Raw genomic sequence first — 137267 nt, 5'->3', positions numbered from 1 at the left:
GTCCCTTTGTCATCTATCAACAGTGCATTATAGATGGTGTCCCTTAAAGCATCGTGGCGTTTTGATCTCAACGAGTTCTTACGACAGCCGAGAAGATGATCACCAAATTTGTAAATCAATTGACCACATGGGCAGTGTACAGCGTTTGGATGAGACGGAAAAAGAGGAATACCCAGCCGAAGTCGTAGAGCAACAGTGAACTCATGCCTGGACATATATATATATATATATATATATATATATATATATATATATATATATATATATATATATGCATACATGCACAGCTAGACTACAGTTGCTCTACATGCTTTTCACGTCCTCCCAGAGTTCTTCCATAGAATATAGGTCTGTCACTGCTATGGAGTCTTCTAGGCATTGTCCCTTTGCATCATCTAGTCTCACAATATCACCAACTCTAATTGAGTAGCTAGTCAATGAAACCTCTGGATTCTGCTGCAGCGAAGCCGGTACACTTACAGTCCATACAGTACGCAGTGCAGACAAGTAGTGCATTTCGTATACCGTTATTACTTTAGACAATAGTTTACCTGGGAACACGAACAGATTACAGCACAGGTGGGTCTTCTTCATATCCGGGAGTCACTTGACCGTGCAGGTAGCATTGTGAATCGCAATGCAATCAGCACTGCCGCAAAGGCGTAGAAATGGCATTCAGGTTGGGGGAGCAACCAGGATGCCATTATTGTATATATAGCTCCTCCAGCTCGTTTTAACGATAACCTATTCTATATATAGTGCACATAGGCTTGTGATTGGGGGCCTGTCCCCTGTGGTCATACTCCTATGAGCAGTGACTATATATGCATATATGCCAGGTTCATTCACTTCGCTCGTGCTCAGACTGACTTCATTCGCGACGTCCCCTTTGGAAGAACGAAAGGTAGAAGACAGAAAGCAACATGGGACAGGACTGGCATGGGATGTCCAAGTACACCATGGCACACCCATAGATCCGTCCGTAAGATTTCCATGCACATGCAAGTGGTGCTGCGAAACATTTCCAATTTGTGTAAGCGGGCGGTTTAACAAACAACGTTCATCCAACAATAAAAATTCAACAGTACGGTTTTATTTGCATACAGCAAAGACAGCACTAAAGCATTATGGTATACTAGCAAGTACCCACAGAAATTATGCATTCATTACAAAGGTCGAGAAAAGGCACCATGAGAACGTCTACGTGAATGCTGCAACTATATCCGCTGAAGGTAAACTATACCTAAAACATGACCGTCACCATATCATCAAGCAACTAGCTAACTGTACGTACTAACTACGAAATTAGAAGATACTTAAGAAAACACAACCCAGTACGACATAACTAGAAAGTACATTTAAAGATCCACTGCCTTTCTCGCCAACTGGCTTAACGTCCGGTTCACCCAAGTACCCAGTAGGCGACACTGATACCATTGAACTCACGAAAAGCGAATCTGTACCCCAGTACCCCGTTGGAGACAAAGATATTACAGTAGAATTCACGACTAGTGACTCTGATTCCATACCGGGCAAGTTCATTGAGATTACAGATTTCATGTGATATCTGGTCAGAAATGATGACGCATTATGCAGTGACAAACCTGTTAGCGAAGAAGACAGATTCATGGTTTGAATAGAGCTTGTACCCGGGAAAAATGACGTAGTATTTTCAGAAACGTTATCCACTCCGACAATTCTGTAGTGTCCCGTGAAGACTCCCTTGCTGCTGCAGCCTCCGCCCATGCACTCGAACTCGCTGTTGCAGGCGTCCCGATGAGCGATGACGTAAGTGACGGGGCCGCTGCCCCGTTTCCTTATCAGGACGCCGCTGCTGACGTCGCCGCATGTCATGTAGAGGTCGCCTCGTACGCGGCAGCTCATCGTCACGTTGGCCCCGTTGCTCGGACATCCGCTGGCGCCGGCTACCGGCTTGTAGGTCAGTGTCAGCGCCGATCCGCTGCCGGAGACGGTGGCCGCCGCCGCACAGCAGCACTGCCGCGCATCGCAGCGCGGAGGCCAGGTGGCCGGCGCGTCGCTCGTTTCTGCGTACTGCCCGGCCCAATCCGACGTGCTGACGGCGCACGGTCCCGACTGACAGCGCATTCGCGCGTCGCAGCTGTCGTCGTCCAGGTCTTTGACTACGTAGGCGATTGCGCCGCTCTTGTAGACGGCGAAGCTGGGATTGTCGCCGGACTCGATGCAGACCGTGTCGCTCTCCACGTGACACGTGACCGTCGCCGCCGTATGAGCGCCGCATTGCGAACCGGACTGGCTGACTTGCACGCTGACTTCGTTGCCCGACTGCGTGGCAGTGGCGCTCTTGACGCAGCAGCACGTGCTGGCATCGCAGCCGGAAACGGTCGTCGCTGACGTGGCGGATACGGTGGTGGGCCGAGGAGTGCCCGTCACGCCGACGGCCCGGTAGCGTCCCGTGAAGACTCCCTTGCTGCTGCAGCCTCCGCCCATGCACTCGAACTCGCTGTTGCAGGCGTCCCGATGAGCGATGACGTAAGTGACGGGGCCGCTGCCCCGTTTCCTTATCAGGACGCCGCTGCTGACGTCGCCGCATGTCATGTAGAGGTCGCCTCGTACGCGGCAGCTCATCGTCACGTTGGCCCCGTTGCTCGGACATCCGCTGGCGCCGGCTACCGGCTTGTAGGTCAGTGTCAGCGCCGATCCGCTGCCGGAGACGGTGGCCGCCGCCGCACAGCAGCACTGCCGCGCATCGCAGCGCGGAGGCCAGGTGGCCGGCGCGTCGCTCGTTTCTGCGTACTGCCCGGCCCAATCCGACGTGCTGACGGCGCACGGTCCCGACTGACAGCGCATTCGCGCGTCGCAGCTGTCGTCGTCCAGGTCTTTGACTACGTAGGCGATTGCGCCGCTCTTGTAGACGGCGAAGCTGGGATTGTCGCCGGACTCGATGCAGACCGTGTCGCTCTCCACGTGACACGTGACCGTCGCCGCCGTATGAGCGCCGCATTGCGAACCGGACTGGCTGACTTGCACGCTGACTTCGTTGCCCGACTGCGTGGCAGTGGCGCTCTTGACGCAGCAGCACGTGCTGGCATCGCAGCCGGAAACGGTCGTCGCTGACGTGGCGGATACGGTGGTGGGCCGAGGAGTGCCCGTCACGCCGACGGCCCGGTAGCGTCCCGTGAAGACTCCCTTGCTGCTGCAGCCTCCGCCCATGCACTCGAACTCGCTGTTGCAGGCGTCCCGATGAGCGATGACGTAAGTGACGGGGCCGCTGCCCCGTTTCCTTATCAGGACGCCGCTGCTGACGTCGCCGCATGTCATGTAGAGGTCGCCTCGTACGCGGCAGCTCATCGTCACGTTGGCCCCGTTGCTCGGACATCCGCTGGCGCCGGCTACCGGCTTGTAGGTCAGTGTCAGCGCCGATCCGCTGCCGGAGACGGTGGCCGCCGCCGCACAGCAGCACTGCCGCGCATCGCAGCGCGGAGGCCAGGTGGCCGGCGCGTCGCTCGTTTCTGCGTACTGCCCGGCCCAATCCGACGTGCTGACGGCGCACGGTCCCGACTGACAGCGCATTCGCGCGTCGCAGCTGTCGTCGTCCAGGTCTTTGACTACGTAGGCGATTGCGCCGCTCTTGTAGACGGCGAAGCTGGGATTGTCGCCGGACTCGATGCAGACCGTGTCGCTCTCCACGTGACACGTGACCGTCGCCGCCGTATGAGCGCCGCATTGCGAACCGGACTGGCTGACTTGCACGCTGACTTCGTTGCCCGACTGCGTGGCAGTGGCGCTCTTGACGCAGCAGCACGTGCTGGCATCGCAGCCGGAAACGGTCGTCGCTGACGTGGCGGATACGGTGGTGGGCCGAGGAGTGCCCGTCACGCCGACGGCCCGGTAGCGTCCCGTGAAGACTCCCTTGCTGCTGCAGCCTCCGCCCATGCACTCGAACTCGCTGTTGCAGGCGTCCCGATGAGCGATGACGTAAGTGACGGGGCCGCTGCCCCGTTTCCTTATCAGGACGCCGCTGCTGACGTCGCCGCATGTCATGTAGAGGTCGCCTCGTACGCGGCAGCTCATCGTCACGTTGGCCCCGTTGCTCGGACATCCGCTGGCGCCGGCTACCGGCTTGTAGGTCAGTGTCAGCGCCGATCCGCTGCCGGAGACGGTGGCCGCCGCCGCACAGCAGCACTGCCGCGCATCGCAGCGCGGAGGCCAGGTGGCCGGCGCGTCGCTCGTTTCTGCGTACTGCCCGGCCCAATCCGACGTGCTGACGGCGCACGGTCCCGACTGACAGCGCATTCGCGCGTCGCAGCTGTCGTCGTCCAGGTCTTTGACTACGTAGGCGATTGCGCCGCTCTTGTAGACGGCGAAGCTGGGATTGTCGCCGGACTCGATGCAGACCGTGTCGCTCTCCACGTGACACGTGACCGTCGCCGCCGTATGAGCGCCGCATTGCGAACCGGACTGGCTGACTTGCACGCTGACTTCGTTGCCCGACTGCGTGGCAGTGGCGCTCTTGACGCAGCAGCACGTGCTGGCATCGCAGCCGGAAACGGTCGTCGCTGACGTGGCGGATACGGTGGTGGGCCGAGGAGTGCCCGTCACGCCGACGGCCCGGTAGCGTCCCGTGAAGACTCCCTTGCTGCTGCAGCCTCCGCCCATGCACTCGAACTCGCTGTTGCAGGCGTCCCGATGAGCGATGACGTAAGTGACGGGGCCGCTGCCCCGTTTCCTTATCAGGACGCCGCTGCTGACGTCGCCGCATGTCATGTAGAGGTCGCCTCGTACGCGGCAGCTCATCGTCACGTTGGCCCCGTTGCTCGGACATCCGCTGGCGCCGGCTACCGGCTTGTAGGTCAGTGTCAGCGCCGATCCGCTGCCGGAGACGGTGGCCGCCGCCGCACAGCAGCACTGCCGCGCATCGCAGCGCGGAGGCCAGGTGGCCGGCGCGTCGCTCGTTTCTGCGTACTGCCCGGCCCAATCCGACGTGCTGACGGCGCACGGTCCCGACTGACAGCGCATTCGCGCGTCGCAGCTGTCGTCGTCCAGGTCTTTGACTACGTAGGCGATTGCGCCGCTCTTGTAGACGGCGAAGCTGGGATTGTCGCCGGACTCGATGCAGACCGTGTCGCTCTCCACGTGACACGTGACCGTCGCCGCCGTATGAGCGCCGCATTGCGAACCGGACTGGCTGACTTGCACGCTGACTTCGTTGCCCGACTGCGTGGCAGTGGCGCTCTTGACGCAGCAGCACGTGCTGGCATCGCAGCCGGAAACGGTCGTCGCTGACGTGGCGGATACGGTGGTGGGCCGAGGAGTGCCCGTCACGCCGACGGCCCGGTAGCGTCCCGTGAAGACTCCCTTGCTGCTGCAGCCTCCGCCCATGCACTCGAACTCGCTGTTGCAGGCGTCCCGATGAGCGATGACGTAAGTGACGGGGCCGCTGCCCCGTTTCCTTATCAGGACGCCGCTGCTGACGTCGCCGCATGTCATGTAGAGGTCGCCTCGTACGCGGCAGCTCATCGTCACGTTGGCCCCGTTGCTCGGACATCCGCTGGCGCCGGCTACCGGCTTGTAGGTCAGTGTCAGCGCCGATCCGCTGCCGGAGACGGTGGCCGCCGCCGCACAGCAGCACTGCCGCGCATCGCAGCGCGGAGGCCAGGTGGCCGGCGCGTCGCTCGTTTCTGCGTACTGCCCGGCCCAATCCGACGTGCTGACGGCGCACGGTCCCGACTGACAGCGCATTCGCGCGTCGCAGCTGTCGTCGTCCAGGTCTTTGACTACGTAGGCGATTGCGCCGCTCTTGTAGACGGCGAAGCTGGGATTGTCGCCGGACTCGATGCAGACCGTGTCGCTCTCCACGTGACACGTGACCGTCGCCGCCGTATGAGCGCCGCATTGCGAACCGGACTGGCTGACTTGCACGCTGACTTCGTTGCCCGACTGCGTGGCAGTGGCGCTCTTGACGCAGCAGCACGTGCTGGCATCGCAGCCGGAAACGGTCGTCGCTGACGTGGCGGATACGGTGGTGGGCCGAGGAGTGCCCGTCACGCCGACGGCCCGGTAGCGTCCCGTGAAGACTCCCTTGCTGCTGCAGCCTCCGCCCATGCACTCGAACTCGCTGTTGCAGGCGTCCCGATGAGCGATGACGTAAGTGACGGGGCCGCTGCCCCGTTTCCTTATCAGGACGCCGCTGCTGACGTCGCCGCATGTCATGTAGAGGTCGCCTCGTACGCGGCAGCTCATCGTCACGTTGGCCCCGTTGCTCGGACATCCGCTGGCGCCGGCTACCGGCTTGTAGGTCAGTGTCAGCGCCGATCCGCTGCCGGAGACGGTGGCCGCCGCCGCACAGCAGCACTGCCGCGCATCGCAGCGCGGAGGCCAGGTGGCCGGCGCGTCGCTCGTTTCTGCGTACTGCCCGGCCCAATCCGACGTGCTGACGGCGCACGGTCCCGACTGACAGCGCATTCGCGCGTCGCAGCTGTCGTCGTCCAGGTCTTTGACTACGTAGGCGATTGCGCCGCTCTTGTAGACGGCGAAGCTGGGATTGTCGCCGGACTCGATGCAGACCGTGTCGCTCTCCACGTGACACGTGACCGTCGCCGCCGTATGAGCGCCGCATTGCGAACCGGACTGGCTGACTTGCACGCTGACTTCGTTGCCCGACTGCGTGGCAGTGGCGCTCTTGACGCAGCAGCACGTGCTGGCATCGCAGCCGGAAACGGTCGTCGCTGACGTGGCGGATACGGTGGTGGGCCGAGGAGTGCCCGTCACGCCGACGGCCCGGTAGCGTCCCGTGAAGACTCCCTTGCTGCTGCAGCCTCCGCCCATGCACTCGAACTCGCTGTTGCAGGCGTCCCGATGAGCGATGACGTAAGTGACGGGGCCGCTGCCCCGTTTCCTTATCAGGACGCCGCTGCTGACGTCGCCGCATGTCATGTAGAGGTCGCCTCGTACGCGGCAGCTCATCGTCACGTTGGCCCCGTTGCTCGGACATCCGCTGGCGCCGGCTACCGGCTTGTAGGTCAGTGTCAGCGCCGATCCGCTGCCGGAGACGGTGGCCGCCGCCGCACAGCAGCACTGCCGCGCATCGCAGCGCGGAGGCCAGGTGGCCGGCGCGTCGCTCGTTTCTGCGTACTGCCCGGCCCAATCCGACGTGCTGACGGCGCACGGTCCCGACTGACAGCGCATTCGCGCGTCGCAGCTGTCGTCGTCCAGGTCTTTGACTACGTAGGCGATTGCGCCGCTCTTGTAGACGGCGAAGCTGGGATTGTCGCCGGACTCGATGCAGACCGTGTCGCTCTCCACGTGACACGTGACCGTCGCCGCCGTATGAGCGCCGCATTGCGAACCGGACTGGCTGACTTGCACGCTGACTTCGTTGCCCGACTGCGTGGCAGTGGCGCTCTTGACGCAGCAGCACGTGCTGGCATCGCAGCCGGAAACGGTCGTCGCTGACGTGGCGGATACGGTGGTGGGCCGAGGAGTGCCCGTCACGCCGACGGCCCGGTAGCGTCCCGTGAAGACTCCCTTGCTGCTGCAGCCTCCGCCCATGCACTCGAACTCGCTGTTGCAGGCGTCCCGATGAGCGATGACGTAAGTGACGGGGCCGCTGCCCCGTTTCCTTATCAGGACGCCGCTGCTGACGTCGCCGCATGTCATGTAGAGGTCGCCTCGTACGCGGCAGCTCATCGTCACGTTGGCCCCGTTGCTCGGACATCCGCTGGCGCCGGCTACCGGCTTGTAGGTCAGTGTCAGCGCCGATCCGCTGCCGGAGACGGTGGCCGCCGCCGCACAGCAGCACTGCCGCGCATCGCAGCGCGGAGGCCAGGTGGCCGGCGCGTCGCTCGTTTCTGCGTACTGCCCGGCCCAATCCGACGTGCTGACGGCGCACGGACCCGACTGACAGCGCATTCGCGCGTCGCAGCTGTCGTCGTCCAGGTCTTTGACTACGTAGGCGATTGCGCCGCTCTTGTAGACGGCGAAGCTGGGATTGTCGCCGGACTCGATGCAGACCGTGTCGCTCTCCACGTGACACGTGACCGTCGCCGCCGTATGAGCGCCGCATTGCGAACCGGACTGGCTGACTTGCACGCTGACTTCGTTGCCCGACTGCGTGGCAGTGGCGCTCTTGACGCAGCAGCACGTGCTGGCATCGCAGCCGGAAACGGTCGTCGCTGACGTGGCGGATACGGTGGTGGGCCGAGGAGTGCCCGTCACGCCGACGGCCCGGTAGCGTCCCGTGAAGACTCCCTTGCTGCTGCAGCCTCCGCCCATGCACTCGAACTCGCTGTTGCAGGCGTCCCGATGAGCGATGACGTAAGTGACGGGGCCGCTGCCCCGTTTCCTTATCAGGACGCCGCTGCTGACGTCGCCGCATGTCATGTAGAGGTCGCCTCGTACGCGGCAGCTCATCGTCACGTTGGCCCCGTTGCTCGGACATCCGCTGGCGCCGGCTACCGGCTTGTAGGTCAGTGTCAGCGCCGATCCGCTGCCGGAGACGGTGGCCGCCGCCGCACAGCAGCACTGCCGCGCATCGCAGCGCGGAGGCCAGGTGGCCGGCGCGTCGCTCGTTTCTGCGTACTGCCCGGCCCAATCCGACGTGCTGACGGCGCACGGACCCGACTGACAGCGCATTCGCGCGTCGCAGCTGTCGTCGTCCAGGTCTTTGACTACGTAGGCGATTGCGCCGCTCTTGTAGACGGCGAAGCTGGGATTGTCGCCGGACTCGATGCAGACCGTGTCGCTCTCCACGTGACACGTGACCGTCGCCGCCGTATGAGCGCCGCATTGCGAACCGGACTGGCTGACTTGCACGCTGACTTCGTTGCCCGACTGCGTGGCAGTGGCGCTCTTGACGCAGCAGCACGTGCTGGCATCGCAGCCGGAAACGGTCGTCGCTGACGTGGCGGATACGGTGGTGGGCCGAGGAGTGCCCGTCACGCCGACGGCCCGGTAGCGTCCCGTGAAGACTCCCTTGCTGCTGCAGCCTCCGCCCATGCACTCGAACTCGCTGTTGCAGGCGTCCCGATGAGCGATGACGTAAGTGACGGGGCCGCTGCCCCGTTTCCTTATCAGGACGCCGCTGCTGACGTCGCCGCATGTCATGTAGAGGTCGCCTCGTACGCGGCAGCTCATCGTCACGTTGGCCCCGTTGCTCGGACATCCGCTGGCGCCGGCTACCGGCTTGTAGGTCAGTGTCAGCGCCGATCCGCTGCCGGAGACGGTGGCCGCCGCCGCACAGCAGCACTGCCGCGCATCGCAGCGCGGAGGCCAGGTGGCCGGCGCGTCGCTCGTTTCTGCGTACTGCCCGGCCCAATCCGACGTGCTGACGGCGCACGGTCCCGACTGACAGCGCATTCGCGCGTCGCAGCTGTCGTCGTCCAGGTCTTTGACTACGTAGGCGATTGCGCCGCTCTTGTAGACGGCGAAGCTGGGATTGTCGCCGGACTCGATGCAGACCGTGTCGCTCTCCACGTGACACGTGACCGTCGCCGCCGTATGAGCGCCGCATTGCGAACCGGACTGGCTGACTTGCACGCTGACTTCGTTGCCCGACTGCGTGGCAGTGGCGCTCTTGACGCAGCAGCACGTGCTGGCATCGCAGCCGGAAACGGTCGTCGCTGACGTGGCGGATACGGTGGTGGGCCGAGGAGTGCCCGTCACGCCGACGGCCCGGTAGCGTCCCGTGAAGACTCCCTTGCTGCTGCAGCCTCCGCCCATGCACTCGAACTCGCTGTTGCAGGCGTCCCGATGAGCGATGACGTAAGTGACGGGGCCGCTGCCCCGTTTCCTTATCAGGACGCCGCTGCTGACGTCGCCGCATGTCATGTAGAGGTCGCCTCGTACGCGGCAGCTCATCGTCACGTTGGCCCCGTTGCTCGGACATCCGCTGGCGCCGGCTACCGGCTTGTAGGTCAGTGTCAGCGCCGATCCGCTGCCGGAGACGGTGGCCGCCGCCGCACAGCAGCACTGCCGCGCATCGCAGCGCGGAGGCCAGGTGGCCGGCGCGTCGCTCGTTTCTGCGTACTGCCCGGCCCAATCCGACGTGCTGACGGCGCACGGACCCGACTGACAGCGCATTCGCGCGTCGCAGCTGTCGTCGTCCAGGTCTTTGACTACGTAGGCGATTGCGCCGCTCTTGTAGACGGCGAAGCTGGGATTGTCGCCGGACTCGATGCAGACCGTGTCGCTCTCCACGTGACACGTGACCGTCGCCGCCGTATGAGCGCCGCATTGCGAACCGGACTGGCTGACTTGCACGCTGACTTCGTTGCCCGACTGCGTGGCAGTGGCGCTCTTGACGCAGCAGCACGTGCTGGCATCGCAGCCGGAAACGGTCGTCGCTGACGTGGCGGATACGGTGGTGGGCCGAGGAGTGCCCGTCACGCCGACGGCCCGGTAGCGTCCCGTGAAGACTCCCTTGCTGCTGCAGCCTCCGCCCATGCACTCGAACTCGCTGTTGCAGGCGTCCCGATGAGCGATGACGTAAGTGACGGGGCCGCTGCCCCGTTTCCTTATCAGGACGCCGCTGCTGACGTCGCCGCATGTCATGTAGAGGTCGCCTCGTACGCGGCAGCTCATCGTCACGTTGGCCCCGTTGCTCGGACATCCGCTGGCGCCGGCTACCGGCTTGTAGGTCAGTGTCAGCGCCGATCCGCTGCCGGAGACGGTGGCCGCCGCCGCACAGCAGCACTGCCGCGCATCGCAGCGCGGAGGCCAGGTGGCCGGCGCGTCGCTCGTTTCTGCGTACTGCCCGGCCCAATCCGACGTGCTGACGGCGCACGGTCCCGACTGACAGCGCATTCGCGCGTCGCAGCTGTCGTCGTCCAGGTCTTTGACTACGTAGGCGATTGCGCCGCTCTTGTAGACGGCGAAGCTGGGATTGTCGCCGGACTCGATGCAGACCGTGTCGCTCTCCACGTGACACGTGACCGTCGCCGCCGTATGAGCGCCGCATTGCGAACCGGACTGGCTGACTTGCACGCTGACTTCGTTGCCCGACTGCGTGGCAGTGGCGCTCTTGACGCAGCAGCACGTGCTGGCATCGCAGCCGGAAACGGTCGTCGCTGACGTGGCGGATACGGTGGTGGGCCGAGGAGTGCCCGTCACGCCGACGGCCCGGTAGCGTCCCGTGAAGACTCCCTTGCTGCTGCAGCCTCCGCCCATGCACTCGAACTCGCTGTTGCAGGCGTCCCGATGAGCGATGACGTAAGTGACGGGGCCGCTGCCCCGTTTCCTTATCAGGACGCCGCTGCTGACGTCGCCGCATGTCATGTAGAGGTCGCCTCGTACGCGGCAGCTCATCGTCACGTTGGCCCCGTTGCTCGGACATCCGCTGGCGCCGGCTACCGGCTTGTAGGTCAGTGTCAGCGCCGATCCGCTGCCGGAGACGGTGGCCGCCGCCGCACAGCAGCACTGCCGCGCATCGCAGCGCGGAGGCCAGGTGGCCGGCGCGTCGCTCGTTTCTGCGTACTGCCCGGCCCAATCCGACGTGCTGACGGCGCACGGTCCCGACTGACAGCGCATTCGCGCGTCGCAGCTGTCGTCGTCCAGGTCTTTGACTACGTAGGCGATTGCGCCGCTCTTGTAGACGGCGAAGCTGGGATTGTCGCCGGACTCGATGCAGACCGTGTCGCTCTCCACGTGACACGTGACCGTCGCCGCCGTATGAGCGCCGCATTGCGAACCGGACTGGCTGACTTGCACGCTGACTTCGTTGCCCGACTGCGTGGCAGTGGCGCTCTTGACGCAGCAGCACGTGCTGGCATCGCAGCCGGAAACGGTCGTCGCTGACGTGGCGGATACGGTGGTGGGCCGAGGAGTGCCCGTCACGCCGACGGCCCGGTAGCGTCCCGTGAAGACTCCCTTGCTGCTGCAGCCTCCGCCCATGCACTCGAACTCGCTGTTGCAGGCGTCCCGATGAGCGATGACGTAAGTGACGGGGCCGCTGCCCCGTTTCCTTATCAGGACGCCGCTGCTGACGTCGCCGCATGTCATGTAGAGGTCGCCTCGTACGCGGCAGCTCATCGTCACGTTGGCCCCGTTGCTCGGACATCCGCTGGCGCCGGCTACCGGCTTGTAGGTCAGTGTCAGCGCCGATCCGCTGCCGGAGACGGTGGCCGCCGCCGCACAGCAGCACTGCCGCGCATCGCAGCGCGGAGGCCAGGTGGCCGGCGCGTCGCTCGTTTCTGCGTACTGCCCGGCCCAATCCGACGTGCTGACGGCGCACGGTCCCGACTGACAGCGCATTCGCGCGTCGCAGCTGTCGTCGTCCAGGTCTTTGACTACGTAGGCGATTGCGCCGCTCTTGTAGACGGCGAAGCTGGGATTGTCGCCGGACTCGATGCAGACCGTGTCGCTCTCCACGTGACACGTGACCGTCGCCGCCGTATGAGCGCCGCATTGCGAACCGGACTGGCTGACTTGCACGCTGACTTCGTTGCCCGACTGCGTGGCAGTGGCGCTCTTGACGCAGCAGCACGTGCTGGCATCGCAGCCGGAAACGGTCGTCGCTGACGTGGCGGATACGGTGGTGGGCCGAGGAGTGCCCGTCACGCCGACGGCCCGGTAGCGTCCCGTGAAGACTCCCTTGCTGCTGCAGCCTCCGCCCATGCACTCGAACTCGCTGTTGCAGGCGTCCCGATGAGCGATGACGTAAGTGACGGGGCCGCTGCCCCGTTTCCTTATCAGGACGCCGCTGCTGACGTCGCCGCATGTCATGTAGAGGTCGCCTCGTACGCGGCAGCTCATCGTCACGTTGGCCCCGTTGCTCGGACATCCGCTGGCGCCGGCTACCGGCTTGTAGGTCAGTGTCAGCGCCGATCCGCTGCCGGAGACGGTGGCCGCCGCCGCACAGCAGCACTGCCGCGCATCGCAGCGCGGAGGCCAGGTGGCCGGCGCGTCGCTCGTTTCTGCGTACTGCCCGGCCCAATCCGACGTGCTGACGGCGCACGGTCCCGACTGACAGCGCATTCGCGCGTCGCAGCTGTCGTCGTCCAGGTCTTTGACTACGTAGGCGATTGCGCCGCTCTTGTAGACGGCGAAGCTGGGATTGTCGCCGGACTCGATGCAGACCGTGTCGCTCTCCACGTGACACGTGACCGTCGCCGCCGTATGAGCGCCGCATTGCGAACCGGACTGGCTGACTTGCACGCTGACTTCGTTGCCCGACTGCGTGGCAGTGGCGCTCTTGACGCAGCAGCACGTGCTGGCATCGCAGCCGGAAACGGTCGTCGCTGACGTGGCGGATACGGTGGTGGGCCGAGGAGTGCCCGTCACGCCGACGGCCCGGTAGCGTCCCGTGAAGACTCCCTTGCTGCTGCAGCCTCCGCCCATGCACTCGAACTCGCTGTTGCAGGCGTCCCGATGAGCGATGACGTAAGTGACGGGGCCGCTGCCCCGTTTCCTTATCAGGACGCCGCTGCTGACGTCGCCGCATGTCATGTAGAGGTCGCCTCGTACGCGGCAGCTCATCGTCACGTTGGCCCCGTTGCTCGGACATCCGCTGGCGCCGGCTACCGGCTTGTAGGTCAGTGTCAGCGCCGATCCGCTGCCGGAGACGGTGGCCGCCGCCGCACAGCAGCACTGCCGCGCATCGCAGCGCGGAGGCCAGGTGGCCGGCGCGTCGCTCGTTTCTGCGTACTGCCCGGCCCAATCCGACGTGCTGACGGCGCACGGTCCCGACTGACAGCGCATTCGCGCGTCGCAGCTGTCGTCGTCCAGGTCTTTGACTACGTAGGCGATTGCGCCGCTCTTGTAGACGGCGAAGCTGGGATTGTCGCCGGACTCGATGCAGACCGTGTCGCTCTCCACGTGACACGTGACCGTCGCCGCCGTATGAGCGCCGCATTGCGAACCGGACTGGCTGACTTGCACGCTGACTTCGTTGCCCGACTGCGTGGCAGTGGCGCTCTTGACGCAGCAGCACGTGCTGGCATCGCAGCCGGAAACGGTCGTCGCTGACGTGGCGGATACGGTGGTGGGCCGAGGAGTGCCCGTCACGCCGACGGCCCGGTAGCGTCCCGTGAAGACTCCCTTGCTGCTGCAGCCTCCGCCCATGCACTCGAACTCGCTGTTGCAGGCGTCCCGATGAGCGATGACGTAAGTGACGGGGCCGCTGCCCCGTTTCCTTATCAGGACGCCGCTGCTGACGTCGCCGCATGTCATGTAGAGGTCGCCTCGTACGCGGCAGCTCATCGTCACGTTGGCCCCGTTGCTCGGACATCCGCTGGCGCCGGCTACCGGCTTGTAGGTCAGTGTCAGCGCCGATCCGCTGCCGGAGACGGTGGCCGCCGCCGCACAGCAGCACTGCCGCGCATCGCAGCGCGGAGGCCAGGTGGCCGGCGCGTCGCTCGTTTCTGCGTACTGCCCGGCCCAATCCGACGTGCTGACGGCGCACGGACCCGACTGACAGCGCATTCGCGCGTCGCAGCTGTCGTCGTCCAGGTCTTTGACTACGTAGGCGATTGCGCCGCTCTTGTAGACGGCGAAGCTGGGATTGTCGCCGGACTCGATGCAGACCGTGTCGCTCTCCACGTGACACGTGACCGTCGCCGCCGTATGAGCGCCGCATTGCGAACCGGACTGGCTGACTTGCACGCTGACTTCGTTGCCCGACTGCGTGGCAGTGGCGCTCTTGACGCAGCAGCACGTGCTGGCATCGCAGCCGGAAACGGTCGTCGCTGACGTGGCGGATACGGTGGTGGGCCGAGGAGTGCCCGTCACGCCGACGGCCCGGTAGCGTCCCGTGAAGACTCCCTTGCTGCTGCAGCCTCCGCCCATGCACTCGAACTCGCTGTTGCAGGCGTCCCGATGAGCGATGACGTAAGTGACGGGGCCGCTGCCCCGTTTCCTTATCAGGACGCCGCTGCTGACGTCGCCGCATGTCATGTAGAGGTCGCCTCGTACGCGGCAGCTCATCGTCACGTTGGCCCCGTTGCTCGGACATCCGCTGGCGCCGGCTACCGGCTTGTAGGTCAGTGTCAGCGCCGATCCGCTGCCGGAGACGGTGGCCGCCGCCGCACAGCAGCACTGCCGCGCATCGCAGCGCGGAGGCCAGGTGGCCGGCGCGTCGCTCGTTTCTGCGTACTGCCCGGCCCAATCCGACGTGCTGACGGCGCACGGTCCCGACTGACAGCGCATTCGCGCGTCGCAGCTGTCGTCGTCCAGGTCTTTGACTACGTAGGCGATTGCGCCGCTCTTGTAGACGGCGAAGCTGGGATTGTCGCCGGACTCGATGCAGACCGTGTCGCTCTCCACGTGACACGTGACCGTCGCCGCCGTATGAGCGCCGCATTGCGAACCGGACTGGCTGACTTGCACGCTGACTTCGTTGCCCGACTGCGTGGCAGTGGCGCTCTTGACGCAGCAGCACGTGCTGGCATCGCAGCCGGAAACGGTCGTCGCTGACGTGGCGGATACGGTGGTGGGCCGAGGAGTGCCCGTCACGCCGACGGCCCGGTAGCGTCCCGTGAAGACTCCCTTGCTGCTGCAGCCTCCGCCCATGCACTCGAACTCGCTGTTGCAGGCGTCCCGATGAGCGATGACGTAAGTGACGGGGCCGCTGCCCCGTTTCCTTATCAGGACGCCGCTGCTGACGTCGCCGCATGTCATGTAGAGGTCGCCTCGTACGCGGCAGCTCATCGTCACGTTGGCCCCGTTGCTCGGACATCCGCTGGCGCCGGCTACCGGCTTGTAGGTCAGTGTCAGCGCCGATCCGCTGCCGGAGACGGTGGCCGCCGCCGCACAGCAGCACTGCCGCGCATCGCAGCGCGGAGGCCAGGTGGCCGGCGCGTCGCTCGTTTCTGCGTACTGCCCGGCCCAATCCGACGTGCTGACGGCGCACGGTCCCGACTGACAGCGCATTCGCGCGTCGCAGCTGTCGTCGTCCAGGTCTTTGACTACGTAGGCGATTGCGCCGCTCTTGTAGACGGCGAAGCTGGGATTGTCGCCGGACTCGATGCAGACCGTGTCGCTCTCCACGTGACACGTGACCGTCGCCGCCGTATGAGCGCCGCATTGCGAACCGGACTGGCTGACTTGCACGCTGACTTCGTTGCCCGACTGCGTGGCAGTGGCGCTCTTGACGCAGCAGCACGTGCTGGCATCGCAGCCGGAAACGGTCGTCGCTGACGTGGCGGATACGGTGGTGGGCCGAGGAGTGCCCGTCACGCCGACGGCCCGGTAGCGTCCCGTGAAGACTCCCTTGCTGCTGCAGCCTCCGCCCATGCACTCGAACTCGCTGTTGCAGGCGTCCCGATGAGCGATGACGTAAGTGACGGGGCCGCTGCCCCGTTTCCTTATCAGGACGCCGCTGCTGACGTCGCCGCATGTCATGTAGAGGTCGCCTCGTACGCGGCAGCTCATCGTCACGTTGGCCCCGTTGCTCGGACATCCGCTGGCGCCGGCTACCGGCTTGTAGGTCAGTGTCAGCGCCGATCCGCTGCCGGAGACGGTGGCCGCCGCCGCACAGCAGCACTGCCGCGCATCGCAGCGCGGAGGCCAGGTGGCCGGCGCGTCGCTCGTTTCTGCGTACTGCCCGGCCCAATCCGACGTGCTGACGGCGCACGGTCCCGACTGACAGCGCATTCGCGCGTCGCAGCTGTCGTCGTCCAGGTCTTTGACTACGTAGGCGATTGCGCCGCTCTTGTAGACGGCGAAGCTGGGATTGTCGCCGGACTCGATGCAGACCGTGTCGCTCTCCACGTGACACGTGACCGTCGCCGCCGTATGAGCGCCGCATTGCGAACCGGACTGGCTGACTTGCACGCTGACTTCGTTGCCCGACTGCGTGGCAGTGGCGCTCTTGACGCAGCAGCACGTGCTGGCATCGCAGCCGGAAACGGTCGTCGCTGACGTGGCGGATACGGTGGTGGGCCGAGGAGTGCCCGTCACGCCGACGGCCCGGTAGCGTCCCGTGAAGACTCCCTTGCTGCTGCAGCCTCCGCCCATGCACTCGAACTCGCTGTTGCAGGCGTCCCGATGAGCGATGACGTAAGTGACGGGGCCGCTGCCCCGTTTCCTTATCAGGACGCCGCTGCTGACGTCGCCGCATGTCATGTAGAGGTCGCCTCGTACGCGGCAGCTCATCGTCACGTTGGCCCCGTTGCTCGGACATCCGCTGGCGCCGGCTACCGGCTTGTAGGTCAGTGTCAGCGCCGATCCGCTGCCGGAGACGGTGGCCGCCGCCGCACAGCAGCACTGCCGCGCATCGCAGCGCGGAGGCCAGGTGGCCGGCGCGTCGCTCGTTTCTGCGTACTGCCCGGCCCAATCCGACGTGCTGACGGCGCACGGACCCGACTGACAGCGCATTCGCGCGTCGCAGCTGTCGTCGTCCAGGTCTTTGACTACGTAGGCGATTGCGCCGCTCTTGTAGACGGCGAAGCTGGGATTGTCGCCGGACTCGATGCAGACCGTGTCGCTCTCCACGTGACACGTGACCGTCGCCGCCGTATGAGCGCCGCATTGCGAACCGGACTGGCTGACTTGCACGCTGACTTCGTTGCCCGACTGCGTGGCAGTGGCGCTCTTGACGCAGCAGCACGTGCTGGCATCGCAGCCGGAAACGGTCGTCGCTGACGTGGCGGATACGGTGGTGGGCCGAGGAGTGCCCGTCACGCCGACGGCCCGGTAGCGTCCCGTGAAGACTCCCTTGCTGCTGCAGCCTCCGCCCATGCACTCGAACTCGCTGTTGCAGGCGTCCCGATGAGCGATGACGTAAGTGACGGGGCCGCTGCCCCGTTTCCTTATCAGGACGCCGCTGCTGACGTCGCCGCATGTCATGTAGAGGTCGCCTCGTACGCGGCAGCTCATCGTCACGTTGGCCCCGTTGCTCGGACATCCGCTGGCGCCGGCTACCGGCTTGTAGGTCAGTGTCAGCGCCGATCCGCTGCCGGAGACGGTGGCCGCCGCCGCACAGCAGCACTGCCGCGCATCGCAGCGCGGAGGCCAGGTGGCCGGCGCGTCGCTCGTTTCTGCGTACTGCCCGGCCCAATCCGACGTGCTGACGGCGCACGGTCCCGACTGACAGCGCATTCGCGCGTCGCAGCTGTCGTCGTCCAGGTCTTTGACTACGTAGGCGATTGCGCCGCTCTTGTAGACGGCGAAGCTGGGATTGTCGCCGGACTCGATGCAGACCGTGTCGCTCTCCACGTGACACGTGACCGTCGCCGCCGTATGAGCGCCGCATTGCGAACCGGACTGGCTGACTTGCACGCTGACTTCGTTGCCCGACTGCGTGGCAGTGGCGCTCTTGACGCAGCAGCACGTGCTGGCATCGCAGCCGGAAACGGTCGTCGCTGACGTGGCGGATACGGTGGTGGGCCGAGGAGTGCCCGTCACGCCGACGGCCCGGTAGCGTCCCGTGAAGACTCCCTTGCTGCTGCAGCCTCCGCCCATGCACTCGAACTCGCTGTTGCAGGCGTCCCGATGAGCGATGACGTAAGTGACGGGGCCGCTGCCCCGTTTCCTTATCAGGACGCCGCTGCTGACGTCGCCGCATGTCATGTAGAGGTCGCCTCGTACGCGGCAGCTCATCGTCACGTTGGCCCCGTTGCTCGGACATCCGCTGGCGCCGGCTACCGGCTTGTAGGTCAGTGTCAGCGCCGATCCGCTGCCGGAGACGGTGGCCGCCGCCGCACAGCAGCACTGCCGCGCATCGCAGCGCGGAGGCCAGGTGGCCGGCGCGTCGCTCGTTTCTGCGTACTGCCCGGCCCAATCCGACGTGCTGACGGCGCACGGACCCGACTGACAGCGCATTCGCGCGTCGCAGCTGTCGTCGTCCAGGTCTTTGACTACGTAGGCGATTGCGCCGCTCTTGTAGACGGCGAAGCTGGGATTGTCGCCGGACTCGATGCAGACCGTGTCGCTCTCCACGTGACACGTGACCGTCGCCGCCGTATGAGCGCCGCATTGCGAACCGGACTGGCTGACTTGCACGCTGACTTCGTTGCCCGACTGCGTGGCAGTGGCGCTCTTGACGCAGCAGCACGTGCTGGCATCGCAGCCGGAAACGGTCGTCGCTGACGTGGCGGATACGGTGGTGGGCCGAGGAGTGCCCGTCACGCCGACGGCCCGGTAGCGTCCCGTGAAGACTCCCTTGCTGCTGCAGCCTCCGCCCATGCACTCGAACTCGCTGTTGCAGGCGTCCCGATGAGCGATGACGTAAGTGACGGGGCCGCTGCCCCGTTTCCTTATCAGGACGCCGCTGCTGACGTCGCCGCATGTCATGTAGAGGTCGCCTCGTACGCGGCAGCTCATCGTCACGTTGGCCCCGTTGCTCGGACATCCGCTGGCGCCGGCTACCGGCTTGTAGGTCAGTGTCAGCGCCGATCCGCTGCCGGAGACGGTGGCCGCCGCCGCACAGCAGCACTGCCGCGCATCGCAGCGCGGAGGCCAGGTGGCCGGCGCGTCGCTCGTTTCTGCGTACTGCCCGGCCCAATCCGACGTGCTGACGGCGCACGGACCCGACTGACAGCGCATTCGCGCGTCGCAGCTGTCGTCGTCCAGGTCTTTGACTACGTAGGCGATTGCGCCGCTCTTGTAGACGGCGAAGCTGGGATTGTCGCCGGACTCGATGCAGACCGTGTCGCTCTCCACGTGACACGTGACCGTCGCCGCCGTATGAGCGCCGCATTGCGAACCGGACTGGCTGACTTGCACGCTGACTTCGTTGCCCGACTGCGTGGCAGTGGCGCTCTTGACGCAGCAGCACGTGCTGGCATCGCAGCCGGAAACGGTCGTCGCTGACGTGGCGGATACGGTGGTGGGCCGAGGAGTGCCCGTCACGCCGACGGCCCGGTAGCGTCCCGTGAAGACTCCCTTGCTGCTGCAGCCTCCGCCCATGCACTCGAACTCGCTGTTGCAGGCGTCCCGATGAGCGATGACGTAAGTGACGGGGCCGCTGCCCCGTTTCCTTATCAGGACGCCGCTGCTGACGTCGCCGCATGTCATGTAGAGGTCGCCTCGTACGCGGCAGCTCATCGTCACGTTGGCCCCGTTGCTCGGACATCCGCTGGCGCCGGCTACCGGCTTGTAGGTCAGTGTCAGCGCCGATCCGCTGCCGGAGACGGTGGCCGCCGCCGCACAGCAGCACTGCCGCGCATCGCAGCGCGGAGGCCAGGTGGCCGGCGCGTCGCTCGTTTCTGCGTACTGCCCGGCCCAATCCGACGTGCTGACGGCGCACGGTCCCGACTGACAGCGCATTCGCGCGTCGCAGCTGTCGTCGTCCAGGTCTTTGACTACGTAGGCGATTGCGCCGCTCTTGTAGACGGCGAAGCTGGGATTGTCGCCGGACTCGATGCAGACCGTGTCGCTCTCCACGTGACACGTGACCGTCGCCGCCGTATGAGCGCCGCATTGCGAACCGGACTGGCTGACTTGCACGCTGACTTCGTTGCCCGACTGCGTGGCAGTGGCGCTCTTGACGCAGCAGCACGTGCTGGCATCGCAGCCGGAAACGGTCGTCGCTGACGTGGCGGATACGGTGGTGGGCCGAGGAGTGCCCGTCACGCCGACGGCCCGGTAGCGTCCCGTGAAGACTCCCTTGCTGCTGCAGCCTCCGCCCATGCACTCGAACTCGCTGTTGCAGGCGTCCCGATGAGCGATGACGTAAGTGACGGGGCCGCTGCCCCGTTTCCTTATCAGGACGCCGCTGCTGACGTCGCCGCATGTCATGTAGAGGTCGCCTCGTACGCGGCAGCTCATCGTCACGTTGGCCCCGTTGCTCGGACATCCGCTGGCGCCGGCTACCGGCTTGTAGGTCAGTGTCAGCGCCGATCCGCTGCCGGAGACGGTGGCCGCCGCCGCACAGCAGCACTGCCGCGCATCGCAGCGCGGAGGCCAGGTGGCCGGCGCGTCGCTCGTTTCTGCGTACTGCCCGGCCCAATCCGACGTGCTGACGGCGCACGGACCCGACTGACAGCGCATTCGCGCGTCGCAGCTGTCGTCGTCCAGGTCTTTGACTACGTAGGCGATTGCGCCGCTCTTGTAGACGGCGAAGCTGGGATTGTCGCCGGACTCGATGCAGACCGTGTCGCTCTCCACGTGACACGTGACCGTCGCCGCCGTATGAGCGCCGCATTGCGAACCGGACTGGCTGACTTGCACGCTGACTTCGTTGCCCGACTGCGTGGCAGTGGCGCTCTTGACGCAGCAGCACGTGCTGGCATCGCAGCCGGAAACGGTCGTCGCTGACGTGGCGGATACGGTGGTGGGCCGAGGAGTGCCCGTCACGCCGACGGCCCGGTAGCGTCCCGTGAAGACTCCCTTGCTGCTGCAGCCTCCGCCCATGCACTCGAACTCGCTGTTGCAGGCGTCCCGATGAGCGATGACGTAAGTGACGGGGCCGCTGCCCCGTTTCCTTATCAGGACGCCGCTGCTGACGTCGCCGCATGTCATGTAGAGGTCGCCTCGTACGCGGCAGCTCATCGTCACGTTGGCCCCGTTGCTCGGACATCCGCTGGCGCCGGCTACCGGCTTGTAGGTCAGTGTCAGCGCCGATCCGCTGCCGGAGACGGTGGCCGCCGCCGCACAGCAGCACTGCCGCGCATCGCAGCGCGGAGGCCAGGTGGCCGGCGCGTCGCTCGTTTCTGCGTACTGCCCGGCCCAATCCGACGTGCTGACGGCGCACGGACCCGACTGACAGCGCATTCGCGCGTCGCAGCTGTCGTCGTCCAGGTCTTTGACTACGTAGGCGATTGCGCCGCTCTTGTAGACGGCGAAGCTGGGATTGTCGCCGGACTCGATGCAGACCGTGTCGCTCTCCACGTGACACGTGACCGTCGCCGCCGTATGAGCGCCGCATTGCGAACCGGACTGGCTGACTTGCACGCTGACTTCGTTGCCCGACTGCGTGGCAGTGGCGCTCTTGACGCAGCAGCACGTGCTGGCATCGCAGCCGGAAACGGTCGTCGCTGACGTGGCGGATACGGTGGTGGGCCGAGGAGTGCCCGTCACGCCGACGGCCCGGTAGCGTCCCGTGAAGACTCCCTTGCTGCTGCAGCCTCCGCCCATGCACTCGAACTCGCTGTTGCAGGCGTCCCGATGAGCGATGACGTAAGTGACGGGGCCGCTGCCCCGTTTCCTTATCAGGACGCCGCTGCTGACGTCGCCGCATGTCATGTAGAGGTCGCCTCGTACGCGGCAGCTCATCGTCACGTTGGCCCCGTTGCTCGGACATCCGCTGGCGCCGGCTACCGGCTTGTAGGTCAGTGTCAGCGCCGATCCGCTGCCGGAGACGGTGGCCGCCGCCGCACAGCAGCACTGCCGCGCATCGCAGCGCGGAGGCCAGGTGGCCGGCGCGTCGCTCGTTTCTGCGTACTGCCCGGCCCAATCCGACGTGCTGACGGCGCACGGACCCGACTGACAGCGCATTCGCGCGTCGCAGCTGTCGTCGTCCAGGTCTTTGACTACGTAGGCGATTGCGCCGCTCTTGTAGACGGCGAAGCTGGGATTGTCGCCGGACTCGATGCAGACCGTGTCGCTCTCCACGTGACACGTGACCGTCGCCGCCGTATGAGCGCCGCATTGCGAACCGGACTGGCTGACTTGCACGCTGACTTCGTTGCCCGACTGCGTGGCAGTGGCGCTCTTGACGCAGCAGCACGTGCTGGCATCGCAGCCGGAAACGGTCGTCGCTGACGTGGCGGATACGGTGGTGGGCCGAGGAGTGCCCGTCACGCCGACGGCCCGGTAGCGTCCCGTGAAGACTCCCTTGCTGCTGCAGCCTCCGCCCATGCACTCGAACTCGCTGTTGCAGGCGTCCCGATGAGCGATGACGTAAGTGACGGGGCCGCTGCCCCGTTTCCTTATCAGGACGCCGCTGCTGACGTCGCCGCATGTCATGTAGAGGTCGCCTCGTACGCGGCAGCTCATCGTCACGTTGGCCCCGTTGCTCGGACATCCGCTGGCGCCGGCTACCGGCTTGTAGGTCAGTGTCAGCGCCGATCCGCTGCCGGAGACGGTGGCCGCCGCCGCACAGCAGCACTGCCGCGCATCGCAGCGCGGAGGCCAGGTGGCCGGCGCGTCGCTCGTTTCTGCGTACTGCCCGGCCCAATCCGACGTGCTGACGGCGCACGGTCCCGACTGACAGCGCATTCGCGCGTCGCAGCTGTCGTCGTCCAGGTCTTTGACTACGTAGGCGATTGCGCCGCTCTTGTAGACGGCGAAGCTGGGATTGTCGCCGGACTCGATGCAGACCGTGTCGCTCTCCACGTGACACGTGACCGTCGCCGCCGTATGAGCGCCGCATTGCGAACCGGACTGGCTGACTTGCACGCTGACTTCGTTGCCCGACTGCGTGGCAGTGGCGCTCTTGACGCAGCAGCACGTGCTGGCATCGCAGCCGGAAACGGTCGTCGCTGACGTGGCGGATACGGTGGTGGGCCGAGGAGTGCCCGTCACGCCGACGGCCCGGTAGCGTCCCGTGAAGACTCCCTTGCTGCTGCAGCCTCCGCCCATGCACTCGAACTCGCTGTTGCAGGCGTCCCGATGAGCGATGACGTAAGTGACGGGGCCGCTGCCCCGTTTCCTTATCAGGACGCCGCTGCTGACGTCGCCGCATGTCATGTAGAGGTCGCCTCGTACGCGGCAGCTCATCGTCACGTTGGCCCCGTTGCTCGGACATCCGCTGGCGCCGGCTACCGGCTTGTAGGTCAGTGTCAGCGCCGATCCGCTGCCGGAGACGGTGGCCGCCGCCGCACAGCAGCACTGCCGCGCATCGCAGCGCGGAGGCCAGGTGGCCGGCGCGTCGCTCGTTTCTGCGTACTGCCCGGCCCAATCCGACGTGCTGACGGCGCACGGACCCGACTGACAGCGCATTCGCGCGTCGCAGCTGTCGTCGTCCAGGTCTTTGACTACGTAGGCGATTGCGCCGCTCTTGTAGACGGCGAAGCTGGGATTGTCGCCGGACTCGATGCAGACCGTGTCGCTCTCCACGTGACACGTGACCGTCGCCGCCGTATGAGCGCCGCATTGCGAACCGGACTGGCTGACTTGCACGCTGACTTCGTTGCCCGACTGCGTGGCAGTGGCGCTCTTGACGCAGCAGCACGTGCTGGCATCGCAGCCGGAAACGGTCGTCGCTGACGTGGCGGATACGGTGGTGGGCCGAGGAGTGCCCGTCACGCCGACGGCCCGGTAGCGTCCCGTGAAGACTCCCTTGCTGCTGCAGCCTCCGCCCATGCACTCGAACTCGCTGTTGCAGGCGTCCCGATGAGCGATGACGTAAGTGACGGGGCCGCTGCCCCGTTTCCTTATCAGGACGCCGCTGCTGACGTCGCCGCATGTCATGTAGAGGTCGCCTCGTACGCGGCAGCTCATCGTCACGTTGGCCCCGTTGCTCGGACATCCGCTGGCGCCGGCTACCGGCTTGTAGGTCAGTGTCAGCGCCGATCCGCTGCCGGAGACGGTGGCCGCCGCCGCACAGCAGCACTGCCGCGCATCGCAGCGCGGAGGCCAGGTGGCCGGCGCGTCGCTCGTTTCTGCGTACTGCCCGGCCCAATCCGACGTGCTGACGGCGCACGGTCCCGACTGACAGCGCATTCGCGCGTCGCAGCTGTCGTCGTCCAGGTCTTTGACTACGTAGGCGATTGCGCCGCTCTTGTAGACGGCGAAGCTGGGATTGTCGCCGGACTCGATGCAGACCGTGTCGCTCTCCACGTGACACGTGACCGTCGCCGCCGTATGAGCGCCGCATTGCGAACCGGACTGGCTGACTTGCACGCTGACTTCGTTGCCCGACTGCGTGGCAGTGGCGCTCTTGACGCAGCAGCACGTGCTGGCATCGCAGCCGGAAACGGTCGTCGCTGACGTGGCGGATACGGTGGTGGGCCGAGGAGTGCCCGTCACGCCGACGGCCCGGTAGCGTCCCGTGAAGACTCCCTTGCTGCTGCAGCCTCCGCCCATGCACTCGAACTCGCTGTTGCAGGCGTCCCGATGAGCGATGACGTAAGTGACGGGGCCGCTGCCCCGTTTCCTTATCAGGACGCCGCTGCTGACGTCGCCGCATGTCATGTAGAGGTCGCCTCGTACGCGGCAGCTCATCGTCACGTTGGCCCCGTTGCTCGGACATCCGCTGGCGCCGGCTACCGGCTTGTAGGTCAGTGTCAGCGCCGATCCGCTGCCGGAGACGGTGGCCGCCGCCGCACAGCAGCACTGCCGCGCATCGCAGCGCGGAGGCCAGGTGGCCGGCGCGTCGCTCGTTTCTGCGTACTGCCCGGCCCAATCCGACGTGCTGACGGCGCACGGACCCGACTGACAGCGCATTCGCGCGTCGCAGCTGTCGTCGTCCAGGTCTTTGACTACGTAGGCGATTGCGCCGCTCTTGTAGACGGCGAAGCTGGGATTGTCGCCGGACTCGATGCAGACCGTGTCGCTCTCCACGTGACACGTGACCGTCGCCGCCGTATGAGCGCCGCATTGCGAACCGGACTGGCTGACTTGCACGCTGACTTCGTTGCCCGACTGCGTGGCAGTGGCGCTCTTGACGCAGCAGCACGTGCTGGCATCGCAGCCGGAAACGGTCGTCGCTGACGTGGCGGATACGGTGGTGGGCCGAGGAGTGCCCGTCACGCCGACGGCCCGGTAGCGTCCCGTGAAGACTCCCTTGCTGCTGCAGCCTCCGCCCATGCACTCGAACTCGCTGTTGCAGGCGTCCCGATGAGCGATGACGTAAGTGACGGGGCCGCTGCCCCGTTTCCTTATCAGGACGCCGCTGCTGACGTCGCCGCATGTCATGTAGAGGTCGCCTCGTACGCGGCAGCTCATCGTCACGTTGGCCCCGTTGCTCGGACATCCGCTGGCGCCGGCTACCGGCTTGTAGGTCAGTGTCAGCGCCGATCCGCTGCCGGAGACGGTGGCCGCCGCCGCACAGCAGCACTGCCGCGCATCGCAGCGCGGAGGCCAGGTGGCCGGCGCGTCGCTCGTTTCTGCGTACTGCCCGGCCCAATCCGACGTGCTGACGGCGCACGGACCCGACTGACAGCGCATTCGCGCGTCGCAGCTGTCGTCGTCCAGGTCTTTGACTACGTAGGCGATTGCGCCGCTCTTGTAGACGGCGAAGCTGGGATTGTCGCCGGACTCGATGCAGACCGTGTCGCTCTCCACGTGACACGTGACCGTCGCCGCCGTATGAGCGCCGCATTGCGAACCGGACTGGCTGACTTGCACGCTGACTTCGTTGCCCGACTGCGTGGCAGTGGCGCTCTTGACGCAGCAGCACGTGCTGGCATCGCAGCCGGAAACGGTCGTCGCTGACGTGGCGGATACGGTGGTGGGCCGAGGAGTGCCCGTCACGCCGACGGCCCGGTAGCGTCCCGTGAAGACTCCCTTGCTGCTGCAGCCTCCGCCCATGCACTCGAACTCGCTGTTGCAGGCGTCCCGATGAGCGATGACGTAAGTGACGGGGCCGCTGCCCCGTTTCCTTATCAGGACGCCGCTGCTGACGTCGCCGCATGTCATGTAGAGGTCGCCTCGTACGCGGCAGCTCATCGTCACGTTGGCCCCGTTGCTCGGACATCCGCTGGCGCCGGCTACCGGCTTGTAGGTCAGTGTCAGCGCCGATCCGCTGCCGGAGACGGTGGCCGCCGCCGCACAGCAGCACTGCCGCGCATCGCAGCGCGGAGGCCAGGTGGCCGGCGCGTCGCTCGTTTCTGCGTACTGCCCGGCCCAATCCGACGTGCTGACGGCGCACGGACCCGACTGACAGCGCATTCGCGCGTCGCAGCTGTCGTCGTCCAGGTCTTTGACTACGTAGGCGATTGCGCCGCTCTTGTAGACGGCGAAGCTGGGATTGTCGCCGGACTCGATGCAGACCGTGTCGCTCTCCACGTGACACGTGACCGTCGCCGCCGTATGAGCGCCGCATTGCGAACCGGACTGGCTGACTTGCACGCTGACTTCGTTGCCCGACTGCGTGGCAGTGGCGCTCTTGACGCAGCAGCACGTGCTGGCATCGCAGCCGGAAACGGTCGTCGCTGACGTGGCGGATACGGTGGTGGGCCGAGGAGTGCCCGTCACGCCGACGGCCCGGTAGCGTCCCGTGAAGACTCCCTTGCTGCTGCAGCCTCCGCCCATGCACTCGAACTCGCTGTTGCAGGCGTCCCGATGAGCGATGACGTAAGTGACGGGGCCGCTGCCCCGTTTCCTTATCAGGACGCCGCTGCTGACGTCGCCGCATGTCATGTAGAGGTCGCCTCGTACGCGGCAGCTCATCGTCACGTTGGCCCCGTTGCTCGGACATCCGCTGGCGCCGGCTACCGGCTTGTAGGTCAGTGTCAGCGCCGATCCGCTGCCGGAGACGGTGGCCGCCGCCGCACAGCAGCACTGCCGCGCATCGCAGCGCGGAGGCCAGGTGGCCGGCGCGTCGCTCGTTTCTGCGTACTGCCCGGCCCAATCCGACGTGCTGACGGCGCACGGTCCCGACTGACAGCGCATTCGCGCGTCGCAGCTGTCGTCGTCCAGGTCTTTGACTACGTAGGCGATTGCGCCGCTCTTGTAGACGGCGAAGCTGGGATTGTCGCCGGACTCGATGCAGACCGTGTCGCTCTCCACGTGACACGTGACCGTCGCCGCCGTATGAGCGCCGCATTGCGAACCGGACTGGCTGACTTGCACGCTGACTTCGTTGCCCGACTGCGTGGCAGTGGCGCTCTTGACGCAGCAGCACGTGCTGGCATCGCAGCCGGAAACGGTCGTCGCTGACGTGGCGGATACGGTGGTGGGCCGAGGAGTGCCCGTCACGCCGACGGCCCGGTAGCGTCCCGTGAAGACTCCCTTGCTGCTGCAGCCTCCGCCCATGCACTCGAACTCGCTGTTGCAGGCGTCCCGATGAGCGATGACGTAAGTGACGGGGCCGCTGCCCCGTTTCCTTATCAGGACGCCGCTGCTGACGTCGCCGCATGTCATGTAGAGGTCGCCTCGTACGCGGCAGCTCATCGTCACGTTGGCCCCGTTGCTCGGACATCCGCTGGCGCCGGCTACCGGCTTGTAGGTCAGTGTCAGCGCCGATCCGCTGCCGGAGACGGTGGCCGCCGCCGCACAGCAGCACTGCCGCGCATCGCAGCGCGGAGGCCAGGTGGCCGGCGCGTCGCTCGTTTCTGCGTACTGCCCGGCCCAATCCGACGTGCTGACGGCGCACGGACCCGACTGACAGCGCATTCGCGCGTCGCAGCTGTCGTCGTCCAGGTCTTTGACTACGTAGGCGATTGCGCCGCTCTTGTAGACGGCGAAGCTGGGATTGTCGCCGGACTCGATGCAGACCGTGTCGCTCTCCACGTGACACGTGACCGTCGCCGCCGTATGAGCGCCGCATTGCGAACCGGACTGGCTGACTTGCACGCTGACTTCGTTGCCCGACTGCGTGGCAGTGGCGCTCTTGACGCAGCAGCACGTGCTGGCATCGCAGCCGGAAACGGTCGTCGCTGACGTGGCGGATACGGTGGTGGGCCGAGGAGTGCCCGTCACGCCGACGGCCCGGTAGCGTCCCGTGAAGACTCCCTTGCTGCTGCAGCCTCCGCCCATGCACTCGAACTCGCTGTTGCAGGCGTCCCGATGAGCGATGACGTAAGTGACGGGGCCGCTGCCCCGTTTCCTTATCAGGACGCCGCTGCTGACGTCGCCGCATGTCATGTAGAGGTCGCCTCGTACGCGGCAGCTCATCGTCACGTTGGCCCCGTTGCTCGGACATCCGCTGGCGCCGGCTACCGGCTTGTAGGTCAGTGTCAGCGCCGATCCGCTGCCGGAGACGGTGGCCGCCGCCGCACAGCAGCACTGCCGCGCATCGCAGCGCGGAGGCCAGGTGGCCGGCGCGTCGCTCGTTTCTGCGTACTGCCCGGCCCAATCCGACGTGCTGACGGCGCACGGACCCGACTGACAGCGCATTCGCGCGTCGCAGCTGTCGTCGTCCAGGTCTTTGACTACGTAGGCGATTGCGCCGCTCTTGTAGACGGCGAAGCTGGGATTGTCGCCGGACTCGATGCAGACCGTGTCGCTCTCCACGTGACACGTGACCGTCGCCGCCGTATGAGCGCCGCATTGCGAACCGGACTGGCTGACTTGCACGCTGACTTCGTTGCCCGACTGCGTGGCAGTGGCGCTCTTGACGCAGCAGCACGTGCTGGCATCGCAGCCGGAAACGGTCGTCGCTGACGTGGCGGATACGGTGGTGGGCCGAGGAGTGCCCGTCACGCCGACGGCCCGGTAGCGTCCCGTGAAGACTCCCTTGCTGCTGCAGCCTCCGCCCATGCACTCGAACTCGCTGTTGCAGGCGTCCCGATGAGCGATGACGTAAGTGACGGGGCCGCTGCCCCGTTTCCTTATCAGGACGCCGCTGCTGACGTCGCCGCATGTCATGTAGAGGTCGCCTCGTACGCGGCAGCTCATCGTCACGTTGGCCCCGTTGCTCGGACATCCGCTGGCGCCGGCTACCGGCTTGTAGGTCAGTGTCAGCGCCGATCCGCTGCCGGAGACGGTGGCCGCCGCCGCACAGCAGCACTGCCGCGCATCGCAGCGCGGAGGCCAGGTGGCCGGCGCGTCGCTCGTTTCTGCGTACTGCCCGGCCCAATCCGACGTGCTGACGGCGCACGGTCCCGACTGACAGCGCATTCGCGCGTCGCAGCTGTCGTCGTCCAGGTCTTTGACTACGTAGGCGATTGCGCCGCTCTTGTAGACGGCGAAGCTGGGATTGTCGCCGGACTCGATGCAGACCGTGTCGCTCTCCACGTGACACGTGACCGTCGCCGCCGTATGAGCGCCGCATTGCGAACCGGACTGGCTGACTTGCACGCTGACTTCGTTGCCCGACTGCGTGGCAGTGGCGCTCTTGACGCAGCAGCACGTGCTGGCATCGCAGCCGGAATTAACTGTCGCTGCTACTTGCTGAATAGCAGCAATTGAAATGATGATCAGTATTATTTCTGTAGTAGTTGCCATTTGACTTTGCCGTCCTTCCAAGAAGACTTCAGCTCTTGAAATGGTGGAATAGATGATGGTACAAGTGCTTTAACTAAACTTGTAAGTCCTCCCTCTGAACTCTGAACTCTCATTGTTGGTTGTATGGTATCATTTCCCCATTAGCTACTGTTCGTCGGCATGGATTCGCTCCCTGTAGCTACATAGTATTCAAGTACACGCATACACCATGCTAGCTATGTTTGATCGATGTTGTATAACATTGTTCATGTTCTTAGATCTATATATATATATGTACTCTGAAATGTGATCTCAAAATCATAAATCTTGGAAAAATTGCTAATATGCACATAACATACAGTTTGATCTAGAAATCATGAAACTCTTAAAATTGCGAATATACTTATAATATGCAGCTGTTCGCTATTTTTAGTTCAGTTCTTCTCGAAATTCTTATCAAGTGTGCATCTCTCATACATCTGTTGTTTACCCCTTTAGTTAATTAAATCTCATTAATAATTCGTCATTGCAGGGTTCGACGAATAGAAATGGTTTGATCTTCCGTTTGGAGCGCGAAGTGTCGCGAAAGGCGCTCAACTTTTCTTTGGGTATCAGCGGTCGATAGCGTTAGTTTACTACATGCAATTGGTTTGTTGGTTTCTCTATGAATAAGAACGCGAATGGCTTCTATAAGTACAAACAATACGTACACCACGTTAATCTAGTTGTATAGTTAAGATTGCTGTGTAGTCGCTCCTTGTCGCTAAGCTGAAAGTATATATACTTACTGCAGTAGAAGTGTTGGTACGTGTATACAATTACACTGTCTCCGTACGTGGCGTGCGTATAGAACTGCACGTTAAAATAAGTTGTCAGCTTGAGTTTGGCTCCATCTACTATGCAACATTAATATTGCTGTACGTATTGGTGGTCCAAACTGTTTCCCACTTCGAGTACTGTCCTCTCTGCATGTAGACGATATTGCATGGTTCAATTCTCTGGGTACGATATGCAGCATATACTAGACGTTAGCATGCACTTTGATCGCCACAATTGAATCACCGTTCGTATACCCATCTTGCACTAATTGCCAGCAATCAAGAATCCGTATTTGCAACCCATAACCAGTATAACAAGCTTGGTTTCTGGCAAAATACGGTAAGAAGTCGGTTAAGCAATTCAGATCAACAATTCCTTTTTATTGTCATGCACTAATATCAGCTGTCACGAGCCAGTAGACTCAAAGATTTTTCTCAATATGTAAATCGAATGTATACGCAACCGTATATGACTATACATTCCACAACAGTTCACAGTGCATTCTGTCAGTGCTTGATAAGATGGTATGTTGACCACGCAATCTGTCTTGTCTATCTGCATAAACGATTGATTGTACAGCACGCGGTCATACAACATCAGCTAGGTGGCTACGTAATGCTTCTTTTCGCAGGATTGCTGTTATTAGCACATTGCTCACTCAACGTTAACATTACTGTATATACAAACGTATTTTACGGTTATTTCAGGATTCCCCCAATCAAAAGGCCTCTCTGGCTCCCATACAGCAAGAGCAAGCTTGTTGCATATGATAGTTGTGTAAATTAACTCTACGAAAGTATAAGTTATAGTGTACTAAAGACTACCTAACTTATAGCACTAACTGACGCACTGTCGAGTATGAACAGAAGAACGGTATTGAATGCTCATGTGACAAAGCATCATGCACATGTCCTACATGTCTGCAATAACCTTTAGCGGTGCCTGAATGGTTCAGGTTCAATATCTGAAAAGGCTGTCGCATTTGACTTCACTCGAAAGTTAGAAACCCACTCCAGGAAGCAAGCACACACGCACGGACACCCACCCACCCACCCACACTAAACCTTGAGGCATTCTCACTTGTGCCAAACTTCAACCAATAACTTGGTTGGCAAGACCATTGACCAAGCAGGGTAAATTGCACGCACACACACACGCACCTTGAAGGTTGCGTGATCATTGAAATGTTCTCCTGCATTCATAGATGTAATCTTCCCCTTGAGATAGTACGTTTGCTGCACATATGTTCTTCATATACCACCCTTTCCTGTCTTACATTGGTATCTCTGTGTACCAGGTTTCCTTGGCACCTACTGACTCTAAATCTTGACTGACTAATACCGGATTTACATTGATGATTTGGCTTGAGCTAGCTAGGCGCCCGGTCAAATTTGGCCTCGTGTAAAGGGTGTTGGCTCGAGCTAAGTGCAATTTGGCTCGAGGCATAACGTCTAGTGTAAAGATTATATAATTAGTCTCTCCACCTCCTGGCTTTTTGTTCCATGGCCAGGTCTTGTCTTCCTTAATTCCCAAACATCAATTTCTTTGGAAGTCGAAGCTCATCTACCTACATGACCTACACACACACACACACACACACACACACACACACACACACACACACACACACACACACACAAAATGAGAGTTCTGGACCATCCATGCACTGACTAGATCATTCAACATTACCACACATGAATATGAAACTCAATTGAATACATCACTCAGTAGTACTGTAATCACGTTTGGAGCAAGTTGCTACCACTATAAACAAGACAAGATTTGAGATCTTTGGTTATTTACTGTTTACTAACTAAAGAAACTCAACCTTGTGTAACGGCACTTATGGGCCGGATGGCATTCTATTGCACCCCAAAGGATGGATTTGAATCTCTGTGGTCCTGAGGAACAGAGTTTGCCATTAATTAAAGTTACTAGCCTAAAAATTGGGCACTAAAATTTTAGTTTTTCCCCTTTAATAAAAATTCCTGGCTAAGAGGACGGGTTGTCTAGCAACACACACACACACACACACACACACACACACACACACACACACACACACACACACACACACACACACACACAACTTCATAGAATTGGTTTCATTCATTGCTGATAATACAGCTCTCATGCATGAGCAACACAGGGGTCTTTGTTGTAGATAATGACATGGCTCATAATAGACAGACAAACTAGAGACATGACAAAACTCAAATGCAATGAGACAGTGTCACTTCATTCTCTAACAGACACTTAGCAACATGATATATGCTAGGAAAAACGTATGTAACTGACCTCTCAATGTTCCTGCATGGTAGTCCTTCTTCAAACTGGATGTTGAGACAAGAGTCTGCAAAAGACTATTAATGCAAGGACTATTAACAGACAGCCAAGCCTTGAAAGGGAACAAATATCTAAAAAATAGCAAATGCCAAATAAGATAGAGCAAACTAGCTGTAAGTTTAGTTTATAATCTTTATCGTACACAACATGTCTGTCTGTAAAATTTTATGCGGGAGTTACATAAGTGTAGGCATTTACAAATTTACTGTGTCCCTGACATTGGCAATACAAATATTAGAAATTAATAGCTATAGGGCATGAGCAACAGTCTGGCAATATATGTTCAATGTTTGTTGTTATTATTAGCATTGCAGGTAGAGCTAGGAACTGCCTGGGTAAGTGACAGTTGACACAAAGTAGCAAGGACACTTGCTGTACTTCTAGAGCACATGCACATGCCATTAAGTTAAAGTTGCATGTAACATGGCTAGTTAGTTTAAATATGCTCCCGTCGACTGAAGGGAAGAGCTCTGGCTTGTCAGAGCACTTTGCATAGTTCTCTTGTGTACACATGCATGCATGGTGCGAAGTACCTCCTATTTTATTCCACCTGTATTGAGCTGATCAAAGGTATATTGAACTGTCACTTCAGTCAGTGAACCTTAACCACACACAACACGCGTGCGCACACACACACACACACACACACACACGATGTTGTCTGAGCGGCATACTTCACTAGTTGTAGGTGGGCAAAGATTCGAGCAAATGCACACGAGCCGTTCTTGGTGTCCGCAAGCTTTGCACCTCATACCCAGTCCACAAATGATAGAATCGCACTCGTCCATGCGGTTCGATCCTACTGTCTTTGTCATCTCTGTTTTTATGCACTGGCCCTTGTGGTTCACTTGTATGACCTCGGTAGATTCACATCTTGTTCTATTGAGTTCACATTTTTCTAGGTATGACTTTCCATCATCACAACATATCAAACTTGCATTCACATGAATGTTAATTTTGACACACTAAAATACATAACATATTGACAAGGTCTGATATATACAAATACAGTTACACCATGGAAGAAAAGTAGAAAAGTTTAGAATGAAGACCTTGTTCAAATTGAAGCTTTGCTAAAAAAGTTAGTGCCACAATTAAGTATAAACTATTGTTTTTATGAATTCTATGCAAAGAGAAGATTAGGGAAACAATGACCGGACCTCAAATTGTTCTATATGCTTTTAGGTACATTCACTTTGTACCTTAATTTGGGGTGGGTGCTAAGAGTATGTTACCTGGAAGTTTTATAGATCACACACACACACACACACACACACACACACACACACACACACACACACACACACACACACACACACACACACACACACTTGAATTCGATCGTCAACGAGAATGACGACTGTAGTCTACATGCAGGTGAATAGATGCCAATGTTTTACTATACAGTTATTCAACGAGGGCATACACCAAGACCATAATTATTCAAAAGTGATTCCAGTCACAGTCATAACACGTCAACAGCTGCAGACCTAACCCTGCAGTTGTGTCTGACTTACCACCTTAAAAAGCTTCAATCTTACCGCCAAAGGAGACACTTCTTTCCTAGCGCGCGCTAGTTTTTGGAGGCAACAAACCATTGTACACTGTACCTGTAGTTATTGATTGAGTGCAGTTATGGAAACTGTGACACTAAAATATACTGAAACTAGCTATACTGTACGTCTAGCTCAGGTCAAATACTCTCATAGATAGACTACCTGTGTTTTCCCACAATCTTGTTGGCTGGAGAATATTGGCATTCAGCGCCGGATCCAGGAATTTTTGAAAGAGGGGGTTCACCGTTAGCAGTTAGTTATAGCATTACTAATTTTCTCTTTTCTAATAAAATTATATGAAATTATTGAACCACGCCTATTGGAAAAGAGGGAGTTTCAACCCCCTGAATCCCCCTCTTGACCTGGCCCTGGCATTGCTACTTGTACTATTGCATTACAAATGGCCGCACACAATTCTACGATGTAATTACAGGCAATCCATTTGAACGACCAATGCCATCACGTCTAGCACTTAAAGGGGTACAATTAATTAAGCTCTAGTACCTTCCAGATGTCGTTCTGGCTACAAAGACTTGCCTGTAGATGCATGCCACGTACCGTACCAAGGTACTAGCTATCAGTAGTACGTATTCAACTAACCTCTTGTAGTGCCTACACAGGCGACGTCACGGTGAGCAAATGAGAGAGAACACTACACGAGTCTCATCAGCATCGTAAACGCAAGCCGAAGCCGCTACTCTCTCACCAAAACGACACAACAGTCGGTGTACGTGACGTGTGACTCAAGCGCTGTAAACATTGGCGTACGCCCGGAAATGACGCGGCAGAAAGGAGTCCGGCCACGCGCGTACGCGAGACTAGTCGGGCGCATCACGTGATCACCTTGATACGACTACAAACAGTAGCAATTGCACCGGAAATAAAAACTGTGTTGTCTAGAAAAGAAATTAGTAAAATCATAAATACTATTACAAATTATTTCTTCATTTTTTTGAGGTTTGTTTGGAACATCCGGGAAAGCTGTTAACAACCACACCTTCCCAACAAGCATGGCTCTGTTTGTTTTCCTCGTTTTGCTTCAAGCAGTGCAGAGTGGCTTTGGTGAAGATACCTGTGCCCTAACTGGAGAAAAGCCTTCGAAGGTGTCCAATCCTTGTCACGGGGTTGGTTTTACGATGGTCACTTTCTAAATAAAATTATGTCATCTAGCCACTGGGTTTGAGTTTCTGTACACGGTATTCGGACATGGCCTGCTGCAAGCCTCCCCACGATGCAGAGATTGAGGAACTTTTTCTCATGCTAACAGGTACAATTGATATTTGGTAAAAGTAGCTCTAGTAGTGGTCAATATGAGAATAGCAATAATCAACATGTGCTTAAATAGTAATGTATCTTTGAATGGTGAAATCATTTGACAGTTTGTGTAGCATTAGAGTTGTGACTGATTTCTCAATCCCTACTATATGGTGTATTCGCATGCATAGTGATGTTAATTGTTAATTAAAATAATTAACAAATTTGCTGCTGGTATGCTAGTAGACAGAAACGTTGCTATGGCTTTTAAGCATCTAAGCAAGAAATGCCTATACATCGCACGTTATAGATGGTCTAGGGTCAGATTTATGCCAGCAGATATTTGAAGGATATATACATGTACAACTTATCAAGCTAGCAGTAGTTATAGAAATCATGCGACTCGGCAAGGAGTGTATTCTAACAGTGGACAAAGTGTGGTGATCTAATTGTTGTTTTTCGATTGTGTTAGCAGAACAAATGCTAGGCATGCAGGCAGAGAAGGAATTATTTAGTGTCAAGATTTACACCAGATTTCATCACATAGCTCGATCACTAGGCTGATGTCTCATGGAAGAATGAGATTAGACTACGATTTTGTACTGCAGATTGAGTTTGTTGTTGGAAGGGTTAGTCTGCTACTAAGCATTGTTGCATGACTAGGACTAACCACAGCATCTGCTAGAAGTGAGAACAATCGAACAACTTTGTAGGTGGCTTTACTTTTAATTAATCGAGACATTACTATATATAGATATTAGATTCTGTAGTGAAAGAATAACTGCAGTGGCATGCTGCATCCAATATATCAGTCCCAGCTACAAATACTCATGGCTTCTTAATTGATACAATGTGCTACAGGAGGTTCACAGTTATGCTATAATATACAATGTACATACTGTTATACAGTCAGACCTTGTTATTCCGACCACATTTGTCCCGTTGGGTTCTGTTGGACTAACAGTAACAGATACACGGTGACCCATGTAAATTGATTTCACGTGTACCTTAGTCAGAAAGTGAGGGTGTCGGATTATAAGGTGTCGGGATAACGAGGTCTGACTGTATTATAGCTACAAACATTAATGGTGTCAGAGCTTACATCAGTAAATTTGAAAGTAGCGTGTATTTAGGACCAAGTGTGAGATGCCAACACATTTATTTTCAATGTCTGTCTGATGTAAACTAAGTTATATTCATCTGTGGCATGATGCTAATTGTATTGTACATTACTGTGAATTACACCATATATACAATATGTGTAGTATGTGTATTTTGACTTTAGATGTTGGCGATACTTGTAGACTTCGAGGAGACATCAGAGACCATCCTATGGCTGTTCTCTATTGTCTGGGCTGCAGTCCTGACCAACCAAAGGTTCTACAGCTTTTGATTGTTTTCCGTATGTAATAATGTTAAGTCACAATTAATTGCGTAGTATGTAAATACCGCCACAAGCAATATTCGAATATGTTCTGATTGGGCCGCAGAAGCATTCGGAAATGGAAGCACTCTGTTTAGGACCAGTGTATGTTGTTTTTGTATTGTTTTATATATAAAAGTTGTTGCAGCATTTTTTGTGAAGCGTCTGAGTGAGTGTGGCCTTCTTGTGTCAAGTCCATGCAAGGGATTTGCTGGAAATGAAGAAACAATTTTACCAGATAGAGGTAGGCATTATATGGCTTGTAATGCTAGAGTTTGTAGTGTTGTAAGTTACACTTTGGCGATTCAACTGTTGTAAAGATTTATGTAGCTGTTAACTCGGCAAGTTGATGATTACAGTAGGATGTCACTATCTGAGCACTTCAGGACCTTTACTTTTGTAACTCTGAATAATTTCGGATAACTGATGTCTGCTGGCTACACTTATGGGACTGCTGAGAGTGGAAAGTTTCTGCAGTTTGTTCTTAGTGTTTACAATGTCACACATGGTAGACCTACCAATTCTAGACCTCGCAATTCCATAGTCTTCTTCAATACATGCATAGCAGCAGCTGTCAGAACTCTTGTACAGTTAACTTGTAGCTTCTCTAGTATGGAAGGAACCACTTCTAATTTGCAGTTGTGACGTGTCAATAGACCAACGCATTTGGATAACTGGTGTTTGGATAAATGACATCCTACTGTATTTAGAATAGACTGTAGAGCAAATGTGGGTTACAAAGTAATGATTGAAGGTTGCTGTTAAATACCCAAGGCCCGGATATCTAGGCTAAAGCCTGGTTCACAGTATAACGCTGGCATGAGTGTCGTACAAGCGTCTTGGACGCTGGCGATGAGCAAGCGTCAGCGTCATACTGTGAACATGTCAGCGTCCGTGACGTTTGTACGACGCTCACACGACGCTAGGTGAGCGTCCACGATGCTGGAATAAAGAAACGTTCTAATCGAGCGTCCTAGCTGGAAGTGACTCAACGTCCGATGACATCACGTGCTCCGTTTCAACCAATCGAAAGTCAGTCACTGAACGTATCCGAGATATTTTATTTGTTCACATGGCATTTGTTGATGGAAGTTTTCATTGAGTGTGTGCGTGGTTTTTCCCTGCGTTTGGCAAGTTCAGTCAAAGCAGTACAAGGACATAAGGATGAAAGAAAACGCTTGGTCAAGACTATGGCGCAGCGGCGCAACAAAAGCAAAACGTCGTCCATGTCTGTCGCGAGTACATTGTACACACGTGGTTACTTAGCAGCGCCAGACCACTGTCGCAGTGTATTCTTTGTGCGATGGATGCTCGTCAGACGCAATACTGTGAATGGTCCAGCACCAGTGTCTTTGCTGACGCTCGTGTGAGCGTCCTTGTCAGCATCCAGGACACTCGCAGACGCTGGCACCGCAGACGCTGTCACCACAGACGCTGTGCCAGCATCGTACTGTGAACCGGGCTTAAGGGTATAGTAGTCGTCTGATGTATGATTGATTGTACGACCGTATTTATACTCCATTAGTGCAGATGTAAATGAAGCTATTCTGACCAATAGTTGAGAAGTGGTGTTATTACTGACCAATAGACAAACGTGATGTAATCATGAGGCTCTACCTATCTTTGTTTGGTAGCTGGTAGCTAGAATTCGACCACTGGTTGTCCATCCTGTACATGGTGTGTAGCCCTTTGCTTTACATAAGGGTTTAGCACATAGAAACAACGCATATTGTCTACATTTGCACATGCATGTTTCCCACCAACAACCAGGTGTCTAGCTAGAGTGAAGGTGCTGGAGTCAGGCGCCATTGGGTACCTGTAGCTGTACCTGACTTGTAACATTTTGCTTCCACAGCGTTTCTGCATAGAGGTTCTGCAGTCTGACAGCTTGAATTTTCGGTGTGCGTGGCCGAGTGCGGGGTGGGTGGGTGGGTGAGTGGTGGTGGGAGGTGGTGGTGGCGGTGTTGTTGCAAAAATCACTAGTGTTGTCTTTAACAGAAATTTGGTGCTTCACGGGAATTTGCAAAGGGAACATGCATTGTCTATGACAGTGCATTTGTTTGTCCAACAAAGCGACTAACCTGTAAGTATGCAAGTCTGGAGACGCGGCTTTGCATCGTTGTTTAGCTAGATGAATGCATTGGAAACCTTAGCTGAGACGAGTGGGTTGGGCTAAAACCTAAGTATGCAAAACATTATCACATGATGGAGATATGTGATTACATACACTGGCCGAGGGTTTAGCACTGTAATGTGCTTCTCTATTCATTAAAAGTTGTTTCGAGTTGACAACTAGTTGTAGATTCAAAATCTGCAAGAGAATTCTTCATAGAACATGCTGCTATTATGAGTTGTATTTGTTTGTACAATCTGAATGATTTATTAGAAGTGCAGGTTTGAGCGGCTTGGATATCATCTGGCTTAGCTAGGTGAAATTGATGAGCAGCAACTTTTTGTGCTTATTCCAGATTGTAGCTAGTTGTGACAGGTTACTAGGAATTTGGTTGTGCCTATGATCTTGGGAGGCCTTTCTACACTCTCCTTAAGTTCTCACCAGTCTGACAAGGTATATGCCACTGTGAGGATCACCAAGAAATAGACCTGATTAAATTTCTTGAGGCTCTTGTTTTGTACCTACAACTTGACTCAGATTGCAAGTGTATACATAGAAGGGATGTTCTGGGATTTTGTTCTGTCTGGGTTTTTGATTGTACTTAAAGTGTACATACAACAGGCAACGAAATCAGAAATTTACAATTACAACTTTCTTTGTAGCTAATAAAATTGATATATGGCTTGTGGCACTCTGTAGATCGATATGTGTGTGGAGACGACTACATATTCCCACACCAAATGTTCAAGTCAGTTGAAAGTTTTCTCAACTTTCAAGATATGGGAGTATTACTAGTTGTTGCTGTGATGTTTGATGTTGTCATTTACAAATTGTTTGTGTTTGTAATGGTGTAGCCTCCTGGATTTGACGACTTTGGATTTGAAGTTGTTGATGGGGACTCTGAGAATCTCTGCTTCAGTTCTGCCCCAGCTAAGCATTTTACCGGAATTCAGGCTATCTTTTTATTTTTTCTAACTGCTTACCTCGTGCTGGTATGATAGACTCAATTGGATGGATGGCGATCATGAGTTTGCTAGAGCTGCTGGCACTTGATGAATTTTAAATGTTATTGGTAGTAAGTGCTGTAAGCTGCACTTTGTATTTTATAAGTTAATGAAAAGTCTTTTACCAAAGATGGAAATATTGCCTAAGCGTAAGAAACATGCTCTGACTAGTGCGCATGTGCGCAATTGCGTCTTGTTGCGCAAGCTCCAATCGTTTATAAGCGTTCACGTGTTCCCTTATTCACTTGGAGCGATGCAGATCTTCGTGCGAGCTCAAGAGACTCATGTAGTAGACGTCGACAGCGACACAACTGCCTGGGATGTGAAATGTTTGCTAGAGTCGAGAGAGGGCCTCTCGCCCAATAGCCTCCTGCTCAAATTCGCTGGCCAGCCGCTGGAGGATGAAGTTCAGTTGTCCTCGTTCCTATTAGAAAATGTAACAGTTGATGCTACAGTTCGGCTTCCAGGAGGTAGGCATGGTGTGGGGCCCCCTTAAGGGACACACTGGATTAGAAGTCTGTTTTGTATGACTGCAGGAAAGGTTCACGGATCTCTTGCTCGTGCTGGCAAGGTAAAAGGTCAAACCCCGAAGGTTGAGAAACAGGAAAAGAAGAAGAAGCGAACGGGTCGTGCGAAGAGGCGAATGCAGTACAATCGTCGATTTGTCAACGTTGTGGCCACATTCGGACGCCGGCGTGGGCCGAACTCGAACCAGTAGAGTTCGTGACGTGATGCTTTGTCGATATTACATTTCATTCAATATAGTATAAAATCTACTCTTTCTGTCTAGTCGCGTGCTTTACAAATGACGTCTGGCGTACACCTGCTTGTCTTGCAAATCATACTCTATGTATGAACTACTAAATGTACTAGCAACTGCAACCTCCTTCATCTTTGCTTGATTGCGGCTGAAGCTGAATAGTTTCTCTCCTTTCTACTTGTTTGGCTGGTTCTGTGCCAGATTGCTAAGGAATCGAGAATTCACAAAGTCGTCATGCATGTAATACTGAATACAATAGTATATGTTGTATGTACCTGATTGACTACTAGACCTGCCAGAGCTCCAAATGCCTAAAAACAAAGCCCCACTGTTATATGGCTAGATGGTAAGCTGACAACAGTATCAATAATTAATTAACATGTATATACTTAGTCTTTGTCTACATATACAAGTAGGATTTCTCCCCACATAAGGATAAGGTGATCTGGACATCAAGTAGTCATTGTCATACACACTCTACTAAACCACTACTTGTAGTGAGTGAACATACATGAAGCACGTTGATTGATATTGGTAGCTACCTGATAGTTTCTGAAGACAAGCTGTCTCGCATGGCTCGTGCCTTTGGAACGAGGCCAAGAATGAGATTATGGAGGAAAGCACAAGCATTTGTCACTGAGTTGAGCATTTGTTGTTTTTGATATTGCACACCTTTGTTCCAACCTATTACCTAATCTAGCTGCTACACGTATCATGCCTTGTTGGTCATTCCATGCTTACTCATATTGACTCCTGGTCTCTCCCTATGTGGTGATATGTAACAGGAGGTGGGAGGAGAAAGCAGGGAATTGGTGTATTTCATGTGACCCACCTAACACTTGATTGGGCACGAGTCATGTGATCATAATATTACCTACCTATATACAACAAATTGGACAGGAAAACAACATTCTTAGGCTCAGGTAGTGTCCAGCCGGTCCTTTCCCCTATAAAGAGATTTCTCCTCGCACGTGGAATGACCGGCTGGACATTCAAGCCTACACATTACTCTGACAATAGAACAATGCAGTATATCTCATGTCTTGTGGTTGTAACGTATTTCAGGAAACAAATGTCATGCTCCCACACCATATTGATGAGTATGTTCAACCTCGCTTACACCAGCATGTGGGAGGAATGCATCGGTATTTGGTGCAGGCATGCAGGCTAAATGCAGCAATACGAACAAGCCTATTTCAAATAAAATACGTCATATATTACCAGGATGCAAAGTTGAAGTCGGTATATACGCAACTCTGATTAGTCTACCAAAACCCACGGCGGCCATTCTTTCCTTGAAACGTAACCAAATATTAGGCTTGTAAACGTATTTCCACGAGTAGTAACCCATGTTAAAAAAACAGAAACCCATGCTCGAACAGTAACCCATGAGTCACTATATGCAGCAACATGCAGAACGAAGTCTGCACAATTTCATCTGTGCACGTGCAATACAATCTTGGAGCTCAAGGCAAGCCACGTGGTCACTGAAGTCGTTTCGAATATGGCAGCTTGTATGCATGTTTGCATATAGTTGTTTGATGCATGTTCATTGGTAACAATGGAGCCATCTCATTGTACGCAAACGGTGTTGTCCAACACTCGTAGGTACCGGTATATTCTCGGTCGAGGAAGCTTGCAATAATAACCCACGCTTGAATAGTTACCCATGGTCCGAGATGATTAAAAATAGTAACCCTAGGCTACTACTTGTGGAAACATGGTATAATAAATGCTCCAAACTATAATACTTAGAAACCTGAAATAAAAGTAGACTCATACGAGTCTAGAATAAGTACAGTACGGCACAAGTGTTGTTGATACTGTAGGTCATGCACTCTAATTTTTTTACTATAACCAGCTTAGCATTTACATTCCACATTAACTCGGCCAGCCAGACCCATAAACTCACCTCAGATACGTTAGTGTTTTTCAACGCGCTCACTTCCATAAACGGAAGTTTATACTCGGAAGCTAGCTACACATCACAATACACAACATTTACGAATTTGCCGTTGCAGATTGATTGCCTACAGGCACGTATGACCTGCTTTAGTGTTACCTGTTTTCCTTGTTTGACGGTGACCTCTCGGCCGACCAGCATGTCAGACTTGTTACCGACTATTAATCTTTTTATATTCTGACTTGCGTTCTATCGTAGAACAGAGCGACGGTCGTTGAAAATGATGACCAAACCGAGGCCAACAAATTTAACGTACCTCCTCTATGCTGGCCAACCATCTTCGTACATTCTTGAACGACCTCCCGCTCGTAACGTCGTACACAAGAAGTATTCCCTAGACACCAATAATAAATTACAAGCCATCGTACGTACATCACGTGACCGGCCTGCCTGCACTACTGTACCATAACGTTTCATTCCTCAGGTAATACGTGCACTGCCTCCAACAAATGTGCTGTCACAATGACATACATGCAACCAAATGACCTTGTGCTAACCCTACTAGTAGATCTACTGTAGTACGTACTGACAATAGTTGTATAGACTAAACAACCACTGAACCATTACATGCCCTGTTTGTAGTCTGTCGGAAAAGTTAAGTATATTGGAAAACGCTGAGTGTATAAAGCGACTTGGCTTAGTTAAAAGTATTACCTAAATGATTCAATTTTTCTAACTCAATTCATTGATAGTATTGATACAACTTTGTTTCATAACAAACAGTGTCACATAAACTAGTTGCATGGTATCCGTAGGTGCCTCGCATTGGTGAGTAACATGTCCAAAGGAGTTTTCTGACCGTCTACTGAAACGCCACGTCCTAGATGTACAATACGCATTTGTTGAAACCCTGTCATGGAAGTAGAATGCAAACTTCCTATTAATTTAGATTATCATTACTTACGTATCTAACCCTGGTAGGTCGTCATTTCGCGATCGTGATCAAGAGTAATTGAATGTACAGTATAAGTATGCACTCAGTTCCGTTGTAACAACAGTGGTATGGTATTTCAGTGTTTGAAATCGCAAAATTTTCTACTCGCCAAAGTAAACGCCTTGGAGTCCCAATACGTGCATAAATTAATATTATATTAATATATTTTAGTAACTGGTACAATTAAAAAAAATAAGTAAATTTGTGTTGAAAGTTGTAAAAATTATATTGTTTGTTTTGAGAAGTTATATGATGTGAAATAATATCATTAAAACTATGATAGATACACATTTCCCATTTTAATTAATTATTTATTACTTAACAAGCTAGCTATGTCTAAAAGTTAGTAGTGGTTGTGTAACAGAATATGCAGTAATTACTAGACTATACTTATGTGTATTACTGATTGACTTTGTTTACAACAAAAAAACAAGTGCATTACATTTTATCCTCGTGCTTGTCATCATTCTCGATTCTTTTGTTGTAGACGATTTTTCTTGCCATAAGGTGCAATATAAAGGCGCCTCTTAAGTTTCCCAATTTTGACCATATAGATATTAATAGCCTATGTAGGATCAAACTACATTTAGAACTGACCATGGTGTTCGCATTTCCATCATGATCTATTAGACTAACCTAACCTAACCATGCACAGAAGCTCTATACCACTGTTTTATATAGATTCATGTACACCTACAATGTAAATGTTCATCTTAGATTCTTGAGCTATACTGTAAAATCCCTGCATATGGACTGCAATATACATGTAGCTGTGTGCAAGCCCTTGTGTGCTCTTGACCCTAGGAGTAGATTCAGAATAGATTCAATTTGCTACCAATCTTTGGCTATGAAACTATCTACTCCCTTACAACTCACTGCATATATTGTAGACGGCTAAAACACTTTTTAGATGGTTTCTGACAGGAGGCTATACACCATGATCATGATATTGCATTGGAAGAACCTACAGGTGAATTTAAACAGACAGATAAGTAATAGCATTTAGGCCTAGATGACAAGAGTGTGGTACTGCAAGGACTCATAAAACATCACTAGGCATGTCTAGTTTCACAAGAAGGTTTGCAGGTTTGCAGTCATATTCTTTCTGTACACAAGAGAAGTGTAAATGCAATTGCGGTTTCAGCAACTGTTTTAAGTAACCATCCTTTCCCACAATGCAATATAAATGGACAATTTAGATAAATATGATTGCGATTCTGACAGCCAACATCCGCTTTCAACTGTATTTATTGACATAGAAATTGATATTGGCAAACATCGACTATTAACAGTCTTAGATTTGCACAGTGCAGTAAAGGATTGATCATACCTACTGTATGTAGTACCAGACGTGTGAATAGTTGACTGTAGGTTGCCTGGTGTTTCTCAGTTGTCAAGTACACACAATCCCTAGCTACACTGCAAAAGGATGGGGCAATGGAACTTCGTGAGGCTTTTTCGTCGCCGTTGGTCACTTGTACGAATCGTTCCTTACTGATCTGTAGTCAGACATGGATATGATTTTTTTGAAGTGGTCTTATAATGAAACGTGGTGTTGGGGAGGAGAAATTGGAGGTTTGTGCACACATACACAGATACCGAGAGCTGGCTACATTGCCATATATAGGACCACGCCCCTTTCTGTTGTGAGACCCGGATTAGAAGCCTCGCTATGCTTGGCAACTATCTTTTGGGACTGAAGAGATTATAAAGGTGTCTGGTATGATCGAGGAGGATTAAATTGTTTATGTAGAAGCTAACCGAAGCTAACAATCTTTGTGTTACTGAGACACAATACTACTGTATAATATATTTACTTGTAAACATATTGACTCTGATGTCCTGGTCTTAATTAATTTAATTATTTAAAAATCATGCTACACTGAAAGGCGGAAACAAAGTCCACAAACTTTATCCACACTTTCACATGTTTTCACATGCACACAGACACAGACACAGACACAGACACAGACACAGACACAGACACAGACACACACACACAGACACACAGACACACACACACACACGCACACACACACACACACACACACACGCACACACACACACACACACACACACACACACACACACACGCACACACACACACGCACACACGCACACACACACACACCACATCCTACGTATACACGTGCACAATCTAAATCTCCCACCTGCGCCTTGCGGTAGTACTGAGTGGTTAGAGTCTCAAATCTCTCCTGTCCTGCCGTGTCCCATATCTGCATACGAACTCGTTTATCTCCCACATCCACAGTCTTCAACTTGAAGTCAATCCCTAAATCAAAACTGCGTGGGTGCGGCGAACAAAAGAAAAACCTGCCAACCGAATGAATGACTCGAACCGAAGAAAAGAGATACGAGAGATCATACGCGCGAACGCGTCGTCACACATACTCGACCGGAAACTCACCTATAGTGGCAACATGTGTAGCACTGCGGAATGAAGCAAAAACGACTTGTACAGAAATAGAAAGAACGAGACTGTTTGACGACTCACCGCACGTCGTCGTCGACGTAGCGACAGATTAGACTCGTTTTGCCCACGCCGCTGTCGCCGAGGAGGAGAATTTTGAGAAGAACGTCGTAGTTCTTAGACATGATGATCTAGACGGAAGACAAATAAGTGCGATGGTGAGAGGAAGTCAAGAGCAACCCGTATGCTCGAACAGTGCTTATATGTAGAAGGGTGGAGCTTACAAAGGAGGAGGGCGTGGTTGAGAGCACACCTTTCCTGCCACTTATTGTGAGTGATGTATTGCTACAATGCATCATTACATGTACACCTGCAGCTGCAGTACAGATTCTGTATTTTTGGAACTCGACACAATGTTTACTAGCACACAACTGTCCTACAAGAATCGGCTGAATATAGACTGACTGTGGTCCCACAGCTGCAAGTATCACTGAATAATCTGCCTGATCACCAATACAAATACTATCGTAAGAAACAAAATCGAAGGCGAGTGTTATCGGTTAGAAAACATGCCACATCGTTACTTGTTTCCCGATGCCATCACCATGTGTAGCACTCAGCCAGTGTTTCTTGTTACTCTCTCCATCAACATTACAACCCAAGACAATATCGCCGATCGAACGATGCCTCAACCGACTTTTCTCGGTTGCATCGACAATCGAGATCACAAGCTGATAATCACTCAGTGAACTCTCGGGTAGACGAAAGCTGAACGACTCATTAAATACAGGGTCAGTCGTCCTCCTCTGTATTTCTGCCGCTTTCTTCGAGAATTTTTGCTGTGTGACAGTGTTGTAGATATAGAGTTTGAGAAGCACATTCGGTGGCAGTCCACCGGGCTGAAGTTGTAAATATTTAGCTTTTAATACAATGACAATGAGTCGAGCTGTGCCTCTATCATACAAAAGTGACAGTTGAAGCATTGCTGGTGAACTAGTCGTAACTTGTTTTGAGAACTGAGATTGTTTATATAGACTCGTCATTTCTGACATACTCGCACGTCGTTGTCGTACACCATCGTTTGCTTCTAACATCGTCTTAGCCCCAGTAGTTGATGTCAAATAAATTTGAGGTGATTGCTGTCTGTATTGTAAACGAGATGTTTCCTGTAAATAAGGTGTTTCTTGACCACTTCGAGGCAAAGTATTTGTGAATGTTGTCTCAGTTGATGACGATCTGGAGATGCTATATACTTGATGTGGTCTAATAAATGGCTCAGAGTCTGACTTGATCAATGCTCGACAGATACTTAGCTCATCCTCTATCAAATCCTCAGTCGGAAAATCAGACAATGGAACGTCCACAAATGCTAGGCACCTGTCCTTCCAAGTGTGATCGATATGAAAGACTTGGAAATGAAGCATACCAAAGGTAACGAGATCGTTAAGATCAATGGGACCAAACTGGAAAGGCTCGTTGTATATAGGACTGCTTGATTCACGTTTCAGAGCAGTGCAATACACGTACTGTTGAGTGCAGGCTAACTCGACTTGAATGAGAGCATTTGGAAGTCGGTCTCGAACCATAGGCAACTCTCTTACACAAAATATCACTCCGTATAGATGCTTTGTCTCTGTATCATAATAAATACTAAAATCCAACAATCCACAAGAGAGTGGAGACAGAATCCCATGCAGCCGTCCTCGCAACTCATCAGGATCTATGCCTCCCAATCGTTGTTTTTCTTTTCCATCAAAGTCATCTTTCTCATCATCGGCAATCAAGTGAGGCACCATATACAGAGATCCTTCCTGGAAACGAGGCTGCACACACTGTGTATTACTGTAACTTACAGTCAGATCGGGTAGTTGAAGAATAGGTGTGCTTTCCTTGTCCTTGAGTTGCAAAAACCGTTTTAATTGTTTGCTTCGAGAACACAACCAGAGAAGTAGCAAGACAACAGCTACGATGACAATGCAAACGACTCCTACAATGAGGACCTTCATAGTTAGAGCTCATGCAACCTGAAGAAACCACATCACAAGATCACAGGATTTCCTTGACATAATTAATTAATTCTGTTAACATGCACAGATGCAATACAACCAACTCCTATAGTTACACTTCCCAGAGGTGCAAATACCATCACGACTAGCATGTGATACTAACACGCGTTGTATACGTAGACACCCTCTATAGGCTATAGGAACATTAACAGGCAATAATGCTACTAATACATACAATACCCAAGCTTACATTGTCTACTGGATTACTAGCCACGACGTTGCATGCAATCGATGTGTATTGGAAATGCTTCCTGCCCGCAAAACGCAACTAATTCACGTTCACTAGACGTTTAGAGATCCGATAAACTAGTAGTGTTATGATAGCAAACTTACTAAAACAAACGTGTAACGTTATAGCCTCTACATACTCTGACATTCACGCTACAAATAATTATTCGATACGCTTACTTGTCACACTTTGCTAGCAGTCATCGCCCACTAGACTTTGCGTACAGCACAGATCGAGTCGTGTAGAATGAATGCACCTGCACTCGTAGTTATTAGGCCTAGACTGCGGTGTAGTGCATGACATGGAACATGCGCGGATGTACAAGCATGCCACACCTAGAATATATTAATTGTAACGCATTCTACATCAAATTGGCAAATGCAGGTTATCTGTTGATTTGGAAGTACAGAATCGATATAATCAACACACTGTATAAATACATAAGATCATCCATTTTAGGATGATATAGCAGTGGCTACTTGAGTATCAAATGAGGTCCGAATGCTAGGCAGCAATTCGGGAACACACAGAATCTCGATGGCTGTCATGGCCATCGCCTTGCCTGCACTGATTGCTCGTTCATGGGCATAGTCGGTGTTAGCTGCTGCGGTGAACTCTTGCGAATGTATGGAGGCACTCGTACCGACATTAAAGTATGGATGAATAGAAGGAATGGCATACGATATGTTGCCCATATCTGTCGATCCTCCAGCCACGGGTGGCTTAAAATCAAACTTCAAACTTGCACAGTTTTTGCAATATGCATCAGCCAGAACACTGTTCACAAGAACATTGGAACACCCCTCTCCTTCTACAATTTCGACCGAACAACCGGTAGCTTTCGCTGCAGAATGAAAGATTTTTTCTGACATACATTTTAAGGTCTTTAATTCACCTTCTGTCGGTGCTCGGATATAGTATTGTAGTTGTGACTCTTCAGGAATGATATTTGGTTTGATACCACCGTTGGTTACGATGCCGTGCACTCTCCATGTCGGCTTCATTTGCTGTCGCATCATTGACATGTTAGTGTATGCCATCACAGCCGCGTCAAGTGCATTGATTCCTTCCCAGGGAAACGCAGCAGCATGAGATGCTTTTCCCTTATACGTGACGTCCAGTTCGAGAAGAGCAAGACTGTAACGATTCAGATAATCAGCATTCAACGGATGGGCCATCATGGCAATATCCGCATCCTTGAAGCAGCCATTTGACAGCATCTTTACCTTGCCGTTTCCGCCTTCTTCGGCTGGAGTACCAAAAACGGTGACACACCCGAGGCTCTGGTCACTTGATTCTAGAGCAGCTTTCACACCAATGCCAGCCGCACAACCTATGCAATACCAACCATACTCAAAACTAAATGTAAACTAATGTGCCATATGCATTTACTAAGAAAAACTTTCAATACTAATTTGTTAGAAATAACTCACAAACTATGTACCAAAATAATGTTCTATATTTCCAAATGCATAATTTAGCGCTTAGCTACATAGCTTGTGCACTATGTTTTTGACCTTCCATACTGTGTAACACTATTCAGAAACCACATAAAATAGACCTAAAAACGTTCAGCTCGCAATGTGTAAAGAGCTTGTAAGCAACACCTACAAATCTTTGACCACAAGCTTACAGAAACAGATTGATACAAGTATGGTGTGCTTGCAAACATTGAATATAATATGATGGTTGTCCACTATAATTTCAGTGACGACACCGGTCGATGTCCGCTTGCTCTAAGGACAGATAGACAATGCAGAAGCTGCGCATGAAATGGTTTATAGTGAGTAAGACTTGCGCAATATCAGACCCACTCTCTCGCCCTAGATTACCAAGTACATACTGGGGCAGGAGCTGCAACAAGCATGCAAGCAACTAGGATGCAGTGGTTGCCAGAGAATGACTGATGGGCCTTCATTCCTGCCATAAAGTACACCACAATACTACACTGCTGTAACCGCACAACTGAAAAAACACGACAACAAGCCTGTCATCTTTGTCATCGCGTCACAACAGAGAATAATCCAAGACCATAGACTTTGATACATGGATCAGCGACAAGGCGTATATAACCTCAAGTTAGCACAGGCTTATTTGATTACGGCCTGTACTCGCCATGTCAAAGTACACTGTCAACGAGCTTTATGGGTTTCTTTGGATACAGTAGCACCATCTACTGTCCCGCCACACCCTGGTGGTACTGCCGCTGCAGGTCTGCGACTGCTTACTCGTCAAAATAAATTCATTCATTAGAATGGTTTTCTGCTTATATCGCAGCTGGCCCTCATATCTGAGGGTCGTTCTACTATCTGGACGCACTCTGTGTAGTATATACAGCATAATGCAAAATATTTTTTAAATTTTGCCTAAATTTTTGGCACGCATCAGACATCATGTGACATTCTTGGAAACAATGGTTTGTTGTATGCGGTCACCTGCACAACACTCCATTCAACAGGAACACGGAAAGCACTTCTATGTTTTACTAATGCAGTCAGTCATTTGCAGTATGTTGTTATTAGACCTCTGTACACTGGTCTGACAGACACTGAAAATGGTCTGGTAAAGCAAGAATTGTTTGCAGAGAGGAAAGATTAATAGAACTAATGACTAGCCAAGTATGTCATCTTCTGGAATACGAGAAGATTTAGTTCCATTTGTTGAGTTGTTGACTCAAGTTCACCTATCCTACAAATATTTAATTAATTAACATATTAAACATACATAGTAATACTATAGATCTAGCAAAGGGTATGCCATGGGGTCTAGTGCTTTACAGTAGTCTATCCTGTTTACGACCACTCCAAAAGCCGGTCAAACTTGATCGTAAAACGGAGGCGGTCTCTCATCGACGTGAGTATCCTATTGGTTATGTATCCTGGTCCATGACCAATCTTGTCAATAGGAGGTGGTCGCATATCAGAGAGGTCGCACACATGAGAGTGACTATACAATGGTATCTCCTCACTGACACCAATGTGCATGCTTGAGTGCATACAAAGATAACAGGTACATGTACGTCAATTAAGCTTGCCACGTGACCACGCTTAAACATAATAATTGATATTAATTTAAAGTTTTATATATCTTTACCTATTAAAATTAAAAATTGACACTGTATTGGCAATCTCTAAACATTTCTCAAAACGCTGACCTGCTTCTGCTATGAGATTGTGACCACAGGCATGTCCAATGTTAGGCAGCGCATCATACTCGCACATTATAGCCACATTAGGACGTTTCGTTGTTCCCGATTTAGCTCTAAACGCCGTCTCCAAGGTGAACTTCTTGTCTACTTGAAATCCAGCGTCTCCCAACAAGTCAGTGAGTAGAGAATGAGCTCTGTGCTCCTCAAACCCGAGCTCCGGATTCATCCAGATTTCACTGCTCACGTCCCGTAGACGTGACGCTTGTCGGTCAATGGCTTCACAAGCCAGACGTTTCAAATCTTCCATCGTACTGTACACACAGAAAGTCTCGCGTATCCAGACCATGCACGCCGACTTTCTTACATTTTCTCTCTAGCGCGCTCTAAACGTTTGGTCACGTGGGATATTGTATTGTACAGTACAGTAAAATTTATTCGTTTAGCATTTTAGTTAAAAATCACGTTACTAAGCATGTATACACTGGCTACCCAGCTGTGGCTGTAGGCCTAACGAGGAATGTTTCCGCAGCCTGCAAGTTGTCTTCCAAAGACATCTGACAGATTCCCGTATAATGTGATGTCTGATGGCAGAAGGAGAATCACGAGGCCCAACAATCGAAATTCCTTTGAGAGGAGAAGAAGAGGTAACATTTGAATAGAAGTTTTATGGATAGACGGTCTATTAGCTGTCTTGCTAGGTTATTGAACTCGATCTTGACACTTTGCCGGATGGTACAGAAGTGTTGAGTATACTGAAGAATGAACGCGCACCTCTCAACATTTGGCTCACGTTAGCGGTAGGTAGTGTATTGTGTGTGTGTGTGTGTGTGTGTGTGTGTGTGTGTGTGTGTGTGTGTGTGTGTGTGTGTGTGTGTGTGTGTGTGTGTGTGTGTGTGTGTGTGTGTGTGTGTGTGTGTGTGTGTGTGGTGTGTGTATGTGTGCGTGTGCGTGTGTGTGTGTGTGTGTGTGCGTGTGTGTGTGTGTGTGTGTGTGTGTGTGTGTGTGTGTGTGTGTGTGTGTGTGTGTGTGTGTGTGTGTGCGCGAGGAAGACGGCAGTCTCATAAACGCGATTTTCACATTTCTTCTGTATTTACTTGGTAAGTCTACCATGTCATTGTGTGTCACAGCCGTGTGTTTGCATTTGTGCTCGACCAGTGCGCAGTAAGGGTCACTAACAAGTAGTTACCGATGTGTGAAACACTAGGTATAGTAGGGCATACTGGTCACGTGACATACATACAACCTGCTAGGCGACCACGTAACACGTGACCAAATCAATAATGAAACTTATTTATGACTCACATCATAGGATTCTGCTATGATGTAAAACATGTGACGTCATGGAACACGAGGGTTTGCACTGTAGTGCTTCTTCATTATAATTAGCTGATCTAATAGCAGTTGCACTATCACAAATTTAATATGAAAAATGTGCTAGGATATTTGTGTTGACATTTTATAGGAAATACTATCCACATTAAGAAATATTTTAACAGACTATTTGTGCAGATATATTTCATAGGAGCACTAGTAGGTAAATAGACTGTCATGGTGACCGATTTCGTACTATGACATGATGTTATGTGACACTTATTTACAAAATAGTGTATTTGTCGGTTGCAGCAACATTACTACAAGCAAGGAAAAGATGAAGAATTTGTGAGAATTCTCGAAGCATCGAGAAGCGGTCAGCACCAACACGTTCAAGGCCTCGTTTATATACTTTTATACATTAGTTATTTGCAGATGCCGACGTTCAGTATCAAGGTCACGAGAACGACCAGATGACGGCACTCGATACTCTCGCTGCGTACTACGTCCAACTGGCAAGACAGGAAAAGAACAAAGATGCCAAGAAGGATCACTTTACTCAAGCGACTATCCTTTACACATTGGCCGACAAGATCATCATGTATGACCAGGTAGAGAAAACAATGAAATGAATGAATCGTCTTTGAGCGATTGTACATACGTATGTATGTATCTACCGACTAGAAACATTTGCTTGGACGGGCATACTTTTGTTTGCTGGAGGGCGATAAAATGGATCAGGCTGAGGCTCAGTTTAACTTCGTGTATGCTCAGAAGTCCGATTGTATTCCTGCCATTCTCGGTATGGATTGATTAGGTTTATTGTCTGTTGTGTTTTAGATGTGGATTTTGTGTATTTCTGGTTGTATTGCAGGCAAAGCTTGTATTGCATTTAATCGCAAGGATTATAGAACGGCTTTGAGTTTATACAAGAAAGCTTTGAGGGAAAGACCGAGGAACTGTCCTGGTGAGTTACTCACATTTCGATGTCAGTTTGCATGTTAGCTTTGATTGATTATTGGATTTGTAGCTGGTGTTAGGATGGCAATGGGTCACTGTTTTGATCGGTTGGGACACACTGAGAAGGCAAAGTGAGTTATGGTTATGAACAATGTTAGGGGTTGTCTTCTCTCTAATTGCTGATGTACATGTATCTGTAGGATGGCTTTCGAACGTGCTTATCAACTAGATCCTCGAAACATTGGTGCTCTTGTTGGTTTGGCTATTCTGAAATTTAACAGCAAAGAAGTAGGTTTGTTTGTTTGTTTATTTTGGTGTGTGTGTGTGTGTGTGTGTGTGTGTGTGTGTGTGTGTGTGTGTGTGTGTGTGTGCACATGTGTGTGTGTGTGTGTGTGCACATGTGTGGTAACGTCTGTGTGTTCAATGGAGGCTGACAGCATCAAGACAGGAGTACAGCTACTATCAAGAGCTTACTCAATTGATGAAGGTTCCCCAATGGTGCTCAACCACCTTGCCAATCATTTCTTTTTCAAAAAGGTGCTTAACCCTGAAATGTGTGTCAGCATATGTACTCTTGATTGATTACTCTTTAGGATTATGGACGAGTGAGACACTTGGCAATGCATGCTTTTCATAACACAGAAAATGAGCACATGCAAGCCGAAAGTTGTTATCAGTTGGCTCGTTCGTTTCATGTGCAGGTGTTTGTGCTTCTATATTTTTTACATAATATGTGATGGAGTCACACGCTTTGTTGATATTGTTACTCTCAGAGTGACTTTGACCAAGCGTTCCAGTACTATTATCAGTCGGCCCAATTTGCTTCATCAAGTTTTATCTTGCCTCAGTTTGGTCTTGGTCAGATGTACATTGCTCGTAAAGATTATGAAAATGTTGGTGCAGTGTTTCTTTCTTATTTGTGTGTGCCTCAATATGAGTTCGTTATGTTAGGCTGCAGTGTGTTTTGAGAAAGTGCTGAAAGCTCAGCCAGACAATTACGAAACAGTGAAAATCCTTGGTTCGTTGTATGCCAATTCGTCGAATCCACACAAGAAAGATGTAGCTAAGGTACAGTTTCTATCATTGTGTTGAGATGTTTCACTCTTGATATTTTCGTTGTTTTAAGAGTTACTTACAAAGGGTAGCTGACCAATTTCCTGACGATGTGGAAGCTTGGATCGAATTGGCTGGTGTTCTTGAGCAATCTGATATTTCAGCTTCACTACATGCATACCAAACAACAGTCAAAATTCTAAGAAGCAAAGTGAAGGTCGACGTCCCACCTGAAATTCATAACAATATTGCCTCGTGCCTGTTTCGATTGGAAAGATACCACGAGTGTAAGGAACATTATGAACTGGCTCTTCAGAGAGCACGACAAGAGAGGAAACAAGATGAAGCCTATTACAGTGCAATATCAGTAACAACTACATACAACATGGCGAGGCTTCACGAAGCCTTGCATGAATATGACAAAGCTGAACTTTTATATAAGAATATTTTAAGAGAACATCCAAGCTACGTTGACTGTATGTTATGTGTTTAAATGTACTTTTTGTGATATGAAGTAGTAGATGTTGTGTTATTGGTTACAGGCTACTTGAGACTTGGTTGCATGGCTAGAGACAAGGAACAGATTTTTGAAGCATCTGACTGGTTTCAGGAGGCTTTGCACATCAACCAGGTATAGTTATGAGTGTGATTGTCATCGTAGTTGTAGCAGTGGTCTCACGTTATGTGACAATAAGTTAAACCTTTTGAGAAATAACTGTAACCATTACCGTATTCGCCTGTAATAACACCCTGGGCGTATAGAAAAGAAACAATTTTTTTCTGGGTGTATACTAGGGCATGGGCGTTATTTTGGTCCCAGGCATATACGTGGTCGCAAAATGCTGTCGTTTGGCCAGTCATCATCTAAATACTTGAAGACAGAAATACGGCAAATGCTTGTGATTATCCGTTTGCAAGATCAAAGGTACTGGTATCCTTACAGCGTCAGCATACACGCAGAAACTAAACACTGTATGTATACACATGCAAACCAGAGTGGTCAGCCTGAAGCTGGTCAAAAGCATCTGGGTCGGTAATTGCATCGAAGACATGAGTCTAGCGGTTAGCACTTTCACTCAACACTGACACTACCTCATCAAACACACACAGACGGAGACGAATGTTATGCTGACCCCATTTTGTTTTGTCTGCACATTCGTATCCTGGGCTTATACTTGGGCATGGGCTTATACTTGGACATGGGCGTTTTTTTCGGGCTGACTGTTCTGACCTGTCGCACAGGGGCATTATTTCGGTATGGGCGTTATTACGGGCGATTACGGTATTTTAAATGGTTTAAGTTTTCCTTGCAAAGTTTGTGATCACTAAGCAGACAAGATTAAGGGGAGATTAAAAGATTGCTTGATGGTTGGATCAAGATAATGTCACAGAATCAGAGATGTGGCTTATGCTATAAAACACATAATTACTTAATTAAGCTCAGTTCACAAGATGATGCTGATGCTCAGCTAACTTTAAAGAAACTGTCTCGACTGAGGCAGAATCCTTTGATGGTGACGTTGACACTGACATTGGAGTAGGATTTATTTCTATTTCAGCGTCAGTATCAACATTAGCATCAGCATTACTGTCATTGTTGTCATGTCATCAACGTCAGCATCAGCTTCATATTGTGAACCAGGCTTTACAGACAGGAGTTGTTGATTGTATTGTTATCTGTAGGTGTATTCCAGATATTTGTTTGTTTGTTTGTTTGTTTGTTTGTTTGTTTGTTTATGCTGAAATGAGTGCTGCTAGGATCATCCTGATGCTTGGACTCTGATTGGCAACCTCCATATGGTGAAGCAGGAATGGGGACCTGCACAGAAGAAATTCGAACGTATTCTGAAACAACTGGGAACAAGCCATGACCCGTATGCTCTTCTTGCACTCGGTAATATTTGGCTCCAGACATTGCATCATCCGATTCCGGATAAAGAAAAGGAGAAACGGCACCAAGATCGAGCTTTCAGTCTCTACAAGCAGGTGTTGAGGGCAGATCCTAAGAATCTTTTTGCTGCCAATGGGATTGGAGCAGTTCTTGCACAGAAGGGTTATACACAAGAAGCCAGAGACATTACAGCTCAGGTACTTACATCTAAATGTTATAAAATATGTTGGTTTGGGGTTCAATAAAATGCAAATTTATTTATGGATAGTTATTTTATTCATTTGTTTATATATTACAAAGTACTGATTGTTTTCACTTTAGTAATATATATATATATATATATATATATATATATATATATATATATATACACACATATATGATGGATTTGATTCGTGTGTGACTCTCACTAGATCCAGTCACGTATTTGCAGAAATCAGCACTATAACAAAAAAGAAATGGACTATCACACACACAGTACATTTTGACATATCTAACTACCATGTCTTGTGACTTTGGGTTGGGTCTGCACAACAATAACGACTCCACAAGCAAAAAGGGTTGCTGAGGGCATGGCCTACATATGGACTGGAATGCAGACGATCTATGCCTAGGGTTTAGCACTTTCGTGTGTCTTCATCGAAAACTCGTTTAGGTGTATGTCATGGATATGATTTGTGTGTGATTCCCAAAGACTTCAAACTTTGCAGCAAGTACAGATTGAATGAAAAGTGAAACCAAATGAAGCTGTACAACACTTTGCGTACCAACAGTATAGTTGTGTGGTGATTTACAGTGTAGATGTTTCTAATGTATTTTTTGATTTTGATTGTTGGAGTGACAGAGTTGAACCAGTATAGTCAATTTGCACATAACTAGTTTGATTTTACATTCAGAAACCATTTATTCAACTGCTTGAGATAGCAGTGTGGTATAGTTGACTTATTGTATTGTTTCTGCAGATAATGGATAATCAGCACATTCATTTGCTATAGCTAGACAGAAAGCAAAAGCAGTTGAGTGCTGCCATGCCATTGGATTACACTGGCATGCTGTTATTAATTACCTATGCCAAAATGTTTGGTTGTGTCAATCAATGGTTGCAAGCTGCTCTTCTGAATTGAAAATTGTTACTATGTAATATAATGTGAAATTTCTTGCTTTAATTATTTGTTATGCTTTCACGGTTAAACAGGACATAACTAATTGTGTAGCTTGATTGATTACACTATATTCATGTTGTGTTGTGAATATGTTTTTTCAGGTTCGTGAAGCCACTGCCGAGGTACCTGATGTTTGGCTCAATTTAGCTCATCTCTATGTGGAGCAGTACCAATACACAAGTGCCATTCAAATGGTTGTTGCACGCTTGACCGTCATTCACATGTTGATTTGGCAGCTAATATCGTTTCATTTTATTTAGTATGAAAACGCACTCATCAAATTCTTCAACTGGCATAACACGGAAGTAATGTTGTACTTAGCAAGAGCATACAGTAAGGCGGGCAAGCTATCCCAGTGCAGAAATGTGCTGGTAAAGGTATATTGCTTTACATTTTGTTGTGAGTGTAAGTTGTGTTAGTTGCAGTTTTATTAGGCAAGGCACATAGCACCTCATGATCACATCTTGTTGTTCAACTTGGCATTGGTTATGCAGCGATATGCTATGTCCATGTTGAAGGAAATGAAGTGTGGTCTGAAAGAAGTGACAGGTGCCGTCAAGGAACTTGAAACAGCTCAAAAGTAAATGAACTTATTTTTTAGTTGCATTTACTGTAGTATGTGATGTGATGTTTAGGTACTTTGCTCATTTGAGTAAACATGGTGATAAGACGAAATTTGAACTGCAACATGCTCATGCTGAAGCAAAGTTAGATGTCTCGCCTGCCTGTGATTTCTTCACTTGTTTGATGGCGTGTGGTTAGAATTTGTGCCGACTTGCTGAGCCAGGCTCAGCATCGTGTTGCTCGAGCTCGGAAACAGGATGAAGAGGAGCGAGCTTGGCGTCTCAAGCAGGAAGAAGAACGTGAGATTCTGAAACGCAAACACTTGGAAGAAGAGGTCATTTGAATTGTGGCGCTGTTGCGTCTTTGTCTCTGGATGATGTTCATACTTTGTCTTTTCAGTTAGATTTAATACTTTCTATCTTTATTGTTGCAATTTCATGAATCTGTCTATGCCACATAGCTGTAATTTCGTTTGTAGTTTAAGTGAATCTGTCGTTTTGTAGGCTGAAAAAGCACGTCTAAAGATGGAGGAAGCTCAGTCCAAAGAGGAGCAACGCCAGCAGTTTGTTGAAAGGACAAGGCGGTTGCTAGAATTTCATGAAGAGCCACAGCCAAGGAAAGCGGGCAAGGTGAGACACATTGTTGATGTCTGATCACTTTCTTTAGTTTGTCTTGTCCTTATTTTTTGTCTATTTTATCAGAAATCAAAGCAGACGGGTGAGATTTACAGTGGAGATGAAGACGATTCTGCACCCAAAAAGAAACGAGGAAAATCATCAAAGACTACTGATATGGTTGAAAGTAGCAGTAGTGGGGATGAAGTTTCTCAAGAAGCACCTAAACCAAAGAAACGGTATTTAAGCCTTGTTTGTCTGTATGGTTTATGAAGGAACTATACTTACAGTTCAAGAAAACGTCAGTCAAAGAGTGAGGATGGTGGCCAGGCAAAGAAGCGACGTTCATCTGAACAGTTTGTCGTTTGCTGTAGTTGTTTGTGATTTGCAGACCAACTTGTTGTTTTAGAACAAAGAAGCCTCAAGGAAAGCGTTCAAAGAAGGGAGGGAAACGTGTTGTTTCTAAACCTGAATTGTCAACTTCTGATGAAAGCTCTGATGAAGATCACGCAGAGAAGCTTGTTATTGCTAATGAAAGGTACTGTCAGAATATTCATTTTTGTAGTTGCTTTACGATATCTGTTATGTTTAATTTTATGCGATAGGCAATGCCAATCTATGGTAGTAATACCTAGTTGTAATCTACTAAATGAAAAGCAGGGGTTTGTGTAATCGATAATGTCAAATGTGCTACTAGGCTGATTGCCATGAAACCATGCATGCAGCCAGACTTCTACATTCCAATGGTAATGCACGGTTTGGTTTTGATGAGATGCTTTCCCGGGTCCCCGATCAAGGCATGTCTGCCATGTATAAGGATGTATATCAGGGATGGTCGGAGGTGCATGGTCGGGCCCAACCATCACTTGACAAACACCGACCATTACTCCACATGTTCCGACCACCGCTGAAATTTTAGCTAGTGTTTTGCTCCATTGGATGCATGGCAGATGTCAACCATGCCATAGTGTAGACGTGAGACTGGGCAACATAAGTTCCTCGACTGTTGACAGAAGTTGCAGCTTTCTCAGTCTGCTTTTCAGATCTTAGACCATCAACAGTGCGATACATTCTGTTTGCGCTTTCTTGTCAGAAATATACCACACTCCTTAATGTAGGGGATACTCGACTACCACTCCGAAAATCCTGGGCAGAACACTGAGGGCTGTTTGGAATCATCTATTAGTACCATACATTTTAGAACATCAGACTGTTGTAAGCAGTGGCAGCACTATTATAAGGAAATACACTACATTTGTGTTCTCTTGGTAATCTGTGGTGATTCGGCTTTGTCATTATGGAATTTGCATTGCTTGTCTTTGTGGTTACAACTATTACTTACAAAAATTGAACTTAAAATGAGTGAGTGATTGAACAAGGGTCAGGGAGAGAGATGGAGGGAAGGATGAGGGAGGAAGGCAAGGAGGGAAGGAGTAAGACATTTTGTTGTATTTAGTGGTTCTGAACAAGAACAACAAGATCAAGAGGATGAAGAAGAAGCAGTTGCCACACCGTCTGAATCAGGACAGAGTGAAGATGAAGAACAGTCTGGAAAGTCTAATGCTGAGAAATCTGAAGAAGACAATCCACCTACACCTGAAGCTGCTGCTGAAGACAATAAAGAGGACGGTGACTAAGTGACATTATCTTCTTTGCATGACATATTTATAACTTGGTATTGAAAAGGATTTAATACATACAGTGTGTTGACACTGTAATCTCCTGCCAGGCTAGTTTTAGGTTTGACGCGTCACAATTAGATATAATATACTAACTTTCTTGTAAATGAAATAGCATCGTTTGCAGGCATTATGTGCTATTGCTGCAGCTGTCTATGTAGAGTATACAAATAGAAAACGTATTCATGTAACGAATTTTGGGAGTGTTGCGCTGAACTTGCCATTGTGAGGGAACGTACCACAATCCATGATACATCATCACTGCTGTAACAGATGTGACATGACTTGATTACATGCACTGTCAAGTATTAGTGTTTGGCCATGAATGGTGTCTACACTGTGTAAGCTAGTTGGTTTGTTGTGTCTGGTTGTATTTATTTATTTATTTTTGTTTACCCAAAGAAGTCCATTAAGTCTAATTGACTGATCTTCCATGAAGACCTGCCACTAAAACAATAAATAAACAAAGAAACATGTGTATGTTGCCGCGCACGACTTGTGGAACTCCGAGGTCAAGTTATGTCGGCTCCTAGAGTTGCTGTAATAGGTTGTGGACTGACTGGGTCATTTACTGCTCTCATACTGCGTCGTGCACTTCCAGAAGCAAGCGTCACAGTGTGGGAGAAGTCAACGAACGCTGGACGAACCTTCACCAAACGAACAGCCGACAGTAGTATCGATATGGGTGCACAATACATCTCTCAGACTCCAGAATACGCAGAAGCTCACAAAAGGTTAGGAACCTTGTCTGGAAAAGGGCAGACATACTATAAATGTCTTAATTTAATTAATAAAATAATTAATTAATTTTTAGGAACTATTTGTGAGGCCTTTAAAGTAACATTACGTGATAGGTTTTACTCTGAACTGTTGGATCAGGGTATTCTATCGCCATTTTGTGGTGTCATTGAAGGTGAAAGTCGTAGTGACAAGGCAAAAAATTTCGTTGCCCCTAAAGGAATGGATAGCATTGTCAACTACTGTGTAGCGGCATCAGGTCAGATTGCAACTACAGTAGGTAAATGTTTTGAATAATGAGACGACCGTTTGACTGATCATATACCTTCAGGCTGCAGTGTTTTGTATAACACTCGTCTTGAAAAGCTGTCAGTGGCAGATGATGGTATGATCAAGATGTTAACTCTCAAGTCCGAAAACGGCTATGTTGCATCTTATAATGCAGTGGTGATCACTATACCAGTACCACAGGTACATACATGCAGGGCATCTTGTGGTTTTAAAGTAATCGGTGTGCTATGCCGTAATAGGCTCTCGCTCTTGATGGTGTTTTGGAGCTGCTTGATAAGAAACCGATTCTAAAGAAAAATCTCGAGTGTGTGCACTATTCGTCGAGATATGCTGTTGCGTTACACTTTGAGTCAGATTTTGAGATTCCTGTCCCTTGGACTGCTAAATATGTGTGCGGTAACGATGCAATTCGTTTTGTGTGCTGGGACTCGAGAAAACGGAATCCCCAGTCTGGAGGTCCTCACTCACTCCTAGTGCATTCTAGTGTTCCTTTTGCAGTGGAACATTTAGAAGAAGAACGAGCAAAAGTGGAAGAAACTTTGATAGACCGAGTACAAATGTTGTTTTCGTGGCTGCCAAAACCTACTTGGAGTAGGTGTCATCGGTGGCGATATTCTCAAGTGAAGCAATCATATTCTGGCATACCCGGATATGTCACAATAGGTCAGTCTCCACCACTGCTGTTTGGTGGTGATGGATTCAACCACTCGAATTTTGATGGCTGTGTTGAGTCGGCAGTACAGATAGTTAATGCTCTCAGCAAGATGCCAATTCTATCGTTATAGTGTATGACTAGGATGGTAGGCAAGCGTGAAGTGAAATAAGCAAACTGCCAGATGAAGTTTCATACGCTTTCTTCAGTGTCTGAAGTGATTGTTTGTTTGAGTGTCAGGTACATTAGACTGTGACTAATAGTGTGTCTGCATGAAAACTAGTATTTTGAGACAACAGAAAGAATTGATTAAGAATTCAAGTGTGGTTATCATTCTATAGCTGAGTATTGCACTAGGCTACTTACTATTGCTACTAAAGGCAACTCCATTTTCTTAGACAGAGCTCATCATGCTTGTAATCAAATTCGAAAGTCAACTACAATAACTACTAAGTACTTCTATCTTCACAGTCTATTTCTTCTGTGACACTTGTGCCAGCTCTTCGTACCCATGTGGACGGCCACAAGTCCAAACAAGCAGCAGAACAACACATATGATAACAATGATTCCTGCAAGACAAATTTAATGCTGATAGATGAATTACAGGTACATTTAAACGGCAAAATATTGATACACCTAAACATTCCTTAACCACAAAAAGCATGCATTAGATGCAGATCCGGGATGTTCGAAACAAATGATTATCCACAGACCGTGCCTGGTTCAGGAGGGATTATGACCCTTGGTGTGATGGCATACAATGATGGCATACAATATCCTGAGGTATAGATATGTTTGACACATAGAATATTCTTGTTTAGTGCTATTCTTTCCGTGAACTGTGTTCCTTACTAATAGACGTGTAACAAGCTCCTCTGCCAAACCTGACCATGCATAAGTTTTAATCCAGCCTTCAGTATAGAAAGTGACCTCTCTGCATCCAGACTTATGCTAGGCAATGTATGTGCTATCAAGATCAGAAATGACCACCAGTCACAGGCTTTTGACGTAAAAGGCTGTTGGAAGTGCTCTCTCATACTCGTGATCTCTTCTGCATGTCTTGCACTTGCTGGAAACAGTAGGGACTGGCTACAAGTGACTAACTACAATTTTAGATGTAGAGCACCAGCAGTGGGTGCATCATTTTATCACTCAACAACAGCCTATGCATCTAGTTTGAATTCCCATACAAACAACTGCAAATATACAAAAAGGCAATATTCAAAGATAGAAACATTTTTTTGTTTATGATGATTAAATTAGATTTAAATAATCACAACTGTCACGGAATTTCTTAAGTAATAAACTCATTTAACTAGGCAAATACATAATTTTGGCAGCACAAGTTAAATTTGTTTAACAAAAGCCACTTAATTAATTCAGTGTGCCCAAGCCAAAAGATACAAACACCTAGACAGGAGTCATTATGATTGGTTATAAGGCATACCTCCAAGTGCTGTAGCTCCCCAACGAATACCATTGGCAATGAGATTTACATGAGAATAATCAGCAGTAGCAGTCTGGCATAAAACACAAATTTGATTAATGACTCCACCAAGTTCTCACTGAAGTTGTCACCTCGTTAACATAGAAAACTGGGATAAGCGCATCATGTATGTAAGACGTTTGACTGTAATACAAGAAGTTGTTATACACAACAGAACAGGATGACCGTACTGCAGCTGTACGAATAACAAATCATGCAATTCACGCTACTACAGTGTAGTAGTCCAAGTGAAATGTGTGTCTCATGTTGACAAGTTTGTTCCATAGAGCTACCACATCAAATCCAGACTGCAGGCAACAATGTTTCTATTGTTTGGGATTGACATCGTTGCACATAGCACACTTAATTAAACTGAAGCTGACCTCCAATTAGGGTAATCTCCACCTGTTGTATTATATTGCTGTACTCTTGCATTTACTTGCACTTGCTTCTGGAATCTCATGACCAATCCAGTGATCTGCAGATCAGACAGCCATTATAGTAGTAAATCTCACTATTAGAGAGAAGGGAAATTTCACACCGGTTCGATGTCTAGAAAAGACGAATCTGATTCAGGATCGCCTTCTCTCAGTCCACTTATGTTTCTCCTGATTTCTGGATCAGCATCCAAAAAGTATGGGAAGGAAGTATAGATTGGTGCTGAAGACAAACACAAACATTGATAGATGACTACGTAGACACTCGTACGTCATCTTTTCCACTGATATTACAACAAAGTCATATAGCCCAAACAGAAAGCTATTGGCCTTTGAAAGCTACACTGCTGTGATACTTGTTGTCTGATAGCTACATATATCTCAAGAGCAAAACACTAACTCAGTAATTGGAAGGGCCCATTAGTGTTTCTGATGTGAACCAAGCACTAAAATTAATCCAACTCATATTAATAGTGTGGTAGAGTGGGTGGTAGATGCGCATATACAGTGTACTATATATTATTAGATCTATGTACCTAAATACAGTTTCTGTCCATGATAAGCCACAGGGCTTCAATTAAATGTTGGAATGAGATAATCTATGTTGTGTAGCAATAGAAAACCTAAAGTCTACCATCCATCTGTTTCATACGCTTGACTAGATGCTGGACAGAGGCGAGTTGTTTCACTTGTCCACTTCTGCTAAGACATACCAGCATGCACTCTAGTACGTAGTAGGCACCTGTACTACTGTTCAACCTAATTCCATCCCTGCAAGTGATACTAATTAGGGCGAGTCTTCTGTTCAGTCAGAGTATTTTATTACAAAAGCTGCAAAGCAGTTTGAATCAAATCCATCAATGCTTCAATTTGTTCAGGCTTGCATTTAGAAGAATATAATAGTCCACGATGTCATTAACAGTAGACGCTGAAGTGCATTGATTTCTTCACAACTTGTAGGAGGTAATGGCCCAAATGAAACAAAAACAAAATACGGTAGCAGTTCGAATGTGCTTCCAGCCAATATAGCTTAATATTTCAGATGCCAATATTATAGATGAACTGTTCATACTGCACAGTACGTGCATGTGACCATAGAGTTACACAATGGTTAGACTGTGAATCCTGAAAGTTGCAAATTAAAACCAATTTGTCTCTTAAATGTGCCTATTGGAACACTAAGACATAATGTCCTCACCTTTTGTTGCATTTGATAGATTGAGAATGCCATAGAGCCAGTTTGCATAAAACTGGGCATTTAGCGGACACCTGGTCTCATTCCATAATTCCCATTTAGGCATCTCAAAACGATACAATGGCATCCAACTCCAGGTCAACTTGACATCCTTCTGATAATCCAAGTAAGATGACCTACAACAAATCACATCATGACTAAATTCATTTCCAACAATTAACAAATCAAAAACTACACAGCTACTGATAAACAAAAGTGTCATAAAGTTATAATTTTGTAAAAAGTCAAACCTGTCCATTGGAAGTGTCGATGTGTATGTACAAGCACCTGCCATATGTGCTTATCACACACAAGGGCTATGGCCCCAAGGAACCAAATAACTTCTGCTCGTACAAATTTACGTTAGTTTGCTTCGAAACAGTTTTGGACTAGAGTTATTAGAATTACCAAACTTACCATTTCCCTACCTTCCATGTACTACAACACCATACCTCCAACAATATAGTGGTTCACTAGAAGCTCTAGAAGCTTTGGAAGTTCAAATTTCAAAACTGCTGTCCTTGTCATGATACAATGAATCATTGAACCTTCCCAACATCATATGTCTTACCATTTGTTACGCATTTTTGCTCGAACCAGATCTGTCTAAATGTCCATGATGTTAGTGTATACTTGGTGTTAGTACCTGTAGGGTTATTAGTTTCACTTAAGCTAAAACTCCATAATCAACAGCATGTCACAACTGATTAAATGAATAGAGAAGCACATGACAGTGCTAAACCCTTGAGGGGTGTATGTAATCACATCTCATCATGTGATAATCTTTTTTTTCCATACTGAGGTTTAGCCCAAGCCATGCATCTCAGCTAAGGTTTCCAATGCATTTTTCTAGCTAAACAAAGATGCAGAGCTGCGTCTCCAGACTTGCGTACTTACAGGTAAGTCGCTTCTTCCGACAAACAGACGTGCTGTCATGGACAATGCACATTCCCCTTCGCAAATTCCTTTGGAGCGCCAAAATTTATGTTGAAGACGACAAGTTTTGCAACAACACCGCTGCCACTCAGCCACCCACACTAAAAATCCAAGTTGTCAGACTGCAGAACCACTATGCAGAAACACTGTGGAACAAGCAAAATGTTACAAGTCAAGTACAGCTAGACGTACCGCATGGTGCCTGAATCCAGCACCTTGGCTCTCTAGCTAGACACCTGGTTGTTGGTGGGAAAACATGCATGTGCAAATGTAGACTATATAAGCATAGTTTCTATGTGCTAAACCCTTATGTAAAGCAAAGGACTGTACACCATGTACAGGATGGACGCCCGATGGTCGAATTCTTGCTAGAAGCTACCAAACAATGAGAGGTGGAGCCTTATGATGACATCACATTCGTCTATTGGTCAGTAATGACACCACTTCTTGGCTATTGGTCAGAATAGCTTCATTTGCATCTACGCTAATCGAGTATAAATCTAAACTAATGCTAATAAAATAAAATATATGCTAATAAAAAGTACATCAGATGACTATTATACCCTTAGCCCGGATATCCGGGCCTCGGGTAACAATGAAAGACTTTATTACCTCATGTACCTAGGTACACTCAAATGTCTCTTATCTGGACAGCTTGGGACCAGGTACTGCCCGTATCTCAGAATTGCCAGTATCTTAGGATAAACACATTTTACAAGCAGTAGATCAGTTTGAACAATGTTGAAAGTTCTTTCTCATGTGAAAATTACACAAGAGTGAATGTACGTAGTGTATGACGTGTATATGCTCCATGCTGCATTGTCCATTTAGACGTGTAATACAGTCCGTAATGCATGATTACATGTACACTTGCAACAGCTGATTGTGCATGTTCTCATGAGTGCCTGGTGTGGACATGCCCATATCTCAGATGTTGGATAAGAGACATTCGAGTGTATGCAAGATTCATTACATAAATGCACTCCAAATTATAGTCAACCTGTAAAGATTGTCGATGAACAGCTGCAAGCTTTCATTTCTCTTCACGTGAGGATGAAACAATGTACCATCAGTCCCATTAATCATGTTGGCTTGAGGTCCACCCCAGTAGGATAGATTTGTCTTACCTCTCCACTCTACATATTGACCAACAGCATTGATGTCATCAGACCCAGTACGAATGCTACTGTAGTTTTTCCAATCGGTGTCTGAATCATTGTACTACAATTTTGAAATACAAATAATACATATCAAATAGTACATTCTACTGCACAGAGTAACTCACAACAAGACCAAACATCGCATTGGGAAGAGAGTGTGCTAAATGTAAAATCTCAGTCAGCTTATCTTGATATCCCCACAGCAACTTAGTTGGTGCCTTTGTGATGAACAACTGCTCATGAGCTTGGTCAAGTATTTGTTTCAGCATATCTAGTGTACTATTTCGTATTTCTCTGTTCATTGCACGATCAACAACACCCTATAAATAGAGTTTCACATTGAGATGATTCAAACATTAGTCACATTGTGTACTCAAAAATATCTTCAAATCCTTAGCGATTGTCTCTTTCACTTTTTATATAAACAGCAGTTGAGAACTGCACCAGAGTAATTAAAGACAAAGACTGGAAGATGGCTAGTTTACCAACTACTGAGTAACAAATCGAGCACTGCAAAATAGATGTCTAAAATCTTAACAACTCGTTGATTGCCCAACAAAACAAGAAACCATCAAGATCGTGATCAAGACCTGTTTGATAAAATAACATACTGTATTACAAACATAATTGTGATAGTGTGCATCTACCCAATGATGTGTGCAAGTGCTTATAGTATGATAATATTTCTTATAAGCTAGTGGCAGACATGTAAGTACATACATCTGGCAACAAGAAAACAAAAAATAATAAATGAAAGAGCACTGAAGTGTCTAACCCTCACTTCGCATAATGTGAACATATCACATGATTCAAGATACTGACATGCGGTAGCAATTCATTCGACTCTCTTCTTTGTTATTGTTATGACAAGATCTTTTTCGTTGTCCACAAACTCTACCGGTTTCTAACCGTCTCAATCAAATGCTGCATCCAGACAAACCCACAGGTGCAAAAGCGCATGCAGGATAATGCAGGCTTTATCTCTTGAACACCTTTCTTTGCAAATTCCTGCTAAGTAATAATTTAAACACCTCCTCATATAATTAAAAATTCATTATGTGTATTAGAAAGACTACAATATCTGTGATTAGTCTTATGTAGTCAGCCAGAGAGAAACTTCTGTTTCTCTCTAACCAGCCAAATGCAGAAGGAAAAAATGGCATAACTTCGTGAGACTATTTAATCTGTGGTGAAGTCTGGTTTGTGTTATGAAAAACTGGTAACTTTACATCATATTCATCATACCAAAAATGGAATATTGAGAGTTGTTATGTTATCTTGATCAGGATCCAAGCTTTCATCTGTCTTCTCTCGATCAAACATATAGAATGAATGCAACTTGTACTGCAGGACTGTTTGATTGTCATTGAAGGTGATATTCGTCTTCACACGAACATCTCTACGGTAATACATAAACACTTGGTAGTAATACAGTCAACATCCAAGAATACAAATCTATAAACAAATACTTCAAACAAACATGTGATAAATTATTAATACTAATATAACCTTGGTGAGTATTGTAAGTCACAGAGCAAGAAACATTACAACATACTTTGCTGACAAATAACAACACACTGTTTCAATAGTCTGTTGTCTCACAAGTACCAAAACATACTGATAGTGAACTGATTGTGCACCCACGCTCTTCAATTACTCTTAACAAAAATTGGTACACATCGAGAAAAGAGTGCTTAGGAGAGCACCTCAGCCTCTTCAATGCAAACACTTAAAAAGATAGTAACTGCTTTGTTACCGTGCATCTCATGTAAGTCCTCTAAAATGTAAAATACGATGCAATGTAAAGCAGAAATACCAGTACATGTATGTAAAACAGGCTTTCAGCATTTTACTTTTGTACCAAAAATCTCACATCTAGAAGTAGAAATATGTAAACGTTTAATTAACTAAAAAAAGTTTATGCCACAAGGTGCATTCACAGTCTTATCATACAGCAAATCAGAAGCTAAGGTGAGCCCACATGTACAATAAAACTTCATTACTGACGTATTTGTTAAACAGGTCTTAATCGATTGAGACAAGTGACATTCCTTCCAGCACAACAATAGTTATTAGAATTACATCTTTTATGGCATGTCACAAACCATTGCACATTTGCTAGATTTACATCAACAGCTACAACATAAAGTTGTCGTTGGATCAAACTTTTAAATCTTTTGACATTCATGAGAGTCATATCATCTGCAAGTGAGTGCTCTTCGTCTGCAAACGTGCGTTTGGAGGTGTAGGGTCTAAATAAAAAAGCTCATTGGGATTGCAAGTGTCTACTCGTTTTGTAACTGTTCACAAAAAAAGTTGTCTGCTGAGATCACATTAGTCATGTGGAGTTCGTGGTTGTACTACTGGTCTCTAGAAATGTTAAGTGTACCCTCACTGGAAAACTATGTTTAATTTCGACTGTGTTTGAGCCATTGCCTGGGCTGTGAAAACGACCCATCTAGGAGGTTTTGCATTTTTAGGTGTTGACCATCACCAAGACCATGCATGTTTACAACTTGGGTTTTAGTGATGAATGTAGATAGCATGCCACATAGGTATGAGTATGCTCTCATATCTTCAATAAACAAACAAGATGCATCATTCTGCACCAAACAAGTCAATTCCCAGAGATTCTATACTATATTTGACATGACACTTCTAACTGTAATGCTAATACTGTTTTAGTAGGCCCGAGCCAGTCTCTTCTTGCTCCTGTGTGTCACTCTGAAGCAGAGAGAAACTGGTACCAGACTGCTTTTTGGTGCAATTAGATCTGCTCATTTCTCAGCAGGTGGTATGGCTACTAGCAAAGGCCATGTGAACTCTTCATTCACATTCTGTGTGAAGGGTTTTCTCTTGTTGGCCAAAAACTCTTTGCAGCAGCAAATGCTTATGTAGTCATTGTTTACACACTTTCTTTTCGGGCCGAAGCATTTTCAAGCACTTTTTCTTTAATGTCTTTCTACTCTTGGCCCATAGACTTCTCTAACCATGTTACCAATGTCAGCTTTCAGTAGAAAAGGCTTCTAGTATGATTACAACATTGTGTTTACGTCTGCCGTGATCGTTACATACCAGTAAAACAACCGAATGGTTTGACACCTCATGCCTCATTTCTTTGAAAGCCTGTTTTGCAGTAGACTAGATACTGTCTGGCACACATGAGCCTATAACGTATACTGTACAGAAATCACTTGTCGAGAAGAAAGCAATTAGTAACAAATGCACAATATTATGTTACAAGTGGCGACCACTTAAGAGCTCCCGGAAGCGTTTCTGTAACACTGTCTGTTTGAAGTATTCAAAGATTGTGTATTAGGCACATCGTCCAAGTAAGTCGCACCGGAAGAAGGCAGTCTGGTACTTTACCAGTCTCTCTGCTCCAGAGTGACATATGAGAAATGGCAAGTGCGGGAAGAGACTGGCTTGAGTCTATCGTTTCGGTCCTATCACACAGCTGATATAAAGCTAACGACTGTGCATATGGTCCATTCCATTAACAATTTGTACCCAGATGACGTCCAAGATGCAACTTGCTTGGTTTTATTGCTTATAGCACTGCCTTTCATGTTGCTAGTGTGCTAGCTACAGGTCATGAACAGCCAATCATGAATGTCATGCAGTCCAAACTCGACTGCTTTTATTAGAAAGTCCGACTGAAATGCATTAACAGTGCATGCCTAACTAAACCGTTTGTGACTTAATATTGTGTTTGTTTGTTGTCAATGTGTGAAACCTGTCTTGCAATGTTGCAATGCTGTTCTGCTTGACTATACACACTGAACCTGCGACAGTGAATGTCGTACATCTCGCTCAATGTTAGTGGTACACTACGCATCAACAACCGTATAAATTAAATAACTACTAAAATCTGACATTTTTACCATTCACTATATAGACTGTACATTTAATTAACTTCATTTTGCAAATTAGTACAATGACCCACAAGCAAGGCCTAGGATGCGTACTTACAAATTTTGCTACCATTACCTATAGACGTAGGGCCCCACTACCGACAGTAAGGGCTTACTGCCGGTGATCACGTGATCAGGATTCGTGACATTGAAGAAGTAGACTTTGTAATAAACAGTTGAACCAGGAGTTTTCCACTCGTCAAACCCTTTGGACCCAGGTCGAAGTACAACGTCGGTCTCTTCCAGTTTCTGTGAACACAAATTGTCGACGAAAGTGCGACCGAAAGTTGTCTGCTCATTCTTACTTTCTTGACTACGCGTTCCAGCACCACGGGAAAAAGAAACACGGACAAGAAGACAAGAGCTAATCCGATAAGAAGAAACACAATGGCAGCGACATAACGACAAGCACCACGACTCTTCGGCTGCGCCATGGCAAACTCCTGGGCGGTTCTATATCCGGGTTCGAGATGACACGCTAATGTCTTTAATTTCATTATTGATTAAGTTAATTAAGTATTAACTGTGTTTACAGATATGAGCTTTCGAAAACCATGATAAGACTGTCGTAAAGTGTTACTTACATTTAGTGAAGAATATGTCTAATTTTTCTACTAAGAATTGATGCGCGTTCGTGAAAACCATGCAAGTCATGTGCGCCTCGCTAGCCACCCTCTTTTTAGTTACAATTTTTAGTGTAGGAGTGTGGTGCCAAGGCAGGCTGCTAAACTTTTAATTACTGGAATATCTAGAGGAGCGGTCTGCGTATCTCTGACTCCGCCCTCGGCGCTAAACGTTTCTGGTCGCACATCAAGTTGGGAAGTTTGGCGCTATCTCAGAGCAAACTTGATAGCGGAGCATTATGCTAACTAAGGTTAGAAAACAAAAGCGAACGGGGCGGTTTTCCAAATAACGTCCGATAAGTGTAGGTTTTGTTTTACCGCGCTTCGTGTAGACTTTGATATTTGCTTAGGCGAAAGTAAAATGTGCTTTCGCATCACAGACTCACCTTCAAGCGACGGCGAAAAGCACACATACGGCGATGGTTCGGCTGTTATTAAGAATGAAGGCACTTTGTGTCACGTGATTATGTGCGGGGTTCGTGTGCGTTTTTGCATCACGCAAGTTCTTTTGTATCGTAGTATAAGGTCTCCATTCGTAGAAAGAAACGGAGGAAAGTGCGAAAGACCGAGCGATTGCAAGTCGTTCAAGACGCTAATGTGCAGTCTACAACGTACGAACGACTGAGTCGCTTAGGAACTGTAACTTGTTTCATCTGGACCCGTCTCTTCGGAAAGCAAGACTCTAACAATGCGCCGCGCAACACGGCAAGCATTCGTTAGTACGCAGCCCAAGGCCCTAACTAGCAAGTCCAAAAACATTTTGAGAAAACGATGGTATGTAGGGATGGGTATGTACTTATGTCATTTATGGCCATCTCCTACATCACATTCACAACTGCTGCAAGCGATATAGGTAAAAGGAGTGTGATGTAGGAGATGGGCATAAATGACATAAGTATATACCCATCTTTACATACCCATCATTTTCTCAAAATGTTTTTGGACTTGTTTCATACATGCAACATGGCAAGCATTCTGTACGCAGCCCAAGGCCTTAGCTAATTAACGTAACTAACGTCTACTGCGCGTGCGTCAATCCGTGAAGTGGTCCAGAGACGACGCGGACGAGGCAGGGGAGTTCGAGGTCAAAGCATCCATCATGACTGATCTGAAAGCTGCTGCTCTAGCTGCAATCGATAGGGAGACAGCCAGCTTGCGCAGTCTTTCTGAAGCGATATGGGATAGACCCGAACTTGCTATGGAAGAGCACGAGGCGCACGCTACTCTGACGAAGTATCTCACAGAGCAAGGTTTCGACGTCCAGTCTGGTTACTGTCTAGAAACCGCATTTAAGGCCACTTGGAGAGGAAACGAAGAACGAGTGTGCGGTCCTAATGTGGCGGTTATATGTGAATACGACGCTCTGCCTGAAATTGGACATGCATGTGGACACAATCTCATTGCTGAAGCTGGTAGGTCACGATCTCGAGACTCTAGCTAGGGGCGCGTTTCTTTATCTCTTCTGGTCTTCTGGAAGAGGTTAGCTCTTCTGCTGAAAGAGTTAGGAGAGTCATGAGAGCTCTTGCTTTATGGCAAAAACGGAAGAGAAGAAGAGCGCGTAACTTCTGAGCCATTTTGAATGTAATTAAGTTAACACGTAATACACAGTTGTACGTACATTTGCATGCAAGTGCAATGGTTGAAAGTTCAATGAACGTGTCTCCTACTAGAGGCTGCATGCTTTGCCCCTTCTTTGTGTAGATTTTTTTGAAATTTGGTTCTGTATGTTGCAGCACCTACAAGGTTTTGCCTATGATTACTATTACTAGCACAGGCACCTCTCACACTGTTTTGTTGTGTGAGAAATGATACAGGCCCTTTTTCTTACTGTTTGTAACAAGGTGATGTTACTCTGATTAACATTCCAATCATTATTATCCGACTTATGTTCAGGTCTTCCTGAATCGAGTGTAGTCCTGAAGCTATAGAAACTGGTACTTCGTCTTGATACCTCTAGCTTCAACCTATACACCAAGACCAGTGGTTGGTGGACACTTAATGCCTTCTGGAAGTCGTCAATAGAATGGTTGCCGACGTTTGATAGAGACATAGTGTATCAATTAGTGTATCATAGTACCTATAAGTACTAATTTTTTGCTATGAGCAGTAGTGGATCCAGGATTTACCTAAAGGGGAGGTCAATGACATGCCCACACATTTCAGAAAATGCAATATTTTGAACAAATACGATCATTTAACGCAAATAATTGCATTATTTTGGTGCCAGTTTCTAACTAAGAGGATACACATTTTAAACAGTTGCTACTTGAGTCTTTATCATGAGCATTTCTGCTAGTGTACTCAGTACACCATACTGATATTGCTGCTACTGTAACACTCAAAGCTAGTACTGTACTCGTCATCGGGATGGTTCAGAGGGTCTTCTAGTAACATTCGTCTTGGTGCCTTTGAAGCCAAATTATCTATGACTTTTTTCTAGTTTAGAGGTATGTCCTTGTGGCTGTATAGTAGAATCGAGTCGTTGAGTCGGTCCTGACACATGGTGCACTGTAGCTCTATTTTCATGTAAGCTAGGGCTGAATTAGCCCGCTCAAGAGAAGCAGCTAGATGTGACAGGAGCAACGAGTAATAGATGAAGAAGACATGAAATGTTAGGGTATAGAGACCGCTGTTGGTTGTAAGACAGTTTCAGATAATGACTTCGGTAGTGCCTCTTGGTTCCACTTTTGCCAGCGTCTTACCCACCCGTCAACCTCCTCTGGCAGAGAGTCTGCTGAGTGCAAGTCAGTGCGAAGAGTTTTCTTTAACTGATGAATTATCTCTTTGGGAATGCCACTACGCCTGATGGCATTTCTGGCAAGAGAAGCATACCTGATAGAGATCATATTAACCTGATTGAAATGAGATATAAGTTCAGTCCAGCAGCTGTACAGCAGCTGCCGCTACGTCTGCCACTGCACTATCCACGCGAATGTCTCTGCCATGTTATCACCGCCAAAAACCAGACTCCCCGTCAATAGACTGCTCTTCGTTGACTGATTCATCAACGATGGAAGAGACAGCTAGATTGAGAATCAAATGGTTGACAAGCTCTTTTCCCAGCAGGTCTAAGAAAGACATGACGTCAAGGCTTCCTCTTTTTTTTCCATCTGTATTTGAAACGGAAACTAGCTGCTTGTGACACGCGGTAGACCACTGAAGGGCATGTGCAATGCATGCCAACTTGGTACATGTGCAGTACTGTACGAGACAGTGTGTACTGTACTGTGTGCATGCGTATTGGCTTAGAGTGCATGAGAGCTCTGCAAATTGCCGAGATCACATGTACTCTAAACTAGATCATATATTACTACAGAGAACAAAAGAGGGGGCCTGCGGCCCCGCCTGGATTCGCCACTGAATGAGCCATCAGAAACGGGACATTGTGACTAACTGAGTAGCATACTCATTTTTTTAGCTATGAGCCATCAGAAATGGGACTTTGTAAAGTAACGTGACTAACTGAGTAGCATATACTCAAAGGACACAGAAGCACTTCTGTTCTGCATGTGTGCATGTGTGAATACATTAAATAAAAAAGGTCAGTTGACGGCAATTTTGTGTTTAGGATGTGCTGCTGCAATTGGCATCAGAGCTGGGCTAGAAACAAGCGAGAAACCACTCGGTCGTCTAACTATCATGGGAACACCAGCAGAAGAAGCGATAGGAGGGAAAGTCAAAATGATCGAACAGGGCTGTTTCCAAGACATCGATATTGCTCTCATGGTACATCCATTTCCTTCAGATTCTACCGTCGCCACATTCATATCGGTCTGCTGTCTGAATGCAACGTTTACTGGCAAAGCCTCTCACGCTGCTGCGTTTCCTTGGGAAGGCATCAATGCCCTTGACGCGGCTGTCTCTGCATACAATGCTATATCGATGCTCCGACAACAAATGAAACCAGACTGGAGAGTCCATGGCATAATTTCTAATGGTGGAGCTAAGCCTAACATCATACCCGAAAAATCAACTCTTGAGTATTTTGTGCGCACTCCTACAGCAGCAGAACTCGATGTGCTAGCCGGCAAGGTGAAAAACATATTTGAATCAGCAGCTCAAGCAAATGGCTGTCAAGTTGATGTCGAGGAAATATGCAGGTATTCCAATGTGATCAACAACTCAGATCTCATGCAACTGTTCCGAAGTAACTCGGAGAGCCTGGGTGTGCAGTTTGATGAGAAAGAGAGGATGGCAGGGTCTACGGATATGGGCAACGTGTCCCATACCGTCCCCTCCATTCATCCATTGTACAGTATTGGAACAGATGCTTTTAATCACACTCGTCATTTCACCGCGGCAGCAAACACGGACTATGCTCACAGCAAGACTCTTATTGCAGCTAAGAGTATAGCAATGACAGCCATAGATGTTCTTACAAACCCTGAAATGTTGAAAAAAGTCAAGGCAACGTTTCGATGCCAGTTGCAAGAGGCTGCGTAGAAGCTGGCACCAATGATGTCGTGACTATATACTGAGAATAGCTTGCGTACAAAGTAGCTCAATCATTTTGTAGTTTCGACGACCATCGTTGTCACTGTACTAGGTGAATGGGCCACAATGTATATGTACCTCTGCTGTTAATAACTATACTCAACATTTCGCTCACCTCTGGCACCTTACCATAAGCGTCCACTACCAGTAAGTACATTCGACCCTGAGGGACCCAATGAAATCGATATGTAGCCATTGCCATGGCTGTGCTATACGATTCCCAATGAAGAAGTGAGGCTTGTCTGCACTCCTTGCTATTTCTTGACATCCCATCTTCACCCATATAGTTTAATTACTTGCACAGAAATTTTACTGTAACTATGCTATTGGAATCTGAAGGCTGAGGAATTAAGTTGTGCTGGTCCAGCAGCCTTTGGACCAGAGCTACTTCTAGATCCGCCTGACCAGTCTAGGAGTCAATTGTTCTTTGATTTGACAGATTGATAAGTTACCATATCTACTGCACATGATAATCAGTATCAATCAGTAAATGTGCATGCCAGAGTATTACCGCCATATCGGCACCGTTCTGACGCTGCAAAATTCGGCTTGGCGCTTGCAGCGTCATAGCGCCAGATGGGCCACACTCCTGCTTAGAACACAATCCATTAGCTTTCACAATTCATACAACAAGAGGCTGTAGTTCCACACAATTGCTATAGAAATTTCACACAATTGTATCATCTCAGACATCATAGTCTATGATATCAACAATGTAGTGTGGAAATTACAGCAACTGTACCAGTCATGTTAGCCAGCACAAGAAGAATTAAATGCTGTTACCATCGGTCACCACGAGGAGGTGTGACTGGATTTTGACCAACACCCTCACGTGATGTGGATTCTGGCCCACAGAGCCACCCACAGGAAAGAAAATCTTATAAACCATACACTCCTACCCCGACCTAACCGGTTCAGGAGGAAGGGAAAACTGTAAACTACATACTCCTGCCCCAACCTAACCGATTCAGGAGCAAGGTAAACTATAAACTTAAGTTCAGGAGGAACTATAACTACGCTTCTGACAACAGTCAGGTTGGGAAGGGAAGGAAAACTGCTTATATACAAAAAAACTCACCAGAAGGGAAAGGGAAACCCAGAACACAGTACATAACATGTAGATACACATAAGATTGAAACAAGTCGACGTTACACACACACACACACACACACACACACACACACACACACACACACACACACACACACACACACACACACACACACACACACACACACACACACACAGTGGAAGTACATAGAAATGACAGTGACTATATAGATGCCGTACATGTACATATGGGAGAAAGAGAATGCAGACCTGTGATCATCCAATAAACCAACTAGATGACTTTGTCTTCGCATTTATCTGCCAAGACTCGTCCTGTGTAGCTTTAGAGTTGTGGTAGGTGTAGAAACAGTTCTTCAACTTGTGGCAGCAGAGGGCCAACCTGCATGCCTCACAGTAAGATATACTATTAAGATTCCTACACACTCCACAACGAGGCCTGCTCCTGGCATGACTAAAGATGACGTTATGGCCATTCGTGTTACAATTGATGCATTGTGGCACACCAGGTTGCCGTGGTGGTACTGCCAGTGGCAGTTATGGCACAGCAGGTTGTTGAGGTAGCAACATAACACCAGGTTGCTGTGGTCGTAAAACTGGTGGTGGTAGTGGCATCACAACAGATGGTGGCATCGTAACAGCCTGTGGCATCGAAACCAACTGTGGCATCAAAACTGCCTGTGGCATCACAACTGCTTGTGGCATTCCCACTGCTTGTGGCATTCCAACTGCTGGAGTCATCAGTTGTGGAACAACAAACAGTTGATGCATCTCGAAAGGCTTGTGTCTTCGTAGCAGTAGTAACAACAGGCACAGGAACAGATGCAGTCATGGGACAGATGCAGTCATGGGAACAGGTGCAGTCACAAGAACAGGTGCAGTCACAGGAACAGGCAACAGTTCAGCAGCAGTAGTAGCAGCAGTAGGAGCAGATGCAGGAGCAGGAAGAGACAGCTGTGGCGCAAAACGATGTTCACTAAACATCTGTACCAGTGGAAGTGTGATAGCAGTGTGAAAGTGGAGATGCGACATCTTCGTATCGGGATTCAGCTGTTTAATTTTAAAAAGAATGAAACTATTGACCACGGCAGTGTCCAGGAAGTTATAGAAATAACATTGGTCCAATGTTGGCACTTCCTGAGCACGCCGTAGATCTTGGTCATGTGATTGAATTTATCGACGCCCCATGTACTTGTTGTAAAAAGGTACAACCGGAGGGCACACTAGAGTTTGCCTCTTATGACCTATGTATCGAGTACAAGTTTATCCATCAGCTCCTGGAAGCATGGTGGACAAAAAACCAGCCTGGCTGTTGTCATGCCATTCGTAGTGGGCTAGGCGCCCATCTCTAACCCACAGGAATTCACCCCTGAAACTCTTGCAGCTCTTGAAACTCTTGCGATTGGCAACAGAGTTTGTCAGTTGCTTAGGGGAATTTCTTCCGATTTCTACGAAGAGTTTCACAGGCTAAGATCTTATTTCCTTTCCAGGAGCTGCTCAAACAGTACACAAGGCGTATAATAATTATCAACACAGAGTTGATAACCTGCACCCAACTTCCTTGTTCCCGATCCTTGTTACTTACTCGGATCCTTCGTAAAGTCATGTCTTCTTTCTAGACAGCCGTGATGGTCTAAGTACTTCTGAAGCAGGGGGTTTGCTTCCGGTGCTTGTACTAGACTTTACAAACCAGACTGATCTGGTTGAGCACGACACGTAATGTATTTTTTTGACTCACCACAATTTGGTGCAGTTCTCAACATTGGTTGCATTGTGTTCCATGCATTTTGCAGGTTTTGGATTTTTTCTTTTCTGCTCGTCCTTCAACTTCAAATGGTACATAGATTATACAATTACGTATATTAAATAATTAATTTATAAACGCTTTATGCAATTAATTAACTTTGTATTTAACTTAATGACTTGTCTTTTTTATTGTTAATCATAGAATGTGACAGTAAATCTTGTCAAGATGGTGGAACTTGCAACAAAACGCCTGGTAGTTTCAACTGCACCTGTGCAGGAAACTTCACAGGCAGATATTGTGAATGTGATCCATCTGAGCAGTGCAACTTTGGTCTAGCTGGAACAGGGTATCTGTAATCCATTTTTTGACATTACCAAACAGCCACATGCAGGTATATCCCGGTGTCCTATGTCTGCTTATGTGTACCTAGTTTCACTGGTTTGGCTTGTCATGACAGTGTTAATGACTGTGTACCTAACAATGGAGCTCAATATTGCAATGACCTTTGACTGGAGCTCCCATGTGTAGATGGAATAAACAGATTTTCTTGTGATTATTGTGCTATTAATGTACGTAAGAGTAATGGCACATGTGAGCTGAACGAGAGAGATCGAATCTTTAACTGTATGTGTCCATTACATTTTGATGGCGAATTTTGTGAGCTTGTACTGTGTAACCGCTCTCAGAATTGCAGTGGGCAACGGCAGTTGCAATTCGGAGTACAGCTATGGTACCTAACTTAAAGCCATTTTGTGTTTGTGACCTTTACTATGATGGTACTTCTTGTGAAAAAAGCTTTCAAATTAACTGACGACAGTACTATGGTGATGGTTGTTGTCATAACAACTGGAGGTGTTGTTTGCCATTGTCATCAGCATCCTAATCATTGTACTTGTTAGAAGGTGTAAGAGACCCAACGACACAACTGTAAACGAGCTATATATGCCGTAAACAAAAATCTAGGAACTGACCCCGAGTCAGTGCATAGTTTATGCTACTATAGACTAAGACTGCATAACTAGGAATATGTTTGCAGTAAATGATTTCCATTTATTATTTCAAAGTATGCTGAAAGCAGTGTAGAGTGTGAAACATTTACGTTAAAACACTGGTGTTTAGAAGGCTCACAGCTGTGGATTCAAAGCAACAGTATAAACACAGCTTCAATTACTAGTTAATTAATCAATTAATCGTATACGCGTAAAAATTTTTGAGGTTTGGGGGACTAAATTCAATTTAAAGCATTTGGGAATATTGCAGCAAGACAGGAAATTATTGAGGGCCATGGCCCCTTGGTCCACAGTTCTTACGCTTACGCCTTTTCACCAAAAAAGAAAGTGATATGGAAGTATTAGAATCAACACAATTTTAATTAATGCTTATGCTTCAATAATCATGGATGTCTTGCTGTTTCCAGTTCATTCTGAAACGCTTCTCTTGTATCTTTCAGCAATTCAGGATTTGTCAGAATGTCAATTGCAGTCATAGCCATAGCCTTGGCAACAGTTAGAGTCTGCTGGTGACCAAAGTCACTGTTCGCTGCCTTTGTGAACTCACGAGTGTGATTGTAAGCAGTCGTGCCAATACTATACATTGGATGAATTGTTGGAATAATATAAGACACGTCACCCATGTCAGTTGATCCGGCTGTTGTCTTGCCCTTAGGATCAAATTCTACGCCCAGCGTTTGTGCATTGTAAACATACAACTTCTCTAGCCGTGAGTTGCTGATGAGATTTGAGTATCTCCCAGTCGATTTCACTTCCACCTGGCATCCTGTTGTGTCAGCAGCTGACTGAAGTATATGCTCAACTTTTGCCTTCAAAACATCGAGCTCAGCATTTGTTGGTGCACGAAGATAATATTGTAGTTCAGACTTTTCTGGGATAATGTTAGGTTTAGCACCACCATTGCTTATGATACCATGAGCACGCCAAGTCGGCTTCATTTGTTGCCGTAACATTGATATGCCATTATAAGCAGAAACTGCTGCATCTAATGCATTTATGCCTTCCCAAGGAAATGCAGCAGCATGGGAAGCTTTGCCTGTATAAGTTATGACCATGGAATCACGAGCAATGAAAACGCCATCTACAACATTCAGAAGATAAGGGTGAACCATCATAGTGATGTCGACATCTTTGAAGCAGCCATTCTCGATCATCCTGATTTTGCCATAACCACCTTCTTCGGCAGGAGTTCCCATAATTGTCACACGACCAGATGCTGATTCAGTAGCCTCTAGAGCAGCTTTTAGACCAATACCAGCAGCACAACCTGTGGCATATATGATTAATGGCCTTGATTACAATAACAACATTTTGCCTGATCATGCTAAAAGATTAAACTAAATTGCAAAAGGCTAAACGAAGTGTCTCATAAAAATAAACAGAAATAAAAATTAATATTTTGACCTGCTTCTGCAATCAGGTTGTGACCGCACGCATGCCCAATGTCCGGTAATGCGTCGTATTCACATATGAATGCTACATTGATGCCGCTATCTCCTCCGGCTCTCGCTCTAAACGCTGTATCGAGAGTATACTTCTCATCTACGTCAAAGTCTTCTCTCTTCAAGAAGCTAGTCAGCAAAGAGTGAGCTTTGTGCTCTTCGTAGTTCAATTCAGGATTAGCCCAAATTGCCTCGCTCAGTTGCCGCAAACTTGAAACGCGCTGGTCAATAGCAGAGCATGCAACACGCTTCAAATTGTTCTGCCATGTTAGTCCACACTCGCGCGCATGAAGGTCTGGAGCGCAGATTGCCACGCCTCACGAGTTAGATCCGGGTGTGCGTACAATATAAGCACAGTGCGCCTGTCAACTCTATTCTTTGTTTCCTCAACAAATAAATCCAAAAAGCTATAAAAATTACGATATTCGGTCGCTACAAATCTAGACCCTTCCCAGCACAGAATTTTCAACTGAAGGATAATTTATACTTGCTGCATTTGCAGTTTGAAACTATCTTTGACTGCTTTAAGAGCTTCCGGGTCTGTCAGTACATCAATGGCACATCCTGCTATAGCTTTTGAAGCCACCAATGTCCGTTCGTGAGCAAAATCTGTGTTGGCAGCAGCAGTAAACTCACGAGTATGATTGAAAGCATGAGTGCCAATGCTATAAACTGGGTGAATAGATGGAACTTCATAAGAGACATCTCCCATATCGGTTGATCCTAAAGGAATATCATGAATGTTACCGATTCCTGGAACATGATCAGGAGTAAATTGGACACCAAGGTCAAGTGAGTTCCTAGTATATAGATCAAGGAGCGTTTTGTTGCTCACTAGATTCATGCAGTGATCTTCGTCCTTTATATCAACACTGCATCCAGTTGTCTGACCGGCAGCAAGAAATATGGCTCTTGCCTTCTCTATCAATGTCTCTAGTTCACTTTCTGTTGGGGCACGCAACAAGTACTGTAACTCTGATTTCTCAGGTATGATATTTGGTTTCGTTCCACCATTGCTGATTATTCCATGTACTCTCCACGACGGTCTCATCTGTTGACGAAGCACTGAAATTCCATTGTAAGCAGCTATGGCTGCATCAAGTGCATTGACTCCTTCCCAAGGAAATGCAGCAGCATGAGATGCCTTGCCAGAGTATGTAATTACCCACTGGTGTATGGCAACAAAAAGTGCATGTGGCATCTCAACAGGCATTGGATGGACCATCATAGCGATATCAACATCATCAAAACAACCATTCTTGATCATCAGACTTTTTCCTCCCCCGTCTTCTTCAGCTGGGGTGCCAAGAATAGTCAAACGGCCAATCGGTATTTCGCTTGTGTCTAGAGCTGCTTTAATACCAATGCCTGCAGCACAACCTGTTACAAAAAAGATGTTTACCACACTAAGAAGTACTTAGCGTCTACAAGCCAATTCTAGTTCATCATCAACAATTACAAACGCTAGTAATTCTAAATGCTCAAATTAATAAAAGGAACTGTGGTGTAAGCCTTGGCCAGTGCACACACACATGCACACACACACACACACACACACACACATGCACACACACACACACACACACACACACACACACACACACACACACGAAAGTTAACCAATGATCTTGGTCAAGTTGTCATCACCTACCATTCTTGTTACTGTGTCTTAATTAAAAATTTAAATGTATACAGAAATTCAACATTCTCACACGTGATTTACTTTAATGTTCTACCAACTCCTCCTCTCCAGCAAATTTTTTTCTTTGTTTTTCTGTGCATGCACGCGTGTATATGCATGTAGCATGTATACAGAACTCGTGTGCGTGCGTGCGTGCGTGCGTGTGTGTGTGTGTGTGTGTGTGTGTGTGTGTGTGTGTGTGTGTGTGTGTGTGTGTGTGTGTGTGTGTGTGTGTGTGTGTGTGTGTGTGTGTGTGTGTGTGCCGGCCACTGTACCTGCCTCTGCAATCAGATTATGGCCACAAGCATGTCCTATGTTTGGAAGGGCGTCGTATTCACAAATCACTGCCACGTTAACACCATCGTCGGCTCCTGCTCTTGCTCTGAAAGCTGTTTTCAAAGTGTACTGCTCATCGACTTCGAATCCTTTGTCTCTTAGGAAACGAGTCAAAACATCGTGAGCTTCATGTTCTTCAAAACACAGTTCAGGGTTCAACCATATCTTTTCACTCAAACTTTGCAATCCAATGGCAGAGTTGTCAATAGCAGACCAAGCAATTTGCTTCAACTTGTCAGCCATTCTACAGACCTTGGAGTCAAGATACCTCGCGCAGTTGTACAAGTTGTTAGTGTCAACTGACTACTAAAATCCTAATTAATTAATCTTAATTAGTTAATTAATTTTTATATCAAAACAACATTTGACGATAGTTGAACAAAACTGAACTCACAGGCTTATAAATAATTTAAACTAATTAAATTAAAATAGGCGCCTAGTTTGAAAGACCCGTATGTGTTGACTTTGTTGATGGGGTTTGACATCCACCGTTTTCAGGGCGTTGTCGACGAAGAACTTATATGCTCCATCTGTCAGAGCGTATTAGAAGATCCCGTTCAAATTCAACAGTGCGAACACAGTTACTGCAATGACTGTATACGAGAATGGCTGAAGAGAAAGCGCACTTGTCCTCAGGACTGCAAGGAAGTGTCCGAAAAAGACTTATTGCCGGCTTCTAGGCTTCTTCGCAACCTTCTTGGTCGAATGATAATAACCTGCGACTTTGTTGACGAGGGATGTTCGGAGCTATTGAGTTTGGATGCTTTGCAGAGTCACGTCAGTACTTGTGTTTATAATGCACGACGACTTCAACCGTGTGATCAAGGATGCGGAGAGATTATTGCAAAGAACGAGGTTTGATTGTACAATTGACTTTTGTCTATATAATTTCATAATTAAAGGCTCTAATAATTAATTAATTGATGTAATGGCATCCTATATAGACCTAAAAGTATGCTTTAATTTAATTAATAAAATAATTAATTAATTTTTAGAAACTATTTGTGAGGCCTTTAAAGTAACATTACGTGATAGGTTTTACTCTGAACTTTTGGATCATGGTATTCTAGTGCCATTTTGTGGTGTCATTGAAGGTGAAAGCCGTAGTGACAAGGCAAAAAATTTCGTTGCCCCTAAAAGAATGGATAGCATTGTCAACTACTGTGTAGCGGCATCAGGTCAGATTGCAACTACAGTAGGTAAATGTTTTGAATAATGAGACGATCGTTTGACTGATCATATACCTTCAGGCTACAGTGTTTTGTATAACACTCGTCTTGAAAAGCTGTCAGTGGCAGATGATGGTATGATCAAGACGTTAACTCTCGAGTCCGAAAACGGCTATGTTGCATCTTATAATGCAGTGGTGATCACTATACCAGTACCACAGGTACATACATGCAGGGCATCTTGTGGTTTTAAAGTAATCGGTGTGCTATGCCGTAATAGGCTCTCGCTCTTGATGGTGTTTTGGAGCTGCTTGATAAGAAACCGATTCTAAAGAAAAATCTCGAGTGTGTGCACTATTCGTCGAGATATGCTGTTGCATTACACTTTGAGTCAGATTTTGAGATTCCTGTCCCTTGGACTGCTAAATATGTGTGCGGTAACGATGCAATTCGTTTTGTGTGCTGGGACTCGAGAAAACGGAATCCTCAGTCTGGAGGTCCTCACTCACTCCTAGTGCATTCTAGTGTTCCTTTTGCAGTGGAACATTTAGAAGAAGAACGAGCAAAAGTGGAAGAAACTTTGATAGACCGAGTACAAATGTTGTTTTCGTGGCTGCCAAAACCTACTTGGAGTAGGTGTCATCGATGGCGATATTCTCAAGTGAAGCAATCATATTCTGGCATACCCGGATATGTCACAATAGGTCAGTCTCCACCACTGCTGTTTGGTGGTGATGGATTCAACCACTCGAATTTTGATGGCTGTGTTGAGTCGGCAGCACAGATAGTTAATGCTCTCATCAAGATGCCAATTCTATCGTTATAGTATATGACTAGGATGGTAGGCAAACGTGAAGTGAAATAAGCAAACTGCCAGATGAAGTTTCATACGCTTTCTTCAGTGTCTGAAGTGATTGTTTGTTTGAGTGTCTGCAGGTAGGTACATTAGACTGTGACTAATAGTGTGTCTGCATGAAAACTAGTATTTTGAGACAACAGAAAGAATTGATTAAGAATTCAAGTGTGGTTATCATTCTATAGCTGAGCATTGCACTAGGCTACTTACTATTGCTACTAAAGGCAACTCCATTTTCTTAGACAGAGCTCATCATGCTTGTAATCAAATTCGAAAGTCAACTACAATAACTACTGAGTACTTCTATCTTCACAGTCTATTTCTTCTGTGACACTTGTGCCAGCTCTTTGTACCCATGTGGACGGCCACAAGTCCAAACAAGTAGCAGAACAACACATATGATAACAATGATTCCTGCAAGACAAATTTAATGCTGGTAGATGAATTACAGGTACATTTAAACGGCAAAATATTGATACGCCTAAACATTCCTTAACCACAAAAAGCATGCATTAGATGCAGATCCGGGATGTTTGAAACAAATGATTATCCACAGACCGTGCCTGGTTCAGGAGGGATTATGACCCTTGGTGTGATGGCATACAATGATGGCATACAATATCCTGAGGTATAGATATATTTGACATATAGAATATTCTTGTTTAGTGCTATTCTTTCCGTGAACTGTGGTCCTTACTAATGGATGTGTAACAAGCTCCTCTGCCAAACCTGACCATGCATAAGTTTTAATCCAGCCTTCAGTATAGAAAGTGACCTCTCTGCATCCAGACTTATGCTAGGCAATGTATGTGCTATCAAGATCAGAAATGACCACCAGTCACAGGCTTTTGACGTAAAAGGCTGTTGGAAGTGCTCTCTCGTACTTGTGATCTCTTCTGCATGTCTTGCACTTGCTGGAAACAGTAGGGACTGGCTACAAGTGACTAACTACAATTTAGATGTAGAGCACCAGCAGTGGGTGCATCATTTTTTCACTCAACAACAGCCTATGCATCTAGTTTGAATTCCCATACAAACAAATTGCAAATATACAAAAAGGCAATATTCAAAGATAGAAACATTTTTTTGTTTATGATGATTAAATTAGATTTAAATAATCACAACTGTCACAGAATTTCTTAAGTAATAAACTCATTTAACTAGGCACATACATAATTTTGGCAGCACAAGTTAAATTTGTTTATGACAAAAGCCACTTAATTAATTCAGTGTGCCCAAGCCAAAAGATACAAACGCCTAGAAAGGAGTCGTTATGATTGGTTATAAGGCATACCTCCAAGTGCTGTAGCTCCCCAAGGAATACCATTGGCAACGAGATTTACATGAGAATAATCAGCAGTAGCAGTCTGGCATAAAACACAAATTTGATTAATGACTCCACCAAGTTCTCACTGAAGTTGTCACCTCATTAACATAGAAAACTGGGATAAGCGCATCATGTATGTAAGACGTTTGACTGTAATACAAGAAGTTGTTATACACAACAGAACAGGATGACCGTACTGCAGCTGTACGAATAACATCATGCAATTCACGCTACTACAGTGTAGTAGTCCAAATGAAATGTGTGTCTCATGTTGACAAGTTTGTTCCATAGAGCTACCACATCAAATCCAGACTGCAGGCAACAATGTTTCTATTGTTCGGGATTGACATCGTTGCACATAGCACACTTAATTAAACTGAAGCTGACCTCCAATTAGGGTAATCTCCACCTGTTGTATTATATTGCTGTACCCTTGCATTTACTTGCACTTGCTTCTGGAATCTCATGACCAATCCAGTGATCTGCAGATCAGACAGCCATTATAGTAGTAAATCTCACTATTAGAGAGAAGGGAAATTTCACACCGGTTCGATGTCTAGAAAAGACGAATCTGATTCAGGATCGCCTTCTCTCAGTCCACTTATGTTTCTCCTGATTTCTGGATCAGCATCCAAAAAGTATGGGAAGGAAGTGTAGATTGGTGCTGAAGACAAACACAAACATTGATAGATGACTACGTAGACACTCGTACGTCATCTTTTCCACTGATATTACAACAAAGTCATATAGCCCAAACAGAAAGCTATTGGCCTTTGAAAGCTACACTGCTGTAATACTTGTTGTCTGATAGCTACATATATCTCAAGAGCAAAACACTAACTCAGTAATTGGAAGGGCCCATTAGTGTTTCTGATGTGAACCAAGCACTAAAATTAATCCAACTCATGTTAATAGTGTGGTAGAGTGGGTGGTAGATGCGCATATACAGTGTACTATATATTATTAGATCTATGTACCTAAATACAGTTTCTGTCCATGATAAGCCACAGGGCTTCAATTAAATGTTGGAATGAGATAATCTATGTTGTGTAGCAATAGAAAACCTAAAGTCTACCATCCATCTGTTTCATATGCTTGACTGGATGCTGGACAGAGGCGAGTTGTTTCACTTGTCCACTTCTGCTAAGACATACTAGCATGCACTCTAGTACGTAGTAGGCACCTGTACTACTGTTCAACCTAATTCCATCCCTGCAAGTGATACTAATTAGGGCGAGCCTTCTGTTCAGTCAGAGTATTTTATTACAAAAGCTGCAAAGCAGTTTGAATCAAATCCATCAATGCTTCAATTTGTTCAGGCTTGTATTTAGAAGAATATAATAGTCCACGATGTCATTAACAGTAGACGCTGACAAAAAAGAATGATAAGTGCATTAATTTCTTCACAACTTGTAGGAGGTAATGGCCCAAATGAAACAAAAAGAAAATACGGTAGCAGTTCGAATGTGCTTCCAGCCAATATAGATTAATATTTCAGATGCCAATATTATAGATGAACTGTTCATACTGCACAGTACGTGCATGTGACCATAGAGTTACACAATGGTTAGACTGTGAATCCTGAAAGTTGCAAATTAAAACCAATTTGTCTCTTAAATGTGCCTATTGGAACACTAAGACATAATGTCCTCACCTCCTGTTGCATTTGATAGATTGAGAATGCCATAGAGCCAGTTTGCATAAAACTGGGCATTTAGCGGACACCTGGTCTCATTCCATAATTCCCATTTAGGCATCTCAAAACGATACAACGGCATCCAACTCCAGGTCAACTTGACATCCTTCTGATAATCCAAGTAAGATGACCTACAACAAATCACATTATCATGACTGAATTCATTTCCAACAATTAACAAATCAAAAACTACACAGCTACTGATAAACAAAAGTGTCATAGTTATAATTTTGTAATAAGCCAAACCTGTCCATTCGAAGTGTCGATGTGTATGTACAAGCACCTGCCATATGTGCTTATCACATACAAGAGCTATGGCCCCAAGGAACCAAATAACTTCTGCTCGTACAAATTTACGTTAGTTTGCTTCGAAACAGTTTTGGACTAGAGTTATTAGAATTACCAAACACACCATTTCCCTACCTTCCCCATGTACTACAACACCATACCTCCAACAATATAGTGGTTCACTAGAAGCTCTAGAAGCTTTGGAAGTTCAAATTTCAAAAGTGCTGTCCTTGTCATGATACAGTGAATCAGTGAACCTTCCCAACATCATATGTCTTACCATTTGTTACGTATTTTTGCTCAAACCAGATCTGTCTAAATGTCCATGATGTTAGTGTATACTTGGTGTTAGTACCTGTAGGATTATTAGTTTCACTTAAGTTAAAATTCCATAATCAACAGCACATCACAACTGATTAAATGAATAGAGAAGCACATTACAGTGCTAAACCCTTGACTGGTGTATGTAATCACATATCTCATCATGTGATAATGTTTTGCATACTGAGATTTAGCCTAAGCCGTGCGTCTCAGCTAAGGTTTCCAATGCATTTCTCTAGCTAAACAAAGATGCAAAGCTGCGTCTCCAGACTTGCATACTTACAGGTCAGTTGCTTCGTCCAACAAACAGACGTGCTGTCATGGACAATGCACATTCCCATTCGCAAATTCCCTTGGAGCGCCAAAATTTATGTTGAAGACGACAAATTTTGCAACAACACCACGGTCACTCAGCCACCCACACCGAAAATTCAAGTTGTCAGACTGCAAAACCACTATGCAGAAACACTGTGGAACAAGCAAAATGTTACAAGTCAGATACAGCTACACGTACCGCATGGTGCCTGAATCCAGCACCTTGGCTCTCTAGACACCTGGTTGTTGGTGGGTAAACACGCATGTGCAAATGTAGACTATATAGGCGTAGTTTCTATGTGCTAAACCCTTATGTAAAGCAAAGGACTATACACCATGTACAGGATGGACGCCCAATGGTCAAATTCTCGCTAGCAGCTACCAAACAATGAGAGGTGGAGCCTTATGATAACATCATGTTTGTCTATTGGTCAGTAATGACACCACTTCTTGGCTATTGGTCAGAATAGTTTCATTTACATCTATGCTAATCGAGTATAAATACGATCATACGGTCGTACCTCAGGCAACTATTATACCCTTAGCCCGGATATCCGGGCCCCGATAACAACGAAAGACTTTACTTCATGTACCTAGGTACACTCGAATGTCTCTTATCTGGACAGCTTGGGACCGAGTACTGCCCGTATCTCAGAATTGCCAGTATCTTAGGATAACCACATTTTACAAGCAGTAGATCAGTTTGAACAACGTTGAAAGTTCTTTCTCATGTGAAAATTAGATTACACAAGAATAAATGTACATACTGTATGACGTGTATATGCTCCATGCTGCATTTTCCCATTAGACGTGTAATACAGTCCCTAATGCATGATTACATGTACACTTGCAACAGCTGATTGCGCATGTTCTCGCGGGTGCATGGTATACAGACATGCCCATATCTCAGACGTCCAGATAAGAGACATTCGAGTGTATGCAAGATTCATTACATAAATGCACTCCAAATTATAGTCAACCTGTAAAGATTGTCGATGAACAGCTGCAAGCTTTCATTTCTCTTCACGTGAGGATGAAACAATGTACCGTCAGTCCCATTAATCATGTTGGCTTGAGGTCCACCCCAGTAGGGTAGATGTGTCATACCTCTCCACTCTACATATCGACCAACAGCATTGATGTCATCAGACCCAGTACGAATGCTACTGTAGTTTTTCCAATCGGCTTCTGAATCATTGTACTGCAATTTTGAAATACAAATAATACATATCAAATAGTACATTCTACTGCACAGAGTAACTCACAACAAGACCAAACGTCGCTTTGGGAAGATAGTGTAGTAAATGTAAAATCTCAATCAGCTTATCTTGATATCCCCACAGCAACTTAGTTGGTGCCTTTGTGATGAACAACTGCTCACGAGTTTGCTTAACTATTTGTTTCAGCACCTCTATCTCAAACTCTTGTTTTTCTCTGTTCATCGCACGATCAACAACAGCCTAAAGACAGAGTTTCACATTGAGGTGATCCAAACATGAGTCACATTGTGTACTCAAAAATATCTTCAAATCATTAGCGATTGTCTCTTTCACTTTTTATATAAACAGCAGTTGCGAACTGCACAAGAGTAACTAAAGACAGACACTGCAAAAGACTCCAAGATGGCTAGTTTACCAACTGAGTTACAACTCGAGCACTGCAAAATAGATGTCTAAAACCATCAAGATCGTGATCAAGACCTGTTTGATAAAATAACATAATGTATTACAAACATAATTGTGATAGTGTGCATCTACCCAGTGATGTGTGCAAGTGCTTATAGTATGGTAATATTTCTTATAAGCTAGTGGCACACATGTAAGTACATACATCTGGCAACAAGAAAACAAAAAATAATAAATGAAAGAGCACCAAAGTGTCTAACCCTCACTTCGCATAATGTGAACATATCACATGATTCAAGATACTGACATGCGGTAGCAATTCATTCGACTCGCTTCTTTGTTATTGTTATGACAAGATCTTTTTTGTTGTCCTCAAACTCTACCGGTTAGAAACCGTCTCAATCAAATGCTGCATCCAGACGAACCCACAGATGCAGGATAATGCAGGCTTTATCTCCTGCTAAGTAGTAATATAAACACCTCCTCATATAATTAAAAATTCATTATGTGTATTAGAAAGACTACAATATCTGTGATTAGTCTTATGTAGTCAGCCAAAGAGAAACTTCTGTTTCTCTCTAACCAGCCAAACGCACAAGGAAAAAATGGCATAACTTCGTGAGACTATTCGTGAGAAAACTGGTAACTTTACATCATATTCATCATACCAAAAATGGAATATTGAGAGTTGTTATGTTATCTTGATCAGGATCCAAGCTTTCGTCTGTCTTCTCTCGATCAAACATATAGAATGAATGCAACTTGTACTGCAGGACTGTTTGATTGTCACTGAAGGTGATATTCGTCTTCACACGAACATCTCTACGGTAATACATAAACACTTGGTAGTAATACAGTCAACATCCAAGAATACAAATCTATAAACAAATACTTTAAACAAACATGTGATAAATTATTAATACTAATATAACCTTGGTGAGTATTGTAAGTCACAGAGCAAGAAACATTACAAAATACTTTGCTGACAAATAACAACACACTGTTTCAATAGTCTGTTGTCTCACAAGTACCAAAACATACTGATAGTGAACTGATTGTGCACCCATGCTCTTCAGTTACTCTTAACAAAAATTGGTACACATCGAGAAAAGAGTGCTAAGGAGAGCACCTCAGCCTCTTCAATGCAAACACTTAAAAAGATAGTAACTGCTTTGTTACCGTGCATCTCATGTAAGTCCTCTAAAATGTAAAATACGATGCAATGTAAAGCAGAAATACCAGTACATGTATGTAAAACAGGCTTTCAGCATTTTACTTTTGTACCAAAAATCTCACATCTAGAAGTAGAAATATGTAAACGTTTAATTAACCAAAAAATTTTATGCCACAAGGTGCATTCACAGTCTTATCATACAGCAAATCAGAAGCTAAGGTGAGCCCACATGTACAATAAAACTTCATAACTGACGTATTTGTTAAACAGGTCTTAATCGATTGAGACAAGTGACATTCCTTCCAGCACAACAATAGTTATTAGAATTACATCTTTTATGGTATGTCACAAACCATTGCACATTTGCTAGATTTACAGCAACAGCTACAACATAATGTTGTCGTTGGATCAAACTTTTAAATCTTTTGACATTAATGAGAGTCATATCATCTGCAAGTGAGTGCTCTTCGTCTGCAAACGTGCGTTTGGAGATGTAGGGTCTAAATAAAAGATCTCATTGGGATTGCAAGTGTCTACTCGTTTTGTAACTGTTCACAAAAAAAGTTGTCTGCTGAGATCACATTAGTCATGTGGAGTTCGTGGTTGTACTACTGGTCTCTAGAAATGTTAAGTGTACCCTCACTGGAAAACTATGTTTAATTTCGACTGTGTTTGAGCCATTGCCTGGGCTGTGAAAACGACCCATCTAGGAGGTTTTGCATTTTTAGGTGTTGACCATCACCAAGACCATGCATGTTTACAACTTGGGTTTTAGTGATGAATGTAGATAGCATGCCACATAGGTATGAGTATGCTCTCATATCTTCAATAAACAAACAAGATGCATCATTCTGCACCAAACAAGTCAATTCCCAGAGATTCTATACTATATTTGACATGACACTTCTAACTGTAATGCTAATACTGTTTTAGTAGGCCCAAGCCAGTCTCTTCTTGCTCCTGTGTGTCACTCTGAAGCAGAGAGAAACTGGTATCAGACTGCCTTCTGGTGCAATTAGATCTGCTCATTTCTCAGCAGGTGGTATGGCTACTAGCAAAGGCCACGTGAACTCCTCATTCACATTCGGTGTAGGGTTTTCTCTTGTTGGCCAAAAACTCTTTGCCACAGCAACTGCTTATGTAGTCATTGTTTACACACTTTCTTTTCAGGCCGAAGCATTTTCAAGCACTTTTTCTTTGATGTCTTTCTACTCTTGGCCCATAGACTTCTCTGATCATGTTACCAATGTCAGCTTTCAGTAGAAAAGGCTTCTAGTATGATTACAACATTGTGTTTACGTCTGCCGTGATCGTTACATACCAGTAAAACAACCGAATGGTTTGACACCTCATGCCTCATTTCTTTGAAAGCCTGTTTTGCAGTAGACTAGATACTGTCTGGCACACATGAGCCTATAACGTATACTGTACAGAAATCACTTGTCGAGAAGAAAGCAATTAGTAACAAATGCACAATATTATGTTACAAGTGGCGACCACTTAAGAGCTCCCGGAAGCGTTTCTGTAACACTGTCTGTTTGAAGTATTCAAAGATTGTGTATTAGGCACATCGTCCAAGTAAGTCACACCGGAAGAAGACAGTCTGGTACTGTACCAGTCTCTCTGCTCCAGAGTGACATATGAGAAATGGCAAGTGCGAGAAGAGACTGGCTTGAGTCTATCGTTTCTGTCCTATCACACAGCTGATATAAAGGTAACGACTGTGCATATGGTCCATTCCATTAACAATTTGTATCCAGATGACGTCCAAGATGCAACTTGCTTGGTTTTATTGCTTATAGCACTGCCTTACATGTTGCTAGTGCGCTAGCTACGGGTCATGAAAAGCCAATCATGAATGTCATGCAGTCCAAACTCGACTGCTTTTATTAGAAAGTCCGACTGAAATGCATGAACAGTGCATGCTTAACTAAACCGTTTGTGACTTAATATTGTGTTTGTTTGTTGTCAATGTGTGAAACCTGTCTTGCAATGTTGCAATGCTGTTCTGCTTGACTATACACACTGAACCTGCGACAGTGAATGTCGTACATCTCGCTCAATGTTAGTGGTACACTACGCATCAACAACCGTATAAATTAAATAACTACTAAAATTTGACATTTTTACCATTCACTATATAGACTGTACATTTAATTAACTTCATTTTGCAAATTAGTACAATGACCCACAAGCAAGGCCTAGGATACGTATTTACAAATTTTGCTACCATTACCTATAGACGTAGGGCCCCACTACCGACAGCAAGGGCTTACTGCCGGTGATCACGTGATCAGGATTCGTGACATTGAAGAAGTAGACTTTGTAATAAACAGTTGAACCAGGAGTTTTCCACTCGTCAAACCCTTTGGACCCAGGTCGAAGTACAACGTCGGTCTCTTCCAGTTTCTGTGAACACAAATTGTCGACGAAAGTGCGACCGGAAGTTGTCTGCTCATTCTTACTTTCTTGACTACGCGTTCCAGCACCACGGGAAAAAGAAACACGGACAAGAAGACAAGAGCTAATCCGATAAGAAGAAGCACAATGGCAGCGACATAACGACAAGCACCACGACTCTTCGGCTGCGCCATGGCAAACTCCTGGGCGGTTCTATATCCGGATTCGAGATGACACGTTAATGTCTTTAATTTCATTATTGATTAAGTAAATTAAGTATTAACTGTGTTTACAGATATGAGCTTTCGAAAACCATGATAAGATTTGTCGTAAAGTGTAACTTACATTTAGTGAAGAATATGTCTAATTTTTCTACTAAGAATTGATGCGCGTTCGTGAAAACCATGCAAGTCTTGTGCGCCTCGCTAGCCACCCCCTTTTTAGTTACAATTTTTAGTGTAGGAGTGTGGTGCCAAGGCAGGCTGCTAAATTTTTAATTAATGGAATATCTAGAGGAGCGGTCTGCGTATCTCTGACTCCGCCCGCGGCGCTAAACGTTTCTGGTCGCACATCAAGTTGGGAAGTTTGGCGCTATCTCAGAGCAAACTTGATAGCGGAGCATTATACTAAGGTTAGAAAACAAAAGCGAACGGGGCGGTTTTCCAAATAACGTCCGATAAGTGTAGGTTTTGTTTTACCGCTTCGTGTAGACTTTGATATTTGCTTAGGCGAAAGTAAAATGTGCTTTCGCATCACAGACTCACCTTCAATCGACGACGAAAAGCACACATACGGCGATGGTTCGGCAGTTACTACGAATGAAGGAACTTTGTGTCACGTGATTATGTGCGGGGTCCGTGTGTGTTTTTCCATCACGCAAGTCCTTTTGTATCGTAGTATAAGGTCTCCATTCGTAGAAAGAAACGGAGGAAAGTGCGAAAGACCGAGCGATTGCAAGTCGTTCAAGACGATAATGTGCAGTCTACAACGTACGAACGACTGAGTCGCTTAGGAACTGTAACTTGTTTCATCTGGACCCGTCTCTTCGGAAAGCAAGACCCTAACAATGCGCCGCGCAACACGACAAGCATTCGTTAGTACGCAGCCCAAGGCCTTAACTAGCAAGTCCGAAAACATTTTGAGAAATGATGGTATGTAGGGATGGGTACGTACTTATGTCATTTATGGCCATCTCCTACATCACATTCACAACTGCTGCAAGCGATATAGGTAAAAGGAGTGTGATGTAGGAGATGGGCATAAATGATATAAGTACATACCCATCTTTACATACCCATCATTTTCTCAAAATGTTTTTGGACTTGTTTCATATATTTTTGGACTTGTTTCATACATGCAACACGACAAGCATTCTGTACGCAGCCCAAGGCCTTAGCTAATTAACGTAACTAACGTCTACTGCGCGTGCGTCAATCCGTGAAGTAGTCCAGAGACGACGCGGACGAGGCAGGGGAGTTCGAGGCCAAAGCATCCATCATGACTGATCTGAAAGCTGCTGCTTTAGCTGCAATCGATAGGGAGACAGCCAGCTTGCACAGTCTTTCTGAAGCGATATGGGATAGACCCGAACTTGCTATGGAAGAGCACGAGGCGCACGCTACTCTGACGAAGTATCTCACAGAGCAAGGTTTCGACGTCCAGTCTGGTTACTGTCTAGAAACCGCATTTAAGGCCACTTGGAGAGGAAACGAAGAATGAGTGTGCTGTCCTACTGTGGCGGTTATATGTGAATACGACGCTCTGCCTGAAATTGGACATGCATGTGGACACAATCTCATTGCTGAAGCTGGTAGGTCACGATCTCGAGACTCTAGCTAAGGGCGCGTTTCTTTATCTCTTTCGGTCTTCTGGAAGAGGTTAGCTCTTCTGCTGAAAGAGTTAGGAGAGTCATGAGATCTCTTGCTGTATGGCAAGAAAACGGAAGAGAAGAAGAGCGCGTGACTTCTTGAATGTAATTAAGTTAACACGTAATACACAGTTGTACGTAAATTTGCATGCAAGCGCAATGGTTGAAAGTTCAATGAACGTGTCTCCTACTAGAGGCTGCATGCTTTGCCACTTCTTTGTGTAGATTTTTTTGAAATTTGGTTCTGTATGTTGCAGCACCTACAAGGTTTTGCCTATGATTACTATCACTAGCACAGGCACCTCTCACACTGCTTTGTTGTGTGAGAAATGATGCAGGCCCTTTATCTTACTGTTTGTAACAATGTGATGTTACTCTGATTAACATTCCAATCATTATTATCCGACTTATGTTCAGGTCTTCCTGAATCGAGTGTAGTTCTGAAGCTATAGAAACTGGTACTTCGTCTTGATACCTCTAGCTTCAACCTATACACCAAGACCAGTGGTTGGTGGACACTTACTGCCTTCTGGAAGTCGTCAATAGAATGGTTGCCGACGTTTGATAGAGACATAGTGTATCAATTAGTGTATCATAGTACCTATAAGTACTAATTTTTTGCTATGAGCAGTAGTGGATCCAGGATTTACCTAAAGGGGAGGTCAATGACATGCCCACACATTTCAGAAAATGCAATATTTTGAACAAATACGATCATTTAACGCAAATAATTGCATTATTTTGGTGCCAGTTTCTAACTAAGAGGATACACATTTTAAACAGTTGCTACTTGAGTCTTTATCATGAGCACTTCTGCTAGTGTACTCAGTACACCATACTGATATTGCTGCTACTGTAACACTCAAAGCTAGTACTGTACTCGTCATCGGGATGGTTCAGAGGGTCTTCTAGTAACATTCGTCTTGGTGCCTTTGAAGCCAAATTATCTATGACTTTTTCCTAGTTTAGAGGTATGTCCTTGTGGCTGTATAGTAGAATCGAGTCGTTGAGTCGATCCTGACACATGGTGCACTGTAGCTCTATTTTCATGTAAGCTAGGGCTGAATTAGCCCGCTCAACAGAAGCAGCTAGATGTGACAGGAGTGACGAGTAATAGATGAAGAAGACATGAAATGTTAGGGTGTAGAGACCGCTGTTGGTTGTAAGACAGTTTCAGATAATGACTTCGGTAGTGCCTCTTGGTCCCACTTTTGCCAGCATCTTACCCACCCGTCAACCTCCTGTGGCAGAGAGTCTGCTGAGGGCAAGTCAGTGCTAAGATTTTTCTTTAACTGATCAATTATCTCTTTGGGAATGCCACTACGCCTGATGGCATTTTCTGGCAAGAGAAGCATACCTGATAGAGATCATATTAACCTGATTGAAATGAGCTTTAAGTTCAGTCCAGCAGCTGTACAGCAGCTGCCGCTACGTCTGCCACTGCACTATCCACGTGAATGTTTCTGCCATGTTATCACCGCCAAATACCAGACTCCCCGTCAATAGACTGCTCTTCGTTGACTGATTCATCAATGGTGGAAGAGACAGCTAGATTGAGAATGAAATGGTTGACAAGCTCTTTTCCCAGCAGGTCTAAGAAAGACATGACGTCAAGGCTTCCTCTTTTTTTCCATCTGTATTTGAAACGGAAACTAGCTGCTTGTAACACGCGGTGGACCACTGAAGGGCATGTGCAATACATGCCAACTTGGTACATGTGCAATACTGTACAAGACAGTGTGTACTGTACTGTGTGCATGCGTATTGGCTTAGAGTGCATGAGAGCTCTGCAAATTGCCGAGATCACATGTACTCTAAACTAGATCATATATTACTACAGAGAACAAAAGAGGGGGCCTGGGGCCCCGCCTGGATTCGCCACTGAATGAGCCATCAGAAACAGGACATTGTGACTTACTGAGTAGCATACTCATTTTTTTAGCTATGAGCCATCAGAAATGGGACTTTGTAAAGTAACGTGACTAACTGAGTAGCATACACTCAAAGGACATAGAAGCACTTCTGTTCTGCATGTGTGCATGTGTGTATACATTAAATAAAAAGATCAGTTGACGGCAATTTTGTGTTTAGGATGTGCTGCTGCAATTGGCATCAGAGCTGGGCTAGAAACAAGCGAGAAACCACTCGGTCGTCTAACTATCATGGGAACACCAGCAGAAGAAGCGATAGGAGGGAAAGTCAAAATGATTGAACAGGGCTGTTTTCAAGACATCGATATTGCTCTCATGGTACATCCATTTTCTTCAGATTCTACCGTCGCCACATTCATATCGGTCTGCTGTCTGATTGCAACGTTTACTGGCAAAGCCTCTCACGCTGCTGCGTTTCCTTGGGAAGGCATCAATGCCCTTGACGCGGCTGTCTCTGCATACAATGCTATATCGATGCTCCGACAACAAATGAAACCAGACTGGAGAGTCCATGGCATAATTTCTAATGGTGGAGCTAAGCCTAACATCATACCCGAAAAATCAACTCTTGAGTATTCTGTGCGCACTCCTACAGCAGCAGAACTCGATGTGCTAGCCGGCAAGGTGAAAAACATATTTGAATCAGCAGCTCAAGCAAGTGGCTGTCAAGTTGATGTCGAGGAGGTATGCAGGTATTCGAATGTGATCAACAACTCAGATCTCATGCAACTGTTTCGAAGTAACTCGGAGAGCCTGGGTGTGCAGTTTGATGAGAAAGAGAGGATGGCAGGGTCCACGGATATGGGCAACGTGTCCCATACCGTCCCCTCCATTCATCCACTGTACAGTATTGGAACAGATGCTTTTAATCACACTCGTCATTTCACCGCGGCAGCAAACACGGACTATGCTCACAGCAAGACTCTTATTGCAGCTAAGAGTATAGCAATGACAGCCATAGATGTTCTTACAAACCCTGAAATGTTGAAAAAAGTCAAGGCAACGTTTCGATGCCAGTTGCAAGAGGCTGCATAGAAGCTGGCACCAATGATGTCGTGACTATATACTGAGAATAGCTTGCGTACAAAGTAGCTCAATCATTTTGTAGTTGCGACGACCATCGTTGTCACTGTACTAGGTGAATGGGCGACAATGTATATGTACCTCTGCTGTTAATAACTATACTCAACATTTCACTCACCTCTGGCACCTTACCATAAGCTTCCACTACCAGTAAGTACATTCGACCCTGAGGGACCCAATGAAATCGATATGTAGCCATTGCCATGGCTGTGCTGTACGATTCCCAATGAAGAAGTGAGGCTTGTCTGCACCCCTTGCTATTTCTTGACATCCCATCTTCACCCATATAGTTTAATTACTTGCACAGAAATTTTACTGTAACTGTGCTATTGGAATCTGAAGGCTGAAGAATTAAGTTGTGCTGGTTCTGCGGGTACCAGCAGCCTTTGGACCAGAGCTACTTCTAGATCCGCCTGACCAGTCTAGGAGTCAATTGTTCTTTGATTTGACAGATTGATAAGTTACCGTATCTACTGTACATGATAATCAGTATCAATCAGTAGATGTGCATGCCAGAGTATTACCACCATCTTGGAACCGTTCTGACGCTGCAAAATTTGGCTTGGCGCTTGCAGCGTCATAGCGCCAGATGGGCCACACTCCTGCTTAGAACACAATCCATTAGCTTTCACAATTCATACAACAAGAGGCTGTAGTTCCACACAATTGCTATAGAAATTTCACACAATTGTATCATCTCAGACATCATAGTCTATGATATCAACAATGTAGTGTGGAAATTACAGCAACTGTACCAGTCATGTTAGCCAGCACAAGAAGAATTAAATGCTGTTACCATCGGTCACCACGAGGAGGTGTGACTGGATTTTGACCGACACCCTCACGTGATGTGGATTCTGGCCCACAGGGCCATCCACAGGAAAGAAAATCTTATAAACCATACACTCCTACCTCGACCTAACCGGTTCAGGAGGAAGGGAAAACTATAAACTACATACTCCTGCCCCGACCTAACCGATTCAGGAGCAAGGTAAACTATAAACTTAAGTTCAGAAGGAACTATAACTACGCTTCTGACAACAGTCAGGTTGGGAAGGGAAGGAAAACTGCCTATATACAAAAAAACTCACCAGAAGGGAAAGGGAAACCCACAACACAGTACATAACATGTAGATACACATAAGATTGAAACAAGTCGACGTTACACACACACAGTGGAAGTACATAGAAATGACAGTGACTATATAGATGCCGTACATGTACATATGGGAGAAAGAGAATGCAGACCTGTGATCATCCAATAAACCAACTAGATGACTTTGTCTTCGCATTCATCTGCCAAAACTCGTCCCGTGTAGCTATAGAGTTGTGGTAGGTGTAGAAACAGTTCTTCAACTTGTGGCAGCAGAGAGCCAGCCTGCATGCCTCACAGTAAGATATACTATTAAGATTCCTACACACTCGACAACGAGGCCTGCTCCTGGCATGACTAAAGATGACGTTATGGCCATTCGTGTTACAATTGATGCATTGTGGCACACCAGATTGCCGTGGTGGTACTGTCAGTGGCAGTTATGGCACAGCAGGTTGTTGAAGTAGCAACATAACACCAGGTTGCTGTGGTGGTAAAACTGGTGGTGGTAGTAGCATCACAACAGATGGTGGCATCGTAACAGCCTGTGGCATCGAAACCAACTGTGGCATCAAAACTGCCTGTGGCATCACAACTGATGGTGGCATTCCAACTGCTTGTGGCATTCCAACTGCTGGAGTCATCAGTTGTGGAACAACAAACAGTTGATGCATCTCGAATGGCTTGTGTCTCCGTAGCGGTATAGTAACAACAGGCACAGTAGCAGTAGTAACAACAGGCACAGGAACAGATGCAGTCATGAGACAGATGCAGTCATTGGAACAGGTGCAGTCACAGGAACAGGTGCAGTCACAGGCAACAGTTCAGCAGCAGTAGTAGCAGCAGTAGGAGCAGATGCAGGAGCAGGAAGAGACAGCTGTGGCGCAAAACGTTCACTAAACATCCGTACCGGGGGAAGTGTGATAGCAGTGTGAAAGTGGAGATGCGACATCTTCGTATCGGGATTCAGCTGTTTAATTTTAAAAAGAATGAAACTATTGACCACGACAGTGTCCAGGAAGTTATAGAAATAACATTGATCCAATGTTGGCACTTCCTGAGCACGCCGTAGATCTTGGTCGTGTGATTGAATTTATCGACGCCCCATGTACTTGTTGTAAAAAGGTACAACCGGAGGGCACACTAGAGTTTGCCTCTTATGACCTATGTATCGAGTACAAGTTTATCCATCAGCTCCTGGAAGCATGGTGGACAAAAAAACAGCCTGGCTGTTGTCATGCCATTCGTAGTAGGCTAGGCACCCATCTCTAACCCACAGGAATTCACCCCTGAAACTCTTGCAGCTCTTGAAACTCTTGCGATTGGCAACAGAGTTTGTCAGTTGCTTGGGGAATCCCTTCCGATTTCTACGAAGGGTTTCACAGGCCAAGATCTTATTTTCTTTCCAGGAGCTGCTCAAACAGTACACAAGGCGTATAATAATTATCAACACAGAGTTGATAACCTGCACCCAACTTCCTTGTTCCCGATCCTTGTTACTTACTCGGATCCTTCGTAAAGTCATGCCTTCTTTCTAGACAGCCGTGATGGTCTAAGTACTTCTGAAGCAGGGGGTTTGCTTCCGGTGCTTGTACTAGACTTTACAAACCAGACTGATCTGGTTGAGCACGACACGTAATGTATTTTTTGACTCACCAATATTTGGTGCAGTTCCCAACATTGGTTGCATTGTGTTCCATGCATTTTGCAGGTTTTGGATTTTTTCTTTTCTGCTCGTCCTTCAACTTCAAATGGTACATAGATTATACAATTACGTATATTAAATAATTAATTTATAAACGCTTTATGCAATTAATTAACTTTGTATTTAACTTAATGACTTGTCTTTTTTATTGTTAGAATGTGACAGTAAATCTTGTCAAGATGGTGGAACTTGCAACAAAACGCCTGGTAGTTTCAACTGCACCTGTGCAGGAAACTTCACAGAAAGATATTGTGAATGTGATCCATCTGAGCAGTGCAACTTTGGTCTAGCTGGAACAGGGTATCTGTAATCCATTTTTTGACATTACCAAACAGCCACATGCAGGTATATCCCGGTGTCCTATGTCTGCTTATGTGTACCTAGTTTTGCTGGTTTGGCTTGTCATGACAGTGTTAATGACTGTGTACCTAACTATGGAGCTCAATATTGCAATGACCTTCGACTGGAACTCCCATGTGTAGATGGAATAAACAGATTTTCTTGTGATTATTGTGCTATTGATGTACGTAAGAGTAATGGCACATGTGAGCTGAACGAGAGAGATCGAATCTTTAACTGTATGTGTCCATTACATTTTGATGGCGAATTTTGTGAGCTTGTACTGTGTAACCGCTCTCAGAATTGCAGCGGGCAACGACAGTTGCAATTCAGAGTACAGCTATGGTACCTAACTTAAAGCCACTTTGTGTTTGTGACCTTTACTATAATGGTACTTCTTGTGAAAAAAGCTTTCAAATTAACTGACGACAGTACTATGGTGATGGTTGTTGTCATAACAACTGGAGGTGTTGTTTGCCATTGTCATCAGCATCCTAATCATTGTACTTGTTAGAAGGTGTAAGAGACCCAACGACACAACTGTAAACGAGCTATATATGCCGTGAACAAAAAGCTAGGAACTGACCCCGAGTCAGTGCATAGTTTATGCTACTATAGACTAAGACTGCATAACTAGGAATATGTTTGCAGTAAATGATTTCCATTTATTATTTCATAGTATGCTGAAAGCAGTGTAGAGTGTGAAACATTTACGTTAAAACACTGGTGTTTAGAAGGCTCACAGCTGTGGATTCAAAGCAACAGTATAAACACAGCTTCAATTACTAGTTAATTAATCAATTAATCCTATAGGCGTATAAATTTTTGAGGTTTGGGGGACTAAATTCAATTTAAAGCATTTGGGAATATTGCAGCAAGACAGGAAATTATTGAGGGCCATGGCCCCTTGGTCCACAGTTCTTACGCTTACGCCTTTTCACCAAAAAAGAAAGTGATATGGAAGTATTAGAATCAACACAAACAATTTTAATTAATGCTTATGCTTTAATAATCATGGATGTCTTGCTGTTTCCAGTTCATTCTGAAACGCTTCTCTTGTATCTTTCAGCAATTCAGGATTTGTCAGAATGTCAATTGCAGTCATAGCCATAGCCTTGGCAACAGTTAGAGTCTGCTGGTGACCAAAGTCACTGTTCGCTGCCTTTGTGAACTCACGAGTGTGATTGTAAGCACTCGTGCCAATACTATACATTGGATGAATTGTTGGAATAATATAAGACACGTCACCCATGTCAGTTGATCCGGCTGTTGTCTTACCCTTAGGATCAAATTCTACGCCCAGCGTTTGTGCATTGTAAACATACAACTTCTCTAGCCGTGAGTTGCTGATGAGATTTGAGTATCTCCCAGTCGATTTCACTTCCACCTGGCATCCTGTTGTGTCAGCAGCTGACTGAAGTATATGCTCAACTTTTGCCTTCAAAACATCGAGCTCAGCATTTGTTGGTGCACGAAGATAATATTGTAGTTCAGACTTTTCTGGGATAATGTTAGGTTTAGCACCACCATTGCTTATGATACCATGAGCACGCCAAGTCGGCTTCATTTGTTGCCGTAACATTGATATGCCATTATAAGCAGAAACTGCTGCATCTAATGCATTTATGCCTTCCCAAGGAAATGCAGCAGCATGGGAAGCTTTGCCTGTATAAGTTATGACCATGGAATCACGAGCAATGAAAACGCCATCTACAACATTCAGAAGATAAGGGTGAACCATCATAGTGATGTCGACATCTTTGAAGCAGCCATTCTCGATCATCCTGATTTTGCCATAACCACCTTCTTCGGCAGGAGTTCCCATAATTGTCACACGACCAGATGCTGATTCAGTAGCCTCTAGAGCAGCTTTTAGACCAATACCAGCAGCACAACCTGTGGCATATATGATTAATGGCCTTGATTACAATAACAACATTTTGCCTGATCATGCTAAAAGATTAAACTAAATTGCAAAAGGCTAAACGAAGTGTCTCATAAAAATAAACAGAAATAAAAATTAATATTTTGACCTGCTTCTGCAATCAGGTTGTGACCGCACGCATGCCCAATGTCCGGTAATGCGTCGTATTCACATATGAATGCTACATTGATGCCGCTATCTCCTCCGGCTCTCGCTCTAAACGCTGTATCGAGAGTATACTTCTCATCTACGTCAAAGTCTTCTCTCTTCAAGAAGCTAGTCAGCAAAGAGTGAGCTTTGTGCTCTTCGTAGTTCAATTCAGGATTAGCCCAAATTGCCTCGCTCAGTTGCCGCAAACTTGAAACGCGCTGGTCAATAGCAGAGCATGCAACACGCTTCAATTGTTCTGCCATGTTAGTCCACACTCGCGCGCATGAAGGTCTGGAGCGCAGATTGCCACGCCTCACGAGTTAGATCCGGGTGTGTGTACAATATAAGCACAGTGCGCCTGTCAACTCTATTCTTTGTTTCCTCAACAAATAAATCCAAAAAGCTATAACAATTACGATATTTGGTCGCTACAAATCTAGACCCTTCCCAGCACAGAATTTTCAACTGAAGGATAATTTATACTTGCTGCATTTGCAGTTTGAAACTATCTTTGACTGCTTTAAGAGCTTCCGGGTTTGTCAGTACATCAATGGCACATCCTGCTATAGCTTTTGAAGCCACCAATGTCCGTTCGTGAGTGTTGGCAGCAGCAGTAAACTCACGAGTATGATTGAAAGCATGAGTGCCAATGCTATAAACTGGGTGAATAGATGGAACTTCATAAGAGACATCTCCCATATCGGTTGATCCTAAAGGAATATCATGAATGTTACCGATTCCTGGAACATGATCAGGAGTAAATTGGACACCAAGGTCAAGTGAGTTCCTAGTATATAGATCAAGGAGCGTTTTGTTGCTCACTAGATTCATGCAGTGATCTTCGTCCTTTATATCAACACTGCATCCAGTTGTCTGACCGGCAGCAAGAAATATGGCTCTTGCCTTCTCTATCAATGTCTCTAGTTCACTTTCTGTTGGGGCACGCAACAAGTACTGTAACTCTGATTTCTCAGGTATGATATTTGGTTTCGTTCCACCATTGCTGATTATTCCATGTACTCTCCACGACGGTCTCATCTGTTGACGAAGCACTGAAATTCCATTGTAAGCAGCTATGGCTGCATCAAGTGCATTGACTCCTTCCCAAGGAAATGCAGCAGCATGAGATGCCTTGCCAGAGTATGTAATTACCCACTGGTGTATGGCAACAAAAAGTGCATGTGGCATCTCAACAGGCATTGGATGGACCATCATAGCGATATCAACATCATCAAAACAACCATTCTTGATCATCAGACTTTTTCCTCCCCCGTCTTCTTCAGCTGGGGTGCCAAGAATAGTCAAACGGCCAATCGGTATTTCGCTTGTGTCTAGAGCTGCTTTAATACCAATGCCTGCAGCACAACCTGTTACAAAAAAGATGTTTACCACACTAAGAAGTACTTAGCGTCTACAAGCCAATTCTAGTTCATCATCAACAATTACAAACGCTAGTAATTCTAAATGCTCAAATTAATAAAAGGAACTGTGGTGTAAGCCTTGGCCAGTGCACACACACATGCACACACACACACACATGCACACACAGACACACACACACACACACACACACACACACACACACACACACACATATGCACCCACCCACACATGCACGCGTGTGTGCGCGCACACATGCGCGTGCACACACACACACACACACACACACACACACACACACACACACACACACACCGAAAGTTAACCAATGATCTTGGTCAAGTTGTCATCACCTACCATTCTTGTTAATATGCCTTAATTAAAAATTTAAATGTATACAGAAATTCAACATTCTCACACGTGATTTACTTTAATGTTCTACCAACTCCTCCTCTCCAGCAAATTTTTTTCTTTGTTTTTCTGTGCATGCACGTGTGTATATGCATGTAGCATGTATACAGAACTCGTGTGTGTGTGTGTGTGTGTGTGTGTGTGTGTGTGTGTGTGTGTGTGTGTGCGTGCGTGTGTGTGTGTGCGTGCGTGCGTGCGTGCGTGCGTGTGTGTGTGTGTGTGTGTGTGTGTGTGTGTGTGTGTGTGTGTGTGTGTGTGTGTGTGTGTGTGTGTGTGTGTGTGTGTGTGTGTGTGTGTGTGTGTGTGTGTGTGCCGGCCACTGTACCTGCCTCTGCAATCAGATTATGGCCACAAGCATGTCCTATGTTTGGAAGGGCGTCGTATTCACAAATCACTGCCACGTTAACACCATCGTCGGCTCCTGTTCTTGCTCTGAAAGCTGTTTTCAAAGTGTACTGCTCATCGACTTCGAATCCTTTGTCTCTTAGGAAACGAGTCAAAACATCGTGAGCTTCATGTTCTTCAAAACACAGTTCAGGGTTCAACCATATCTTTTCACTCAAATTTTGCAATCCAGTGGCAGAGTTGTCAATAGCAGACCAAGCAATTTGCTTCAACTTGTCAGCCATTCTACAGACCTTGGAGTCAAGATACCTCGCGCAGTTGCACAAGTTGTTAGTGTCAACTGACTACTAAAATCCTAATTAATTAATCTTAATTAATTAATTAATTAATTCTAATTAATTAATTAATTAATTCTAATTAATTAATTAATTTTTATATTAAAACAACATTTGACGATAGTTGAACAAAACTGAACTCACAGACTTATAAATAATTTAAACTAATTAAATTAAAGGGAGGGTGACATGCAAAAATCGCTACCTATTTTATAACTTAGAAACGTTGCTTTGCCAGTCAAATGAATGCATGAATTTTTTAGAATTTAAAACGATGAAAGACTTCAGAATTTAGACTGGTAAGCATGATTGCAGTAGCTTCGTGATCGCTTTCCGCTGGTTTTTGCGAGTGTTTACACTTGACGTCTGTCGTCACGTGGCCGTACACCAGGAAACCAGAGAGTACAGGAATCGTTTGACAAGCTTATCTTTACCTTTAGTAGCCAATCATGATTCACTTATAGCAATATCATGTCTGGTCACGGCAGAAAAATGATGTATACCTTTTAGCGTCCTGATATACAGCTGCATGACGTCATACCTTTCACGTGCAACCTCGAGTACAAATAGTTGTGTTGAAATGAAGGTGCAGCTGTGGACAGTGCGAAGTTATGCCTACAGTAGATGAATGTGTGTGCTGTTGCGAGTATGACAACATTGAAAGGAAACTGGAAGAAAGTGTAACATCATGCAAGTGTATCACAGAGCACGAAGGATTTGAACCAGTCTGCCTGAATGTGTGGGTCCTTCAAACAGCGTACTTTCAATATCGGCAGACTGGAAAAGACTGGAGGTAACAGAAGCTCACACTGGACATTAGCATTGCACATCTGTACTTTTTTTTTTTTTTTGTTACGGCCTGAATTCCTACAGGCAAGCATAAAAAATTGTGTTGTTATCATGTATACAATCACTTGATATGACATGTGTACAATCACTTGATATACATGCATGCATGTGTAATTCTCTAATTTGTACGTACATTCGCACAGGTTGTTAGTCAGTAATCAAACTATCCTGTCATTCACCCCTGGAGACAGTTTTTGGCTTTACTTGAACTCTGACATTTACTGTGGATCTGCGTGGAATATCCTGTAGGCATACTGCCTGTACACCAATATCTGCATGAGTTGCACTCTTCTCATTCTCATTGTCTTCACTGTCTTGCCAAGTAGATTCCATTTCTGTTTCTCTTTCCACAGGTGCTTTTGGAGTGCTGACAATTTCCTGTAGAAGCTGCAAAGTATACGCATAAAAATCAGTCTAGACTGCAGCGAAGCCTCGCCGTTGTGTTCACACTTCAAGCCTAAGGCTACTAACCACACTTCTAGCAACACGCCTACTGCAAATCACACGTTGAGGTGCATTCACAATGCAACACTTCTATCAATTGTCAATACGACGTTACACAATAGCTACATACCCTAGCTCTTTGTCTCTTCTCATATGCTCCCCTCTTGCTTGTCAACTCACTCTCACCGCCAGTGGACGTTCGTTTCCGTGTTCGTTCCACAGACATAGCTGACGATCCAGAGGCGCCTGTTCTCAAATTCGCTCTGACAAAATGCGTTGGAACGACGTCTGGCTTCAGGCGTGCTCGCCTGGCGATGCCAAACGATGAGGCCAAAAGATGATCGGTTTCAAAACAGTCCTCTGTAAAGTGGTCGCTGCATAGAACCGAATACCGTGAAGGCCCATTCCATTTGTCTCTAGTCCTCTGTACTGCTTCTGTCCATCGCTTTCGAAGAACTGGGTCGTGGGAAAGAAAACAAGCTGACTTGGTCGCTGTGTGAGTTAGAACAGCCAGCCGCAACACATCGCTTCACCATTGTAGACCTGATTTACTTCTGCGCGCGAGCAGTTTCCGTTCAACTTGTGATGTCACGACGGACACGCCTCAAAATTGCCGGAAGATGAAAGGCGGAGCCAAATAATAGCCAAAAGAACCCTCGTTTTAACCCTTAGAACATTATCTAAAAATTCTAAAAAATTCATGCATTCATTTGACTGGCAAAGCAACGTTTCTAAGTTATAAAATAGGTAGCGATTTTGCATGTCACCCTCCCTCTAAAATAGGCGCCTAGTTTGAAAGACCCGTATGTGTTGACTTTGTTGATGGGGTTTGACATCCACCGTTTTCAGGGCGTTGTCGACGAAGAACTTATATGCTCCATCTGTCAGAGCGTATTAGAAGATCCCGTTCAAATTCAACAGTGCGAACACAGTTACTGCAATGACTGTATACGAGAATGGCTGAAGAGAAAGCGCACTTGTCCTCAGGACTGCAAGGAAGTGTCCGAAAAAGACTTATTGCCGGCTTCTAGGCTTCTTCGCAACCTTCTTGGTCGAATGATAATAACTTGCGACTTTGTTGACGAGGGATGTTCGGAGCTAGTGAGTTTGGATGCTTTGCAGAGTCACGTCAGTACTTGTGTTTATAATGCACGACGACTTCAACCGTGTGATCAAGGATGCGGAGAGATTATTGCAAAGAACGAGGTTTGATTGTACAATTGACTTTTGTCTATATAATTTCATAATTAAAGGCTCTAATAATTAATTAATTGATGTAATGGCATCCTATATAGACCTAAAAGTATGCTTTAACAGATTGCATTGTGATCTGAAAATACGAACTTTTGTAGCTCTTCAATATTAATTAACATGAAATCAATGCTCAATTGTTGACCATGCATGATTGCATACAGACATTAGTTGCAACAAATCGAGATACATTAATTACAAGGCTGGTGCAAAGAGGAAATTGAGTAGTCAGACGCGTTGTTAGGGGTGGCCAAGCTCTCTAACTCCTGGTACCTCTAAGTGGCACCAAGAAGAAGCCTTGGTGCTACTAGCACACTTCCCTTAGATAGCTGTACTGTACCAATAGGCATGTATAATTCTGTAGGGTTCAGGCTTCAATGTATCAATAGTCACGTGAACAGGCGGAAGTGTACGCATACACTTGGATCCCCAGTCACTTTCTCCTGAAGTTTCTTCTGTATTTCTCATGGGCCCTAGGGGAAAAGAAGTGGAATGGGGATTTCGGGTCTACTGTTTGAGCTTGAAGTCAAGGCTAAAGCCGTAGGCAAAGGCCAACTTGTTCTCAAAATTTCTGTCACTACTACTGATTATCTCTGTCGCCACAATGTAACCTGTGTCACCACTAGTGGCACCATACACTGGCGTAGTGTCGGGGTGGGTGGGTGGGAGGCTGGGGAGGCTGGGGAGGCTTTAGTAGAATCGCCGTGTTTCCCCTCATGTTACCAAACAGTCAGCCTAATCTTAGTGTGCATGGTGTGTTTACGACGAAATTTTTGACTATTTGTTTGATGGAATACATCAGCATTATCAGCATTAATTTCAGTACTGTGAAGGTTACATCAACGTCCATACTGTGGGAATAAAAAATTAAAAGGGGCATGGCTTTTTGCAGTGTGATTGATCAGCCCCTCCAAACTTGAGGACCATGCTACACCGGTGCACCATAGCAACAATTGGCCACCTCTGGTTGTGTTACAGCTAACCTTCAACTGATGTCCAGTTGTTGCTGCTGTGCTAATTTAATATAGCCTCGACACTAGGAAGTCCTTTTGCTTTACGGCAACAACATCACTGATACCGCCCCGTTGCTATCCTCGCATGGGAGGACCACCGAAAGCAAAGGAAGGCCTAGTGTCGAGGCTAAATTTTATACCTATGTTGATTGTACTTGCAGGTGGTACACCATAACTGTGTTAAGAATCTACGTCAGAGGGTGAATGTCCTTGAAGATCAAGTTCGAGAACAGAAGATAGAATTAAGCGAGCAGAAAAACAAGACAGCGAGATTCTGGGTGGAGCTTGAATTATTACAAGCGACAGTGAAACAACTACAAGTTGCAGTCGGTGACACTGGACCTGTAAACATAGACAGAGACAGAGAAATTATTGGGTGGGTTGATACGTTGGCTGAGGCAACTGTTCGTGACTGGGGAGGTATTGTCTCTACGCCATTGAGGCAAACGCTAGAGCCATACAAACAGCTGCTGTTAGAGTGTAATTGCCCTGAGTGGCTTGCTGAAGAACTTGTTGCTCATGGTCATGAAAGTCAGTGGCCCACCATGATGAGATCACTTAGTGTAAGAAATGAGAATAGAGCAACATATTCACGTTTCAAGACGAGAAGAGTTCCTGATAGACAGGCAGTACTCATAATGCAGTTTGAAAACAGTCACATGGACTTGCAATTGATTCAAAGTCCTGGCATTCTTGTTCTTTTGTCACACGGTGTAGAGTGATATGATCGTGTAATTTTTGTTTATGATTTGATAGTTTAATTATATTGAGTTGCATGTCAGCAATCAATAAATTGCAGTTAACAATATTTATCCTAGATTTATATTTGCATATTGAACAAACTCTGATTCAGAGAATAACTTTGTAAACGCTGGATTTGAAAGTTCTGATACACTGTGATGGTAGAAAGGTAATACATAAAATATGGCGTTGACATACCACAATACATACGTACAGTACAGTACAGTACATTCGCTGGAAAGTATTCATTATACGGGAACTTGCAGACCAACGGAAGGTCACGTGCGTTTGGGTAGCGCAAAAATGAGTGACAAAGAAGGCTGTATTTCGTTTTCTGTCAATGGAAAACTTTACAAGTTGCACAACGTAAATCCTAGCGCTACTCTAAATCAGTGGCTTAGATGTCAACCTCACCTCAAAGGAACAAAGCAGATGTGCAACGAGGGCGGCTGTGGAGCGTGTGTTGTTGCCATCACGCAAATGGACTTGACGAGCAACTGCAAGAGGACGATTTCAGTCAATTCTGTAGGAAATAAGAGAAAACTTGAGTTTCTGTATGGGTTTTTTTGAATTTGTCACGTGCACTTGGTTTAGTGCCTCTTTTCTCTTATCTCTGTTGATAACTGTGATGTAGTAACAACGGAAGGCCTTGGCAAGTAAGTATATATTCCAGACCTGCCAACCTAACATTGTCAAAATGCGTGAGTTTGTAGGAAAAAATGCGTAAGTTTAAAATTTTTGGACACGCCTACAATAGCATTAATATCAATAAATTTATATTGTAATAAGTGTTAAAAATATATCTAAATAATATCTAATCAAAATTTAAGTATTTGCATGCCCAGTTGGAGTAGAAGCCATTATTAATTTAATTATAGTTCAACAAATGTATAACAGATTGATTAATGTGCCTAATTAGCGACACACAGCATCAACACTACTTACTAAACACGATAGTTAATTAAACACAGAACTTGTACTGTACCTACTACTGCCTGTTATATAATCTAAGAACAAAGTACATGCACATTCTCATGGCTAGTTGGGATGTTCTGGATTCTATTTTCTTGTGACCTTCTTCGATCGCTTTTCCAGCAATACATATGGTTATCAGGTAGCCAGCCCCTCCCTCTTTTCCACGTCTGATTGACTCCTCCTTCTATGTCGGTACTGTACATGTATTTGACCAAGTATATTATGAAAGAGCTGGATGAAGAGAGGGGCTGGCACATAGAAATTGATATTGGGATATCAAGTATGTACGTACACATGCATGTACTAAAACTGTAGGGTACAGGTACAGTACACAGAACAGGCACGCCCATCATTTTGGTCACACCCACCAATGGTCAGAATGTGGGAGATTTGATGCCAAATGCGGGTAGGCAGGAGAAGGGTCCCAAATGTGGAAGTCTCCCGCTCAATGTGGGAGAGTTGGCAGCTCTGATATTACTCATTCTGTTTCGTTCTAAAGTGTCTAGTTATTGAAAAATAGTCCCTGTACACATGTATACACAGTAGAGCTATATAGAACGCATTTAGTTGTACTCTTTTTTTGTTGTTGTTAATTCCAAATAGTTAAAACAAACACCACATTTTTGTGAATGGGGCACTATTTTTCATAGTTCTGAAACATGGGCATTGTTTGAGCATTGGACATTATTATTTTGCAAGTACAGAGACTGTTGCATTGTACGTTGGCATACCATTACACTACACACAAACAACACGGAACAGTCAAACTACCATCATCTAATCTTACAGTCTTATGTATTCTGTCTACTGTTGCTTTCACTTGAGTTGTATTCCTGGTCTGTTCCATACGTTGAATCTTCATCATCAGTTAGTGGCTCTATCTGGTTGTTCATTTCAGCCAGTTTGTTCCTGAGTAATTCTCATCCTTTGGGACAAGGTCTGTCTGCTTTAAAGCAGTGAATGGTATCATCCTAGGAGCCATCAGGTGGTATAACTGGGTTTGAAATACTACCCCAGTGGGGCATTAATTGAGCAGGGGCCATTATTATTTTGTTATAGGGTCACCACTGGGCTTTATTTAAGCATTGGGCTCTATTTGCAGAAATACGGCATATACAATAAATTGCCTCAGTTCAGGTCTTTAAGTGTCAGATGACCATTTACAACAAGTTGTTTAGTTTTGTTTAGTTTAGTGTATTGTTGTCTTGTAGTGAGTTAGGTAGGTGACAATTACTCTAAACCAAAAACTTTTTTGATGTTGATAAATTTCGTCTCTTGAATTGTTTGTCAGCATTTTATTTTTGTTCGTGCACTTTGAGTCCCACTGAAAAGTACATCTTACATGTTCCAGAATGTGAGATTTTTTGCAAAGACAGGCTTATGCATGTGCAGCTGACCTCATGCTTACTACTCTATTGTGCTGTACTTTGTACAAGTGGCTTGAAGGCAAACCCGACTTTAACTGGAGGGAAGGTATGCAAGGCCATCTATCTCAGATTTGTTTAATCTAAACCACAGTGCTCCAGATTTTGAGGCTACATCATATTAGGAGGCAAACGCATCTGTATCTTTAGCTGTCACTGAATTGCCTTTGTAGAAGAAGTGAAGGGAAGCTAAGCAATATGATAGATGGAAAGACAACAGCATGGATGGCTTTATGTGATAATGGCATGTAGAACAAATGAAGCAAAATATTATACAAAGTTAAATTCCACGCTTCCACGCTTGCATTTATACAAAGACGTTTGGTTACACCATCAGTAGGACAATGACATCATGGTAGAGAAGTACAAGAAGTAGGTGACGTTATAACATTGACTTGCCTGTCTCATGCTCCATTTGGACACTGATGGGCTCCTGCACGTGAAATACTTTGATAATAATGTGAAAGGTTCATTAGATCGTTAGGGGTTGTTTGTAGACTAAATTAAATCAGTTTGTTGCTCCCACACAGAGATGGAAATGGTGTAAACATGCATTTGTTTTAAATTAGAGGTAAAAGTGTTGAATTGTGTACTTGCAGCTCTCGAGATGGTTTTCATCAGATACAAGAGAGACTAGCAGATGGTAATGGCAGTCAGTGTGGATTTTGCAGTCCAGGCATCGTAATGAGCATGTTTGGGCTGCTGAAACAAAATCCTCGACCTACCGAGCAACAGATTGAAGACAACTTTGATGGAAATATCTGCAGATGCACAGGTGCTTTTTGTCTCAATGTATTATGCTCCATACCTTTACTTAATTTTAAGTTTTTCTCTTGCAATCTATTGCTTAGGCTACAGACCTATCCTTGATTCAATGAAAACATTTGCGGCTGAACGAAATCCTATTGACATTGAGGTCTTGCAGTTGTATCAATAAGTTATATCAGTGTACTGATATGTGACAATTTTTGACAGGATCTAAATGGACAGTTTAAGTGCTCTATGTCTTGCGGGGACTGTCCTTGTGAGAAATACGTATTTGTGCCTCAAAATGGTGGTGCACCCAAGTTGTGGTTGAAACCTCGATCTCTAGTAGCAGCACTGAAGGAGATTGCCTTTCATAGTGATGCAAGAAAAGTAGTCAGGATTGTGGCTGGACAAACAGCAAGAGGTGTGAAATGTTTATAACATAATATACAGTATTTGTTATGTTAATTGATTTATTGAAACTGAAGGAGTTTTCAAGAATGAAGAGTCTTCTGATGTGTATCTTGATATTAAGTACATACCAGAACTGCATAGAGTCAAAGTATGTCTACTGTTTAATGCATGGTTGTATTGAATTTGCGGACTAACAGACAGACAGACATGCAAACGTACATGGTTAGCATATCTTTACAGACGATGGTCATGTGCAGTAGTTTAATAAGCTGTTAGAAAGCATGATGTGCCTGGGCAGTGAGACAGGAAGAAAGGTGCCAAGAATGGTGTTTCCAAGAATCAAATCTTCTATCTTAATTAAACTGGCATAACTGAGAGGTTCTGTTAACAGACACACACATATGCAGCCAGCCTAACTTCAGAATTTCTGTTAGGATTTACTCTCTTAGCAACTTCTCAACCAAGAGTAACCTGTTTCGCATAATATTATTAGAAATGTTGACTGTCAAGTTGTTGTAAATAATCTCTGGTGATTTTTTGACTTCAATATGGGGTCTGAGTAGGTAGTGAGTGATTATGTAAAATACTTTAGGTTTGCCTTTAAGTTTCTGATTGAGATTTTGTTGTATTTTAAATATGCATATTCACAGACAAACAAACAGACAGACAGACATGAAAAGATTTGACAGACAGACAGATAGACAAGACACACACACACACACACACACACACACACACACACACACACACACACACACACACACACACACACACACACACACACGTGCGTGCGTGCGTGCACATGCACACATACCACATGAATAATGTGTTTATATACTTAGGTCACTGATGACTGCGTGACTATTGGAAGTGCAGTTACGCTTTCCCGTTTCATTCAAGTACTGAAAGAAAATGAGTCAACAGAACCCAAATACAAGGCATTGGCAGATCACTTGTACAAGGTTTCCTATAGTTAAAACACAAATGTTGTCATTGACATTCTCATTCTGATGAATGTTTGTGTAGGTTGCTAATGTTGCAGTTCGAAATGTAATGTGCTACACATAGATTTTAGGATGCAGTTGTGTAGCATTTGCTTTGTTTTCTGTTTGTTAGGTAGCTACTTGGGCTGGCAATCTGATGATGGCAAAGAGTCATCCAGAATTTCCCTCAGATTTGGTTACCATTTTAGATGGTGCTGGAGCGTGTTTGACAATAGGTTAGCATCAACTGTATGTTATCTCAGTAAATTTCAATTTGTCGTTTCTTTGTTCATTTAGTCCATCATAGTAGTTCAGAAGAAACAGTAGACATTCCATCTTTTCTTCAACTTGATATGGCCGACAAGGTGTAGTTAGCCAAACAAAGAGAATAGTAGATGTTTAGATAACCATTAGACTGTATAGTATTTTTGTTTACGTATCATTCAGTGAAATGTTGGCTGTAACAACTATGCTTGTTTTCCACATGAAAATAAAATTTGATCCAACTTATGTTTGCATACCGTAATTACGTAGTACTTTGTGGTCTAATTGTCATCATGAATCAAACTGTTTAATTAACATTGTCATTCAACTGTATTCTGCATGTGTAGATGGCTGAAATATATTGTATTGAAAACTGCAAGTGTGGGATTTAACTAAAGTACTTGTTTGTAACATTTTGTTAGATTATTGTTGATATGACGATAAGAGGCAGCGAACAAGGGGAACAATTTTGTACATTCAAAGTTATGCCTCGTAGCAAGGTAAACTCACTGCAAGCATATTGATTATATGTGATCCTGGAAATGTCATTGCGTAGTTACTGCTCTTTAGAATGCGCATGCATATGTCAATGCTGCTTTTTCTGTGGTGCCTAGTCAGGATGGAGCAGTGAAACAGGCACACTTTGTGTTTGGAGGCATCGGTTATCACTTGGTGTGTCAGAAAACACATATATATGCAGTACTGTATTCGTTTAGTTCATATTTATGCACGACTTCTTTTATGAATGTATGTACAAAAGACTAAGGCAGTGAAGACTGAGAACTTTATGAAAGGAAGGCAGATAAAGGATGCTATTCAGGGTATATTCTGTACATGCTTACAGTTGTGTAAATGTTTGTTTATTGTAGCGCTATTTGTAGGGGCACTTGAAGTACTATCTTCTGAAATCCATGCTCAGCATTTTCCAGCTGCAAGCAGCCGACAACATCGCGAGGGTCTTGTCATAGCTTTGTTTTATAAGGTTTGTTGTGTGTATATTACACTGATTTGTGCCTTTAGTCCACACCTTCTCAGCATTATATCAGTTGGAATGCATGGTTTACATGTAGTGTGGCGAGGGGAGTAAGGGCTTCATTTCTGGAGGTTGCATCCTAAATATGAAGGAATTTATCTTCAGAGTGTACGGTGGGGAGGATGAAGTTTTTGTTTGTTAATAAATTGCAACTTAGAACATACTGTAGAACATGTGTGCTGACTGCTAATGATAGTAGGAAAATTGAGATCACACTAAAAGCAATAATGCACTTGATTCAACTCTAGACCTTCAGGCACTTCTAAGACAGAAGCGATTAAATAATTATCTGTGACTGAACTCAAATTTCTTAAGCAAACTACATATAAGCAGCGTTTTGCTATTCAACTTCTGTTTTTTTATCTACATATTGTTCAGCATGGTTTATTAGAATGAGAGCTTATGCTGTCTTGGCTGCATTGAAAATGTAAAAGACTTGTATGGAATAATTTGTTTAACTATACTGTGTAATGCAGTAACAGTCAAAGATGACTGATTGTGCAATGATTGTTGTACACTAGGCAAGAATTGTTGTCATTGTAGGCCAGTGACATTCAATGACTCCTATGCATTAATGTTAAATTAGTAATTTTTTGATTTACTGAAAAGAGCACAATTTATTTCATTTTTTGAACATTTTCTGTGCAGTTTTGTGTGATGATGGTTCGATCAACTGTGTCTCCATGCTTACGGTCTGCTGCTGATAGCATTTATAGAGACGTCAGTTCTAGTACACAGGAGTATAGCAGCGATACACTCAAGTATCCTCTAACAAAGCCTATGCCTAAGCTCTCAGCTAAGTTACAAGTGACTAAGCATATTTCCATTCTTAATTCAGGCTGATTATTTTGTTGTCATTTTGCAGGCATCTGGAGAGGCAGAGTATGTTGATGATATTCCTACATATCCAAATGAAGTTCACGGTGCTTTCATTCTTTCAACTCAAGTAGGATAATTTATTTGGTAATTTATGATATTTGATTTTCATGACATTCGATTACTAAAATTTAGGCAAATGCCAGATTACTCTCTATGGATGTATCCAAGGCATTGGTAATGGTAACTTGTTGAACGAGAATGACTGGCAGTCAGAGTTATGTTACTTGTGTTTATGTCATGGGCAGTCTATGCCTGGTGTTATTCAGATTCTTGGTGCTAATGACATTCCACATGGTGGAGTCAACAATTGGTATGACAGTTCTGCAACATGCGTTGAACCAGTAAGTGTTGCTAAAGCCATAGAAACACTAATGCTATTGTGTTAGTTGAATTTTATTTAGGTTTTTGCTAATGACACGGTAAGCTTTGCTGGACAGGCTTTGGGCTTAGTTATTGCAGGTCAGTCGTAGTCTATGTTCTATGGACAGTGTTCAGCAGTGTATTTATGAGCTAACATGATTTAGGGAGCATATTTATTAAGTCCTGTTTGTTGTGCAGTGTGCCAATTGTGCATTTATTGTGATGCATTGTTGTTATGTGTACACTAGCACAGGAAGCAGGAGTCGGAGTTGGGGATTTAGTGTACCTTGGCTATTGACCAAGACACTGATAGTGTAGAGACATAGTGTAGTTTTGTATTTATGCATTTGTTGCAATGAAGACCAGGAGTTGTATATACATCCAGAAGTGACTGCATTGTTCACTCTAGACTATCCTATACACTTGTCTGGATGATAGAATGTTATTACTAAAAGGTAGCTAATAAGAGTGTTGCTGTTGTTTTTTGTATATAGTGTTTGTTTGCATGGGGTAGAAGAAATTGACAGTAATGAGCAAACATGTAATGAGTTAATAGGTGTATGCAACTTTGATCTGTGGCTGAAATAACTCAATCTAACTGGGAAATGCACAGCTGGTCCACAGATGACATAATGATAGAAACACAAACTCTCAAAGACAAATACATTTTATTTTGTGCTGTGTAGTATGAATGATACTGGTTTATATGGTGTAGGTATTGTGTGGTAATAAATTTTATATTTAGAAACTCAGGCTCAAGCTTATGCTGCTGCTCGATTAGTTGAATGCTGTTATGACAGCTTGGGGAAGCCAATATTATCTATGGAAGAAGCTATAAAGGCAGACTCTTTGTATCCTGATCATCCTGATACAATTGTGTCTGGAGATGGTGACCCTGTGACTGCATGGCAACAGTCAGCACATCAGGTTACTGGAAGAGTATCTTGTGGAAATCAAGCTCATTTCCATATGGAGACACAGGTAGCTAATGTACTTGCATGAGTATATTTTCAGTTGTTTGCTCTTGTTTGTTGCATACAGTTTCATTGAGGTGTTATGTTTTCAGCGTTGTCTAACTGTTCCAACTGAGGATGGGTTTGATGTGTTTAGTTCTACACAGAGCACTACTAGGATTCAGAAAGTAGTAGCTCATGTTTTGGGTATTACCAACAGCAGGTCAGTATTTGATCATGTTATTACATTGTAACATCAGATAATGTTAGTATTCAAGAGGGATTTTGTTGTGTAAAAGTAATGTTTTAGTGGAGTTGATTACACTATCTTGGGTCAGGGTTGCTCTGAATACTATGTATGTGACTTTGTACTGTACTTGTGCCATTAATGAGAACAAAATAAACATATCAACTCAGGCATAAGTGATCAAATCAGAGATTTACGTATTATTTTACACTTGTGAAAGCAGTGTTTTATGTATGTCGTGCTATGTACAGTTTGAATGTGTCTGTGAGACGTATTGGAGGTGGGTTTGGAGGCAAACTGACCAATTGTGGACACACCGCGGCTGCAGCAAGTGTTGCTGCTTACACTCTTCGAAGGCAAGTTTATGGAAACGTAGCAACTGTTTTTATTGATGGTTTCAAAAATTTTTGCAGACCTGTCAGAGTTGTGTTGGATCTGGAGGCAAACATGAAAATGTTTGGTAGTAGAGATCCTTGCATGGCTGATTACCAAGTGAGTTGTGTTTTGGCTTTTCTGAGGAATACTACTAGCTTTGTATTTAACCAGGTTGGCTTTGACGATATTGGTCGTATCTTGGCAGTAGTGATGACTGTTTACTCTGATTTTGGTTTCTCTAACAATGATGAAACTCTAGACGACTTTCAGCATTTCTTTGATAATGGTATGTAGTACTTATTGTTGAGTGGAAAGTGTGGTTTCTTTTGATGGCTTTGTGTCACAGCTTATTACATTCCTCATTGGCAGCTTGATCTTAGAGGCTGTCGAACTCACAAAGCGAGAAACACTTGGTGTCGAGCTCCAGGTATGCAGTTCTTATGAATTGTATATGTGCTAGAACAGCTAATAACAATTTTAGGAATTTTGGAGTGCTGATGCAATTAGTGTAAAATCTAATCACTGTTATTGAATGAATGTAGATGAATTAATGGAAGTTTGAATGGAGTAAGCAGCAAGTGTTGGTAGATACCTATAGTAGCAATGCTTGCTATTTATATATTTAGCTTTAGATGTCTGGCAAATTCACATGTTAGTTTATACAATTTACTACTGCCACTGCTTTACTCAATTATGGTACTATTGGATACCAGAAATTAAACCTTAATGTCTACCATTTCTATGTTTTGTGTACATAGTTTGCATGCTTGCAAATTGATGCAATGTATTTGGAGGAGTTTGATATAGGTATGTGTTTCAGGCTCAGTCTCATCTGTATTTATTCTCGAGTCGATTATGGAGCATGTTGCAAAGAAGCTGGGAAAGAATCCCAATGAAGTTCGATACATTAATTTGTACCAGAAAGGACAGATGACACCTCATGGACAATGTCTGAGCTATTGTAATTTGTCATCTTTGTGGATCCAACTTCTAAATTCTGCTGAATATGAAAAACGGCAACGAGAAGTGGCAGCTTTCAACAAGGTTGCTTATATGTGTGATATCTTGTTGATCAATAGTGTGATGTGGCTTTGTTAAATTTGAGGGCTAGAGTTTGTTTTATCATATTACTGATCATTTATGATGACATTAGATCTAGGATTAATAATACAGTGTAGACATGCAGTGAGAGGTTCCTACTATATACTACTTATATATTTACTATATATAAGTAGTATATATACTATATACTACTATATACTTATATATATATATATTTGATCAGACAACTTATTGTCAGCTGGATGTTATGCAAGTTTTTCTGTTTTTGTGGAATATAAAGACCTGTATATTGGTTGATGATTTTGTGTATCTCTGTATGCAGTTGTCTGTTTGCTTGTTTTGTGAATTTGTTTTTCTGTTTGTTTGTTTTTGTCTGTTTTTACTAAAGAACTTGTCAGTTGAAGAAGTCTAAATTTGAAGCTATCATGCTCAAATCATTTACATAATCTTTTATTAAGAAATGTTTAGGCTACTTACTGAAGTTGTTGATGTAGATGGAACAAATGATTTAGATATAAATGTATGAAGACAATTCTATTGTTAAACTGAGTAATAGATGATTCTGTAATGCTTACAATTTATCTTGTTTATATTAAGAATTTGTAGTGTAACTTTGAAGATGTTTTACAGTATGCAATCTATCTGTTTGGTCTTGAGGTTGTGATTCAATTGTTTAACTTGCAGGATAACCGATGGAAGAAGCGTGGTTTGTCTGTTGTGCCTTTGAAGTATGGAATGGACATATCATGGGGCCGCTTCTCAGTACTTGTCTCCATTTATGGTGCAGATGGATCTGTTGCCATTTCCCATGGAGGCATTGAAATGGGGCAAGGCATCAACACTAAGGTCAGCAGTGCTGGCTAGTGACTTGTCTGTACATGGGATTTCTACAGTTGCTCTGTGTATTTGTTAGGTTATTCAGGTGGCTGCCTCAGCTCTTGGCATTGATGATTTGAGCATTTTTAAAATCAAACCTACAAATGTTCTTACAGCAGCAAACAGTACAGCACCCTTGTTGCAGCTGAACTGCATTTACATTGAATTACATTATATTTTTGTAGACTCGATATCTGGAGGAAGCATTGCTAGTGAATTGAATTGCCAGGTGATATTTTTGTGTCAGTGCATATCTGTGTTGGCTTGATATTGATGGTTTAGGCTGTGTTGCAAGCATGCCAACAGCTGAATGAAAGACTGAAACCAATACGGAAGGGACTACCCGAAGACGCCACATGGAAAGATGTTATCAAGAAGTGCAAAGATGAGGACAGAGATTTATCTGCTAGGGCATGGTGAGAATGAATTGACCATGACTGATAGTGGGTATGTGATAGTTTGTGTTCATTTTATGACTAGGGTTGAGATTCCTAAACCGGAGCTTGGTCCGTTTGAATACAACACTTACGGTGTGACAGTTACTGAAGCAGAATTGGACGTATTAACTGGTGAAAACGTGATACGCAGAGTAGATGTTTTGTATGACTGTGGTGAAAGGTAAACAGTGACATTTTGTAGAGATAAAGTAAGTTTGTTAGGCAGTTCAATTACGACGATAGTGTGTAGAGCATGATGGGCAAAATTGGACACTTCTGGCTTTGTCTGTTACTAGTATTAGGTAAAATACTATACCAGTACCCTGGAATGTATTTCCTGATACACAAAAGCACGACAACTCTACTTTAACTATACTAGAAGTAAACCAGAAAGATGGCTTAATTAAGCCTGTTGATCACTATCAAAAAGGTTGGTTTGTTGTCACAAGCACTTTAATCTAATTAATTTTTTTGGATAAGGCAGGTTACTACTCAGACTTGGCGATTTCAGATTTGTTATTCAAGGTTGAAATGCAGAGTAATTAGTGAACTACTAGTATATTTTGTGTAGTAATTTGTCAGGTTAGGATTCTGACGACAAAATGTTTGTATGATTCTTATTATATAGCAAAAATCAAAACAAAAATATCTTCAATTCTGTGTGGTCAGTTTCTCCTTCATCCAACTGTTGCCTTGGTTTGTTTGCTTGAAACAAAGAAGCGAATAGATAGGTGGTATAGTGGGTTGAATGAATGAGTGGTCAGCATGCTGGCAGTGTCCAGTCGGTTTGCACAGAATAATAATTACTATTAACAGTAGCAAAGTCAATAATATAATACTCCAATGTTAATATTAACTCCATTATTAACTCCAATGTACGTTTGAACGTATTACAGTGTGCACTTGCTGTTTTTCTAGCATGAATCCAGATATTGATATTGGTCAAGCTGAGGGTGCCTTTATTATGGGTCTTGGGTATTGGCTGTCAGAACGTTTTATTCATGATCCAGAGACAGGAGAGTTGCTGACATGCAATACATGGGTGCAACATAATTTTTTTGAGTTTTTTGTAGCAACTTGAGAAGTTGTTTTCTGTTTACAGGAGTATAAACCTCCACTGTGCCAAGATATTCCGGCTGACTTTAGAGTGAGTCTCTTGAAAGACGCTCCCAATCCAGTCGGTATTCTCAGATCGAAAAGTAGGATTATTGTTGATTGTATAGTTGAAGAATGCTGCTATACGTTTTCCTTGGAATTTGGTTGCAGCGTCTGGAGAACCTCCACTTTGTATGTCATGTTCCGTTCTGTTTGCTATAAAGCACGCTGTGGAGAGTGCCAGGGAAGAGATTGGTGTTACAGACTACTTTACGTTGGGTTAGTTGCAATGAGTTTGTGTAACAATATGTAGTTCATAACTTTGTCAAATAAGTTAACTAGAAAATGTGTTAGAATTAGTGTCAACTTGATAGAGGAGATAATTTTCTACAGTGCAGGTATGCATGAACCGTCTAAATTCACTCTTACGCATTGTGTATATAGTGAGCATTTTGGTGACCGAAAGCAGCAAGTCATGCGTATGCATTGTGCATAAGCAAATTGACAGGACATATACTATGAGTTGCTGTTTAGTATTGGTTATGTTAACACACTGACAATTTTTGTATACAGTACTTCTAAATGTTTTGTGAGCTGTCTAATGCATGTGTATCTTATGTGTTAATTACTATTTGACATTTTTGGGTTTAACGTTTTTATAGTGTAGACTACATTGAAAAATATATAGCATTTATACAGTATTCATTTGCTGTCTTATCTAGCTTTTTATTATTACTAATAATTTTAGTGTACAATTTTGTTGTGTGGGGGTGTTGTGCTGGCCTTATCTCGATTGGGTAATTCCTGGAGTTTGTACTTTATTTCACTGCTGTTGGTGGTTATGGATTTGTTTCTTGTTTACCTTTATGTCATCTTTTACTTTTTCCTTTGATAAGTGAGATATCTTGGGTGTATCGGTAGCATGTCGGTAGCATATGTCTATTGTGTGTCTGCAGGTCTAAGTGATTTAATTAATTATTATGGTTTGTTGTGCTTATTTGGTGAGATTGATTGTTTTGGTAATGTAGATGGTCCAGCTACTGTTGATGCAATACAAGTTGCTTGCAGAGTTCACCATCGACAGTTTACGCTGTGAAAACGTGTGCATTGTGCTGCACTTGTGGTATTATTTGTTGTTTGTCTTTGATACTAGTATCTCTTATGTCATTGAGAGAGTACCTACGGTAGCTGATGAGTTGTACATGATGTCAAGTTTTGAAGTGTTGTAATAGTGTGTGGCTATCGATTCTTTTGGGTTATGATTTTTGTTACAGTTTGAGTTAACTTTAATCCATTTGTTTTATAGGGTTACTAGAGTATATGAAATGGGTGCACTTCAGATCACAGGTTTTTGTGCTTAGTTCCCGTGATGGTGTTGAGGGTTGTATTTTGTTGCTGGTTGAATTGGACAAAGGCCTAATGGACCCAAGGGGCCCCAACTGTTGATTTACCAACATTGTTCTTAAATAATTTATATTAAATATTCACTCTTTATCTGTTGTTATTCCAAATTGACATACTTGCGTCTTAACAATACTAAGCTAGGTGACAATTATTATGATGTATTAGGTACTTACCTACAAAGTATGGTATGTAAAGGGTAGTCCATCTAGCTACAATATTGATGTTAACATCTAGTAGGTTCGTGTGGGGCGTCAATATCACAAATCAGCCTATTTCTTTGGGCTGCAACAGTGGCCTCTATATACAGTTGTCATAAGTCCTACAGTAGAATCTATCATTTCACAGTTTAAGACATTTTACTTTCAGATTTGTCATCTAGCTGTCACCCCTCTGAGGCTCATATATGAGGCTCATGCCTCATATGCATGCGTGAGACTGAGATCTCACGCGCGTCTTGACCGCATCCATCTCGGGACGTTGCGTAGTAAGCGGAATGTTAGTAGTAAGTTGATTAATTAATTAATCGACAGTAACAGAGTAAACCCGTGTATACATTGTCAGTTAGCTGATTGACTGTCTTTGGTATAGCTCAAGTGAGTAGATACTGTACCCTATACCTAACGTTCTGATGTATTACAGTGTCGTTTCAGTGTTTGGTTATCTTATCTGTGGTATGACTTTTTCTTAATTAATTAATTAATCTATTTGTTCTGCAACAGCTAAAGGAGGCGGATTGTGATAGTCTTCTAGACAGAAATTGGCAATTCTATACAATTCTAGATACCCAAATGGAAATATGCTGTTTGCATAATGTTAGAACGTGTCCGCACTAAACTATGCTGCAGTGAAAGTTGTTTAGCTTAGATCTAAACGTATTTGCAACGTAGCGTGGCTGCATTGGCACTAAACATGTTTATCATAGAGCTGGGACCAAATCATGATTAGTTTGGCGTTAGTGCACTAACGCCACTGGCTCATACCGGTCCATCCCGAATGTCACAGCAGGTCCCGTACGTGAGAAAGCTAAGTGCGGGCGCCCTCAACTAGACGTGTTTAGATTCTAGACAAGTTTTTCCAAACTAGTTTAGTGCGGACACAGTCTTATTTGTCTAGCTAGTTATAAATTAGCAGTGTACACCAAACACCATACACAGAAATGCTGCAGCTACATGTTTTTTAGAGCACGTAATTATAACATTACGTAAACAATAGCACAAATTTGAAATAGCGTAAAACGTTAGCGTAAGAAACAACAGTACTCGGTCGTTTGTTTACAACAGTTGATGTTCGTTGAGTGCTTGCATGATTAGAGTTCTTGTCTTCTCATTTTTTCGATGCAACGTTTTCTGCTGCATCTAAATTATAAAAAAATTAGTTCTACGTAAACCGGTCAGAAAGAAGACGTTGCATTCTTACTGCAGCTGAGCTCTGACAAACTGGAAGAGAAAGAAATTGTATCGACCGCAAGAGGGGTCCCAACGGCGGCACCGTGGAGTTGTATTGCAAAACTCGAGCACATTTCCGGAAGCACGTACTCGTGAATGTCGAGACATATTCGGCCACTATCGCCTGTTCCGTCTAGGTTGACTTTGTGGTAATGCAATGAGTATCGATCGAGTGGTACGAGGTAATTGGCGGGGTCCGACGTACAGACAGCCGCCACCATAATGTCGTGAAGCCCGGTCTCGAACATTTCGTACAAGAAACCGAGGAAGGCGTTCACACTCGAATGTTGAACGACAGGCAGATCGAGGATACCGATAGCCACGCCGCCATTGGCGTTTGACGGATCTAAGTACAGCGAGTATTCAGTTGAGCGTTTACGTCTGCGGTAGGTACCAATCGACTGGGCGACATGACCGAGGTTCGGTCTAATGATAGAAAATCCCGACGGCTGCATTTCAGTGATTTGAAGGTCGTACGAGCACTTGTTCGACATTTTCTTTTTCAGCAGTGGAAATCCGAGCGTTTGTTGCTCGCACGACGGGTTTGACGTTTCGAAATTTGATGAAGAGGAAGTTGGTCGTATCTCCCAGTTAACAAGACCGCAAGCGTCGTTACGAATGCCACAGTCTCCGCTGCTTAAGTCTGTGACACACTGAAAGCTTGTGGGATGACTTAGTTTGCAGACATTGTAGGTACCAAAGTCTACTAAAGCGAGAAGAAGCGGTACGTTGCCGGTGTCGAACTGTAGCGTGACTTTGAAACTTTGACATTCTCTCGGAAATGTTTTCACGTCGTTAAGTCGTATACAAACTCGCTGAGTTACTCGAGTAGATTCTTTCACGGCAACGTAGAGTTTACTAGACCAGGAAGTGTGTTGCAAATTGCCTCCTAAATCCGTATAGCAGGTAATTGTTTTGATACCGACGAGATAGGAACGCTGGTCTCCCAATTTGAAACGAAATTTCATGAACGTGTTATCCTTACTGGGCATGAGCAGCGGTGACTGTATTAATTGGGTTCCGGTAACAGCGATAGTAGGGTTGACACCGCGCAGAGCCGTCAAAGAACCTGAACAATACACAAAGAGAACAATGTCGTTAGTTTCTTTGCTAAACGAAAATGATACCGTCGGGTAGACTAACTGAGTTACAGCTATCATAACGAAGGAACGGCGGACACTGTAACATGACCATCAACACTTTTATGAGCTCTGTTGCTATAACAGTTTATTTTGTACACCTAATTAAGAACGTGAGCTACCGGACACACGTGTGCAGGCGCGCGACACACACACACACACACACACACACACACACACACACACACACCATCTTTTCGGTACGTACTGTCTTCTCATACTGTAATGAAGAATGGCACCGCGAAGAATAATTGAACACGTGAAGTTCAGACACATGCAGCTGTGACGTGGACACAGGTGCATGCAGTCAGCTCTAATATGCGTACTATGTGTTATAGCTAGACCATCTTTACTTACTTACCTGATGTTTCAGTGGTTACTGCAGATGACAACAACGGAGAAACGAGGAGACACGCTAGGAGTAAAAACATCATGATGCCGCTGAGAGATGACTGAGTCGATGACTGCCGGTGTATGAAGGATGTCTGAAGGATTAATTATAGTGCACATGCAATCTATTTTAGATTGCAGCGGCTTGTCCCTATTTTGTGCTTTCGTGCTACTTCTCGTTGAGTCGTCAGGGAAACCGACTTCAAAGTAAACTCATTAGGGTAGGACTGCCGTTTATTTTTGTACAGGTATATCTGTGGTGTAGAGTTTTGCTCGGTAACGAATCTTGGAATGTCTACAACTACTGCACATACAATTTTTAGAAACACACGCATGCTTAGAGGGCTATACGTCTCGGAGCTTAGCCTTTTGCGAGCGGTATTTCAAAGACCTGCAGATCCGATATCGAAACGTAATTTCTCTCAAATCGCCTGTGAAGAACGTCTACGTGCGCGGTTTAGAGATAAACATACTATATCTCTAGGATAACATGTGCATGCATGCGTTGTTACCTAATAGGTTGCATTAGAGCTGAAGGGAAGAAACCTTCTAGCGGCACTACTATGGATGTTGAACGTCGTGATTGTACCGGTGTAACCGCGTACTATTTATCTTTACACATTCGAGCTGCTTGGGTCATTACGCTACTCGAGAGTGCACCAGAATTATAACGGTCGATAAGGCGGTTTCCAACTTAATCTTGCAAATTAATAGTTTTTGAGCTCCGCTAGACTCTAGATAATTAGGTTGCGCTGGGTTTTGCATAGATTGTTTCTCACGCAAGCTGTGCACACGCTTTGTGCGTGTTTAGAGATTCGGGACGTAGCCACAGGTCCCATTGGTCCGGTTTCATTCGGACCACTTTTTAATATTTGCGCTTTTACTAAGGCACCATTCCCAAAACTTCGGAAGTTGGGTATAGCTGATTAAATAAATTTTATCTAATCACTCTGGATATCAAATGAATGCCTGCAGCCCCGCAGATCAGAACGCATACAGCTCGCATACCATGTTCATTCTAACTGGGTTCATTTAAAATAGCGGATAAAGTGTTGAAACAGGTGGTACTGTCGCCTCTCACTATAGGCCTTAGCATCCCATGAACTTTTTGTTTCCTATAAGAGAACTTTTGGGAAGTATCTAACCCTGTATATGTGCATGCTGTACTCTGCATCTCTATAGTCAAAATGTTGTGTTCTGTCACCATGTATAGCGTCACTGCTGTCAAGCTTTACAACACAGAATCAAGTTTAGTAACCACGTTGCGAATGGATTCCTATGACTTCTAGCGTTCTGCATGACTTCGTTTTGAACGAGTAGTACTGTACTCTGAGGATCTTGCTCTGAGTCTCTCCATAGATGTAAGAAATTGATTTACAGATAGAAAGATATTGGATAGAGTTTTTAAAAAAGTTTACTTTCTCTCAAGTTAATTTTATAATTCTAATCCAGTAACCTAAAACGTTTACCAAAGTTGGGTTTGAGGCCATGCAGTGCCATATGCTTGCACTACCACCAACACGTGACCGACAGACTTGATTTGAAGCCTATATAGATATATAGATATTCTAAATAACTATATATCACAAAATGAAGCAAGAATTGACCAGATTCCTTAAATTTCATCCTCGTAGCATGGGCTAGGCCGGGCTATAACCCCATCATTTGTAAGCGTGATCATAAAAATTGTGGACTGTAAATACGTGTGATGATCAAAGCTGTATATAGTATATACACCACCCTTTTTCCAGTCTGAATCTGCTACTGATTCTACCCTATCAGTCAATTAGAAGCCCATAAAAGTGGGCGTGTCTATAAAGTGGGCGTGTCACGTAGCCCCCTTTTCTAGAGGTGACGCTACGCTCCTGCTTCATGAAATATCATGTTCGATTTTCATATAGATGTACCGACAATTTGAAGACTAATTATGTCACACGAGAAAAGACTTCTTGTATGTTTGTTTGCGCATGAGCATCTGTGCCTGCTTGCAAATTTCAACTGGACCACTGCCAAACTGCCGGATACGGCACTGACTGATTGTTATCTGCTGCGTCGCATCATCACTAGTTTCAAAAGACATACAAGTTATGGGTGCGCGTTGCCTAGTAGTGGGCACTAGCTAATCTCTAACTAAAATGTTCAAGTTGTAGTGGTGCATCACAGATCTAGACACACATAAACAAACACCGAAACCTCGTCGCAGACTCGTCCACAGTCCTTCGCGATAAGCTTGCTAACTAAAAACATTTGCGGTCAGGCCAATGCGTGACAGCTAGCGCACGTGGCGTAGCAACTTTGCGCGAAGAAGGACTGAGCGCGACTCACCGCAAATCTACTCAAATACCTTGATTAATTCAAGCTGAAATTGCTCTAGCAAGCACAGATTGAACAAATCATGCTTCAAACCGTTATTTGGCATTGTGACGTCACTAGAAGATTGCTTGCAGTAACTAAATGATGTTTTAACTAATATGACTATTTTCTATTTAATATGAAAAGACAGCAAACCATTTGACACACGCATGCGCATTTCAAGTGTGGACGCTATATTCAAATATGTTGTTTTTACCATCGACTAACATACGGCGCATGACGTCACTACGAATTTCTTTCTAGCAAAGTGGTACACTCGAGCCAAAGGTGAAACGAGAGATAGGTCTTGTCGACTCTTAATTAATCAAGTTAAGCTTGTCAATCATTGCCTTGCCGTTTAGATCACGTGAACTTTGATTTTAGGTACCCGTATACGTCAGACAGGCTACTGGTTTTCTTGTATTAAAGCCGCCAGATTGACGAGATCAGCTGCATGAACGTGTCAAGCAAGTAAGCAAGCTGCATGTAGAACTTCGTATACTGGGTTAGGGATAGCATGGGCGAGTTTTCCCTTGTGACTGCCAAATCCCATTCCACAAAAATGGTTTTTGTACAGGCAGCTAATTTGTCTCATTCCACAAATGGTTTCAGTTAGTTTGTATTTCTATAGACACAATGTATTTAGCATATACTCGGTGAAAAGTGCTGTGAGTTCGTGTCGCAGTGTATTCGATTCGTGACGTCACTTCCTAATGGTCCCTGGCATGTAGCCTAATAGCCTCTCCCACACAGAAGGCGGCAAGAGAGAGAGGGGATAGCTCTTGCGACTTAATTAAAAGAAAGACACGCATGCGCTTTACCGTTCTGTTTATATATAATTAATTAATTAGGTCTATAGAGCACATTTAGTAATACAGTAAGTCTACAAAAGCAATCTTATCTATGTCGCGTTAGCATAGGACACAGACATCTTTTCTATATTTACCTGCAACACGTTGTGGCGTCTTCATGGGAGCAATGGGGCTCATGGATTCTCCAAGACTTTCGGTTTGGGCATACATGGTGGCCTTGTAGTCTACGTTTATTTAAACTCATGGTTGAGGACAGTGGACGCTCTACGCATCGGTATTACTTCATTACCCATTTCTTTCTGATCTAAGTTCAATATCAACTGCCAGTCTGGCCTCCAACCTCAACAGGAAGCTTTCTACGGCTGGCGACGCCTTAATGTTACAATGTAATAGGAAATTTGGCATCCTCTGTTTATTGCATGCCAGAATTTTATTCTAGGGAGATCCCCGAGTAATGTTTACTTTCGACTCTATTAGACAGGTTTAAATTGCAGTAGCTATTCACCCACGGTGAAAACGACCCCTATCTTTAGTATATCTAAAGACGCTATTTAATAAAGGAGAAAGATCGAAAGGTACATTGCACTAGGGTCGAGAAGCAACATCCTTCTCGGCAGCTTAGCACCGAATGCGCTTACACTGACGTCATATGATAAGTTTTAATCAATTAATTTTTGTAAACAAATACCAAGATGACAGAATTTGTTTTTCGTTGTAAGAAGACTGTAAGCTGTTACTCCTGTTTGGAATCAATTGACTCGGAGCTAAAATAGAGAAAAGAGGTTCAAACGGCCGGTGTAACGTGCCGGTGTAACGTGCCGCCGGTAACATCAGGATCCAGTAGAAATTTGTCATTTTGTGTAAAAATTTAAATAAATTTTTTGTTATTACATTATCAATTTGAAATGTTTTGCGAAAAGGGATGGCTATAAAATAGAAGATAGACTAACTGATAAGTGCTTGGTGTATAATTATAACATGCAGTTATATGAATTCTGTTTCCTAGTGGACGGTGATGTGATCAATGCTGAAGGTCAACGTCATCCAGAAGAAACTAATGTTGATGAGCATGGTTTTCTGTCGCGAGACCAGCTAGATGATTTGCGAAAAGATGCTCAAGACTATGTAAGAGAGACTGCTCGCTTTCTAGTACAGCGGTCTTTGCAAGAACTCAAGAAACACATGATAAGAAGTACAAACGCTATTAGAAAGCTGTGCTACACAGCTAATGAAAAGGCAACGTCAGAAGATGCCAATAGAAGTCCAACACAAGGTACTGCAAAAATTTAAAAAAAATGTACTCACTAGGTGGTCTAGTATTACAGTTACTTTGAATGGCTTCATCGGTGCCATTTGTTGATATGTAGAGACAGCGGCTTCTGCACATACAAATTGTATCGAGAAAGAAAGTCTTGTCAACGCAAGAGTTCCTTGTCGATCAGCTAAATGTCAGTTGCCATATGTCTGCGCGTAATTGTGTCTAGACCTGTAGTTGACACAGGGGCGTAGCGTAGGATGGGCTAGACCGGGCTATAGCCCATCATTTGTAGGCGTGGTCATAAAAATTGTGCCCTGTAAATACGTGTGAGGACCAAAGCTGTATATAGTACACACACACACACACACACACACACACACACACACACACACACACACACACACACACACACACACACACACACACACACACACACACACACACACACACACACACACACACACACACCATCCATTTTCCAGTCTGGATCTGCCACTGATTCTATTGTATCAGTAAATTACAAGCCAATAAAAATGGGCGTGTTTATGAATGTGGGCGTGTCCCATAGCATAGTGAAGTTTATCACTCCCCTTTCTGGAGGTCACGCTACGCCCCTGGTTGACAACTTGTATGTGTGACGTGCGGCACTGCTGTTGAAACTTAATACTGAAACATGGAAGTGAACCATGCATTTTCCATATGGAATCAGTTTCTCTAGAAACCAATTGTTTTTGGTGGTTTAATATGACCATTTGCGGATCTTGACGTATAGTGGTTTACAGTTAGGAAGGTCAAGGTGGTTCATGACACACACACACACACACACACACACACACACACACACACACACACACACACACACACACACACACACACACAGAGAGAGAGAGAGGGAGGGAGGGAGGGAGGGAGGGAGGGAGGGAGGGAGGGAGGGAGGGAGGGAGGGAGGGCGGGAGGGAGGGAGACGGGGAGGGAGGGCGGGAGGGAGACGGGGAGGGAGACGGGGAGGAGACGGGGAGGGAGACGGGGAGGGAGACGGGGAGGGAGACGGGGAGGGAGACGGGGAGGGAGACGGGGAGGGAGACGGAGAGAGAGACGGGGAGAGAGACGGGGAGAGAGACGGGGAGAGAGAGACAGACAGACGGACAGACAGAGACAGACTGACAGACGGACAGACAGACAGACAGACAGACGGACGGACAGACAGACAGATTTGTTTTATTGTCATCAAACGTCACTACTTACATCACTTGCTGCAGTACTAAAAGTTCTACTTTCCTACTGTTCTTCGTTTTAATTAATGAATAGAACTATGAATGGCTTTGTCCATCTCTAGCTTGTCTTGTCCATCCAAACAATTCAATGAAAGCCTAGATAGCTTTCTTAAAACAACTCTACTGTTACATTTCTGAATAATCACAGAAAATCTTCTTCTCCAATAGCTTCTAAACGCTGCTTCATTTTTCCTTCCCAGCATGTCTTTGGACTTCTTTGCAAGTTCATTTAAAAATTCCTCTGCTTTGGGTCCCCAACGACCAAAGTGTTCGAACACCAGAGGAGTAACAAAAGGCTTAGAACCATCTGGTAATGATTCTTTGCGATACTTTACTTCCTTCCTTGCCTCTCGTTTTGTTGCTGCATATCCACATGTCGTGGACGCTCCCTTGATGGTATCTTTGCTCCAGGGATGAGCCATAGCAACATCTATCTCTTTTGTTGTTCCTGAGTCTACGTCGTAAAATGTGATGTCTGGTCTATCTTCAGTGTGGATGTATCTGTGTCTTGGCTCAATCTGGTACGTAAGTTGACTAATTTAATTAGAAGCCCAGTTGGTATCAAACCGTCTCTGGGTTCAATCTTTCTAGCTGTATCGACATATCGCGCTGTAGTATTGAGGTAAGTAGAGCCGGTCGTGACTGCATGTAAGACAGTAGCTACTATCTAAATGTATGATTTGATTGATTCGACGTGTACGTCTGACTCTTGAGCGCGCATGAAGTGCGACCTGCACGTTTGGTGTTACATACGATGACGCTATAGCTGCTTCGAACCCATTACTAATTACCTATTAGATTAGAGTACGACGCTAACATTTGAGTCCTTTTAGTTAACTAATACGTCTGGTTCAGCTATGACCTCTGTAGGTATTTGGGCTATGCGAGACTCTAAGTAGGCACACCCACTGGCGCTCACGAGTCTGCTCGTGCGTCGCGTGTACGTCAGAGCCATATATATGGCTCTGGTTTACGTACTAGCCTCGCAAGCCAGGCTCTTTCGCGCAGTCGCTGCATATGAACGCGAGAAGAACAGTTGCGACATCTTGCTGACTTTTCAAATAGATTCGCATTTGTTTTTAGATAGTGACATAACTAACTCTAGCGGTCAGACGATCAGGAAGCTGTTCTAGCGAACATTGACACTAATGAATTGCATCTCTAGAATCCATACACTATTATTGCGAATTGAATGGACTGTGGAAAACTATTCGATTTACTCCCGGTATATGCAGTGGCACGTATACGTTCCTGAGAGCAATGTAAGTATATTGACCACTTTCCATGCAGTTTCATATACCGTAAATGTTCTAGAAATTGAGGCACTACTCTAACTGTAGGCTAAAATAGGCACGTTCAAAAGGTGAATCTAGTATGAGCGAAGCAAGCCTCTCTCTTGTTATGCTGAAGGATCTTGATATATAAACACAAAGAATATTGAAAAGGGTAAACTTGAATTATTGGGTGGGATATCGAAAGAACCTCCAAACTTCCTTGTAGAGTAAACTACAACAAAGGTTGTAGTTGTCTTGAAGACTTGCATCAATTTACACATAATATGATTTAGAGATACGAACACGTAGAGCACTTTAGGAAACGCAAAACTGCACGGTGTTTCGTTAATTCTCTAGAGAACGGTTTGGTAAGTAGCTTTTAGTGCTTTGGCACATCTGTGTGCTAGCTGTAGCAATTGCACTTTAATTAATTTCATTTTGTTTTGTTTAAGACTGAGTAGGGATGGCTTACAAGGTGACAGTTGGTGACGAGGTGCCCGTGGTACCAACCGAGAAAACAATGGACGACAATGTGCCCTTGGTACCAACCGAGGAAACAGTGGACGGCGATGTGCCCTTGGTACCAACCGAGAAAACAATGGGCGACGATGTTCCCGTGGTACCAACCGAGAAAACAATGGGCGACGATGTTCCCGTGGTACCAACCGAGAAAAAAATGGGCGACGATGTTCCCGTGGTACCAACCGAGAAAACAATGGGCGACGATGTTCCCGTGGTACCAAACGAGAAAACAATGGGCGACGAGGTGCCCGTGGTACCAACCGAGGAAACAGTCGGCGACAAAGTGCCCGTGGTACCAACCGAGGAAACAGTCGGCGACAAAGTGCCCGTGGTACCAACCGAGGAAACAATGGGCGACGAGGTTTCCGTGGAACCAACCGAGAAAACAATGGGCGACGAGGAGGTGACGAAGAAAGACTTGGCAAATGTAGCAAAATGCCCCGAAATATGTGTTGATTGGGAAAAACTTGCCATGCAAATTGACTCTCAATGGTTTGGTGCTGCAGAAATTAAATTGATATCTAAGACACAAAGTAGTCCATTGATGCGAACTAGAGCCATGCTAGATGAATGGCATAACCGCCGTGCTAATTCAGCTACCCTTCGCAAACTGGTAAAGGCTATCGTTACCTGTGGCTGGACGAAAGAAGCCAAAGAAATATTTTCAGACAAGTTGGTGTTGGTGGATGATGTTATCAAAGAACTGGAGGGTGATGAACAACCTCCTGGTATGTATTGAATGTTATAATTAATGAAGCACATTCAGTTCAGTAACGTATTCTTTCATCGTTTTTGCGTGAGTCACTGTCTGTCTAACTTAGAT

The 137267-nt window shown here is 46.3% G+C and overlaps 21 protein-coding genes and 2 long non-coding RNA genes across 25 annotated transcripts; 11 read left to right on the top strand and 12 right to left on the bottom strand.

Annotated features, from left to right (window-relative positions):
- Nucleotides 1-1065: 1065 nt before the first annotated feature.
- LOC134180327 (uncharacterized) lies at nucleotides 1066-1904 on the bottom strand. The gene has a single exon (XM_062647460.1). It carries the CDS (start codon nucleotides 1882-1884, stop codon nucleotides 1306-1308), a length of 579 nt encoding a protein of 192 aa, XP_062503444.1. The 5' UTR covers nucleotides 1885-1904; the 3' UTR covers nucleotides 1066-1305.
- A 30714-nt stretch (nucleotides 1905-32618) lies between these two features.
- Nucleotides 32619-35366, bottom strand: LOC134180458 (uncharacterized). Its single transcript, XR_009970003.1, has 3 exons — nucleotides 35208-35366; nucleotides 33726-34016; nucleotides 32619-33122 (listed from the first exon to the last, which is right to left on the bottom strand). It is a non-coding gene; the product is annotated as an uncharacterized LOC134180458 (long non-coding RNA).
- Nucleotides 35367-35595: 229 nt separating this feature from the next.
- Nucleotides 35596-40530, top strand: LOC134180317 (uncharacterized). The gene is made up of 7 exons (XM_062647450.1): nucleotides 35596-35710; nucleotides 35778-35874; nucleotides 37147-37238; nucleotides 37300-37389; nucleotides 37447-37528; nucleotides 40097-40182; nucleotides 40252-40530. Exons 1-7 carry the CDS (start codon nucleotides 35618-35620, stop codon nucleotides 40393-40395), a joined length of 684 nt encoding a protein of 227 aa, XP_062503434.1. The 5' UTR covers nucleotides 35596-35617; the 3' UTR covers nucleotides 40396-40530.
- Nucleotides 40531-40607: 77 nt separating this feature from the next.
- LOC134180177 (ubiquitin-like FUBI-ribosomal protein eS30 fusion protein) lies at nucleotides 40608-41177 on the top strand. The gene is made up of 2 exons (XM_062647270.1): nucleotides 40608-40871; nucleotides 40938-41177. Exons 1-2 carry the CDS (start codon nucleotides 40655-40657, stop codon nucleotides 41117-41119), a joined length of 399 nt encoding a protein of 132 aa, XP_062503254.1. The 5' UTR covers nucleotides 40608-40654; the 3' UTR covers nucleotides 41120-41177.
- Nucleotides 41171-46718, bottom strand: LOC134180176 (ras-related protein Rab-13-like). Its single transcript, XM_062647269.1, has 8 exons — nucleotides 46574-46718; nucleotides 46487-46509; nucleotides 46230-46351; nucleotides 43381-43458; nucleotides 43224-43313; nucleotides 43074-43139; nucleotides 41437-41472; nucleotides 41171-41366 (listed from the first exon to the last, which is right to left on the bottom strand). The coding sequence occupies exons 1-8, from the start codon at nucleotides 46672-46674 to the stop codon at nucleotides 41271-41273; spliced, it is 612 nt and encodes a 203-aa protein (XP_062503253.1). The 5' UTR covers nucleotides 46675-46718; the 3' UTR covers nucleotides 41171-41270.
- A 121-nt stretch (nucleotides 46719-46839) lies between these two features.
- LOC134180171 (uncharacterized) lies at nucleotides 46840-49049 on the bottom strand. The gene is made up of 2 exons (XM_062647266.1): nucleotides 48964-49049; nucleotides 46840-48513 (listed from the first exon to the last, which is right to left on the bottom strand). The coding sequence occupies exon 2, from the start codon at nucleotides 48493-48495 to the stop codon at nucleotides 47050-47052; it is 1446 nt and encodes a 481-aa protein (XP_062503250.1). The 5' UTR covers nucleotides 48496-48513; nucleotides 48964-49049; the 3' UTR covers nucleotides 46840-47049.
- A 68-nt stretch (nucleotides 49050-49117) lies between these two features.
- LOC134179538 (xaa-Arg dipeptidase-like) lies at nucleotides 49118-52267 on the bottom strand. Its single transcript, XM_062646460.1, has 2 exons — nucleotides 51939-52267; nucleotides 49118-50117 (listed from the first exon to the last, which is right to left on the bottom strand). The coding sequence occupies exons 1-2, from the start codon at nucleotides 52237-52239 to the stop codon at nucleotides 49240-49242; spliced, it is 1179 nt and encodes a 392-aa protein (XP_062502444.1). The 5' UTR covers nucleotides 52240-52267; the 3' UTR covers nucleotides 49118-49239.
- Nucleotides 52268-52463: 196 nt separating this feature from the next.
- On the top strand, nucleotides 52464-61198 carry LOC134179537 (RNA polymerase-associated protein CTR9 homolog). The gene is made up of 25 exons (XM_062646459.1): nucleotides 52464-52576; nucleotides 52631-52729; nucleotides 53556-53619; nucleotides 53679-53854; nucleotides 53928-54045; nucleotides 54118-54210; nucleotides 54274-54334; nucleotides 54404-54491; nucleotides 54633-54740; nucleotides 54797-54904; nucleotides 54977-55096; nucleotides 55155-55271; nucleotides 55330-55732; nucleotides 55799-55887; nucleotides 57015-57344; nucleotides 58412-58504; nucleotides 58571-58687; nucleotides 58745-58890; nucleotides 58946-59017; nucleotides 59073-59208; nucleotides 59378-59503; nucleotides 59576-59727; nucleotides 59779-59844; nucleotides 59898-60026; nucleotides 60945-61198. The coding sequence occupies exons 1-25, from the start codon at nucleotides 52517-52519 to the stop codon at nucleotides 61123-61125; spliced, it is 3252 nt and encodes a 1083-aa protein (XP_062502443.1). The 5' UTR covers nucleotides 52464-52516; the 3' UTR covers nucleotides 61126-61198.
- A 488-nt stretch (nucleotides 61199-61686) lies between these two features.
- Nucleotides 61687-63160, top strand: LOC134179287 (renalase-like). The gene is made up of 4 exons (XM_062646148.1): nucleotides 61687-61901; nucleotides 62022-62164; nucleotides 62237-62376; nucleotides 62436-63160. The coding sequence occupies exons 1-4, from the start codon at nucleotides 61687-61689 to the stop codon at nucleotides 62979-62981; spliced, it is 1044 nt and encodes a 347-aa protein (XP_062502132.1). The 3' UTR covers nucleotides 62982-63160.
- On the bottom strand, nucleotides 63158-72467 carry LOC134180266 (lysosome membrane protein 2-like). Of its 2 annotated transcripts, none has more exons than XM_062647381.1 (11): nucleotides 72322-72467; nucleotides 72093-72265; nucleotides 69348-69501; nucleotides 68228-68422; nucleotides 67943-68163; nucleotides 65971-66143; nucleotides 64877-64995; nucleotides 64719-64813; nucleotides 64428-64479; nucleotides 64297-64369; nucleotides 63158-63418 (listed from the first exon to the last, which is right to left on the bottom strand). In XM_062647381.1, the coding sequence occupies exons 1-11, from the start codon at nucleotides 72448-72450 to the stop codon at nucleotides 63321-63323; spliced, it is 1482 nt and encodes a 493-aa protein (XP_062503365.1). In that variant the 5' UTR covers nucleotides 72451-72467; the 3' UTR covers nucleotides 63158-63320. The 2 variants fall into 2 exon arrangements, 1 of the variants encoding a protein (XP_062503365.1); XR_009969957.1 differs by having other exon boundaries at nucleotides 63394-63418; nucleotides 64428-64643.
- A 1227-nt stretch (nucleotides 72468-73694) lies between these two features.
- On the top strand, nucleotides 73695-77241 carry LOC134180018 (xaa-Arg dipeptidase-like). The gene is made up of 2 exons (XM_062647079.1): nucleotides 73695-74051; nucleotides 76208-77241. Exons 1-2 carry the CDS (start codon nucleotides 73739-73741, stop codon nucleotides 77080-77082), a joined length of 1188 nt encoding a protein of 395 aa, XP_062503063.1. The 5' UTR covers nucleotides 73695-73738; the 3' UTR covers nucleotides 77083-77241.
- Nucleotides 77242-81082: 3841 nt separating this feature from the next.
- LOC134179286 (xaa-Arg dipeptidase-like) lies at nucleotides 81083-82685 on the bottom strand (the record flags this gene model as incomplete). The annotated part of the gene is made up of 2 exons (XM_062646147.1): nucleotides 81083-82226; nucleotides 82364-82685. Coding segments are annotated over 2 exons (1206 nt in total), but the record flags the coding sequence as incomplete, so codon positions are not given.
- Nucleotides 82686-82773: 88 nt separating this feature from the next.
- LOC134180230 (xaa-Arg dipeptidase-like) lies at nucleotides 82774-84680 on the bottom strand. Its single transcript, XM_062647332.1, has 2 exons — nucleotides 84358-84680; nucleotides 82774-83781 (listed from the first exon to the last, which is right to left on the bottom strand). The coding sequence occupies exons 1-2, from the start codon at nucleotides 84659-84661 to the stop codon at nucleotides 82883-82885; spliced, it is 1203 nt and encodes a 400-aa protein (XP_062503316.1). The 5' UTR covers nucleotides 84662-84680; the 3' UTR covers nucleotides 82774-82882.
- Nucleotides 84681-84889: 209 nt separating this feature from the next.
- Nucleotides 84890-85279, top strand: LOC134179285 (E3 ubiquitin-protein ligase NRDP1-like). The gene has a single exon (XM_062646146.1). It carries the CDS (start codon nucleotides 84890-84892, stop codon nucleotides 85277-85279), a length of 390 nt encoding a protein of 129 aa, XP_062502130.1.
- Nucleotides 85280-85523: 244 nt separating this feature from the next.
- On the top strand, nucleotides 85524-86562 carry LOC134179852 (renalase-like). Its single transcript, XM_062646851.1, has 3 exons — nucleotides 85524-85596; nucleotides 85669-85808; nucleotides 85868-86562. Exons 1-3 carry the CDS (start codon nucleotides 85560-85562, stop codon nucleotides 86411-86413), a joined length of 723 nt encoding a protein of 240 aa, XP_062502835.1. The 5' UTR covers nucleotides 85524-85559; the 3' UTR covers nucleotides 86414-86562.
- Nucleotides 86563-86592: 30 nt separating this feature from the next.
- On the bottom strand, nucleotides 86593-96376 carry LOC134179851 (lysosome membrane protein 2-like). 2 transcript variants are annotated; one of them, XM_062646849.1, is made up of 12 exons: nucleotides 96354-96372; nucleotides 95655-95802; nucleotides 95426-95598; nucleotides 92684-92837; nucleotides 91656-91850; nucleotides 91371-91591; nucleotides 89425-89597; nucleotides 88316-88434; nucleotides 88158-88252; nucleotides 87869-87920; nucleotides 87738-87810; nucleotides 86593-86857 (listed from the first exon to the last, which is right to left on the bottom strand). In XM_062646849.1, the coding sequence occupies exons 2-12, from the start codon at nucleotides 95781-95783 to the stop codon at nucleotides 86760-86762; spliced, it is 1482 nt and encodes a 493-aa protein (XP_062502833.1). In that variant the 5' UTR covers nucleotides 95784-95802; nucleotides 96354-96372; the 3' UTR covers nucleotides 86593-86759. The 2 variants fall into 2 exon arrangements, with proteins under 2 accessions (XP_062502833.1, XP_062502834.1); XM_062646850.1 differs by lacking the exons at nucleotides 86593-86857; nucleotides 87738-87810; nucleotides 87869-87920 and adding an exon at nucleotides 88028-88082 and having other exon boundaries at nucleotides 96354-96376.
- Nucleotides 96377-97098: 722 nt separating this feature from the next.
- LOC134180233 (xaa-Arg dipeptidase-like) lies at nucleotides 97099-100587 on the top strand. The gene is made up of 2 exons (XM_062647337.1): nucleotides 97099-97399; nucleotides 99548-100587. Exon 2 carries the CDS (start codon nucleotides 99619-99621, stop codon nucleotides 100420-100422), a length of 804 nt encoding a protein of 267 aa, XP_062503321.1. The 5' UTR covers nucleotides 97099-97399; nucleotides 99548-99618; the 3' UTR covers nucleotides 100423-100587.
- A 3678-nt stretch (nucleotides 100588-104265) lies between these two features.
- Nucleotides 104266-105944, bottom strand: LOC134179715 (xaa-Arg dipeptidase-like). The gene is made up of 2 exons (XM_062646649.1): nucleotides 105641-105944; nucleotides 104266-105503 (listed from the first exon to the last, which is right to left on the bottom strand). Exons 1-2 carry the CDS (start codon nucleotides 105942-105944, stop codon nucleotides 104620-104622), a joined length of 1188 nt encoding a protein of 395 aa, XP_062502633.1. The 3' UTR covers nucleotides 104266-104619.
- A 167-nt stretch (nucleotides 105945-106111) lies between these two features.
- LOC134179279 (xaa-Arg dipeptidase-like) lies at nucleotides 106112-108101 on the bottom strand. Its single transcript, XM_062646138.1, has 2 exons — nucleotides 107798-108101; nucleotides 106112-107048 (listed from the first exon to the last, which is right to left on the bottom strand). Exons 1-2 carry the CDS (start codon nucleotides 108099-108101, stop codon nucleotides 106159-106161), a joined length of 1194 nt encoding a protein of 397 aa, XP_062502122.1. The 3' UTR covers nucleotides 106112-106158.
- Nucleotides 108102-110267: 2166 nt separating this feature from the next.
- On the top strand, nucleotides 110268-112617 carry LOC134179278 (E3 ubiquitin-protein ligase NRDP1-like). Its single transcript, XM_062646136.1, has 2 exons — nucleotides 110268-110651; nucleotides 111871-112617. Exons 1-2 carry the CDS (start codon nucleotides 110268-110270, stop codon nucleotides 112429-112431), a joined length of 945 nt encoding a protein of 314 aa, XP_062502120.1. The 3' UTR covers nucleotides 112432-112617.
- A 121-nt stretch (nucleotides 112618-112738) lies between these two features.
- LOC134179277 (xanthine dehydrogenase/oxidase-like) lies at nucleotides 112739-125914 on the top strand. The gene is made up of 35 exons (XM_062646135.1): nucleotides 112739-112975; nucleotides 113045-113106; nucleotides 115449-115624; nucleotides 115701-115765; nucleotides 115825-116020; nucleotides 116085-116158; nucleotides 116853-116972; nucleotides 117037-117060; nucleotides 117127-117229; nucleotides 117291-117358; nucleotides 117680-117757; nucleotides 117828-117929; nucleotides 118018-118078; nucleotides 118139-118239; nucleotides 118939-119097; nucleotides 119156-119236; nucleotides 119302-119343; nucleotides 119415-119510; nucleotides 119571-119628; nucleotides 120275-120510; nucleotides 120596-120705; nucleotides 120981-121085; nucleotides 121143-121221; nucleotides 121276-121390; nucleotides 121451-121531; nucleotides 121925-122148; nucleotides 122851-123012; nucleotides 123080-123167; nucleotides 123228-123271; nucleotides 123325-123458; nucleotides 123523-123660; nucleotides 124398-124521; nucleotides 124582-124678; nucleotides 124746-124853; nucleotides 125603-125914. The coding sequence occupies exons 1-35, from the start codon at nucleotides 112754-112756 to the stop codon at nucleotides 125668-125670; spliced, it is 3801 nt and encodes a 1266-aa protein (XP_062502119.1). The 5' UTR covers nucleotides 112739-112753; the 3' UTR covers nucleotides 125671-125914.
- Nucleotides 125915-131459: 5545 nt separating this feature from the next.
- LOC134180622 (uncharacterized) lies at nucleotides 131460-133372 on the top strand. The gene is made up of 3 exons (XR_009970020.1): nucleotides 131460-131633; nucleotides 131689-131775; nucleotides 133123-133372. It is a non-coding gene; the product is annotated as an uncharacterized LOC134180622 (long non-coding RNA).
- A 1193-nt stretch (nucleotides 133373-134565) lies between these two features.
- Nucleotides 134566-135251, bottom strand: LOC134179276 (uncharacterized). The gene is made up of 2 exons (XM_062646134.1): nucleotides 135216-135251; nucleotides 134566-135166 (listed from the first exon to the last, which is right to left on the bottom strand). The coding sequence occupies exons 1-2, from the start codon at nucleotides 135249-135251 to the stop codon at nucleotides 134672-134674; spliced, it is 531 nt and encodes a 176-aa protein (XP_062502118.1). The 3' UTR covers nucleotides 134566-134671.
- Nucleotides 135252-137267: the final 2016 nt, after the last annotated feature.

Source organism: Corticium candelabrum, chromosome 5 (genome assembly GCF_963422355.1).
Source record: "Corticium candelabrum chromosome 5, ooCorCand1.1, whole genome shotgun sequence".
NCBI lineage: Eukaryota > Metazoa > Porifera > Homoscleromorpha > Homosclerophorida > Plakinidae > Corticium > Corticium candelabrum.
This window is presented reverse-complemented; position numbering and strand designations above follow the sequence as displayed.

Bases quoted from the DNA above. Each gene is read 5' to 3' on its own strand.
- LOC134180327 (XM_062647460.1), bottom strand. From the start codon at position 1,884: ATGAGCTGCCGCGTACGAGGCGACCTCTACATGACATGCGGCGACGTC.
- LOC134180317 (XM_062647450.1), top strand. From the start codon at position 35,618: ATGGCTCTGTTTGTTTTCCTCGTTTTGCTTCAAGCAGTGCAGAGTGGC. The intron at 37,239-37,299 runs GTTCTACAGCTT...TTAATTGCGTAG, and splicing joins GCAGTCCTGACCAACCAAAG to TATGTAAATACCGCCACAAG. The intron at 37,529-40,096 runs GTAGGCATTATA...GGCACTCTGTAG, and splicing joins AACAATTTTACCAGATAGAG to ATCGATATGTGTGTGGAGAC.
- LOC134180177 (XM_062647270.1), top strand. From the start codon at position 40,655: ATGCAGATCTTCGTGCGAGCTCAAGAGACTCATGTAGTAGACGTCGAC. The intron at 40,872-40,937 runs GTAGGCATGGTG...GTATGACTGCAG, and splicing joins TACAGTTCGGCTTCCAGGAG to GAAAGGTTCACGGATCTCTT.
- LOC134180176 (XM_062647269.1), bottom strand. From the start codon at position 46,674: ATGTCTAAGAACTACGACGTTCTTCTCAAAATTCTCCTCCTCGGCGAC. The intron at 46,510-46,573 runs GTGAGTCGTCAA...TTCATTCCGCAG, and splicing joins TACGTCGACGACGACGTGCG to TGCTACACATGTTGCCACTA. The intron at 43,314-43,380 runs GTACGTTAAATT...GTTCTACGATAG, and splicing joins GGTTGGCCAGCATAGAGGAG to AACGCAAGTCAGAATATAAA.
- LOC134180171 (XM_062647266.1), bottom strand. From the start codon at position 48,495: ATGAAGGTCCTCATTGTAGGAGTCGTTTGCATTGTCATCGTAGCTGTT.
- LOC134179538 (XM_062646460.1), bottom strand. From the start codon at position 52,239: ATGGAAGATTTGAAACGTCTGGCTTGTGAAGCCATTGACCGACAAGCG. The intron at 50,118-51,938 runs GTCAGCGTTTTG...GGTATTGCATAG, and splicing joins CAATCTCATAGCAGAAGCAG to GTTGTGCGGCTGGCATTGGT.
- LOC134179537 (XM_062646459.1), top strand. From the start codon at position 52,517: ATGGCAGAAGGAGAATCACGAGGCCCAACAATCGAAATTCCTTTGAGA. The intron at 52,577-52,630 runs GTAACATTTGAA...CTGTCTTGCTAG, and splicing joins CTTTGAGAGGAGAAGAAGAG to GTTATTGAACTCGATCTTGA. The intron at 55,097-55,154 runs GTTGGTGCAGTG...TCGTTATGTTAG, and splicing joins CTCGTAAAGATTATGAAAAT to GCTGCAGTGTGTTTTGAGAA.
- LOC134179287 (XM_062646148.1), top strand. From the start codon at position 61,687: ATGTCGGCTCCTAGAGTTGCTGTAATAGGTTGTGGACTGACTGGGTCA. The intron at 62,165-62,236 runs GTCAGATTGCAA...ATATACCTTCAG, and splicing joins CTACTGTGTAGCGGCATCAG to GCTGCAGTGTTTTGTATAAC. The intron at 62,377-62,435 runs GTACATACATGC...ATGCCGTAATAG, and splicing joins TCACTATACCAGTACCACAG to GCTCTCGCTCTTGATGGTGT.
- LOC134180266 (XM_062647381.1), bottom strand. From the start codon at position 72,450: ATGGCGCAGCCGAAGAGTCGTGGTGCTTGTCGTTATGTCGCTGCCATT. The intron at 64,480-64,718 runs GTCAGCTTCAGT...CTTGTATTACAG, and splicing joins GGAGATTACCCTAATTGGAG to TCAAACGTCTTACATACATG. The intron at 64,370-64,427 runs GTGACAACTTCA...GTTTTATGCCAG, and splicing joins CAGTTTTCTATGTTAACGAG to ACTGCTACTGCTGATTATTC.
- LOC134180018 (XM_062647079.1), top strand. From the start codon at position 73,739: ATGACTGATCTGAAAGCTGCTGCTCTAGCTGCAATCGATAGGGAGACA. The intron at 74,052-76,207 runs GTAGGTCACGAT...TTTTGTGTTTAG, and splicing joins CAATCTCATTGCTGAAGCTG to GATGTGCTGCTGCAATTGGC.
- LOC134180230 (XM_062647332.1), bottom strand. From the start codon at position 84,661: ATGGCTGACAAGTTGAAGCAAATTGCTTGGTCTGCTATTGACAACTCT. The intron at 83,782-84,357 runs GTACAGTGGCCG...TTTTTGTAACAG, and splicing joins TAATCTGATTGCAGAGGCAG to GTTGTGCTGCAGGCATTGGT.
- LOC134179285 (XM_062646146.1), top strand. From the start codon at position 84,890: ATGGGGTTTGACATCCACCGTTTTCAGGGCGTTGTCGACGAAGAACTT.
- LOC134179852 (XM_062646851.1), top strand. From the start codon at position 85,560: ATGGATAGCATTGTCAACTACTGTGTAGCGGCATCAG. The intron at 85,597-85,668 runs GTCAGATTGCAA...ATATACCTTCAG, and splicing joins CTACTGTGTAGCGGCATCAG to GCTACAGTGTTTTGTATAAC. The intron at 85,809-85,867 runs GTACATACATGC...ATGCCGTAATAG, and splicing joins TCACTATACCAGTACCACAG to GCTCTCGCTCTTGATGGTGT.
- LOC134179851 (XM_062646849.1), bottom strand. From the start codon at position 95,783: ATGGCGCAGCCGAAGAGTCGTGGTGCTTGTCGTTATGTCGCTGCCATT. The intron at 91,851-92,683 runs GTATGATGAATA...CTCTGTCTTTAG, and splicing joins CTCTCAATATTCCATTTTTG to GCTGTTGTTGATCGTGCGAT. The intron at 86,858-87,737 runs GTATGCCTTATA...TTTGTCTTGCAG, and splicing joins GGGAGCTACAGCACTTGGAG to GAATCATTGTTATCATATGT.
- LOC134180233 (XM_062647337.1), top strand. From the start codon at position 99,619: ATGGGAACACCAGCAGAAGAAGCGATAGGAGGGAAAGTCAAAATGATT.
- LOC134179715 (XM_062646649.1), bottom strand. From the start codon at position 105,944: ATGGCAGAACAATTGAAGCGTGTTGCATGCTCTGCTATTGACCAGCGC. The intron at 105,504-105,640 runs GTCAAAATATTA...TATATGCCACAG, and splicing joins CAACCTGATTGCAGAAGCAG to GTTGTGCTGCTGGTATTGGT.
- LOC134179279 (XM_062646138.1), bottom strand. From the start codon at position 108,101: ATGGCTGACAAGTTGAAGCAAATTGCTTGGTCTGCTATTGACAACTCT. The intron at 107,049-107,797 runs GTACAGTGGCCG...TTTTTGTAACAG, and splicing joins TAATCTGATTGCAGAGGCAG to GTTGTGCTGCAGGCATTGGT.
- LOC134179278 (XM_062646136.1), top strand. From the start codon at position 110,268: ATGGGGTTTGACATCCACCGTTTTCAGGGCGTTGTCGACGAAGAACTT. The intron at 110,652-111,870 runs GTTTGATTGTAC...TTGTACTTGCAG, and splicing joins AGATTATTGCAAAGAACGAG to GTGGTACACCATAACTGTGT.
- LOC134179277 (XM_062646135.1), top strand. From the start codon at position 112,754: ATGAGTGACAAAGAAGGCTGTATTTCGTTTTCTGTCAATGGAAAACTT. The intron at 120,706-120,980 runs GTCAGTATTTGA...TGCTATGTACAG, and splicing joins TTGGGTATTACCAACAGCAG to TTTGAATGTGTCTGTGAGAC. The intron at 122,149-122,850 runs GTTGCTTATATG...TTTAACTTGCAG, and splicing joins AAGTGGCAGCTTTCAACAAG to GATAACCGATGGAAGAAGCG.
- LOC134179276 (XM_062646134.1), bottom strand. From the start codon at position 135,251: ATGTCGATACAGCTAGAAAGATTGAACCCAGAGACG. The intron at 135,167-135,215 runs GTTTGATACCAA...CTTACGTACCAG, and splicing joins AAAGATTGAACCCAGAGACG to ATTGAGCCAAGACACAGATA.